The sequence below is a fragment of the Conger conger genome, chromosome 9 (genome assembly GCF_963514075.1).
Source record: "Conger conger chromosome 9, fConCon1.1, whole genome shotgun sequence".
Classification (NCBI taxonomy): Eukaryota; Metazoa; Chordata; class Actinopteri; order Anguilliformes; family Congridae; genus Conger; species Conger conger.
The window spans coordinates 43966355-44110533 of record NC_083768.1 but is presented as its reverse complement, the minus strand read 5'-3'; the positions used below and the strand labels follow the sequence as shown (position 1 = coordinate 44110533).

The following is a 144179-nucleotide window of genomic DNA, read 5'->3' as shown; positions in this document are numbered from 1 at the left end:
CATGTAGAACATGGATTGGACATCCCTAAGCCAATCAGAGACGTGAGGGATATGGGGGCAGTCTCTGTACACAGAAGATGAGGCGTACCATTTGTACTGGGCAATGACTCGAAGTAACACACAATAGTGGGGTAGATACACACTCACGTCACCAAGACCTTCGTTCAACTGAGCGATTGCAATGAAAGAACTATAATCTGGACTGATGGAAAAGTGAGAGGACCTAGCAAATGTGCTTACATTCAGTCTACTGGTCTTTAAAAAAAAATTATAAATACAATCAATAAAAATAGCAACCAGGAACTCCTTTTATAAAGGAAGCTCACTGCGGCAGAGAGGTTCTCTCAGGACCGAGCGAGGCACACTGGAACACCCCAGGTTCACGTGATAATGTGATAATCTCCATCCTCAACGACACCAAAACGCTAACTTTCCACAACAGCCTGCCGCGTTTCCACCAGTCCACTGAGCGCACACACACACACACACACACACACACACACACACACACACACACACACACACACACACACCACTAAATCCGCGATACGGCTTTACCCAGCGGAGCGTGTGCACGAAGGCAGAACTTAAAAAGAGGGGATTGTGAATGTTAGCTCGTGTTTCAGACACAGCTGCCGGCAGCTCGCCGTTAATGTTTGACAACCGCGTGAGAAGGACAAGCTGCCCGGCCGTAAACAGAGCGGCACAGAGCACACGGTCCGCTGAAGTCCCCTTTAAAAGGCCGCTCATAAGGCCCTGACTGAGCGCTTTGGAGCGCACACGGGCCTCAGGAACAGGCCCGCTCCCGCACAGGGCCCCGGCGGGGAAGTGTAACCCGACCGGCCGCCCACATCCCCAGCCTGCAGGGGGCTCTGTACGCGGCGCTCTCCTGCCGCTCCGCCCCGGGTGACCTCCTTTAACCGAAACCCATCTCCTCGCCCCGCGCCGGGACTCGAACCGGAGCGGAGGCGCTCCGCCACCCCCTCCGGCCTCGGCCCAGCGAAACGGATCCGTTTCCAGGCAACCGCAAAACAGCGCAGCAGCAGTTTCACGCTCTTTAAGCAAAACTAGGGGAGTAAATATTGGGTTTGGGATTCATTGGACCTCACTATGAGACGAACAGCAACAAAGCGATGCTAAGAGCGAACGGCTATGTAAACCGAATATCCGCAGGCCTCACAGAACCCCATCGGGGGCGGTAAGTAGTGATGGAAGGCCGAGAACAGGCTCCAGCTAGTCAGAAGGGGACCACTTCCACTCGTTACACTTTAACCACACAAACCTCGAGGGAGTTTCTGAGAGGCCAGAGAGAGCTCTGTGCTGAGACTGGCCTGATGAACACGGCCAGGTTGCCCAATGGCAGCGACTCCTCGCTCGCCCTGAGCCAATGAAATCACGGGATGCTAATTAGTGCCTCGGTACCACTTGTAGCTGAATAAAGACTCCCAGGGGCAGCTTTTCACAAGTCAACTCAAGAGGTCTCAGAACATATGCGAATGGAGGGGGGTAATGACAGACACACACGGACTCAGAGCCGTGAGGGAGAGATTTGGGAGACCTCCTCTCCTGCCCACTAATGAGCGCACACACAAGCGAGCGCACGTGTGAGCTCAGAGCAGAGACTGCCGCCCTCATGAGCCACGGCGGTGACGGCAGTGCTTCCAGGAGAGGAAATGACACGCCGCAGAGCGTTTAGCATTGGTTCCGCGGTGGCTCCGGCCCACTCCCAGACGGGTGTGTACGGACACGTTCTGCTCTCCCACAATCCTGCTGGAGCCAGCCTTTCCCATCACTGCAGCCAATCGGGTGGGGGGGCTCGGACAGCGGCCAATCAGGGCGGGGCTCACGGACAGCGGCCAATCAGGGCGGGGCTCACGGACAGCGGCCAATCAGGGCGGGGCTCACGGACAGCGGCCAATCAGGTCGGGGCTCACGGACAGCGGCCAATCAGGTCGGGGCTCACGGACAGCGGCCAATCGGGGCGCGGCTCTCAGAAGAGAATAGGGCCTTTCATCAATGACTGTCACAGGAAACATCTGGTCTACACACAGGCATGTGCAGCTCAGATCCACCTGCAAGGAGTGACTCAGCGCTGAAGAGCCGCAGTTCCTCACACGGAGCTGAATGAGTCAGACAGCTGCATGTCTGTTTGGGTTCCAGCTGCAGAATGAGTTTAGACCTCCTCCCCTTTAGCCTGCCAATCGCATACCTGCTGGGGGGGGCGGGGGGGCGGGGCGGTTTCACAGGGTATGCGGGCCGACATGCAGACGCACACATACAGCCACATAGATAGATACTGTATCACTTGTAGGGCAACCTGAAAATAAGATATCCAGACTCCAGACTGATGATGTTGATAGGTCACAGATAACATATAAATAACATAGATAACAAACAAACACTGCTGTAATTTCTAAATGGTGAAACCAAAATGTATAAAAATGGCCATTATTATTAAAATCTGACAATGTGCACTTGTCACAGAGTACAGAGGCAAATAAATTAGTCCCAAATTGGTCCCAAACATTATGGGGAGCACTATAGATCATTGCAGCTATGTAGCACTTTTCTAGACACTGAAAGCGCTTTACAGTGAGATGACATGGAAACTACCAATGTGTAGCACACACCTGGTCGCCATTTTGTGTCAGAACATACACAGACGTACATGGACAGAAGAGTGGAGCAGTGGAAATAAACAGGCTCATTGCTGACCGGTGGCTCACCCGCCCCCCACCCCCCTCTCAGCTGCACAGCGGAGGAAATGATGTCAGCGGGCAGGAATTCCACCGGCTCAGCTGCGAGTGAGTGTGTGTGAGCCGTGGCCCCGGGGCCCCACATGGTACACCGGAGACGGCGCATTCAGGGCCGCTCCGTGACCTCACAGTCACGTGACCGCCACAGTGACAGCCCATTGGCCGAGGGCCACTTTTCTTTTTCACCACCACACTGACCCCCAACACATAATATCCGACATCTACAGTGTTAGGGCCAGAGAGGGGGCAGTTCCTTTAAGACAAAGGCAGCAGCACACGGAACGACAATTACACATCTATTGTGCTGTCAGGAGCGATTCCAAAAAACACAATCCACCATTGCATTGTTGTATCATAATTCCATATACAGTAGCTTCAGTATTTTCCGGGGTTCAGCCATGACTGAACAGTACTCATGCGCAATGGTGAAAATGTTGTGGAAATATTACCCATCAGAATACACTTTGAGCTAGCCAAGACACATAAGGCTTTTTATTGGTTGCACGCAATCACTCATGCCTATAATTCCGTTGTTGGCAAAACGGCTATAAAAGAAAGTAATGGATAATCCCACATAGCGTAACTATGACAGCACCGGTCTTCACAGCAATAAAACGGAGACGCGGTCGCCTTAGACATCGGGAATTGACTTTTCTCATGAAGCGCAACGGGATCTTTAATACGCCCTCGCACATTTCCCGGGGATCTCATCAGCCGCCGCGGGGCGTGGAACACGCGCTGTTCTTCGCCGGTAAGGACAGTGATTCACGCGTCTTCATATCGATGTCCTCATTTCACTGCGCCTTCCGGCCTCGTGATGCATCCCGTAATGAATCGACATCGAGCTTATTACGCAGCCATTATATGTCGTTTTATACATGCAAGATGATCTGAATCCGGACCAGAAAGATATTTGCCTCCGGTTGGAATAGGTCTGTAATCATCGATTCCAAACATTCATTAGTGCATGTTTAAAAATGTAACAAATTAAATTGCCGTACATAATAAAATTTGATTTGTGGTTTAATGATCAAACAAGGTCACTGGAATATGAAAACCTCACAGCAACAATATATCCATTCAGTAAATTCAACGAAAATGCTTTCAACAGAGCACGCACACATCCAGATGTGGCTTTTCACCCGAAACCTCTGTGCACTTAATTCAGCTGTCAAAAGCATGGCTGTGCTACTAGATATGGAAGCTGTGATTTGTGGATCTAATAGTCCTAAAACATCAGGAATTCATGCGCAGAAACCAGAAAGGGTGCATAAAGTCTGGGTGAAACTTTTCTGCTGTTATATGCTCTTATTTGTGAGAAAGGCAGATGGACAACATTACGATCCACAAGGGTTTCCATGGGAATGGCTGGGAAACAGTACAGAAGCAGAATACTTCAGCAAAAGGCTGACGGGGGCACGTCCATGGCTGGAGAGAGAGGCTAGAGATGCCAGCCAATGGGAAAGCAAGACGACAGCCAATGGGGAGCGAGAGGCTGAGGAGCACAGCCAATGGGGAGCATCAAAACATTTCTGAAACACCTATAACAGGACGTGAGGAGAGAGGTATGAACAGAAGCACTGGGCCAGTGACCAAATGGTAAATGGTTGGCATTTATATAGCGCCTTTATCCAAAGCGCTGTACAATTGATGCATCTCATTCACCCATTCATACACACACTCACACACCAATGGCGATTGGCTGCCATGCAAGGCACCGACCAGCTCGTCAGGAGCATTTGGGGGTTAGGCGTCTTGCTCGGGGACACTTCGACACAGGCCGGGCGGGGGATCGAACCGGCAACCCTCCGACTGCCAGACGACTGCTCTTACTGCCTGAGCCATGTCGACTAGAGAGCAGAGAAAGAGAGGGGGACAGAAACCCCCGGCCCCTCTCTGGGGGACAGAAAGCCCCGGCCCCTCTCTCTGGGGGACAGAAAGCCCCGGCCCTCTCTCTGGGGGACAGAAAGCCCCGGCCCTCTCTCTGGGGGACAGAAAGCCCCGGCCCCTCTCTCTGGGGGACAGAAAGCCCCGGCCCTCTCTCTGGGGGACAGAAAGCCCCGGCCCTCTCTCTGGGGGACAGAAAGCCCCGGCCCTCTCTCTGGGGGACAGAAAGCCCCGGCCCCTCTCTCTGGGGGACAGAAAGCCCCGGCCCCTCTCTCTGGGGGACAGAAACCCCCGGCCCCTCTCTGGGGGACAGAAACCCCCGGCCCCTCTCTGGGGGACAGAAACCCCCGGCCCCTCTCTGGGGGACAGAAAGCCCCAGCCTCTCTCAGAGATGCAGTTACAGGCCACCGATCGCTGGCAGCTCACAGCCTCAGGTTTTTTCAGGACAGAAGAAAATGCTGACAAATGCAGAGCAAACAGACCTTAAAAAAAACACCTCTGATCAATGGCAGCTGTGGCTTCAGCTCGACAGCATGAACATCAGAGAACAAACTTTTTTCCCCCCCCCTCCAAATGAATCACAATAAAATTTTGCATAATTGCTCCACTTGAGCATAAATGAACAGTAAGCATACTGCAACTCAGAGTGAGGACACTCTTCAGTCTCTGTTAGATGAAAGTCTCGTCTATATAACTGAGCTCCGCAAAAGTAAAACAAAGGACCAATTGTAGTCTGAAAATCTACTGCCACTGATTTTTAACAATCGATAGCTTTAGGATTGTCTGATTAGGACAGTCCTGCTTTGTTTTCGAACACAAGCAAAATATGCAGTCAATGCAGCAAAAGGACCTTTGGCCGGAAGTTCTGACCAAAGCGAGTCAGAAGCCCCATGACTCATCAAAATCCTGTGAATGTGAAGAGGAAGTTGAAAGGAGAACTGAATCGAGTTCCTGTCTGTACTTTGAGGTTTCCCAACGTCCTTGCGATAACGGCCCATCCATCCACAGCTCAAAGAGCATGTCTGAGTTCTGATGAATCTTAATGAATAAATCAACACAGAGGTATTTCATCAGTTTAACAAAGTCTCTCCCCCGCCACCCACAGACCATAACGTGGTCCTTGTGTGAGGTTTTGGCACCATGTCAACAGCCCCCCCAACCCCACAGCAGAGAGACACAGAGACGCACACAGACACACTCCTGGCCATCACAGAGGAAGTAACGACAAGGCTACAGAATTTCCAACATCTTCTACGATATGACGCCAATCAAAACTAGTTGCTCCATCAAGCAAATCTACCTCAAAGAGGAAATAAATACGCCAATTTGATTTGGAAAGCAAGAATTGACTTTTATCCCTGCCACAGGCCAGTGACCAATGACGGGAGCCACAGGGCAGTCGGCTTGGCTCTCCTACCCAATAAATTGTAACAAAGAGGAACTAGACCGCCACCATTTTTATTTGGTCTACCGGATCAGATTCCACAACCAAATCAATCAATCAATTAGATGGTTTGCAGAACACGGACCATTTAGTTCCAGGCTGAATACACGATGCAAATTGATTTTATGGAATCGATCGCGTCCATCAAGATTACCCGCTGTGAAGTGCCTCTCGAAAGCGCCGTCACGGATCTAGAAAATTCCAGTAATTTAACTTCAGTCATGAAGAGTTGCGGTGAACTGCATTTGCCAGTTACAGGCCAAACCAGCGCTTTGTTCAGCTGTGGGACTGCCTCTCATTCCACGGACGTCGCACGCACTCTGAAGTGCTTAAAAGCGCGGCCCACAGGGAACTTCACTCACAGCTCAGACAGCGCCTTCTCCCCGTACGTGCTCCTCGGCCTCTCGATTGGGACGTCTGTCTTTTGTCCGACTCGTTTCTCGGGACTTATGTTTTCCACGTCGCAGGTGGTCCCTGAACGCGGGATCGAGCCCCTTCTGTTCCAGCGGATACTCGTGGGATCGCTGGGGAGAGGTGGGGTAGGTCTGAGTGTGGCTCATGACGGGCAGTCACAGCTTTCGTGGGAAGCTTGCCAGAGCCCTTTTGTTTCTAACCGATAAGCATCTTCGGCTTGTCGGAAGTGATTACAGGAATGATTATGGGCGCAACTGCTAAGAAACCAAACAAAACAATGCCCCTTCAAATAACATTTCAGGAATTTCAATAACGTGAAACTAGAGGAACTAGAGAGACCCAAAAAAAATTAAAATAAATAAATAAATAAAAAAAAAGATATTTATTTATTTAAGGCAAAAGAAAAAAGAAAAAGAGAAATCCTGTGACCGTTACTCAGAGCTTGAGAAAGGGGGCGGGGAAGGGGGGGGGGTGGCGTAAAAGAGAAAATAAACACGAATTTCACTGGAAATCCCCTGAGCAGTGGGACAGGGTGAGCAGGCTTCCATGAAGGCAAAACAAAATATCAATTTCATTGAAACTGAAAGCTCAATTAGGAGCACGCTGCTAAGAGCTGCAGGACTGCGCCAGAGCCAACATGGCCATATGGCCAGGGGAAAAGCACAGCTTCATGTCCCCCTTCACCAAACAGACTCTCTGTTCTCTTGGCGTCTGACCCCGTGTGCGGACAGCTCCCCAGTTTCACACAGACAACGCGTCTGTTAAAGCCAGGAAGGGTTTGCGTGCAGCTCTGGGGTTCCCACACTGCCGACGGCTGCCCGGGAAGCAGAATAAAAGAAAATGAGGATGACGACACGTCTGTAAACTCAAACCCTGGATATGCACTAGCCCCTCATATCACGGCAGCCATTTTGGTCCCAAAACAACACAGCCCATTCAAAATATAGCTTACAGGTAGGAAACTGCATCAAGGTAGAGCGATAGAGGCGGGCATTCCAAACATTCTCTACACAGACCAAGTTTTGACTCATTCCGAAACACTGCATTCTTTGGGCGAGGTTTGCGCCCAAGAACAAGGGGGAAGAACAAATGGCAAACGTCAGGATTCCTTGTTCACCAGCCAAATGCTAGGGAGAAACAAAGCTAACCGTCAGTAGACTGACTCTGTCCTGAACGCAATGCCAGCTTTCTGTCAGGAGGGCACGGAAATAACCCTCTGCTTATTCAGACCCAAATTAACCGCTGTCAGCTTCTCCGCAGAAGAACAAACGGACGGCCGACTGGCCGGACACCACAGCCTGTTTAACGCTTGGCACCTCGCTGAACAAATCCCTTTCCACATGAAGGGGCCCACCAAGAATCCATTTAAGGAGAAGAAGAACGTGCCAAACTTCTGATACATAAGGTCTATGCTGGCCTACACCAAAAAAAGCCAGGAAAAAGCATGCAGAACATGGAAACTATGGTGCAAGAACTGAGTGGCCATGATCCTAGGCAGAAATCGCACAGACTTTGCCATTTGCTACTGAAATATTCAATTACACCAACTGCTGAGGGCATTGGAAACAGTTAAATTAAAATGATTAATAAGCCTTTTTTTAAATCCCAAAGAGCCCTATAAATCAGAAGGAGGAAGACATTAGTGCAGGTGTTATGACTATTTTTCAATCAGTTCCAATAAAAAAAGGAATGTGTCAATTAACCTTTTTCCATTCAGGGAAAATGAACTTTTCTGAATAAATGGTATAACACTCCTAACACCTTCAATTTCAAAGGATACTATGCAATACTACTCAATAATGGATATAGAGAATCAAAGTGCAAAATCGTTTTTGACGGCTATAGCTGACATTTTATGAAAACCTAGCCACTTAGCAGCAAAGCAGCAATCCAGCAGGGCATTCTGAGGGAGATTTTGCCCTTTCAGGAGGACCTTACTCCTACCATCAGGTTTTTCCACCCCACAATCACAAAAGCCAGAGAGAGAAAGTCATCTTAAGCATTTCTACATAAAATTGCTAGTTAGGCTAATACCAGGTGCACCAAAGAGTGGGGGACAGCTTGGCTGAAACCAGGCCGAACCCCATGATGGGTTTCATTCTGTGGCCTTCAGAACGGAGACAAGCAGCCAGCGAGGATGGCAGAGTGAGTGAGCGAGAGAATGACATCGCCCCCTCCCCCCCTCACTGCACCGAGCAACCAGCACAGGGTCTGGAGTCCACCGACACAGTGTTTAAACTGCAGGGTGGAGGTCGACCAGGGGCCCTGCCCTGGCAGAACAGTCATTTCCACAGTCAAGGCCATCTCCCTGCAATTTCACCATTTTCATTTTCTTTCCTGTTTTCTTTTCTGTTATATCCCTCTAATTTTAGGCCTATATGTTAACCTTTGTTCACCCTGTCTTATCATCTATTTTACCTATTCATCTAATTATCATCCATCCATCCATCTATCATCTCTAATTTCTTAATTGCAGTCTTTTTTATTCAAACGATTATGTGAAGCACTTTGTGCTGTGTTCAATTCAATGCTTGATTGATTATTTCTTCCAGGAAAAGGTCATGTAGAGTAGGCAGGTTTCGCCACTTTACTTTCTCCTCTCCAGAGGCAAACGTTCAGTAGTTTGTACTGAAAGCGCAGAGCATTGCGTGACACTTCTTCAAACAGACGGTTTGGTAAGTTTCCGAGGAAAAGGAGAGCGTTTGCGATGACCTTTCCCTGGCACGCTGCGCTTCCTCGCTCGAGTTCGAGCGTAATGGAAAGCGGCTATTAGGAAACTGCCACTCTCAGAGCACACAAACCGCACAGGCACAGGACCGGGGGACTGGCACAGGACCGGGGCACAGGCACAGGCGCAGGACCGGGGCACAGGCGCAGGACCGGGGCACAGGCGCAGGACCGGGGCACAGGCACAGGACCGGGGCACAGGCACAGGCACAGGACCGGGGCACAGGCACAGGCACAGGACCGGGGCACAGGCACAGGCACAGGACCGGGGCACAGGCACAGGACCGGGACACAGGCACAGGCACAGGACCAGGGCACAGGCACAGGACCGGGGCACAGGCACAGGACCAGGGCACAGGCGCAGGACCGGGGCACAGGCACAGGCGCAGGACCGGGGCACAGGCACAGGACCGGGGCACAGGTGCAAGACAGGGGGAAAGGACAGGTCCGTGACACGGATACGCGTTACAAGAACGAAAAGCCACGTCCCACAATCGTTTCTCCGCATGGGGGGCGGGGGGTTCAACCTGACGAGCCTGCAGCTCCCTCTGACAGGCCTCTGGAGAACACGGGTGAGGACGCACACGAACTGAACCGGCCCGTGTCGGGTTAGGCTGAGAGAACGATGAACAACACAGTGATCGCACCAAGAATGCAGTCCGGGCAGAGCAGGTAACAATTCCAGAAAATAAACAAAGTTTTTAAAGAGCCAGCAATGTTCCTGGTATGCATACATTCATATCCAAGTCATGCCGGCAACCTTCGAGGAGAAACGCAGGGAAACTGAAGGTAATTTGCAGAGTAAACGGGGTTAAGTGTGATGACCAACCCACAAACAAAAAGACAAGAACAGTTCAGCTGCCGTGTAGATCATGGAATGTGTATAAAAGAAACAGATCCAGAAACAGATACAGCTTTCCTTGCCCATCCCCAGGTCAGAGTAATCCCATGTAATACGTGATCCACAAGCCGTCTTCAGGTTTTATAGTCAGGCCAGGGCAGCAGTCTCATCTACACTCAGCTCAATGTTTATTATCACACCTTTCAGCAAATCCACACGGCCTGTGCAAATCTGAATGCATTCCATCTACCAGAGCATCACCAAGAAGGACATTTCCACAGAAAAACAGCATCAACTACAACATTCCCAAGTGGAATGGTCTTGTACACTGATGCAGGCTAGACAAATATTCTGAAAACTACCCACACCACCCCCATTGTGTGTGTGTGTGTGGGTGTGAGAGAGAGAGTTTATGCGTGTGTAAACAAGAGTTAATGAGGTCCCTAGAGACTGTTGAAATACCCTCAAGACATTGTTCGAGAAGAGCCACCCGGGGCAACTGCACATGCCAAAATGAAAAATGAAATGCGAGAGGGGACAAGTTTGTCCCCAGAATGGAATGTGAAATGAGCCGATTACAATGCGCTGTGCTAAGGTACGGGTATTAGTCAGACATGCTCATAACGAACATAGTGGTATCCATGTTCCTCTGTTTGATTCCTGGTTCAGGTGAACAGTCCTCATCTGGATCAGGCTATGTAAGAGTAAGATCTGACTTCACCATATGTGCCCATAATATGGTTTGGATTTTGAAGCCATGCCATGTAAAAATGAAGTGCAAGTGGAAGTAATAACTCAACAGTAACACGGATCTTTCACGCACGCCCTTAAAGACCCGTTTTAATATAACGCACGGAACATTAATGGAGACATTGCTTAACAGCATGAGGCTGGAGAAACGGAGAGTCGGGTTTCTGTTGAAAACAGCCGTTTCCATTAAAGCCGTAAATTCTCAGTCTGGGAAAAGCTAGGCGCTGGGAGGGCGCGGACTCAAACAGACGGGCATTCCTGAGAGCAGACTCCGACCTCTCCCGCCATCTGAGCTCGCAGGGACGGGGAACCCTCGTCATTTTCCGAGGAATGCAGGGGGGGATAGAGGGAAGTGCGAGGCGGGGAAGTGCCGAACGAGACGTGCCGGCCCCGCTCTTCCAGCCGCTGCGGGTACGTGCTCGCGGCGAGGCCACGCGCCACCGATACCCCACCGCTACGGAGCGGAGGACGCGTCCACACTCCAGGGAGAGATTAGAGCCTCATCATGCAAAGCCCACCCTGGCATTCCCTGCATCACCCTGGCTGTCTGTCTGTCTGGCTGTCTGCTCATGCACTCCGCTAGTGACAGATAACCGGTGGCATTGGGCACTACATACAGTCCGGTCTGAACCAGTCCCGAAGCATCGCGGCTAGACCAGCCCGAATCAAGTGAAGGCTGCCCCTGTTCCCCCCGCGAACCTGGCATACAAGACCCACACCGGATGTGTGCTGACAGCAGTCGTATGTAGGCTATACCTAGAGCCACCACAAGTGCACACAGAGAAACCACCAGCTGGGGGCCCCTATTTTCAGGTCAGCTATAGCGCGTTGTGTAATTGAGGGGACACTGGGTTCGCATTCCAAGAACAGAAATGACATGCAAAAGTAGGCTGTGGACTATGCAACAGGAACAAATCTGAACATCTCAATGCCAAGAAATTATAACGGAACCAAATTTCACACGTCCATGTGTCTCACCAGTGCAGTTTTCTCCAGAGGCACAGCGCACATTAAATGTACTAATTTCTTCCATTTCAACTTCAGACTTTTGCGCAGGGCCATATAAATCAGGCATATTCTTCCCTTTATCTTGTAAATATAAAAATATAATAACAAAAGCGCTTTGTGTGCCACCGTGTTACCTTGTTCAAGTGTGCGTATTTGTGTATCAGAATGACTACAGCGAGTGAAACAAGGACTACAGCTACAGGAGAGATTGGGTCCCCAAGCTAAAATGCACAATTTAACAACGGGAGGGTGGGGGAAAAAAAACATTCCCGCTTCAGTTAGGGAAATAAAATTTAGGTATGCAAACACCTTTTACCTTTTACGAACGGCTTGGGTTCAGAGAGAGAGAAGCGGCAGAAGCAGACGCAAGTTAAAATTCAACGAGGCATTGAGTGCCCTCTTTATGGATCACTGCTGATGAGCACCTCCGTCATATTCAGCCCAGGACCGAGGCAGCAGTGCGTGCCAAAACAGCGCTAACAGGAGTCTGACGCGTCCGCAAAGCCAGAGAAACCGCAGGTCCTACAGCGTGAATGGCTGACTCCTGTACTAAAGATAACATTTTTATGACCGCTGTTTTGTTTGAACAGAAAAAATATTGTAATGGAAAAATGTACACTTTGCACAACGCTTTCTTATGGTCTCCCAAATTGCTAGCCTTTTATCCATAAATATGAAAACCTTGAGAGAAACAGCTCATTTTAGAGCTGAGGTAAGTTCAAGTTTGACACCTGTATGGGAAAATGCCACCAGACAAATCCACAAAGAAATCAGAGAGGGAAAAAATAAAAAGGTTGGATATTTTCAATAATAGAATTCAAGCTGGCCCCACACAACACCTTTGAATACAAAGTTTGTAAGGGACTTTTGAAAATATAGCATTATGCATTATGTATTATAGCCAAATAGTCCTCAAATATAAAATTAAGGTTAAGATCAAAGATGCAAAGGGGTGGACAAAATCCACCAAAATGGGCAGGAAACACAGCTAACACAGCTGCTCAGGGTAGGGGAAATTAAAACAGGCCATGTTTAAAAACCATCCCGGCAAGCGCTGATGCTTATCGGATGTCCATCACCCGTGCTGTGGCACACACCAGTACACCGAAGACAAACTGACAATTCACTGACGTAAACGAGCTGCCTCTGAAAGAGCATGCCTGCTTTATCAGATCACTGAGGGGGAAAAGTTACATGCCGTACATTGTTAAAAGCATTTAGTACAACAAAGGAAAACAGCACTCTCGGTGACGTGGAGTCTACAGCATGGCACTTTCGTATTAACCATGTGAGGTGTGTGCTGCTGGGGTTTTTTTTCCCCCAATCAAAAATCAGCATTGATTTATCTCCTCCGCTTCAGATGAGTGGCGGATTATAAAAGCACAGAGCAAAGGTAAATAGACCAGGCCACGTTGGGCAGGGTCTCCAGAACAGGCCCAGGAAGAAGCCTTAACCACAGTCAGCTCCGGTGGAAGATGGGGTGGAGGGGGGGGGGGGGGCACATCTCTGCCAGTGTTCTCACACCGTGGAAACACAAACAAACAGGGAGCGGGTCTGATAAAGGTCAGCGCGGATAAGCAGGCGCACGGCCACGCCCCGCAAGAAAGGGCACAATCAGGCTTTTTCCGACGCAGCCGCTCCAGAGGGAATCTGATCCAGTTTAAAAAAAATAAAAAAGAGAGAGAGAGAGAGAGAAGGAAACGAATCCGTGATTCTTCTGAGCCCGGGAAGCTAGTCTGTCGTTACGGCTAACTGCCTTGGTTAAATAGGTCACAGAATTCTAACAGAGAGAGAGAACTCACCTTTGGCTCCCATTTATTTTGAGAGTTGAAACTTTGGGAACATACAATTCTTGTTACCAAAAAAGAGAGGAGAGAGAGAGAGGAGGGAGAGGAGAGAGAGGAGAGAGAGACTTTTTTTGCGGTTAATCATGCTCACTGCCAGCTATTGAGAACAAGCAATTCCTATAAGCCCTTCGGAACAGTGCCAATCACAGTTGGGGCAAACTGTAGGCAAAAATGACCAACAACCAAGAGGTTTGGTAGAAGATGGATGGTAATTAAGCACACTACATACTCATTCATAAATGTTTCAATAACTGTAGGAAGGAGAATTTTAAATAGGCGTAGGTAGGTAGAGCAGCAGAATTTCTAGCAGACTGAATGCTGTTATCACTCAAATGAATATTGTTTTCAAATTGCATCAGCGTTTTATTAACATTAAACTCTTATGCCGACAGTTGATTCACAAATACCCATAGGGGCTTTTACCATCATATAGTCAACATCATATCCGACATATATCAAGTGTAATAATTTGGCTAAATCCTATTGTTAAAACAGTTTACAATTTAGACTTAAGGATCAGTAGATAATTTGGTTTGCCTTTTAAGACACAGAAAATGTGTTATATAATGGGTAATATATAATCTAACAAAAAAAGCCTAATTTCCCTGTAGAAAGCAAGCTACAAATCTTAGATATTTGTAAATTGTCCAGCCAAATAAAATTACATGAACCTTTAATTCGTGATTATTTAATCCCCAGAGTACTGCCTATATAGGTACTTGGTACCTACAAGATTCTGGGGAAACTAATTTCCACATTTTCAACGATGTTAAATAACTATAAAGCCATAATTATACAGTGCAGCCCGACAGCTTCCAAATCAAATGGCAAAGACAGACAAATGAAAAACATTTCAGCGGCTAACCTGTACAGGGTTTCTCCCCTCGAGCTCGTCCGAAAGCGACAGCACGTTTACTGTAATTCACTCCACTTCCCCCAGCCTCTGTGGAGAATCCGCAAACGCGTAGGTTAGTTGCGTGTTGAGTCTGGCTTGTCAACTGTAAATCAAGTTAGCTAGCTAATGCTTACAAAACGTTTCCACCTTCACCAAAATTCCGTAATGTGGGCGTCTAATTTCTAGAAAACATAACCGCCAGCATTAGCTAGATAGACCGGTACAATGACCGACTGTCAACAAGCTCGCTTGATTTTAAGGTTAATCACACAAATACTAACTTCTAGGTGTGAATAGGCTAGCTAAATACGCTAACAATAACGAATACGGTAACATTACATGACCCCAGTCGGCAAGTTTAAGTTTGTTACATTGCTAGCTAACCGTAGCTACCAAAACACTGAGCTCAACAAGTAGTTAGGCTACCTATGGACCCGTATGATTGTAGCTCTACGTTAAAACAAGTTAGCCTAGCATCAAGGAAATGTTGTATCGTTTGAGTTTTACTTAGTAGTAAGCTAGCTAGCTAACGTTACTACACTGAAAAATAGCTAACCATATAGCCAAGTTGGCTAGCGTCTTACAACATTAAATCACATTTTTATAAGCCTTAACACATTATAGCGATTACCTTGATAGATAGCCGATACAATTGTACAATACTAACTACTGTCGAGAAAGATTGGGCGTAACTAGTTTAGTGGTACTAGCTACCTAGCTAGCAGTTATCGCTTTAGCCTAACTTATTCATTTCGAAAAAGTGAACCTATAGGTAGTTACTAGTTAGGCTATTTGTTTAGCTTGTTTTAAGCTGGTCGTCTACCGTTTAGTTAGCTGGCTAATATAGCTAGTTTCTTAGAAGTGGGCCAAGTTTACTGTTTTCTGTTGGAAGCAACATTAACTAACGTTGGTCAATTAGGCTGCCAAATATATTAGCTATATTTCTACTGTAGGATACATAGGTAACGTTATATTTTCAGCAGCCAATTGTTTTTGTCTAGTAGTTGTCCACAGTGGGGTTGAATAGGAGTACCAAGCGCTAACCGGCTAAATTGGCTGCTCGGGTAGCTAACTGTTAGCGTTAGCCAAGTTACAGATAAATAATGATTAGGTATACCTCGCTACATCGGGGAGTTGGACTCCAAGCGCTGGCTAAATAAATAAAAAATAGACATCGAAACGCTTTTTGTCATATACAGCAGGCCTAACACATCATTAACGTTACTGTAACGTAAACATTGAGAGGAAGGAGCTAGCCAAGTTACCGAGCTCGCTAAAGCAAACAAAAAGAATCTAATCTTAAAATATATTTACAGCAATCCAACCAACCGTTCAGGACATACAGCGACACAGTAGATGTTCCCCGGATAAAAACGTCCAAATAAACGAGGGTTGTCCAAATCTAAAAATTTGATGAGACGATCCCTTAGGATAGTTTCTGCCGTTCCAACTTGAACGACTTCGGTTACACCCCGTCACTTAATCCGCTCCTACTGACTCGGGTTGGCTCGTGTGCCCCCCTCTTTTCTCTCGCTCAACACTGTCCTGTATTATGATAATAGACTAATCTCGCCTCACTCAAACCCAGTTTAAAATCTCTCGCGAGAGTATGAGACACTTTGGAATGGAATCGAACTGTTGTAATTCTCGCGAGAAAATGCTAACCCAGCTCCTGGTTTTCACTGGGTACGTAGTGTACACTTGACAGCACACTGAGAAATTCGGAATGCGGTGCAAATTTCTTCCAAAACTTAAGTTGATTGATAATTACATCCAGAGCGCTTAAGCAAATCGTTACCCGCGAGTATTTATATATACGTGTATTTTCCCCAATCCTGGGCATTTGTATTTTTATATTCTTTAGAGCACAGGTGTCAAACTCCAGTCCCGGAGGGCCGTAGTGTCTGCTGGTTTTTGGGGTGTTCTGGGTTCATTCAAGTCACTGATTGGTTGTTCTCAAGGCCTTAATTGGCCTTAATTGGAAGCTGATTGAAAGACACTGTGGCCCCCTGGGGATTCAGTTTGACACCCCTGCTTTAGAGTATTCTGAAAACTTTAAAAATCATCTTGTATTTGTCACGATCTGGAGAAAAGCCTGAAGTTCAGCTTTTTTGAGGTGGCATGATAATTAACAAGTTTGTTTATATTCTTTGGGAATTTTGATGCATCTGTCTATGGAGCAGGTTTGAGCTTCTGAATATTTTGTGGAAGACAGGCAAATGGTTGAACTTTTAATATGGTCTAAAATGTAATGAAAGCTCAGGTAGAGCTCAGCACCAATTTAACTATGGGCCCAAGTAGAGACATTATCTATTTCCTGCCCTCCAATCCATAACACCCCCTGTAATCCCATTTTAAATACCCTACAAAATGCTTATACATATTGCAGTGGTGGCCTCTACCTTAAGCCAAACTTACCATATGCACTGTAAGAGGTGTATAACTGTGCGTGAGTTTTGTATTGCTTCTCAGACTCTTTTTTTAATTTATTGTTGAAATTGCAAAAGAAACACACTGTATCTGTCTCATCAACGAGCCAGAGGACATGACATGGATGACATTTTTGTGAAAGAGGTCTGAAATGGAAGAGGGGATGTTGAATTTGGCAGTGAGCGTGGTAATAAGTGCTGTTTTTCTCAGAGTAACCAACCCCGCCCTCGTTTGACCTCACCTCTTGAACTTGAGACTAATTGGATATTTACCCCCCTTATCTTCCTCTGTCCTTGTTCCATTTTTGTCATGTTTTCGTCCCCTTCAGCCCGCAGATGTTGAGCACGTCGTGTAACCGTTTGAGGGACATTATGAAGAGCCTAATGTTTTCCCATTCTCCCTGGCACGGAGGAGCATGGCAGCCACACTTCTGCTGAACATGGTGCTTGGACTCGCTTGAGAAATGTTTTTTTCAGAGACCAGATAGTTACACAACAGCTTGGCCTGTGCCAGAACGAGCAGGGCCTGTTGCGTAAGAAGTGAAATGCATAACCAATCCAAGTTTAAATTTGTTGAAATTTAAGCACAAGTGACATTGTGGTTTGGATGAGCGGAGTCTTCAGCTTACTTCAGTGGCTGTACAGTAACAGAGAAATGCACCCGGGGCACACAAGCAATCCAAACTCAGACGGTGTGACTTTCATAGGAACGGATTTACACCGTAAAGATTTGGTTTGCTCTCAGGGCCATCCATGTTGCTGAGGTTATAGGAGGCAACATATGAAACGGAAATCTTTCTGTTGTGAAGGTCTATCCTGTTGCAATGGAAAGCATAAAGGCTATAGTCAGGTCCCCACTTAGAGTGCTCTACCTGTCTCTGCAGTACTGTAGAAAAGTGCCCGCCCAACCAGCAGCTCTGCTTTGCTACCAGTCTACCTGCACAAGCCAGAGTTTGCATAGCATACATGCTTCTCATTGCTGTCAGGGCTGCTTTTGGAAACACTGGGGCCAAAAAGTCTGTTGCCAAGATACATAGGTGTCATAAATCCCACGGCCTTGTCTGTAGAGAAGTCAAAACAGAAAATAGTCTTCTTAGTGCCTGAAAGTCACAGGGCTCTTTTGAAACTGACTGCAACTTTGACATTGAGAAATGTATTTAAGCGTGTGTGTGTGTGTGTGTGTGTGTGTCTTGCGCACCTTTATGAGTTTGGAGGTCTCTGAAAAAGTTTAAAATGTAAGTTGCAAATAATAAATTGCAGCAGAATTAAATGCAAATGGCCAAACCCCAGGTGGAAGTTGTCACTCATAGTTTATGACAGAGAACGTTGAAGCACTCAGAGGTCATCCTGGCTGCAGCCAGATGGAAGCATGATCTGAAACGCCAACGGGCAGTTTCATACAGCTGCCTGGAGGGGAGCAATAAATATCTTTTTGGGCTGTCTGGGGGAGAGCAGCTTCTAAATGCAAGACAACACAATCCATGACTCAGGCAGGAATTGACAGAGCGAATTCCATCCTGGGGTTCAGTCGCTATTGATTGGTGAGGACGCACATTCCCAACGCAGACGAGGCATACTCTTGAGATGCAATGCAGAGAAACCAGCCCCATGATGCAGTTTCAGTCTGCATCATGGGGACTGAACCCAGAGGTCAATACACTTTGGCCTTATAAGCCTTATATAAATCCCATTCATTATTTACTGAAATATACTGCTGCAAAGAGCAGGTATCGTAATTACAAATGGCCTCACCCCATTCTCTCATCAGACCGCTAGGAAAACGTACAAATTGCTTTGCCTGTAGAGATTTATCCGGTGGTTTCTTTGACGCCACAAGTTTGTGGTGTCTTCCCTGACACAGCAAACTTGCAGGTTCAGTTCTGGTCTGAGTCACAGCATACATTTTGAAACTGGGCCAGAGTGGCTCGTTGCTCCTTGCTTTAGCATGGCAGAGACAGACTGAGTTTCCAGAGCCCCGCCTCAGGCCCCCAGGCACATTCCATCCCGCACAAGCCCTGCAGACTCGCACATAAATTCTCTGAACGAACGTCTCTCGCTTACGGGTGAGTCATCTCACTTCGGGCGTCCTGCCCCGAGACGACCGTGACACAGTCATCAGCATCGTTTTTCCTATTTCAGCTAAACAAGCCCTGAGCGAGTAGGACTTACAGATATATCCATTTGCACCGACGGACGTTTGCTGAAGCATTTCAGGTGAAGCGCTTCAAATAGACACCCTTGGAAATTAAACGGGCAGACTGCTAGTCGTAAATCGTGGGCTTTAAATCAGCGCAGGAGCGTAGAGTTCCCCAGCTCTGGTATTGGTCAGTCACCGTGCACGCTGGGTAATTTCACACCGGGTGCTGTCCAGGGCATGGAAGCCTGTGTGTCTGACTGCACTCAGGCAATGACATAAAAAAGCCATACCTGTTGGTGTAGCCCGATGACAGCTGACCATGAAACGACAAAAATCAACCTTGATGGTAGGCCCACAAACATGACAGCAGATGCCTACTCGTTGCCATGGGGACGGGAATGCACACACTTCCTTCAGCAGGCTCCGGAGCGTCAGTGCAAGTCTGCTCACTGCAGCTCTTGGCAGTGTTTGCCTGTTAAGAACAATGAATTTCCAGATTGCCATGTACCGTCTCTGTCTGAATCGGACCTGGGTGAAACATTTCTACCCCCAACTGAGCTTTCCTGGTGTATTGGAGCCAATTGGAACCCACCTTCTGGTCCTCTTTGTAGGCTTAGTTGCACCAGGCAAGATCAATCGATCATGTAATATTTGGTCTGGTCTGAATGCGGCATGAGAAGTCTTTAAGACATATTTCTGTTCATCACTTAAAAAGTATAAAAATTCCATCCATCCATCCATTATCTGAACCCGCTTATCCTGATCAGGGTCGCAGGGGGGCTGGAGCCTATCCCAGCATACATTGGGCGAAAGGCAGGAATACACCCTGGACAGGTCGCCAGTCTATCGCAGGGCACACACACCATTCACTCACACACTCATACCTATGGGCAATTTAGACTCTCCAATCAGCCTAACGTGCATGTCTTTGGACTGTGGGAGGAAACCGGAGTACCCGGAGGAAACCCACGCAGACACGGGGAGAACACGCAAACTCCGCACAGAGAGGCCCCGGCCGACGGGGATTCGAACCCAGGACCTCCTTGCTGTGAGGCGGCAGTGCTACCCACTGCACCATCCGTGCCGCCCAGTATAAAAATTGAATGAAACATTTTTTCAATTATTTATTTTTAGTAGTTATAAAATAATGTGTTTAAAGGACAGAAATATTTTGCATAAACATCTATTTGCATCTTTCCTATTTGCAAAAACCAACTCGTATGCACCACATCAACACATTCAGTTGTGCAAGCTGCTGTGTGAGTCAGTTTCTCAAACATGTTTGTTTTTCCCCCACTCTCCCTCCCTACATAGTTCCTCTTTCCCCTTCACTGCGGGAATTGCACATGCACAAATTTCTAAATTTGGAATGGGAGCACAAACTATGAAGAGTCATTTTTGCCAGAGAGAGGAGAAATGTTGACCTATGGATCTTGGGAGGCTTGTAAATTCCTGGTGTAACACTTGTGAAAGGCCTCTGCCTCTGAAACAGAGGATTGGCCAGAGCATTTGCAAGATACTCGTTGTAGTCTATACAACATGTAATGTGGGAATGGCAAATCCAGCAATTAAAGGGTTCATTTAAACTCTCCGGGAGACATACTGCTGGACCCCCTAGCTCCACACAGTCAAGTAAGAAGCATCGAGCACACTAGCAAGTCTAGAAAATAATTCATATGAAAACATTGGAGGTGATATATCTCCCTTTCTCCCCCAAAACCTATGCAACTAACTAGCTGGGTACTTACCTACAGTACCTTGCAACATTCAGTCAAGTTACAGATAACTGCCTGGTTATACAATACATTTATAATCATAAACTCGTAAGCTAGCTAGCTAATGGACAAATATAAATAGCTTTACTGCCAGCTAGCTTGATAACTTAACATCAATTGACTTGTTTTTTCCCCGCACTATAAATCACAACCATTTGGCCTTTCTTATCAATAATAAGAGTGATATTCATCTTCAAATGAATTATTACTTTCCAGCCAATCATTTGTAATGTATTTTTAGCTTTTGTCTTTTGAACTGTAAGTCATTTCCGTTAGATGATGTCCAGGTTCATTTCAAATACAATACATTTGATTTCTAAGATATTTTGTGATTTCATTTTGTTTTAATGTTAGTAGAAACCTGTCAATTCCCTCAAAATACACTTAGGCGATTTTGAATATCTTAAACATCACTATAATTTTAAATGTAGGTATTTAACACTACCCATAAATGGAGGATGATATAAAGAGCATCAATATGTCTAAATGTATATATTTCTGAAATAATATTTGAGAAAGAAAATGTTTTTCATATACGTGAAAGCAAATATGCAATATTAAAGACATGGAACACATATTCAAATGGTGGCTATGGAACCGTGAATACCAAATTATACAAATCAAAAGAAACGCCACGCACATGCACAGCCTTGTGTATTATTTCCATAACTCTATTGCCACACTATGTTGATTACTTCAGTACTCAAATTAGATATGCAAGTGCATTGATTGACCTTGTTTTTTCTGCGTGTTTCAGGATGGATGTTAAACAATAAGGGTCTTTGTCCCCCTCCTCACGGGCATGCCCAGTCTTGTTGGGGAGTTAAACCGCTTGTCAATCAGGGCTGTGTTATCCTCTACTCGGTTTCTAAGCAACAGGCTGAGAGCTGATCACAACCGAGAAGGCTCAATATACCGCATTAGCTGAGCTGTCAGGGAGAACACAAAGGTGAACATTGTGCTTCTTTGTCTCTGCACACCTGTAACAGGTGAGGGAATAAATAACTAAATGTGCGGATTGGTGAAAAACAGGCAATAATTCTGTATTAGAGCTTGGCTTGATTGTTTTTTGCAGAGGCTCGGAGACTCACTGAAATGGAACGAGGTGTTTGGAGGAGTGGCATCATAAGGCCAGGCATGTGCCATCCTCCATTTTGTTTTTCTCCAACATCACCTGTTCTATTCACAATAAACCACCTAGCAGTGCTCGTATAGACTGTCGTCATTTTCCAGGTACATTTCTCATAGTGAAATATTCAGGGTTGAATTAGATTTTGATTGTATTATGACATTCTTTTTTCCCCTTTTGGTCAGGTATTTATTTTCATCCAATTCACCCTGGAAAGCAAACGGGTGTTCTGTAGCCGCTAGGGAACTGGGGTTGTATATTTAATTCCTTGGTGCTGCACTCATGCTATGCTTTGGTGAACTGCTTTGGTAAATTTCCAGTTGCATAAATAGATTGCATGTAAAAAGAATTTAAATAAGTGGATAAGGACCTCTGCTAAATGTGTAGGGTCACTGCTATGGAAAATATAATTGGAAAAAAAAAAGAAAACATTTAGATTGATAGACTGTTGGACTGATTGAATGATTGATAGCCTAATCAGAAAACTGCTTTGCTGTGGCTGTTCTCCTGTGCCAGGTCAGCCTGACAGAAGCTCATGTCCCAGGCTGGCCCACGGGGGTGCTGTGTATCTGGCCTAGAGAAATTAAATGCAGGCAGGATATTAAGGATTGCGTTTTATATAGGCTATAAAACTACAAAGATATTTTGTTTCACTGAGAAAAGGTATTTCCCAAATGAAAAATCAAGCACAGCAGGATACTTACCGCTTGCTGTATGTGAGTGTGCTCATTCATTAAAATAATTCAGCAGACTTTAGTCCCACAGTTACACCCCCCTTTGATGACAGTGACAGTGTCTAGGCCCCTCTCCAGAGAATAAGGGAAAAGCATTTAAGCTCAAACCACAACATACTGAAGCATTTTGTCAGTCTTGGAGAAAAACCTTTGACTATTATACTATTTGCTGCATTTAATTCAAAATGCCTGTCCTTTTTCTGCCCAGTTTGGAACTGGCAGAAGCTGGAAGTGAATAAGTCAAATGTAAATAAAAGGTTCCGGACAGAAACGAGCCCTTTCCCTGTTCTTCCTCCATCCTTTCATTGATGAGCACTCAGGGAGGATTCTGGGATGGGAAAAGACATGGGGCCCGTCCTCCTGGAGGTTAAACCAACATGGCAGTGGAAGATAATAGATGAGGAGTGGGAGGAATGGCCCAGAAAGGCGGAGAGCTGCCAGGTCTCTGGAGTCCTGCTCTGGCCACCGTGCCAGCACAGATATCAGCCGTGGGGGCCAGCAGCCAGAGTCTGGCACGGGCACCGAGCAAACATCACAGCCACAACCACGTCCAGCCGGGCCAGCTGCCCAGTCTCACCTCACACACACACAGGTACTTTCACAGACAAGTACATCCCATAATCCCCCAGACAATGGCTCCTAAATTCTTAGCTTTTATTGCTTCAAATCAGCTCCATATATTCTGGGGTTTATAATACTTTTGTTATTTAGCTAGGAGGCTCCCAAATAATTATTGAGCAAGGAAACACGAATGCACCCTTTGCGGAAGTATACTTCCGAAAGCTTGACACATAAATGATGGATCGGTGGATCCACCTCTCCTGATCTGCCATGTCTGCAACTGACGTAGCTGTACACAGCACACAGTGCACAGTGCACAGTACACAGTACACAGTGCACAGTATACAGTACACAGTACAATCATTCTTCAGACCCAAGGCCTTCGCTCCGTCGCTAAGAGAGACCTTTCACTGTTTGAGCACAACACAGCGCATAGTGCCAGGCGAATGTTCCACCTTCACCAAGATGTTGAGCAGTGATTTAGCCAACTGCTAGTATTGTGGCACCCCGAGAGCACCTCGGGGTACCACTGGGCCAACCTGGCCCTCATTAAGGGCCTGCCGCTGGAGGATACCTCTTGGTCAGGTGATTGAGGGATTTTCCAACGGATATGCTGGAGGGCTTTAGGACCATGGAGAGAAATGCAGTACCAGTCGTGAGGACAATAATTGAATAATTGAAGCTCATCAGGACCCAACGAGTCACACAGGGTGATTGTAAACCGCTCCTGGCCACACCCCCTCAAGCACAGATGGGCTGCGTTGAGTGATGAGGCCAAGGGCTTTAAGCACAGGAATTCTCAAGAGCTAGAGAGAGTGGGTTATGGTGAATTCTGTGGCTGTGCTGTCTTTTTGTGATCTTTCATTCAGTTTGCCACAGGCCTGGAGTAGTGCCGCGCCCAAAGCCAAGGAAAGCTTAGGAACTGGGAACCCACCAGCCGGAAGCTTTGGAACGGCTGTTTTTTGTTCTTTCTCATCACCCCTTGCCCTTCACTGTTTTTTGTTCTTTCTCATCGCCCCTTGCCCTTCACTGTTTTTTGTGAGAATAAATACACTTTTCACTTAAATACACTTTTCACTTAAAATCTTTTGCTGCCTGGTTTTTGACCTGGGATCTCACAGTATTTCTATTAAACAAACACGCTCATTACAAGTCATTAAATACACTTACCTGTTTTATAGACAGATTTGGCGCAACAAATGGCAGAAAAGAGCAGTGACAGCTGTGTTTGTTCTAACATGCTCATCAACATCAGACGGAAACAGTTCACAGAAGGGCCAAACACTGAAGGGGCTGTCATTTCTTTTTTTCATCTTCCATTCTATCCTAACTGGGATAGAAAATGAAGCCTTAATTTTCAAAAGGGAGGGACATGGAGGGGGTGGGGGGTCTTTTCACAGTAAGATATTTATACATTTATTTACTGTATGCTTATGTATTTTTCTTTAACACCCCCTCCCTCCCTTTATTGAACAGCCGAGAGATGAAATGGACTGAAGACCAGGAAGTGGTCTGGCAGCTGATCTCCCTGAAAGGCCAATGCCACGGCCGGCTCCAGCACCGACCGTAAGGGGACGGATTCCGACACGCGCATCAGGCCACAGCCCCCCGCTGCCAGCAGGTCCGTCCCCACAGAGAACCCCTCCTCCGCAGAACAACAAAACCCCTGGTCATCAGTTCCAGCACAATAACAGATGGGCTGCAAGGCTTTGGCTCCAACAACTGTCCAGAACAAAGCGGCCTTCAGACTGCGCGGGTCTCCATGGTGCAGGCCTGGTGCTCCTCTCCCTCTCCCCATCTCTACCCTCCTTGCCATGACCTCTGACCCTAAAACTGAGGACCAATGAGGAGTTGGGACCTGTCCAAACCAATCCCTGTGCAATTAAAGCCAGGGCAACAATGCAGCACAGATCCTTCTGGAGCTGAAAGCTGAAATAATAAGCTGCTTATTAACTGTTGCTTCCTCTGAGGATGAAATGTAACTTTTAATGCATCAGTAAATTTCCAGTCATAAAAATGGACAATGTATAAAAGACATGGGCACCTGCAAACTAAACAATAAGTAATGTAATAGCAATGTGCTGTATGTGAACAATGTGCAATAGCTGCTACAGGCCTCCTTGCCAGTTCCATGCAGTCCTATTGCAGCTTTCAGGATTAAGCTGGTCACAACATAGTATTATCTTTTCATGGATATGTCACTGTGGAGCCCTATTTATGTAATTCAAAGACCAACAAGAGACACGTCTATTTCTGCAGGGGAGGGTGGTAAAACGGTGGCACAAGTGCGGTGGACCTGAGCTCTTGTGCCACCCCTCGAGGCCCTCTGTGCCCGGGGCATCTCTGCCGCCAAGGCAGAAATGCAAATAGGGCCTTCAAGGGCAGCCAAAGATTCTGTCCGAATGGTCATAAAATTCATCACACGTCCCAGCGAAATGCTGTGGTCCTGCATTGGGGAGACGGCGCTGAAAGCGCGTGACCTCATATGTCAAAAAGAAAAACAACAACCATATTTTATTTTGCAAAGTAATAGGTACTACTCAGAGAACCTTCAGCTAGCTGGATATAGCTACAGTGAGGGCACTTGGAAAGCAGTGAAGTCTGGTGCTTGAACCAGAGTGTGGACACATGGGAAATGTAGGCATATCAGGGCACATACACCTGGCCCTTTAACCAGAGTGTGGACACATGGGAAATGTAGGCATATCAGGGCACATACACCTGGTCCTTTAACCAGAGTGTGGTCACATGGGAAATGTAGGCATATCAGGGAACATATACCCGGCCCTTTAACCAGAGTGTGGACACATGGGAAATGTAGGCATATCAGGGCACATATACCTGGCCCTTTAACTGGAGTGTGGACACAGAAGAAAGTAGGACTACAAAGACATTGAAATCTGGCCCTTTAACTAGTGTGTCACGCATAGGGGAAATGTGGGAGTACAAAGACATTGACATCTGGCCCTTTAAGTAGTGTGTGGGCACATGGGAAATGTAGGAGTATTAGGGTACAATTGTCTGTAAACAACCTCCTTAACAATGAGGAATTTTACTTTGTAGTACTACCACGGAAACCTCTTGGATCAGTTAAAAGTACAGAAAAGACAGGCCAAAAGCACATGGGTTATGCTTGGTTGCATTATCCTAAAAGATAATGGGAAAGGTTTGTTTTCTGCCTCTGAAGAGAACAAAGCAAATGGAAACACCAAACCACTGTGGTTGAAGTAAAAGATTACAATTTCCAAACATAATCAAGTAATGTTTAAACTGTAATAATAGACCAGACAGAGAAACAATTGATTACATATATTGCCAAAATTACAAAAAGGGCCATCATATTGATAGGTACTATATATGTAGAAAGTAAATGTCAGAACATATGTTAAAAAAGTAAAAATATAAGTAAGTTCACTGTGCCATGTATTACAAATGCACATACATTGAAGGACCTTGTGAGAAAGACTTTAACAGCGTGAGAGTGTGAGAAGAGAATGCGTCATTAAGCAGAAACTCCCAGACAGGAAACCTTGATGTGGTGACAACGTGCAATGCTACCCAAATTCTCTCCTTTTGTCCTTTATAGAGAACAGAAATATGCACAAATAAACCAGACACCCGTGAAACCAGGGCCCGACGGTTAATTTAAGAAATATGCGTGAGGATCAGTCCAGATTAAACAAGGGTGCGTAAAGTGTGGAAATGTTTGTGCTGGGACAGAGGCGAGACTCTGGAACAGAGGGATAAAACTGCCCTTGAGGCAGCAGGCCAGGCCTGGAGATAGGGGCTGGCTAAGGCAGGACATAGGGCGATATAGGGCACCAAGCCAATTTGTCAATTCTGACCAGTCTCTCTGTCCCTGCCGCTGAGAAGCACCCCCATAGTACGATGCTGCCACCACCATGCTTCACCTTAGGGATGGTATTAGCCAGGTGATGAGCAGCGCCTGGTGTTCGCCAGACATGGGGTGCTTGGAGTTCTGCCCAAAGAGTCTAATCCGATCAGATAATCCTTTTCCTCATGCTCTCAGAGTCCTTTACATTACGTTTGGCAAACTCCAATGCGCTGTCCAATGCCTTTCAGTCAAGATTGGCTTCCATCTATCCACTCTACTATAAAGGCTGGATTGATGGAGTGCCGCTGGGATGGTTGTCCTTCCAACAGGTTCTACCATCTCTGCAGAGGACTTCCAAAGCTCTGTTAGAGTGACCATTGGGTCCTTGGTTACCTCCCTGACCAAGGCTATTCTGGCCCAGTTACTCAGTTTGGCAGGACGGCCAACTCCATTTCACAATTATTGAGGCCACTGTGCTTCTGAGAATAGTCAAAGGTTTAGAAATAAACCTGATCTATGTCTCACCACAATTTTATCACGGGCGTCTATAGAGAGTTCCAGGGTCTTCCTTGCTTGTTTTTTTTTTTTTTTTTTGGTCCTGACAGGCAGTGTGAGTTATGGGACTTTATATACACAAATATGTGCCTTTCTAAACTATGTCCAATCAATTCAATTTTCCACAGGTGGAAAATTTAACAGAACTTTCTAAAACCTAAAACATTTTAGGATTTTGAAAAAGTTGAAACAAATTAAAGTTACTTCAAAGCTTTGCAAGAACTACTCGTAGACCAAAGAAGAGCAAGGAGTGCTGAACAATCCACAATCACCTGACCTCAACCCCATTGAACATTTATGGGGGCACTTGAAGACTGACAAAAGCAAAGCATTCAGTAACATCACAAGATGCTCTTTGGAACACTGTCAAATAATGCTGGGATAACATGAATCATCAGGTTTTGCACAAATTTGTGGAGTCCATGCCAGCTTGAGTGCACCTTGCCATTAAAGCAAAAGGTGGACATACCAAATACTAAGAAATTCAGGAACTTTAAAAGATGAATCTTTTCACTCAAATTGTTATGCTGATAATTAAAAATATAATTAGCAATGTTAATGTTAAAGTTAATCACTAACTTTTTTTTTCCCCTCCTGAGTCCTGGGATGGTATAGGTAATCTCAGCAGACACATCAGTGGAGGTAAATTGTAAAAATGTAATGTAATGTAATGTAATGTAAATTTGACTTGAGCCTCCTTTACTGTTGCTTGTCTCCCTCTAGTGGCTACCAGAATATCATATTAAGAAAGTATTTCCTTTCCATGCTGCTAATACATTGAGCCATTGTATTTTCAGACACATGACGAACACAACTAATAACCACCTACCAGGTCACAAATAAACCAACCGATATCACAAATTAGTGAACGTTAAAAGTATGGTAATATCACAATGGAAGGTTGGAAGCTTCAGTATTTCCTAATATAATCCTATACATTTTATTCACATAATCCAGGAATTTAACCACTTTTATGATGGCTCTTTAGAAAGCCCATAGTCCAACTGATCCCAAAGAAGCATCAATGTTTGAATGTGACTGTGAGGCCAAAACGCGTCACTTTAGAGAACAAGCTTGGAGAAGGTCTCCCATTTCAAATCTCAGGAGTCAGCCTTTTGCCTCAGCCTGCAGGGCAGGGAGTCTGCAAATGTAAATTGCACCTTTATCCAAAGCATTTCACAATTGATGACATATCACACACATACAGCAATGTCAACATGCCATGTATGGGGGTTAGGTGTGTTGCTCAGGGCCACTTCGACACCCACAGGGCGGGGGAGTGAACCTGCCAGATGACTGCTCCTACTTCCTGAACATACAGTGAGCTCATGCCACAACCCTGGTCCTGGAGAGCCACAAGCTCTGCTGGTTTCCGTTTTCGCCTTAAAATCAGCACCGGATTCAAAACCAAGTAACCAGGTGGAAGCAAGTTAACTGTGTAACAGCGTGCTGCTTGGTTTAGTGCAGATTACTAATAATAACCAGTAGAGCCTACATCACTCTAAAAAAAACACGTCCCTGAGATCAGGAACCGGGGGGAGGGGGGGGCTCATCTGTTGGTGGTTAAGACCTGACTTGCAGACCCATAACATGGGGTGTGGCAAGGCAATCCCCTTGGGACAAGCTCTTTCACAACCCCCACCCCCAAACAACCTTCCCCCCACCACACCAGCTACTACAGGGGTGGCTAGCCCAGGCCCAAAAGGGCAGCTGGTTGTTCTTGTTACTCAGCAGACAATTACAGAACCCCCCCCCCCCTCACCTGGTTTCTTGTGTCGAAATCTATTGCTGATTCTAAGGTGAAACTGAAAGGTCTACTCTTTACCATGCATGTCTACTATATGTGGTTACCCTTCCTGTCAGTGGTTTTAACTGTGCTGTATGTATTTGTGCATTTACTTTACTTACATCGTCTGTTATTATTGTGATTGTTTCCTTGAATTTTACACCTAGCCGAAAGATTAGAGTTGGAAACTATCCAGCTAGCTAAAACTGGCACATATACAGTAATGTTCATTAATCTGCATTGTCCCAGTTTCAACTGAATAAACAAAACTTGCCTCCATTCAAGTTGACATTAATCCTTAAGCCTTTTTTCTTCACATACTTTGTCAAGCAAGTTCTACCGAGTGCTGAACTTGCCAAACAGTGAGAAGAGAAAAAAAATGATTATTGCCTTCCTCAGCCAAAGTTCAGAACTAATGTTTATTGAATCCCAGCCACTCTTATAGATACAATAGCGGTAAAGGGATTTGGAAACAAGTAGTGAGATTTAGGGGTATCTGAAGATGTCGCTTGTTTACTAAAGGATTCTTGGGAACAGGCATGTTCACACCTCTCATTGTTTGCTCAGCTAAATACACATAAGCTCCCAGTCTAACCTGCGGAGTCAGGAGAGGGGTTTCTCTGCTTCAACTTGTAAAGAACAGCCTGAGGGCCACTACGGTACAGGACTGAGTGATCTACGGATTAGTGCACTGTAAGAGAGGACCCAGGCAGCACGCTGCAAGTTGGGCTGAATTCTTCCATCGACTCTTAGACGTGGTATTTCACAGGCAGTCTATAACTTGGGTGGGGGCCTGATTGGTATGAATATAATCACTTTCCCACCTTATCGGCATTGCTAGCAGCACACTGCATTTTCAAGGTGTGCAGCATAAAAGGCCACAACATATAAGGCCACAACATATCCAGACACGTGGTCATAGTTCCTTTTCCATGTCTCAGACACAGTATATTATGAATGTAAAGAGCACTCAGTTCGACTGTTCAACCGATTCTGTCAATGGTCTGCAACAGGGTTGACAACCTATTTATATACAACACGTCTATGTAAGATTATGCAGATTGTATATGAGGTCTGCGACTGGAGTCTGTAGTATGATGTAAATGACGGGTGACGGTGTGGCGGGGTTTGAAGCGCTGAGGCTCACCTTGGAGCGCAGCGACTCGGGAGACTCCAGCATGTGCAGCAGCTCTGAGCTCCTTGGATCAAAAAAACCCCCTCAATGTCTGTAAACGGTTTCAAACGGGACTTTTTGAGAAGCAGGCCGTGTAGTTTTATTGTACTACTAAAGTTAAGCGTGCAGACAGGCCTCACCGCCTTCATTCCACACTATATTGCGTGAAAGCAGAAGGTTACATAGACGAGGCGGTCAATTCTAACACCACAGCTACAGTTCATTTCTCCACTCTCAGCGCATTTGCTTCTTCCGACAGAGGACAAATGCTCATCTCCGATTGGCCAGATGTGAGATCGGCCATTTGAAATCCGTGATTAGGTCGGATCATCCCAACACGAGGGGGGTTCTGAGAGCCACAGAACCCTGTTCTACAGCAGATGGGGGGCAGAGATGTGGGTCAATCTCTGCTTACAGGCAGGAGCGAAGAGGACTTCACTGCATCGCCTGAAGTCAGCCGAAGGACTGAGTGATCCTTCAGGGTACAGACCACTTCATTGCAGTGGGCTGATCGGGTTGGCCGATGAGTTTTTACTCATCTTTCTGAAGACATTTCGGGTGTGGCACTGAAAGGGAGCCTGAGCAAAGACTGCGTAATACAAAGTGGACTAAAAGGCAGGACAGACAGTCGGTCAATGTTTAAAGTTTTATTAAAGCAAGCAAATTTCAATCCAAGTTACATATCACAATGTCCAGCTATCTGCTCTCATGGCCAAATAAGAGTGATATTCCGAACATTCACACAGTAAAAGGAATAAAAAGTAAGAAAGGAATGCTTTATCTCCCATTTTGTGGAATAATTTTTCAAACCCCAGATTTTACATTTTTTTATTTTTCCTTTTTTTTTTGCTAATTTTTTATTTTATTGTATCGAGGCCTAGCGGTTCATTCTAGACCTGGCTGATTCACGTTTCCTTTCCTTTTTTTCAAAATGGTTTTATTTCTTTTTCAATGTTTTGTGTGTTTTCACTTTTTTCAATGTTTAATTTTTTTTCCTCGGTGAAGCTAGTTTCAAGGTTCCCCACACCTGAAAGTAAAAAATAAAAACGGTTAGCATCACAACGTGGCTTAACGACTCAAACTGGGACTACTCAAATCTCCACCTGGACTGCATTGCGGTTAGGGCCAGTGCCTTAAGCGCAATGCAGCGTGGGACACAGGAGCACACCTACCTTGGCTTAGACACTTGGCACACCAGTTGAGTTCGTGACGGTTTTCTGAGCGGCCTCCTTGGCCTGGTGAGCCTGCAGCACAGCAACTGCCTCATCCACCTGGAAACACAAGTCACATGACCTTGACGCAACACTCACAACAGTCACATGACCTCGACGCAACACTCAAGTCACATGACCTTGACGCAACACTCAAGCTTATTCCAGAATATGCCACATTATGCTACGCAGTTCACAAATGCTTTTCCCGCATGAAGTTCGGCGTGTGTTTGTGTGTGTGTGTGTGTACGTGGTATAGAATGGCAATTCTATACCAGTGGCCTTGGGTTACAACTCGCATGTACTCAGATCAGCCTAAATAACTCAGTCGGCCATATTTGCAAGTAATGACATAAATGGCTAATCTCCATTGCCTTACAGGCATTTGGCAAGTGGAAAACCATAAACAGGGACACGTGCACTGAAAGACCCTAAGAGGGAAGTGCAGGGCTAGGAATGAGCAGATTGTATATGAGGTCTGGGACTGGAGTCTGTAGTATGATGTAAATGACGGGTGACGGGGGTGTCTCGGTGGCGCAGCCTGTAGAGCACTGACCGCATGGTCATTGCGAGCCGCGACGTCGGCGGTTCGAATCCGACCGCCTGACAATTTGTCGCATGTCTTTCCCTCTCTCTCGCCCCCGTTCTTCCTCTCTCTCTATACTATACTGTCCAATAAAGCTGAAAAAGGCCTAAAAATAAATAAATTAAATAAAATAAATTAAAAAAAGACGGGTGACGGTGCTGGCGGTGTCTGAAGCGCTGAGGCTCACCTTGGAGCGCAGCGACTCGGGAGACTCCAGCATGTGCAGCAGTTCTGAGTTGTCGATCTCCAGCAGCATGCCGGTGATCTTCCCGGCCAGGCTGGGGTGCATGTTCTGGATGAGCGGGAACAGGCGCTCGCCTGGGCCGGGACAAATGAGCGCAGGGTTAACGGTTGCTGGGATATCGTGCAATTGGGGTAACGGGTGCGGGCTAACGTGCCCCAGGTCTAACGCCAGGCGAGACGAGACTCACCCAGCATCTGTTTCTGCTCCTGTGGAGGGGCGGCAGCCAGCATGGAGGCGGTCAGCGGCTCCTGGCCCTGCACGTGGACGGCGGGCTGCGTGACACAGAGGAACGGCCGGTTAGAGGGACACACGCTTCAGAGACCCAGTGAAATTCAGAGAGGAGGGGGGGGGCGCTGTGTTCCTGTCGTACCTGCTGCATGGCCACCTGAGGCTGCGAGGCCATGTGCTGCTGGGGGTTACGCACGCCGGCGGCGTACTTGTACTGAGGCACGCCGCGCACGGGAGCCGCCGCCGCCGCAGCCGCCGCCGAGGGCCGGGGCCCCAGGGTCTGAGCTGCTGCTGGAGAGGACGGGGAGAGGAGCGTTAGCGTTAGCCGCGGCGTCGGGAAGACGCGCTCGGGAGGGGTGCGGGCGGGGTGCGGGCAAGCCGCGGGGGAACTCACCCACGCGCTGGGTGGACATCATGCGGGGCACCTGGGAGGTGGGGCGCATGGTGCTGAAGGTCTGGGGCCGGGGGGCCGACGGCCGCATGGTCCCGGGCATGTTCTGGAAATCTGCGGAGAGGAGAGGGGGAACGGGGATCAGGTCGCTAATGCTAATCAGGTCCTTAATAGTGACAGCCGCTAATGCTAAAGCCACCAGTCGCTAATACTAAAGCTAACAGCTGCTAATGCTAAAGCCAGCGGGAGTCAGGGGGATACTCACGCTGTGGTCTCACGCCCTGGGTCGCCCAGCGGGGGCTCGGCCGGAGCTGGGCCAGCTGGCTGGTTGGGTAGTAGGCAGCTCTGTTCTGGGCCTGTGGCGCATGAGAGGGCAAAACCATTTCAGAGTGAGCATATACCCAAAGAAACTAAACCACAGGAGCCACGGTATCTGCAAATAAACAAGACTGTTGACTGTTTAACCCTCAGAACTAGACCATAACAGAGACGTTGACTAAGAGTGCACCGACCTGTGGAATGGCAGCCATGAAGTATCCGGAGGGCGGGGCGGGCTGGTAGGGGTTGATGACGGGGTTGGGCACGGCGCGCACGCTGGCCATCCGCTGCATGTACTGGTTGGTGAGGTGGGCCTGCCGCTCCTCCTTGCGCTGGGCCAGGGCCACGTACAGTGGCTTGGTGGCCACGATGCGCCCGTTCATCTCCGTCACCGCCTTGGTGGCCTCCTCCGGCGACGAGAAGCAGACGAAGCCGAAGCCCTTGCTGCGGCCTCCCTCCATCATCACCTGCAGGGGGAGCCCAAGAGCTCAGGGTTAGTGCACAACGCTACATGGCTAAACCTGAGGCCTAGCGCACACCGCTACACGGCTAAACCTGAGGCCTAGCGCAACCCACTACAAGGCTAAACCTGAGGCCTAGCACACACCGCTCCACGGCTAAACCTGAGGCCTAGCGAAACCCGCTACACGGCTAAAGCTGAGGTCTAGCGCAACCTGCTACACTTTTTCAACCGAAACAAACATTCTGCAGATAAGGTAGTGCTGCGATAAGCTGCTGAATTATTTCAGAAAAACAGCTTTGCTTTGGACTGCATGCTAGCTTTAACATAAAGAACACAATCTTACAATAAGAATATTCCAAGCTCTTGATATTCAGAGCTTTCAGTAGACCTCAAATCCATGAAATGTCCATGAAGGCTGGAAAGGACAACGCCGTGGATAACGCTCACGGGTAGGGACCTTACCTTGGCGCTGGTGATGGTGCCGAACGGGGAGAACTCCTTCCGCAAGCGCTCGTCATCGATCCCATCGTCAAGGTTTTTCACATAAAGATTGACACCCTGGGTTACGAAGAGAGCTTAACGTTAAAAGAAGTGCATTCAAAATCACACCCGGGGTAAAGCAGGACAAGGACTCAAAGGCTTGGGTTTATACGTTTTGCCACCGTCTTACATCGGGCAATAATAGAACCTTCATGAACGTCGAGTGACACCGTAAGCTGGACTACAAACTGCCCTTAAGCTTCAGGCGGTCTACAGCTGTGAACAGGCAATGTTGTCAGTAGTGCATATTTATCCCCAGCATCTACAAGGTTCTGATGTGGGGCCCATGAACTACAGGTTCACTGTGGCAGCCATTTTGGCCAGTGCGGTCCACGGTAGAGGACGTACTGAATTTGACGAGGCTGCGTTGAGCGAGGGCGAGTGCGCGCGCGTACCTGGTAGCGGGTCATGCGGTCCTGCTTCATCTGCTCAAACTTGCGCTTCAGCTCCGTCTGCCTCTCCACCTTCTTCTGCGCGCGGCCCACGTAGATCATCTTCCCGTTCAGCTCCTTCCCGTTCATCTCGTCCACCGCCTGAAACAAGGGCGGCGGGGAGACGGTCAGGCCGAGCGCGGGACGGCGGGAGGGGCGCCGCTCGAAGGCACGCCGCCGGGCTCACGCCGCCGGGCTCACCTTCTGCGCGTCCTCGTGCCTCTCGAAGCTGACGAAGCCGAACCCTCGGGACTTGCCGGTGTCGTCGGTCATGACGCGGATGCTCATGGCCGTTCCTGGAGGGAGAGCCGGACGCCACGGCGATTAAAACCAGGGGGAACACCTTGCGGTCAAACAGGTCGAACATACGGACGGTCCGCAAGGCAGTCCCACGGGGGGGGGGGGGGGGGGGGGGGGGGGGGGGGGGCGCTTACCGTATTTACTGAACACCTCCTTGAGCTTCTCGTCGTCCATGTCCTCCCCAAAGTTCTTGATGTACACGTTGGTGAACTCCTTGGCTCGGGCTCCGAGCTCAGCCTCGCGTTCTTTGCGAGACTTGAAGCGCCCCACAAACCTACGATCGGGAGATGAACACAAACAAAATCAGAACCGCGGCCCAGTCAGCAGCCAGAAACTGGACAGCAGCATGACGGAAACGTGATCAAGAGTTTAAAATCCCGTAATGTGTGACTGGAGAAAAATGTATTGACTAATAAAATTACTCAATTGAGCCCCGGCAAACACCAAGACAAACACTTGTTAGTCCACATCAAAGTAACAATCCTTCAAACTATGTAGATTTAGTAAGAAAGCACGGACAGCCATGGGGTAAATGTTTAACGCACTTGGACGTGCGCGTATGTACAGGGCGTTGTCAGATCAACACACTTACACTTTTCTGTCATTGAGCAACATGCCGTTCATTTTCTCAATGGCCCTTTCAGCCGCCTCCTGGGTCTCAAAGTGCACAAAGCCGTAGCCTTTAGAGCCATTCTCATCACAAACCACCTTGGAAAGGAGACATTTTGTTTGGCATAAGCAACTTCATATCATGCGATTCTAGAAAGGCCTACTGCCTGACAACAGAAATGACCCCCCCCCCGCCCCCGCCCCCCCAATCATGCAGGACACTCCGACACAACAAACCACATCGCATGCAAATTCACAGCACCGGCTCCCCCCCCACCCCCCCGCTGACAGTGCATGTGCCCGTTACCTTGCAGGACAGGATGTTGCCGAATGCAGAGAAGGTGTCGTAGAGGGCCTTGTTGTCGATGGACTTGTCCAGGTTCTTAATGAAGATGTTGCCAACGCCGCTCTTCCTCAGGGACGGGTCGCGCTGGGACCACATGATGCGCACGGGACGGCCCTTGATCACGTCGAAATTCATGGTGTCCAGAGCCCGCTCGGCTGGACGAGGAGGGCGGGGTGAGATTCAACATTTTACCCTGACGTATGGTAAATGGCAGGCATTTATATAGCGCCTTTATCCAAAGCGCTGTACAATTGATGCTTCTCATTGACACACACTCACACACCAACAGCAACTGGCTGCCATGCAAGGCACCAACCAGCTCGTCAGGAGCATTTAGGGGTTAGGTGTCTTGCTCAGGGAACCGGCAACCCTCCGACTGCAGACTTACCAGCTGAGCCAATGTTGCCCCACATAAGCAATCTCAGCCACTGTTAACCTTGCAGAGTCTACAAAGTGGGCAAAAATGCTTCATAGGTAAAGGGCCAGCTATACAGGCGCAGAACTGAACACGCATTGGTGAAATCTTAGTTGCGTCAAAGCCTCATCAGATTTTAAGACGCTCTGCCTACAACCCTGAAACTTTGAGTAAATGCACAAAGACCAGAAAGGGGTTCACCTAGTAAGCCAATGTTGGAAATGAACTACAAATACCTGTCCAAAGATTATTTGTGTGACCACATACCAATTGCCCAAATTTATCCAAATAAATGCACCTTGAGCACTAGGTCAGTCCACAGTGGGGACCACATTGCTTGAATTTTGGGGTCAAACTTCAAAGCTGTGTACTAAAGCTTTGCTCTGTTTTTAGAATTCTGGCTGTGCCACCCTGTTCAGGGCCATCTGTTCTTTGATCAGCCAAATAAATTATCAATTTTTAAAGACTGAATAGGGAGCCATCTGTGTGGAGAACTTTTTAAAGGGCTAAGCGGAAACCATCTGTGTGAAGCATACAACTGCCTGGGGTACAAAACAGAAATTGCTTGTACGGTTTTGAGCATGTACTGAATACACTGAATTTACTGGTTTTTGACAGTCAACAGTGCCAGGTAGATACGTGATGTAAAGCTGGTAGTAGAGTAACATGCAATGACGCAACCATGCAAGAACGTGATGGAGTTGATGGAACCTGAATTAAGATTCATGGGTTCAGGTGGTGAGGAAAATCTGCCCTGCTCCTAGAATATTAATGCCAGGGCAAGTCTTCTAAGAGTGAAGGTCACAATCTGGCTGGCTGCCTCTGTACTTAGCAGTTTGGTTTGAGATTTCCATTTAGTCGAGGGGTGCAAGTGTACATCAGGTGTATTGTACTAAAAATGACCTTTGACACCGTATTTTCTTATTACCTGCTGTCTTCCTGGGGATTCTGGCTTAACTAACATTATGATACAGGGCAATTAACTCGGACATAATTCCCTAATATTCTTGGGCAAAAACCGACAACCTTACAGAGGTACCGTATTTTTCAGCGGTGCGCAATATGACGTCTGCTTACAAGCCAAATGCTGCAACTACTTGCATAGCTACCACTGGAAGGGTGTTGCCGCCGCCGCACCACCGCCCCCCGTCACGTCTGTTGCGTTATCTGCTTCATACACACATGAAACTCCACCCATGAAGGGATGACTAGAATTTGCAGATGTTTAGCATCCGCACGTTTCAGACGTAATAGTAATTCACATCGCTGCAAATATCGGCTATCATGAAAGGAACCTGCTAAACAGCCACTCGACATTAACAGACCCACTGTTCGCATTAGCTAACTTCAATGCTGCACGAGTTTCTCGCGGTAACTTGTCGGCGACCTAACGTTACCTTGCTAGCTAGCTACCATTTTATTGAAAAACGTGTAAGCGCACATAAAATGCGGAATCTCGTGAGCTTTACTTCGTGTTGCCGTTCATCATAATAGCCAACTACCGCTAATTTCAGTTACCCCTGAATTAATTAACGACACCGCCATCTAATACGGATCACCGAGTTAAAATTTGTTGGTTATCCATTATACGTTAGTTAGCAAACTAGCATAGCTCGTTAATTTGGGTAACCACAGCAGTGCGTATCTAGCTGACGTTATGTTGGTGCTAATGTTAGCTAGGTAGTGTTCACCATGAACAGCAGCAATGCCAAGCTCACTCACATGAGCCAGCTGTTAGCCTGTACACTATGCATTAAGAAATCTCTCTAACGTTCTAACGTTGCTTTAACCAACCAAAGTTTAAGTCTGACCTTAACAAGTTAACTTAATGTTATAGAGATGTTGGCTAACGATTACCTACGGTGGTGTTTTTGCGTTAGCTAGATGGGCATTTATTAGTTAACGTTAGGCTAGATAGCTCACACTCAACATGTGCACAATCGCAGAATGCAAATACACTAGCCAGCTAGCTAACGCTAATGGCAAATGTGCTAGCGAGCAAGCACCGACAGTGCTGGCACAAAGTCAGCCAACTAGCTAACTTAATTAGAAAACCAAGCTAGTTAGCTAACTTTACTTACCATCGGCTGGCTGTTGAAAGTTGACGTAGGCATATCCGAGTGAACGGCGAGTGATCATATCCCTGCACACACGGATGGAGAGGATGGCCCCGGCGGGGCTAAATTTCTCATAGAGCATTGCTTCAGTCACATCCTGGTGGAGGTCGCCGACATACAAGGAGGCCATCGGGTAACTGGGAGCACTGGGGTTCATCTTCGTGTACGCGTTTGGTAATACAACGGGGGGCAGAAACTTGGTTGAATTTAGACAGCTCGCTAGTTAACCAGCAGAATTCAAAAAATGCCAATTTGCGGTAGCTATAGCTATCCCCGTTAGCAAGGTAACCTCAAATCTGAACTAGCCAACGTTAGCCAAAACGTTTGTAAACTAGCTAGGTTGTCCTACCCGACTTTAAAATGCGTGGTTAGGTAACGTTAGCGAGCTTGTTTTACACGCAATCTTGAAGATATTTTAAAACATAAATAGCCTGTTATTAGCTACAATTACAACCGTATATACCAAACGACGCCAAATGTAATATTAGTTACAAGGTTACCTTTTTAAGTTGGCTAGCTAAGTTAAGGGATCCTGACGTTAATATTTTTTCTCGCGCGGTCAAGTTTGACACGGTGCAGGATTAGCCAGCTAGCTAATATTGCTAACACACGTTGTGTAGCCAAAATGTGCTACCGATAGTTACACTTGCAAGGTGATCGAACCACTGCGAATCCACACAGGCCTTTCCTCTTCAACTGCTGCCAACTCGATGGCTTATACACGTCGAATTAAAAATATGTTCCCCTTTGCTTCACCGTTAAGTCCACGTCTAGCTATACCTACTTCACCGATTTTTATACAAAAAAGAAAAAGGATTTTTTGGGTTTTTATGGTTTTTAAATTTTTTTTTGTTTTTTAATTTTTTATATAATGTGTGCCGAGGCTAGCTCTGGTGCACACACTCACTCACGCAGCACTAGCAGCCGGGGTTTAGGGGAAGGGCCGAGCCGAAATGCAGTTAACTATATACCCTCGCATACGTCACCTTAAAGCAACCATTCCTGTTCATCGGACTTGAAAAAAGGGGGCGGTTCGAAAGCCCAAACAATTAAGTTTGATTGGTCAGCTTAGGACAGACTTATATCTGGTCCAATCGTTTAAGAACATGTTAACATTTTCAGGTTAACAGTAAACAGTAGAACAAACGTGACACGAGAGAAGTTTTAACTTTGGTATCTTGGGCTAAGAAGAACTACAATGTAGTTGTAAATGAAACTGGAAACCGTTTATCACGACAAACCATAGTTTTGTCACCAATAATGTCACTACAGTATGTCATGTCATTCTTTAATGGAATTTTGTTTTAAAGGCACTTAAACATTCGAAACATTTCGAAATGACTATTCATATATTTTCATTAAAGTAGTTTATTGAAAAATGTATAATGATTATAAAAAGCAGGGCACTGCAGAAAATAATGAACTGAAGATCGAAAGTGTAGATTAATGCTTTAATTGTATTCTCACCCTGAGAGAGACATTAGTGAGCAGTTCTCATGTCTGAAGATTGGATTTGTTTTTGTATTCATTTATTTTATCCTAAGCATAAACTTACAACTTTGTGACAGGGGTATCTGGAATGATGCAGAATTCAGGTATGCTATATCGACCTTTCAGGAAGTGAGCATTCATGTAATGTCAACAGCATAACAGCTAAAGCAAACATAAATAAAGATCGAGCAGAACAATGTATGCTGACAGGGACCCAACGATGAAGTTGGCGGGTTTGCTTTCACTGTCGCCCTACACTGGAAAACACATGTCACTAATCAAGGAAATTGCTAGGATCTGCCTCTTGTGTGACACAAGAAGTCACAGGGGAGATTGATTTGGTTCAGTTATTGTCTGTTGGCGGCAATAAGATGGACCCTGTGTGTGTGTCTGTGCGAGTGAGTATTCTACAGAATTCTGAATACAGAATCAATTTTTGGGTCACAGACTTCAGGCAGCCATCGAATGCAAAGTATTTTCAACCAAGTACTGAATATGACAAGTTTATTTTAGATTATGTTCATTTGCAAATGTGTATAAAAATGGCAGTAATTCATACAGGGATCACCAGGATATGAATGTGAATACCCAAATTAAAGCTGGCAGTCTGCACTTTAACCTCACAATCATCATTTTATTTCATATCCACAGAACAAAAACAGTGTCATGGTCCCAATGCTTTTGCATTTAACTGTACCCCAATCTCTATGGGTGTAGTTTGCAGTCACTCTGTATGATAACTATTTCACAGCTTTTATTCTTTGCTCCAAGCATCTGGCCAGAGTCCGTCTTCTCTTTGCTTTCCTTTTTAACTTGGGAGAAGACTCCATACAGGCGAGAGCATGCACAGCATTGTATCTTTTTCAGGTCTTTTCAATTTTAAATACACAGAAATGTATTACAAAGAAGCTATAATTCTCAATTATATGAAGCAGTTGCAGAAAGTCAGTGGACAAATGAAGGCAACATACGTTCCCTTCCAACCCTTTTTTCCCCACAAGCTGCCGCAACACCTCACTCTTCAAGTATGGTAAAAATGTTCTCTGTCATGTAAATATTCAAAGGAACAGGGCTGTTAGAATGTTAAATCATCCAAAACACCTCTACATCTTCTTGGCAACTGCCTTTCAGTCTGATTTGCTATTATGGGCAGCAAGGTTCATTGTAAAAAAAAGTGTTAAAGCAAGCTACAGTGCTGTGAAAAAAGTATTTGCTCCCTTCCTGATTTCCTCTATTATTGCATATTTTTCACATTGAATGGTTTCAGATGTTTAGACACAATGTAATATGAGACAAAGAGAACCCAAGTGAACACAATACAAATTATTATTTCATTTATTTAATTAAAAAGGTATAAAACCCCCATGTCATTCCTGTAATTTCCCCCCTTTAACTAATAGCCCCCCTTTATCTGCTATCACCACCTTTCACCACCATCATCAGCTGTGGAGGAATTTTAACTCACTATTTTTGAGCATGGACTCTTGTTTAGATGTGCTGGCACAAAAGGTCTATTGGATTCAAGTCACAACTTTGACTAGACCGCTCCAAAACAACAATTTTTCAACCATTCAGATAATTTTTTGTTTTGGATCATTGTCTTGCTACATAAACAAACTATGCTTCAGCTTCATGTTATGGACAGATGACAAGACATTCTCCTTAAGAATTTGCAATTATGACATGAGCTTTGATGTTTCTCTTGGTTAGCAATTGGTTTCCACCTGGCTACTCTGTCATTAATCCCTTCTTTGTCTTATTGCAGAGTCATTAACATTGCTATTTAGATGTTCTTCTGATTGGGATAAAGTGTAACTTCCTGGATTAGTTGTCACTTGGAGGACTTTATGCAGGCTGGCCACTCCTGGGAAGATTCACCACTCTTCCAATTGTTGTCCATTTGGAGATAATGGCTCTCATTGTGGTTCAGTGGAGTCCCAGAGCTTTAGAAACAGATATGTAACCCTTTTCAGACTGATACATTTCAGTAACCTTTTATTCTTCTCTTCTGGAATTTTCTGGATAATGGCACACCAAACCTATGAATGTGTCTGAATGAAAGCAATTCTGCAAGTGGGGTAAAATATGGGATGTGAAAGACTAATATGAAATTATAAGAAATGTACAATTGCACTTTTTGTGGCTGTAGGTGGTGTAACCACTTATTAAGATTATGGGGGCACAGGGATGATTTGGGTATTTGATAGCAGGGCAGTCTGTAGCGTAGTGGTTAAGGTATGTGACTGGGACACGCAAGGTCGGTGGTTCAAATCCCGGTGTAGCCACATTAAGATCCGCACAGCCGTTGGGCCCTTGAGCAAGGCCCTTAACCCTGCATTGCTCCAGGGGAGGATTGTCTCCTGCTTAGTCTCTTCAACTGTTCGTCGCTCTGAATAAGAGCATCTGCCAAATGCCAATAATGTAATGTAATGATAGCTTTTCATTAAAGAAATGAAACTGTTTTCTGTTTACTCAGGTTTCCCTTTTCTTATATTACATTTTGTCTAAATATCTGAAACCATTCAGTCTACATGAATACACAATAATAGAGGAGGGGGCTAATGTATTTTCACAGCATGTCACTGCATGTTTTCAAGAATTTAAAAATATTAACACAGGGTTGTTTTTCAAGTATATTTACTTGCTAAATTTAATGTGGATTTTAATTATATTTTATCATTTATATAATAAGAAATCTAGTTAGCCTGGGTTCTTTTAACTGGCCTTGATTAAATGTTCTGATTCACAGGAATAGCAGTGTTGGAATATAATTAAATGTGGTTCTTGAGGACAAACTTACAAAAAAATTACATGAAAACAAATGCACACAATACACAAAAATAATGAAATTATTTTTTGAAAGAGAAACGATACTGCCTCTGCTGAGCCCTCTTTGCTACTAGATTGTTCCGTGATTGAGTTGACTGGGGGTGGAATTTTCCAATAGTCCTTAAAGCTGATACCGATCACTGTAGACTTCTGCCTGTCAGCATTCAGTGGCTCTGCCGCCCACCCGGCTGTTATGTTTTCCTCCCTGCACAGAGCCCAGCGCCTATTCAGGACAGTACGGCCTGGCCTAGTGCGGCCCAGCCTTTCTTGTACTGGAAGGAATGCTAATTAGTAGGTATGTAAGAATTGACCAATCTGGGGCCGGCGACTGTATGTGCAGATTGCTGTCAGTGGAGAAGGTGTGACGAGGTGAGAGGTCACGTAGGGAAGTCCATTCAAATGGTTATCATGTCCTGAGGCAAAACCCATCAGGGAGGTTTGAGTATCAAGGGTGAAAGTAAATCACAATAGCTGGTCACAACTGAGGATCTCATTGGCTTCTGAAGGTTGCGCATATGTGAACTTTAGCCTACAGTTCACATTCATTACGACACTTCACGTTTGCAATGGACTTTGGCTTGTTTTAGCAATGGTTGATTTTCTCTGAAGTAAGTGTATTTATTATAAACATAAAGAGTAGTTATCCCATGTATATTGGCTTCTGTCTGTGTGAACCACATGGGATTATATCATATATAATTAAGTATAATAGCAGGGATTGATGGCTTTAGACCAGAGAGTTGTGTCAAAATAGCACTATTGAGCTTCACACATTGTCAATTTCTGTAGTTTCAATGCACAGCGAAACCAATTACTTGTAAAGTACACCTTTTCATTTATTACGCGTACTTTTATACTTACAGCAGTAAAAATGATCATCTACATGTCGGAACCTTCATTCTTATGGCCCTTACAAAATTAAAGTAGTAATCATAAATGCTGGCTACAGGTGAGGAAACAGGATGCACAAGCAACAAGAAGATGTTTTTCTGTGACATGCTCCATGACCATGCTCTGTGCGTCATGTGGCAATGCTCTACAAAGTTCTGAGCAATACTCCGATGCCATTGTAGTCAGGTGACGCCAGTTCAATGGGTGAGATCCTGCTCAACAGCACCTCTGCTGGCAGGAAGGCTCATTACATAGCCCTGCCAAAGGTATTTTAGTGTCATTTAGTCAGCTTTACATTCCTATCCAATTTTTTAATGAAAATAACAGCAATAACATCACTTTTATTACAGTGATCTATACAGGCTATATTAATCTTGATTTTAAGTGCTGAAATGGTCACGGCCTGATGGTGGCGTAGTTATATTTGCGTGTGAATTATGCTCTCGAACAGCAGCAGAGGGCAGCATCAACCCTCGAAAATGGAGGGAGCTCAGTTTTTAGCAGTTTGGTGTCTCCCGGCAGTCAGAAGAAATTAATGATTTTTATCAGATCTACAAGCAAGAAACGGCATTAATTTACAAACAGGCGTATCGTTGATTTCAAGCTATGATTATAATCGATTAACCATGTGACTGGGGCAAATTATTCTATCTTGTTCTGAATGACGTCAAGGAATTTGCAAATGTGTACAGATGATTTTCTTTTTTTACCCCAGATTTTACAACACCACAGCTGGTTCAGAATGCAACTGGACTTCAATGCTAATTCAGTTAAGGGCATTGCTATCTGAGGCTATTTCCTCTTTTGTCAAACAGCACATTAGCATCCCTGCTAAACATCTGGCTGCTTTACCAGTGTATCTAGATTAATCGGGGACATAGCTTAGCTTATAGAGGAATGCTAGTGTAAAGAGCAACATATCATTCAAGTCCAAGATGGGTAATGCTGATCTACCCTTAAAGCAGCCAGGTACGTTGCCTAAGCAAGGTATAAAGTAAGATAACCAAATCACTGGATCCAGATACCCCACTGTTCAGACATTCTTGTTTCTAGCCCTACAGGTAATGTGAGGATCAGAGAATACTGTCAAATTCTCATGCCCCGGTGCGGTACGGTAAAGGTACAATGCTGAGGCGACGGATGCAGTCACCCACCTGCCACGTGAAGCCGAACAGTGAGCCTGCTATTTTAGGACAGGATGTATCTGGGTGTGATTGGGAGGCTATTTTCAGAACGTCATGGGAAAAAGAGAGTTGCAGATGGCCTACTGTAGCCAGTGGAGGATCTGCACCTGAAGCCTACAGAAGAACGTGAACCTCCCTTAACAGACGGATGTGACCTGCGCATTACATCTCCCTTAACAGACGGATGTGACCTGCGCGTTACATCTCCCTTAACAGACGGATGTGACCTGTGCGTTAAATCTCTCTTAGCAGATGGATGTGACCTGCGCGTTAAATCTCCCTTAACAGACGGATGTGACCAGCGCGTTACATCTCCCTTAACAGACGGATGTGACCAGCGCGTTACATCTCCCTTAACAGACGGATGTGACCTGCGCGTTACATCTCCCTTGACAGACAGATGTGATATTTGCGTTACATCTCCCTTAACACACGGATTTGACTCCAGTGTTGTATTTGATCACATGTAGTTGAAATCCATTGATTCCTAGGCCTTTCTATGGGTTTTCTATAGGGCGCCTTAGTCCATAATGGGTTAGAAAAATCTGGTAATTGGGTTCAAAAGTCTCTCCAAAACAAAAGTTCATTCTACATACAGAATTACCGCTAGATACAAATTTTCAAAGATTTAGGGCTTTTCCTTGCATATTTCTATATCTCATTATTATCTACCAACACAAAATAAATCCCAGAGATGCTGTGGTGCAGCCTCCCGGAGCTGACATGTCAAAGCAGTCAGGAAACAACATTTTAGTGAAAAGCATTCAGGCTGAAAAGAGTAATTACCACATCACCACACCCATCCACCCTAACACTTTCAGTGATCGCAGACACACCTAATGTGTCATTTGATCCAGTTCAGAAAACTTGATGGATGTGAATATTTCTGGTCTGCACTCTCAGAAAAGTGTTCTTCGGCTTGTCTTCTTAGAGCAGGGATGGGCAAGACAGGTCGAATCTGCTTCTGGATTTCAGACCAACTTCTGCTCTTATTTATTTAATTAGGGCAATCATTTTCATGATCTGTCATTTTTAGCAGCAGCTGATAACTGTTCTTGTCTTGTAGCATTTTCATTGTGGTCTAATTCACAAGTGATTCGCTCATGATCCTTATGGCTAGTTACCTGACTGAGCCAGGCTAACTGGTGGCAGCAAAATCCTGCCAACACACCGGCCCTCCAGGACTGGAGTTAATCCTGCATACACACCGGCCCTCCAGGACTGCAGTTAAATCCTGCATACACACTGGCCCTCCAGGACTGGAGTTAATCCTGCACACACCGGCCCTCCAGGACTGGAGTTTCCAGTTCAGGTCGTAAAGCAGGGGTGTCAAACTGAATCCCCAGGGGGCCGCAGTGTCTGCGGGTTTTTGTGGTTTCCTTTCAATCAGCTGCCAATTAAGGCCAATTAAGGCCTTGAGAACAAGGCGTGTGGATACTTTAACCATTCAATGACTTGAATGAACCCAGAACACCCCAAAAATCAGCAGACACTACGGCCCTCCAGGACTGGATTTTGACACCTGTGTCGTAAAGGAACCGTTTTTAGTTCTTTATGCAACCCTCTGTCACAGAGGTGAAGTGTGAAAGAAACACTTTGACTTAACAAGAAATAAAGTTCTTCTATGGAAGCACAGGGTTCCTTTTGGTGGTTAGTTCTGTTTTTGCTGGCTAGTTCTGTTTTCATACCAAATTCATGTCCCAAGAGGGTTGTGTCACCAGCGTAGCCGAATTGCTTTGTGTGCTATCCTGCGGAAGAGATTTCCAAACCCCAGACCACCTCACTAAAATGGGAACTATATGATGAGCTATATGCTGAGCAGTGACCATCACAGTGGTCATTGTAGAAAAATAGTGGCTTCTATTTTTTCCCATGCACTCTGCCGTCACTGCAAATGGACGCTTGATATGAATGACACTTCCTGGGTCTCAAGGGCTAGCATCCTGCTCAATACCTCATATGACACGGCAGTGTTTTCCTTCTGCGTCTCACTCAAGGCACCATTATCACCAGCGCTGACCACCTTTCCTCTTCATAACATTCCCCGCTCAAGAAAACAGGGGGTAGCTGGTGGAATTGTACAGACCAGACCAACTGCCAGATCAACATGTATTATCTGGTTGACCAGTTCAGATCAGCTCCCAGCTTGAAGTGGTTTGATCAGCTAAAAGTAGTTTTTGAAACAGCTGGTAGAACCTTGCTGTGAAAACCAGTTGGCAAAGCTTCCTGCTTTATCCCAGGGATTATGGGTAGTGGGCACCCATTCATGGAATACCCAGAATTCCCAGCTCCCAGAGAATGGGGAATTTGTGGGAGTTTTTGGCAGCCCGTGTTTCAACTTCTCCTCTAAAGGTCATCCTGTCATAGTTTTTCTAGAGGCCAGGTCTTTCACAGTTTGAACTAGAGAGAGGGCTGAGGACACCATTTTGCTTTGTGTGCACAGTCTAGGGTTAGTAACTGGCACAGTGAGTCACTGGCTCCAGCAGACAGTGAGTCAGTGAGTTGGGGAAACGCTCCAACACAAGGCGCGTCTGTTCTGTCGGTTTCGCCTCAAAAAAGTCTGGGTGGATTCTTCCTCCTCGCTGGATGCTTGCCAACAAACAGCCAAACTACTGTACACAAGATACCCTCTTGCACGCAAGGGCTGATTATCAGGCCTTGGAGAGCTCATTTCATCACGTTCACACCGGAAGTCAGATGATCCGTGGCCAATCTGGGCAGCTGGAAGACAAGCTCTGGCTTGGCACTCTGCAATGAGGAACCCAGAAGGCAGTGTCGGCCAGGCCTGGTTTGAGGTGATCTCTCACCAGGAATTGCCTGATTCACCACTCGGAACTGTTCAAGGTGTTCAAACTGTTCAACCGTTCACTGCAGAGCACAACATTTTCCTGTGCCAATCACAGGCTAATGGCCGACTGCTCAAGCAAAATATTCCCCATTTCAAGATCTTAAAATGATATGGTTCCAGCATACATTTTTGACATAAACGAGTTGGTGTCATAAATATGTTGTTTATAGGGCACTAATACTGTATGTGTGAAGTTTTACATCAAAAAGTATGAAAGAATGTGAATGGTTGTATCTGCTTGGAGCCCATTCACTTTGGTATCTTTGAAACTCAGCATCTCAAAACCCACTCTGAACATCCTTAGTCACACCTCTGGCCTTCACTGACCCAAAATACACGTGGTAAAGTAATGGCTTTCATTTCATGCATCCAAACGAGAGAGAATGAGAAATATCAGGACATGCATACACACATTGGGCAAGTTGTTCTGTGGACATAAGTGCACCAGTCATATAATTGCAGCCATTTTGAAGTCTCTATACAATGTACAAGATAATATGTTTTGAAATCTGAATTGTACTCTTAAAATTAATATAAAAAAAGTAAATGACACAATTCTTAATTACCAAAAAGTATTTTACAAGACTGAGAAGCAGAGGCATTACACATATTTAAGTAAATGTTTTTATTTCACGAACATGAAATTACATTGTCCCCTCCAAATAATTATGTTTGGGTGTTTTGTATGAAAATTCCAGACATGAAAACTTAGCTAGCCTATCACAGCAATCTCCATACCCTCCCCAATAGCCATCCTCAGCCACATGCATTTAGGTAAGTATCAAAAGAAACAAGGGGGTGGGATAATAATAATATAATAATTATAAGAATAATAATAATAATGAAACCGTAGTGACTAGATAAGCACATGAGTATCTTTAAACAGTTCTGCTCAATATACAGTATTAAATTTAATTTAAAGTTCCAAATAATATTAGGTGCTTTCTTTGTTCTTTGTTAGGATATCTATACCTCGTAACAGTTACAATGGGGGGGGGGGGGGGGGGTTGACCCAAGGCAGGAAATGAGCTTGCACAGATGACATCAAATGGAACGTTTTCTTCCTCTGGTGCCAACGGTTACCGTTTTGGTGCTCTACGGTCATTTGGTTTTTGTTTCGACGGCCCTTCTGTCAATTAGCTAGTTCCACAACAAACCCTGGCCCCTACCCTCCACCTCCCCCCACCCCCCCCGGAATCACAAACGATCACGTAGGCTTCATGATGTAAACCACAGATGCGTAAAACAACAAAAGTCAAAACACTTTCAACGTTTCACGTATGATGTACAAATATAAACTAAACTAAACTGGACCCACCCCGACCCCCAGTTTCTGCAAAGCCCATATCATTCTGACAAAATAAAGAAAAAAAGAAGAGTGACAACTCGCATACCCTGTGCACCCTGCCCTTTATGTGCCCACCCTGTGCCTGCCACACACACACACACACACACACACACACACACACACACACACACTTATGCGTACATATGCATGCACGCACACACGCACATATGCACGCACGCACATATGCACGCAGGCACACGCACACATGCACGCACGCAGACGCACATACCTACTCACCCACACACGCGCACGTACACATACGTAAGCACGCACACTCAGTCACACAAACAGAAGAGAAGCGACAGAGGCTGCTGGGAGCCCTAGAGAACAGCGGGAAGGTGAGGCGGTCTCAGTGTTGACGTGTGATTGGCGGGTAGCCTGGAGTCAGAATGCGGGGCTCAGTTCCCTGGGTTCTCCTCTGGGTCCTCTGCCTCGGCCTGGGTGTCGGAGGTCCACAGCTAAGATGGAGGGACAGGGACAGGCACGTCAGCCACACGCTACGCCCAGCAAAAGCCACGGTCATACACTTCGTTTTCATGTTTACATCACGGATTGCACCATGGCTTGGACAAAAACTCAATTCTGATTGGTCGACAGCACTGGTTTATAATTTTGTATAGCCATGGTCATGGTCATCCGGGTATTTCTGTATATAGGCATGGTCATTCGGGTACTTTGCCTTGTACAGGTCTAAATGACTAGGCATTAAAATGCTGCATTCCTTGCCAATTCAGAAGCTCATATGTAGACCCGGCATGGGAGCTGGAACTTGTGGTTATGTCGGGGCAACCGTTAGCAACATGGCAGCTGGCAAGAAGCTGGAACTAGGCGTGACGCAGAATAAGGAGCAGGTAATGAGCCCCTCTGTGGCGCTCTGTAATGCGTGTAATGGCAGAGGCGATGGCTGAAGGAGCCTGCAGGGGCCACGCCCGTCTGACTCACCGTCAGGTTGTCCCTCAGGAGCTGCATGATCAGCGTGCTGTCTTTGTACGAGTCTTCGTTCAGCTGGTCCAGCTCAGCGATGGCTTCCTCAAAAGCCTGGGAGGCAGAATGAGGGGGGGGGGGGGATGAGAGGAACACTGTGTAGGTGGAGATGCAGCTCACCAAGTCTCCCGTGCTCAGGGGACGGTGTCTGTGTGTGTGCGTGTGTGTGGCCGTACCGTTTTGGCCAGGTTGCAGGCCTCCTCGGGGGAGTTGAGGATCTCGTAGTAGAAGACGGAGAAGTTGAGGGCCAGGCCCAGGCGGATGGGGTGAGTGGGCTGCATCTCGTTCTTGCTGATATCCACGGCCTGCTGGTAGGATTCCTGCGAGTTTTTCATGGCTTCTGGGGAGAGACAGGGAGGGGGGGGGGGGGGGGGGGGTCACCATACTGTCCCTGTCAAAGTGTCTCCTGTGCCAACGAGGGTTGAAGCAAAAGCTAGCATTTCCATAGTAACAGCACCAAATGGACGCCACCGGTAGTAGGTCAGTAGGTATTGCTTGCATTACAGGGGTATTGCTGAGAAACAAGGACCCTAGATCAATACAAAACTAAACAGTGGCCATGCACAAGGACTGGAGGGCAGGAACTCAACAAACAGTCAGGCCAACACTACAATATAAAACACAAGGGGCCCACACTGCTCTGTGGAGGGGGGGGGGGGTTATATTCTGTGGAGGGGGGGCTGATATTCTGCCGTCTGAAGCCTCTTCCAACCACAGCCTCCTTTGGCATAACCCAACAGTACGGCTCACTTACTCAACTGCTCCACACACTGGAGGCTGGCCTGGTTAAAACTTTCCTTTGTCTTCTGGGCATGTTTCTGGTCTGTCTGCCTCTCTCAATGTCTCCAGTTTGCAAAGGCAGCTAGCTGGCTAATAACCCACCTCTAGTGCAGTGATCTGCATTCCTGGTCCCGGAGAGCCGCAGGGCACGCAACCAGGTCGGACCCAAGAAACCAGGTGAGGCGAGTTAACTGCGTAATCAACCGCATTCATTGATCAAGTACTGAGTTACAACAAAAACCAGCAGACCCTGCAGCTCTCCAAGACCAGGAATGAAGACCACTGCTCTAGAGTGTTCAGGTTTTTTTCTGCATGCACACACACACCAGAGGCTTGAAGAGCAGAAATGAAACCTTTTTTTAAACACTCATCATGCAGGTCATAGATGCACGTTGGTGAGACTGAGCAAGTTACAGTAAAATGGCCTTTGCTCCTGACACGGGAGTTTCTAGCAGGAGCTTTACGGGAGAAGATTCCACACCGGTAATAGCACTGCCGGGACACCCAAGTGTGAAACGGGAGCAAATACGAAGCCACAGCCCGGCGTTCCCAGCCTGGAGAAGGCCGTTAGCCCTGTACATCAAATGTTATCGCAACCGCGTTAAAACACACGTTTAAACCCCTGGCTGCTGATATTAATTGTTCATACGCAACAGCAAAAGGTCATCAACCTCAAGTTAAAAAACACTGCAGATAGGAGTTGAATAATTAAAGAGTTTAAAAATAATTCTGATCAAAATACGAAGACCGGTGTGAGAAGCAAACCAACGATGCGAAAACCCATCCTTCATTCACTTAAAGAAATTTAAAAAAAAGTTGAAATTGCCGTCAAACAACTTTTTTGGAAAGCGCGCATATAACCGGTTGTTCCCCATCCCACCCCGCCCCCAAGCCATGTTACTTACGGACAGGCCGAGGCTCGCCCCGTTCTCGTACAGCTCCACCCTACCTGCGCAGGGCGTGGCCCTCCATTAGCCCGAAATGTTCTGGAACTTTCCTGTGGTAGGGCTTACGTGTGAGCCAGAGCCCCGGAGTCGACATTCCGGAAGAGTTATTCTAGCAATTTTCTGGCGTCAGACCTCGTAGCATTCACGAAAAGGCTCCATTTTGTCAGCGCGAACAAAAGCTGTGGCTTTGATGGATTAAGCAAGCAGAACTCAACTTGTTTCGCCAAGTCATCCAGCTACAGTTTCTAAGTACTGCAAATAAATAAATAAATAAATCAATAAAGTAAAGTAAAGTAAAATAAGTAAACCGGATGAACACCAAAAAAAATAATAAAAAAAGATAGCCTACCTTACGAACTAGCTATGCAGCACTCGCGGTCACCACCAAACATCCATGTCATGGAGTAATATAATACGGGTAATATACGTTTCTAAAATGGTCATAGTTGCATGTGTACATTATCATGCAACAACTCGCTTCCCTTTTATCACCAAGTGAACATTCACTAACCTCTCCAGCTCGTAAGACTAGTTCAGTCAATCATACCACGGTCAGGAATGGATATGCCTACTCCTATCCCACCAAAGCTCTTAACAGTATTTGATTTGATACTGTTGCTGGGTTAAGGAAAAAATAATAATTGGTTAAAAATGCAAATACAAGCAGTTTTTCCCTCGTTATAATGATATTTTCATCAAATGTAATTGATCTATTTTAATTTAGAATCATATGATGAGTCACACATTTCAAATGGAATTCATTTTCTAAGTATTTAATTTTTTGGCTTTATTACCACCCAATAACCAGTAAATATTCAAGGGGAGATCTGTATGTAGTGTAGTGCCCTGGAAATAAAATATTTACCCTTTATACTATTAATAAAAAAATACCACTATAAAAAAAATGCACTTGCTGTAGATTAAGGGTCGATGTGTGAAGTCTCTTGAAACAAAACTTGTGTAGAAATTGCTGAGAAGTGATCCAATCTGGTAAATGCTTTCTAGTACATGACACCACCCTGTCGTTGTGTTTTCAAATAAATCAATTTAAATAGTGCATTTTCACTAGAAAGAAATCCGTGTGATCCAGCCCGACTGAAATGGTTACCCGGGCATCATTGACCCAGCTGCTTTTTCAGAGCGCAATTACTGCTGACATCAATGCCATTAGCCCCATAAAACGACGGATAGTCACTGGTTATGTGAATAACAGAAACCAGTCTGTTTTTTCCGTGTTCCATGTGTGAAAGTGACTACTGATGAAGCTCAGCCTAGATTTTCAGTTTCTTAGGCTATACACCCCAAGTGTGAGCTGTCAGCATCATGCCGACATTTTGAGCTCAGAATGAAGGGCACAGGCAACACTATTACCGGCTATGGCACAGATCTAATTCCTTTCACTCGAACTGCAGACAAATACTTCAAACGCCACAGAATGGTGAGGACTAGTCTGCACTCGTCAGAACTACCCAAGTATTTCGATGAATAGACACCTTTATAAGGCTTGTGTGCTTCTGAAGGGCATTGGTAGGTTACAGCACTGCACTGTAAACGTGGTACTCTGTCCAGAAAGCGTTGGCCGGCAATAGCGCGCACCGAGGAAAGGGGTATTCCGCACACACCGATTCCATTACTTATGCAGAACACGTTTGCTGCGCTAACGCATGTTCGTTGTGGCTTTTCAACAGGCCCCGACAGTCTTTTAGACCACTCGGGCTTCAACGCCCGCCCTCTGCATTCTTTCCCGTGAAAAAAACCTTTTGAGATGACGAGCAGCCAGGCGCAAGCCACTGAGACTGACACACTTTAATTAGCATGCAGTTCTCTCACTCCAGTGCATGCACGCGCTTGCTGGCTGCAACACACGCTTTAGCTAGCAACACGCAAGCAGCTTGTTTGAGATTACAGAGCACAGGGCACGGTAAAATGCACACGCCAGCCAGCTAGCATCACCCCGACGACGCAGCGCACACACTTTGGGGTACGCTTATTAGCGTTTAGAGCGTTCTCTGCTGCTTTGGCAGCAAAAGGGAGCATTATCGTTGGAAAAATGGGAGAGCTGTGCCCTGGGAGCGCACACGGACGCTCTGATAGAAGACGCGGTCCACATCGGAGCATCCAATGGTTCCAATCTAAAAACGGCCGAAGACGTTTCCGTTCACAAATTAACGGACCTGTGAGCATTCTACGACGTTTCAAACCCAGAACCTCTCAAACCCCCCCCCCCTCTCATCGCAGGCTAGTCTCGGATGGACATTCAGGACTCACCGTCTTTCTTCTCTGACGTAGCGACCTCAGCCAGATACCGGAAGTAGTCCCCTTTCATCTTCATGTAGAACACCTTGCTCTCCGCAGATTCACTTTTGGCGATGAGGTGACGGTCCAGAAGATCCTGAAACACGGAAAGCCACAAACACAAAGGTTACAAATGCGTCATTGTCATCGCCCGCCCGCCACCACCCCGCCCCCCGCTCTGTACGAGAGCGCAGTCCAACAAACCCACACCGCGACAAACCGCAAAGGATTGATTCAAATACATTTCATCGATTGATGTGCCAAAGAAGAGGAAAAGAAGGTGGGTTTTGGTATGAGTATTCATAGGTTCCAGACAGGCTCAGTGAAGCATTGATATGCATTTGAATCCAAAATGGTGACATATTTGATGTTTTACTGGGGCTGCCACTGCCCTGCACACACAGGGAGGGACCAGAAGCCATGAGCACATCTACTTGAAGGCTCACATGCATATTTTTTGCGTTTTGGAGCTTTTCATATGATCCTGGAGCTTTCGATTTGCGTTCCATACAGATAGCAAAACAATTGCAGTGCTGGTAGAAGTATGAATATTTTAATTGAGCGGTTTGTAAAATGATTTTTCCCCATGCGAAAAATAGCTCTTTGCGAACGTTTAGTGGGCGTTTTAGATCCTAAAACCAGGAAGAGAACGCTGATGCATGTGGGTCTTTAAAGGAGAGCCCACGGCAATGCAAGGCTAAGGTCACAAGCTTTAGTTTTTAATACCAAGGCCCTGCTGTGCTGAGAACCATTACTGGGAACAGACCATTCCCTGCCCAGCAAGTGGCTGGGGCAACACATTCCTCCCAAAGGGCAGGTGTCCATGCCACAGACTGCTCCACACGTTTCCCACAGCTGGGCACTGGCTGGCAGGGTGAGGATGGGAATGTTTTGCGAGTTTGCCGCATCCAACCAAAATACGTATCAATTCACAATTTATCTAACTAGCACTTTTTTGTGCAAGACTGCAATACAAAATGCTTCAGATGGTAAAGATCATGAAACCTACACACAACACTGGAAATAATAAAAAAAGACAATGCAATGAATAAATAATTAATAATACAAACAGTACAATAAATAAAAGGTAATGCATGCATGTAGAAAGAAATTAAGGCCAGGTCATATCAATTTTAAAAGTAAAAGTGATGTAAAAATTAAAATAAAACAGCAGCCATTTTGTGTTGGTGTGGGCTGTTTCAGCATGCAGGCTGAAGCTCAGAGCAGATGTGAGACGTCACGCTCACACACACCCAAGGTGGCGTTGGTATCTGGCCTCGTTTCAAGTCTACACTCTGCACAACGAGGCAGCTAGCAGGCGGCCAATCGCGGTGCTCCGATTCAGCGAGCAGCCTTGCCTCATTTCGTCCAGTGCACCGTGCCTTACAGCAGCTGCCGTCAAGCGACTGAACCACTTCCTGCAGTTCCAGGAAGTCATTACTGCATCAGCGAGTATGATCAAACAGCCACTTGCTCTTGCCTTTTTTTGTTTTTTTTTTGGTTGTCGCCGGGAAACACAACAGAAGTCTTGTGAGTGCTTTTGTTCCGGTGTATAATGAACTACACCAGCCAATAAGGAAAGACTATACGAGCACAGAAGCAGGACCACAATGCACAGGGCACAGGGCACAGTGCAGTGTGGGACAGGGAGAGCAGCCCCTCTCGCAGGGATCTGTATGCCGTGGACGTCAAGGGGCCTGAATGCCGCCATTATGGCACTACAACCTAGGTACACACCGACACAGCTCCTGGGGCCTTGGTAGAGAAATCGCTCGACAAACGTGGAGTCAGAGTAGTCTCTCTGCTACAGACAGTCCATACATGGGTATGGAGTCAGGGTAGTCGCTCTTCTACAGACAGTCTGTACATGGGTATGGATTCTCTGCCGTCAGTCCATCCATCCCTTTGTTCACTCCCCCATCCTCTCCCAAGGGGAGCCTAGCTGGGAATTGGCCTATGCATGACGTAGCTCCTCCATGGTTACCGTTGCTATGTTGGACAAGCTGTGCCAGAAGAGCAATATAAAGGGAGAGGCGTGAAGGAGAGCCGGGGGGTGGGAGGGGGGAGCCTTCGCCTTATTCATTCCCTTTCTGATTCTCAAATGAACTTCTGAAGCTCAGCGCCAGACACCTGGTGAGCAAGCGCTGCAGAAAACAGGCGGGATAGCAGAGTATTGATCCCTGCGAATATTTTAAATATATCTGCTGAGATAACAGCAATACACAGAAATGCAAAAGTGCCAGCCAGCTAAAATGCACTTTGGTGGAAATTTCTAAATTGCTTATTGGAGGACAGCGAGTTCCAGCAGGCTCTGACTGGTTGAATAACACTGAACAACAATAGATAGGACTTGAAGTGTGACTTCATCCCCATGACATCATTCTAAACTATGGTACTCATTACATGACAGGGACTTGTTTTAAAGGGACCACGTTTGTCGGTTTTATAGCTCTTGATGTGACCAGAACACATTGTTAATACATAAACTAATAATTAAAGACCTGCCCCAGGCCTACAGCTCAACCCAGGAGCAGCGCACCACGGTGAGGGAATGCAATTTGGGCTTTAGCGTCCAACTGGAATGTTCTACCGCTTCAACGCAATAAGCTGCCTCTCCCTTCAGCGCGAATCAGGGAAAAAAAAAAAACGGGACTGCCGAAAGCAGCAGGAGAAGAACTTGGGACGCAGAGCCCTGATAACGGCTCTCTCCCAGCGCCGATAAAACGTGGGAGTCCAAATGTTGGGTCAGCGGCGACGCTCCTTCACAACCGCGCCCTGAAAATGGAGGACGCTCTGTCCGCGTCTCCGCGAGCGACTCGCATGGTCGACCGGGGAAAGGGTGCTTTCCGCGACACGACACGCCCACCGTGCCGACGGCGTCTCATTGGCCGCGCTAGCGACGAACGAGACATTCGCTACCGAGACGCGACATTTTTGTGCCGTTTCCTCATGCATTCCTCACAGAGTTCACGGTAAGCATTTACAGGCGAGCGGGTTGCATGACATTCGCAACATCCAGTCGCACACCGAGAGCCGCGCGGCGACGGGGAAGCACCCATAGATGCACCAGAATGACTGGGCTCATGACCCGTGCTGCAAGAGAGAACCTTCAACCTTTAACAGGCACAGAAACATAAACCAACCCAATGTAGGAGCTGAGCCCAAACATAAAACAGCCCAAACGGGCTTCAATAGCATATTTCGAAATGTGACAAACTTTCCTTTAATTGATGTGGTGGGTCAGTGCCTTATAGCAATTTAAAAGGATGAACTCCTAGAATTTGAGGTTTCAATTTGTCAACTTCCATTTGACTGGGGGGGGGGGGGGATCTGAAAAATGACATGTAAATGTATTAAATTATTCTATTTATTATCATTTTTTAAAAATCTGTTACGTTTCAACTACTTGGTAAGGCGCGTGGAGTTGCTTCCTGTATGAAACGTGCCGCATGAATAACATTTCGTTGATAGCCGAGCGCGTTGGAGCCCCGTCTCCCTTACCAGCACATTATCGCAGATGTCCTGCAGCTCCTTCTCGATGGTCTGCCGGTACTCCTTCAGCATGCACACCTTCTTCTGATCGGTGTCGGACTTCTGCTGGTCGGCGCCGGACTTCTGCTCGATGCTGGAGACCACCCTCCAGGAGGACCTCCGGGCCCCCACCACGTTCTTGTAGGCCACGGACAGCAGGTTCCGCTCCTCGTTGGACAGGTTGGGGTCCATCTCCGTCACCGCCTTCATGGCGTCCGCCATGTCGTCGTAGCGCTCTGCCTGCTCGGCCAGCTTGGCCCTCTGCACCAGATCTTCCTTAGAGCTCGTCATGACTGCTCCGGGCTGAGGGGGGGCGCCAGAGAGTCAGAGAGGCGCACGCACGTACCGACACGCACACATGTACCAACGCAGGCAGAATCATACGCATACACGTACCAACACAAACACGTACGCACACAAAAAAACATACATACTATGCATACATAGTTATGTGTACACACACACGTACATTAAATGGCATTTGCCAGACGCTCTTATCCAGAGCGACGTACAGTTGATTAGACTAAGCAGGAGACAATCCTCCCCTGGAGCAATGCAGGGTTAAGGGCCTTGCTCAAGGGCCCAACGGCTGTGCAGATCTTAATGTGGCTACACTGGGATTTGAACCACCAACCTTGCGTGTCCCAGTCACATACCTTAACCACTACGCTATAGGCCGCCCTACATGTACGCACATTCATACCTGTGCACACACGTACGCACATACATTCCTGCACACACACACACACGTACGCACATACATTCCTGCACACACACACACACACACACACACACACACACACACACATACGCACATACATTCCTGCACACACACACACACACACGTACGCACATACATTCCTGCACACACACACACACACACGTACGCACATACATTCCTGCACACACACACATGTACACATATACATTCCTTCACACACACACACACACACACACACACACACACACACGCACATATATTCCTGCACACGCACGTACATTCCTGCACACACACACACACACACACACATACCTACACACACGTATGCACACACATACCTGCACACACACTTACGCACACACATACCTGCGCACACACATACCCGCACACACACGTATGCACATACATACCTGCACACACATACATACCTGCACACACACAGGCACATACATACCTACACACACGTACGCACATACATACCTGCACACACACGTACACACATACATACCTGCACACACGTATACACATACATACCTGCACACACACGTACACACATACATACCTGCACACACACGTACACACATACATACCTGCACACACACGTACACACATACACACGTACACACATACATACCTGCACACACACGTACACACATACATACCTGCACACACACGTACACACATACATACACACACATATGCGTACACACAGATGTGCGCACATACAGGCCCACCGTCGCGCCTGCTTGGGTTTACATGCACATAAAAACGCACTGGCTCGCTCAAACACACGCTCATGCAAACGTACCAACATAGACATACACAAAGTCAGAGTGTTGTATAGACAGGAATTAAGAAATGCACTTTTTCACTGTGAAACAGGAACTAGCTTGTGTAGTGCACCATTACTAAAACTTCCTTCTAATGCACCTTTTTACTGTAAAACACCACACCATTACCAAAACTCCCCTCTAATCCACTGTAAAACACCACACCATTACTAAAACCATGACTAAAACTCCCCTCTAATGCACTTTTTCAGTGTAAAGCAGGAACTAGCTCATGTATTGCACATCACCCTGACCTGCATCAGCTCTGAAGAGCAGCGTCACACTGCTGGCCTACTTACGGCAGCATTTACTGCACGCACCACAAATTCACCCTGTGAGGAGGTTTACATTATGCGACGTCTCCATCAATGCGCATCTCTGTTCAGTTCATAATGAAAGGCAGGTTAAAGGGTGAAAGCAGAGAGAATCCCGTCTGCCATTATCGCACTCAGCAACAGTTCAGCAACGGTGGTCTTTGACACTTAGTAAACCTCAGTGTTAAACGCAAGCTGAAATCTAAATTCCCTTCCTCCAAAAAGTAGTCAATTCTTCCTAACCATACGAACAACATCTTTAAAAATATATATTCCTGAAGATTCATCAAATGTAAAATCCTTTTTTAAAAAATTTTTAATCCGCTCCCCGGAAAGCGAGATTTGACGTCATCGTGTACCAGTGGGCGCATCGATCAAAATGTCTGTCGATTTTCCTGTCCCCCTCAAACCAATATCCTTTTCACACAGCCGCACGCATCCTCGTTTCATTTCCCCCTCCTCATCTGACATCAGTCAAACCCACCCCCAGCCCTTCAAAAAATCCCCGGAAAATATCTGTTTCACTTGCGCATACGTCATATCGTGGAAGCTACTGCTGCTCAGACTTCTGTTTCAGCCCGTCTTTAAGCCGGAGAAGATCATGCCGGCAGCGGCCTCTGTATAGGCACTGAGTCGAGCACGTGCTGCAGTTCTGTTCTGCATATGCAGGGCAGTGGGAACGCAGCCCTGCTAATGCTGACCTGGTCAGAGTTTTGCAATGCAAACGGCTTATGAGTTGCTCCAGTGATTTCCGCAACCACAGGTATAACAACGCCCTCCGTGTAAACCATAGCCTCAGAGACGGGGGCTCACGGAGTAAACCATGTGGCTATCAAAGTAAAAGCAAAAGCTGGTACAATGCCGCATGTGTAACATGGCAGACGCACACAGGAAGCACATATCACACCTGTTGTGCAATAGCTCCACCTTGGGTGACTCAACCCAAGGAGGCACTAGCAAGATCTAGCAAACATTCTTCTTTTCAAATGCTCCACTAGTAGTATTCTTCAGGAACATTTACAATGCCTGTTTAAAACGGTTGTTGGATAGACACAAGTTCTCCACACACTGCTAATTGCCCAAACTTCCGAACCTTTTTCAAAGACACTTTCGTATGAAATCCCCGCCAAAGCTACCACGGCGGCATTCACAGATTAAGTTTTACATATGTAAAAATGTTCAGCGACCAGGCAAATACACTGAGTGGCTGCCATAGCCCACGGTTCAAATTAACGACAAGCATCTCTACTCCATCGCTGAATACACACGTGTGAAACCTGACACCAGTAGACTGAGGCAAAGCAAACTAAGCCAGTTCTGTTCCAAAATGCCTGCAGGACAAGACTGAACTCAGTTTGGTGTGAACTGTGAACAACGATGCAAATTCCCCCTAAATTCTCACAAAATCATGGCCATGTCACTACAGGCTTATGTAAATCCACACTAACTTGTACCAGGGGACACATTAACTGGGTTCGTTTAGTCGCAACCTGCTTGGCCGTTAATAAGAAGATGGTGTGACTGTGGCGACTCCCACCCTAGGCCAGTGCTTAGTAAGTAAAAAGGAATGCAATGTCACACATTGGCATTCTTTCACACGTTATCTATAACCACAACTATAAACTAAAACACCAGTTTACATGCGCTTATTTTAGTTCATACGGATTTAAACTAGCATTAAACAAGGTTAACAAAGGCATTCTTAACATAGTTTAAATAGCAACCTAATTCTCCTCACATTTCCACCTAAATCTTCATGTGGAATTGACAAACTTGATAAATGCTCTGTACACCTTTCCTATACTGTATAATTTATTAGCAACTATTAAATGTTAAATTAACAATGCTAAACGACCAAACGGCGGCAACAGTAGCAATTACAGTTACGAAGAGACCAGCTCACTAAATCAAACTTTCCCATTTTCACTTTCATACAGCAGAAAGGACAGGCCTACGAGGAATTATTTGGTAGGAAGCATTTCACTAATTTTCCATTTCCAGTAAGAGAGCAGTTAAAAATTTGGCTTGTCATTTGCACAGTGACTATGACTGATGTCATTAAACTGGCACAAGAACCACGCAGAGGCTACTGTAACTGCGCGTGATGGTCTCCGCTCAGTGGTGAGAAGCGCGAAACCGCTGCCACACCTCACACACTTTAAACTAAGATAAAACGTTAATGTGCTTCCTAGCTACATTATTCCTCAATAAGTATATAGCTAGCAATCCAGTCGAACATATATACATTTGTAGTTAGCCAGCTAATTACAGCGCATCGTAGACATAGTAGCATTTCCCAGGTAGGGCTAACTAGCTGGTAGTTATGAGGGGAAACTTAGTTTCCTCGTCCACCACACCCATTTCAGTCATCGACGTTACCTGTTGCTGGCTATTATTACGTAACTTGGTTGCGAAAGCTTGTTTGAAGAGCTAACGTTTAAAAGTTTTGTCTAGCCAAAAGGTTAAGTTAATGCACACGGCCAACCAAATTTCATATAGTGTACCGTTAGCGGCCTTATTTAACTAGCTAGCACTACCCGTTTGTCGTCTTTTGAAATCATTTACACCAGTTAATAATTGGTGCCAACAGCCAAAAACAAATCCATATCTAACGTTATATTAGTAACTAGACGCGACTTCCTTTATATTCAAATATTTGGCTCTGGCTAGAGCTAACCCAGCCCGCAAGCTGCCATCATCCTCGTGACCTGCTTTCTTCAGAGCCTAGCTAACGAACGGACAACCAATATCCTGCAAACCGTTTTCAAACGGCAAAGAGCATTTGATTTGAAATAATCGGCTCAAAAGTCTTAGATTTATTTGGTCACATTTTACGTTTGACCTAACGTGAGCCAACTACGTGGCTAGCTAGCAATGTAACGTTTTGATGCAACGTCAGTAGCCTAACTCAGCTAGAGTAGGTTGGTCTAGCCTGACTAGCAAGCACCAGACTAGTTAACGCCGTTAGTTAGTTACGTCGTTGAACTTTCCCAGCTGTCAACAATAGCTATTGAAATGTCAGCTGCTTTAGTACATTTGCCTAACAATGGTACCTGATTACATACAGCAACTAGCTAGCTAGCCTAGGTAGGTTAACAAATCCTGCTCGAACCCGCTGCTCTGTTCTGATATATCGCTTATCCTGAAGTTAGCTAGACTAGATGTGGATAAGGATAGCTCGGTGTATGCTAGTGTTACCATTGTTAGAAACATAACTTACAAGCTGCTAAGCTGTTGTTCATACTCAGAGTCGATTGCTTACCAACATCTCCTATAACTTGCTTCCTAACATTATACACACATCTATTAAATGATGGGGCCAGTTGTAGCAATCATCTCAACCCAGACACGAGCTCATATCGTACCAGCTAACGTTACCTTATCACATTCATTTGAACGACGGATCAATACAGGGCAAAGCATAGATCCAACAAATACAAAAAGGTATTCATATACAGAGCAACGATATGTTTACACGTTCCGAAAAAAATAAGACCAATTCACCTGCGAGCCATGTGTGAGAATGGTTCTTCCATTAACAAGGGAGGAATTGAGCCCTAGCTGGCAAACACGGTAACACAAAGCTCGGAAGCCTACGAAATAACGCGTATTGCTTCTGTTTCAACATTTTATAAAACAGTAATACGCCGTGGTGTTTTTAGCTAATTATAGCACATTCCCAATGCAACTTGTGAAAGTGTATTGTTTTACATATTCATAGTACCTATAATTCTGAACAACTAGTCACTTACCTTAATGTGTGAAATAATAGTGTTCTTCCTCTGACAACACAGCTGATTCTCATTCAGTCTGTCGCTCCCATTAACGGGGTTTCCCTCCCATCACCAGCCCCAGGAGCAGGGACACGGTGGGGAGGCGTGACGTCAAAGGCTGCCAAGGCAACCAGTGATTGACTTACTCCACTACTGCTAGAAAAAAGACCTGAGGCGTAACGTTACGCATAGAGCGTACGATGTCTGTACTTTATTGTTCTTGTGGTATAAAATGAATGTGTCCACATTACTGCCTTCGTGACTTTAGCTTTTGGAAAAGGAATACAAGGTTGTGCTATGGATTTGAGAGGATAGCCTATCGGCTACACCAAAACCGGGCATTTTTGAAGCTCATTTCCTGGTCTTGCTGAGAAATGGTGCTCACCAGCGCCACTGCGGTTGGCTCCAGTATATACTTTTCAGCCACCCCTTTCAATTTAAGTCAGTGGTTTCAAGGCATTCAACGATTTATCGATTTGTTATCGTGTTATTAGGATATACAATATAGCAATACTTTATGGATGAATTTGCGTCAATGCTGAGTCAGATGTAACTGCAAGCGGTAATTAACGGGGTCCAAGCAGCATGTGGCAAGTAGCCTAAGAAGCTGTAATGACACGTATCCGAAGAAGGGTACGAACATTTTCAGTCTCTGTCCCAAAATTTGACGTGGTATTCCCTAGTTTAAAGGTCAGCATGCATACAAGATTATGATGATCGGTCATTGCTAAACTGGTCACGTGCACAGTGAAAGCTAATATTTTTTCAGGTATCATTGTACATCCAATTGCTGGGGCTGACAGAAAGACATGGCATGCAAAGTTTAAATTTGATTGGTAAAGGAACTGAGGAGTCAGAGCCAGAGCTACACAGAATTGGCATGCTGTCCCAGCCCATATGTTTCCAAAGTTTCATGATGATCAGACAAAGTATTCAAGAGTTACAGCTGTTTCAGTAAAAGTGGGCCATGCCCACTAAAAATGACTGACATCTCATAGATAAATGGTTTGAAGCATCAAGTGATAACTATTATCAGGGTTATTCTTTGTATGCCCTGTGTCAAATTTGGTGAAGATTCGATTAACTTTGTAGAAGAATAAGCCAAATATTTGTTTTTGAAAAAAATCAAAATGGTGGAAAATCAATGTTGCTGATGTTGTGTCTTGAGGCTAAGTTATTAATCAGAAGGAGTAGGATCTACTCATGTAACTTATAGTATTTTCCATCCACCATAGCCAAAGGGTGTATCTTTGGCTATGGTTTGGCAGTAGCAGGTTAAGACTTCTAGGTACTCGCCAAGTTTTGTGATGATTGGACAAAGCAATTATTAGTTACAGCTGTATTAGTAAAAACGGCCACGCCCATAACAATTGATTTACATGTCATGGACAAATGGTTTGTTGCATCAAAAAAGTGAAAACTGGTTACACCAGTCACTCTTTCTCAAATTTGGTAAAGATTGGATCTATTTTGTAGAAGAAGAAGCAGAAAAAATGTTTTTGAAAGAAATCGAAATTGTACAAAATCTAAAGATTGCCAACATTATTTATTTTGGCAAATTTGTTCATCTGAAGGAGAAGGATCTACTGATTTAAGTTATTAGATTTTCCATTAAGCATAGCCAAAGAAACACTCTTTGAAAACCTGCATATGTGCCATAGCTGCTATAACGCTCCCCTAATGGCTGGCTGATGAAGTCAAGACATGAACATTCTCACTGAGCTTCATGGTGATCAGACATTGCAAAGCTGGTTAAAAGGCTGCGGATATCTGATTGGCTAACAGTGTCAATGTTTTTTTTTTCATCTTTGAAAACCCTGTGGAGAATTGCACAAAGAGGGAAGGTACCACATTTCAATTCAATTGGTCAAGTAGATGAAGAGGCATGTAGTGTAGTGGTTAAGGTAAATGACTGGGACACCCAAGGTCGGTGGTTCTAATCCTGGTGTAGCCACAATAAGATCTGCACAGCCGTTGGGCCCTTGAGCAAGGCCCTTAACCCTGCATTGCTCCAGGGGAGGATTGTCTCCTGCTTAGTCTAATCAACTGTACATTGCTCTGGATAAGAGTGTCTGCCAAATGCCAATAATGTAATGTAATGCATGTAAACATATTTGCTTGTTATATCACCACCTATTGGCAGAGAGGTATGTGTTCCAAACTGGCATGTGTCCACAGAATCATGGACTGCGTAGGTGTACCAAGTTTGGTGAAGATCAGACATAGGGTTCAGAAGTTACTGCTATTTTAGAAATGAATGGCCACACCACAACAATGAATTGACATGTTACTGCAGTATCAACAAAGGTTATCAGGGCTTCTCCTGGCATGCTATGCATATTTCAAATTTGGTGAAAATTTAATTCAACTTGTAGAAGACCAACTAAATAAAAAAATAAAAAAGGAAATATGGCAGACTTGATAGACACATCTGTACTCCAGCACACTGGATTTGAAATGAATGAATATGAGTTTAAAGTGTAGATTATCACCTTCAATTTTATGGTATTTGCATCCATATTGGGTGGCCCATGTAGGAACTAGATCCATTTTTAGGGGACCATTTCTACATCCCCAATTTTAGGGGACCAGAAGTTATTGGACAATTGGCTTCTGATTAGTCAGAAAATCGCTTTCCTTAGTGCAGGCAAAAGAAAGCTTTCAATATCTAGTCTTGATTCTAGGCTTTTGAGGCTGAGAAATCAGAAGAAACTCAGCCATAGACATAGAGAAAACAATAGGATTACCAAAACAAGCTGTTTGGAACATCATTAAGAAGAAAGAGAGAGACATTTTTCCAGAACTCTGCGGGCTATTTTAGGTACTACTTGACAAACTGTAACATGGCCATCCTGTTTTTGCAGTTAACTAGTGGATCTTGCATCTTGCATCTCGTGTACCCTGTGTAGAACTGTTTGTGAAGTCTTCTGCAGAGAGTAGTGACTGACACATCCACTCCTGCCTCCAGAACAGGGTTTCTGATCGGGGTAGTTATTTTTTGCCTTTGAGAGTCAGATATTCAACTTTCATTTTATTGGGAGCTCCAAATCTATCTATCTATCTATCTATGCATTTAACACAACATTCCCTGCCAGCCATTTTTATGTCTGGGTACTTATCTTTCACTTCTTTTGGGTGCAGTTGAGGACAAGCTGGTGGATTATGCAATTTCACCACATGGGCAGGCCATGACAGGGAAAGCTGTATGTGCTGTGTAAACTCGCGTGTGGGAAAATAACTGGACAAGTACAGCACTATGCCAGGGTCCTGTCAGAACAGCACAGTCCATATCCCACACACATGTGCGTCTGTTATTTCATCTGTGCGCAGTACTACAGTGAGCAAGTACTGGCTTCAGGAAGGAAGGAGATGGATTGTTATGGATGGAAGAGTAGGAAAATATCTCAGCGGTTGTGAATCACCACCTGTGGTACCAGCGCTGGAGGAAGCTGCTAGCTGCTAGCTGCTGAGCACTTGTATTTATGAGGTCGTATGTGTGCAAAAATAAGAAACTCTACCCCCCCCCCTTCATTTTCATGTCCTCAAATGAGTTCTTTCTGCCATTCTATCTTTTCATCATATCATTCTATCAATATGATTTGCAACTACATTAGAACTCTCTAGTTTTTCATTGATCTGTTTATCGCTTTCTTTCACAAGATCAGATTACTTTTACTTTCGGTTTATTTATGTACTATTTAAATACACCCCCTTCAGAATGCAGAATGGTGATATAGTACTTAAGAATGGCGATGAGTGGTTTGTCCTTCATCTTTTACACAAAAAAACAGAAAATTAGGACAAAGGCATTACTTTTTTTTCTTAAATGGAAATTAAATCAGTCACAAGGTTTTACATTTTATTAATTATTCATCTTATTTTTTCACTTTCATGTCATTATTGCATTACTGCATTATTTAATTATTACACAAAAAAGCCGCATTAAAGGGTATTTAAACCACATTCTGCTCCAGAAGAATGAACGATATGTTCTGCTAGTCCTATCAGAAATCTGGAGCAGAGGAAGTACAGAGCTTGTCAGATAAAAGTGTGATTTCTGTTCATTTTCTGCCTGCCTCTCAAGGGAAAAGCGAATCAATTTTACATCTCCACTCATTTTCCCTTCAGACCACAATTTTAAGCCTGTAACCTATTTCCAGAGTGACCTGTTGATACCCACGGTGCTACGTAAGACCAATGTATTGCTAATTGGATTGATGTAACTGTAAATCTCAAGAGATTATAAATCCTGAGGACGTTGTGTCTCCCAGCAACATGAAAGCATATCACTGGGAAGGAAATATTTATTTTTTACTGTTGCAAGCTGGGGCGGCACGGATGGTGCAGTGGGTAGCACTGCCGCCTCACAGCAAGGAGGTCCTGGGTTTGAATCCCCGTCGGCCGGGGTCTCTCTGTGTGGAGTTTGCATGTTCTCCCCGTGTCTGCGTGGGTTTCCTCCGGGTACTCTGGTTTCCTCCCACAGTCCAAAGACATGCAGGTTAGGCTGATTGGAGAGTCTAAATTGCCTGTGGGTATGAGTGTGTGAGTGAATGGTGTGTGTGCCCTGCGATGGACTGGCGACCTGTCCAGGGTGTATTCCTGCCTTTCGCCCAATGTATGCTGGGATAGGCTCCAGCCCCCCGTGACCCTGTTCAGGATAAGCGGGTTAAGATAATGGATGGATGGATGGATGTTGCAAGCTGACCATTTTAGAAATGTTCTGGTTGACATTAATGTGGCCCCAATGTAGAATGGAGGGTTCTGAGGCAGTGATCCAGCTTCTTCCCTATCCTTTAGATCTGATGTGAATAGATTTCACTGTGGTACATTTTATATACACTCAGTGAGCACTTTATTAGGCGGCATGGATGGTGCAGTGGTTAGCACTTCCACCTCACGGCAAGGAGGTCCTGGGTTCGAATCCCCGTCAGCCAGGGTCTCTCTGTGCGGAGTTTGCATGTTCTCCCCGTGTTTGCGTGGGTTTCCTCCAGGTACTCCGATTTCCTCCCACAGTCCAAAGACATGCAGGTTAGGCTGATTGGAGAGTCTAAATTGCCCATAGGTATGAGTGTGTGAGTGAATGGTGTGTGTGCCCTGCGATGGACTGGCGACCTGTCCAGGGTGTATTCCTGCCTTTCGCCCAATGTATGCTGGGATAGGCTCCAGCCCCCCTGTGACCCTGTTCAGGATAAGTTGGTTAGGATAATGAATAAATGAATGAATGAATGAGCACTTTATTAGGTATTTATTTGATATATTTTTTAGAATTACTGGTCTTCTGCTGCTATAGCCTATCCACTTAAGAGGCTTGACGTGTTGTGTGTTCAGAGATGCTCTTCTGCATACCACTGTTGTAATGTGTGGTTATTTGCATTACTGCCACCTTCGACCAGTCTGGTCCTTCTCCGCTGACCTCTCTCATTAACAACACATTTTGCCTGCAGAACTGCTGCTCACTGGATGTTTTTTGCATGTTGTATATACCCTCAAACCTGAGCTGAGTGTCTCCACCTTTATGTCATATTCATTATTTAATTTGAAATCCAATGTGCTGGAGTACAGAGCCAAAAGAAATGGTGTCACTGTCCAAATACTGACTGCACTGTATATTTACAGTGTGTGGGTGTGTGTGTCACAGCTCTGAATGTCATCAAAATGCACCTGCCCTATGGTGCAACTTACACTGTAAATATCTAATTATTCAGATAGCTAGAGGTTGGTGTAGTGGGGCCAGATACGGTTTCATGTTCTGTCCACAAGACGGAAGCTAATTTATTTCCATGATAGTCAACTATAGGCTACTTCCTGTAAATGCACAGTTTAAATGTAAAAACAAAAAACCTTCCAAAAAATATTACTAGGTTCCATATAATTAGAAAATGTGTTACCAAATAATAATAATAATAATAAAACAGGTTCCTCAGGTATTCTAAAACATTAGTTTTAAAAGTTAGCTTTTAAAGGGGCTTCAAAATGTGCACTGTGCTTTGTTTCACCTGACCAGTCTGTCCGCCTGCGATTGTCATCAGGGCCGGGTGCTTCTGCTGTGGGTGTGTCCAGCTTGTCACTCTGCCCTGCCCTGCCTATAGGACCAGCCCTCAGAGACCAATAGGGATCGGGGCCCTCTCAGCCCGGATTCCTATCGCAACGACATTACGATTCTAGCCTGACACTCCTGGTCCTAGAGAGCTGCAGGGTGTGCCGGCTTTCATTGTTACTCAGCATTCCATTGATAAATTAAAGGTACAATAGGTAATTTCGGACTTCTAACGGTCAAGAGAGGAATAGCAGCAACAAACAAGTTCAAATCACAATGCTGTTTATCCCTCCCCCTTCTCTGTAAACACACTGAGGTTGAAACACCATTGGCTGTGGCAATTAGAAACAATTTTCAACCAATGAGCTTGAATTATTGTACAGTTATACAATATTTTATATGTTTTTTATGCAAACTTACATTTTTTTACTGCGGTGAAAGCAATTCTGAAATTAAGATTATTGGGGAAATGATTCTAATCTTTGGAATTCAGTTACAGCTTGTTTCACAGCTATTTCTGGTTACGAAATCTCTTTCACGTGTGCAATTGTCCTATGGTGCCCATAGCTTCTTTTCACTAAAAATAAAACAAAATATGTTGATGCAGACACAATCTATCTTGATTTCAGCTGTTTCCCCACACAACTACTCTCTACTCTCAATGACCTGCTAGCCATATTGAGGCATATCCATACACTGAACTGCATAGCAATGCACCATTTACTCCTGGTAATGCATGAGACCACTCTTATAGCACTAAATATGGTCATTACAGGTACTGTATAGCTCTGACGGACTCATTATCCATTCATTATCCATTATCCATTAGACCTATGATAGTAATGTAATGTATGATAGTATAGCTAAATGGATATAATAATGTAATAATAGTATAGTGCATTATGGACTGGTTGTTGCAATTTTCAAGGAAGTTGTTTTGAGCGTCCTTGTATTGCAAAATGAACAGCCCATTGTCTCAGAAACTTGAGCAAATGCTTCACAAGTCATTTTTGTATTAGATACTAGAATTGATAAGATATTCTTTCAACCTTGTTTTAAGAGGTTCTCACGAGAACACAATTGTGCATTTATTGGATTCAGATTTTGGGGGGAATTTGTTCATGTGAGTATGTTACCATGCCAATTAACATCTGTAATGTCAGAATTTTTTGTCGTCTGGTTTGTCATAGCAAAACATCAGTAGGGGAACAAATAGACTCCAAACATTGTCACCTCAGTCCTTATGCTATCAAACGTCTGCCTCTTGGGCCTCTATCCACAGACAGAATTTGTGTGGAATAACTTGTTTAGCCTGCTACAGATAAGAGATGAGTTCACCTCATCAGGGTCTGTCGCTACCAAGAGACTCGCAAACTTGCACATGGTGTGACCCAGTTATTCTGCCACAGTTCCAGGGATACAGGCATCAGTCTTATCTCTTATCAAGAGAATAAATGGGTCTTCTTTGTCTGCCTGATAAGAGACCACAAAATATGCTGCTCCTCTCTCAAAGCTGCAGCGACCCATTCTGAACATGCAGGGGTCCCTGTAACAATTTAACTTAAATGATCATATACACTCACTGAGCGCTTTCTTAGGAACACTATACTAATACTGGATAGGGCCTCCCTTTGCTCTCGAAACAGCCTAACTTCTTCATGGCATGGATTCCAGAAGTTGTTGAAAACATTCCTTTGAGATTCTGTTCCATGTTGACATGATTGCATCACACAGTTTCTGCAGATTTGTTAGCTGCACATTCATGCTGCGAATCTCCCGTTCTACCACATCCCAAAGGTGTTCTATTGGATTCAGATCCCGTGACTGAGAAGGTCACTGAAGAACAGTGTCATGTTCATGAAACCAGTTGCACTGCTGCCACAAGATTTGCTGATTAGATAATCGCATGAATAAGTAGGTGTAGAGTACCTAATAAAGTGCTCAGTGAGTGTATATTGCCCCAGTGATGCGATCTATCTGATCACCAACGTGTGCTGAGAAACCCATGTCCTGAAATGTAAAATAAAATTTAGATTTAAATAGCAAACAAACCTCGAAGTAAATACATGCTCCGTTTGAGAGCATATCAATGTTTAATTTGGCGCCTTCGCCAAAGTACACGTTTTAGCAGAATTTGCGGGGCAGAGCAGTAGTCTCTGCGGACGTGTCTCTCCCTGTGTCTGGCTGTGTGAGGACAGCAGGGTGTGCGCTGGGATGGCGATTCCCTCGCGGTGAGAGTACGCGTTTGCTTCCGCGCACATTTTCCCCGACGCAGTTCTGCCCAGCCCTAGACAAGCTGCACCCTCGCGTTCGCCAACTTCGCCGCGGTAACTGGGGCGTGTCGCTGCCTCGCCGGCAGGAAGAGGGGTGTGTTATCTCCAAGTCTACCCTCCAGGCAACACCTAAGCCCCTGACGGAGCCAAGCTCTTCACCAACCCCGCAAAATCCGCCCATCCCCTCCATCTGGCACTGCGACATGGGCGCGGTCGGGGTGAGTTCGCGTTCTCACTCGCAGCGGTGCGTAGTGTAGACGGTAAGGTGAAACGCTAAAAATCTGTCACAGTCGTCTTTCAGACGAACGTCCTTTTGTGTGTTTCTGTTCACATGTTACGCGAGTGACCACTAGAGACAGGCATGAGACTTATTTGCTGAAAGAAAGACACCAGGATTATGCAGTTACTGTAACAGTTCTAACGTCACAGTAACATTCAATAGAAAAACATCCATACGAATATCCATACGAGACGCTACATTCAGGAACTCTCTCTCTCTCTCTCTTTTTTTTTTTTTTTTTTTACAAACGCACAATATGAAAGTATTAACTCCAGGAGTGTTTGAAGTTCTTCGTAAAAAAAAAAAAAAAATGCTCAGAGATTTTAAAATACACGAATAAATGGATCTAAATATAGTTTGATATTGTTGGGTCATGCTTGTAATTGCCATAGGAGCATTTTCCGATAATTTGATGTCTGAGGACAAGCCACAGACCAATTGGGACATCACTAAACACACCCACACCCATGCTGAATGAATAAAACAACTGAATATGAGGATTTCCCCATACGCAAAAGGTTTGTAAAAATCATATATGTTGATTATTATGTTTTACGAAAACATGTATTTTACAGCAGTTTGGCTCATTTTATATATAGTGACATACTGTATAAGAAAGTATTGGCAAGTGTCTTATACAATCAGTGGGTACTTTATTAGGTAGACCTGTACACCAGCTTTTTAATGCAAATATTTAATCAGCCAATCTAAGGTTTCAGCTACTAAATTAATAAAAGCATGCAGACATGGATGCAGACATTGGATCTAAGTGACTTTGACTGTGGAATGATTGTTGGTGCCAGACAGGTGGTTTTTGTATCTCAAAAACCGCTGATCTCCTGGGATTTTCATGCTGAACAGTGTCTAGAGCAGTGGTTCTTAACCTTATTGGAGATACTGAACCCTGCAAGCTTCATCAGTGCATTTACCGAACCCTTTGTAATTGGAAAAATAAAATATGATTTCTTCAAAACATAGGTATATATTTTATTAGTGCACAATGGCTATGCTGTGTGTGTCTTGACCCCTGCTGAACCCCTGAGACTGTCTCAACGAACCCCTGGGGTTCGATCGAAGCCAGGTTAAGAACCACTGCTCTAGAGTTTTCAGAGAATGGTGATAAAAACGAAAAATATCCAGTGAGAAGCAGTCCTGTGGGCAGAAATGCACTGTTAATGAGAGAGGATAGGGGAGAAGAGTGAAAGTGATGCAAATAACCACACATTACAACAGTGGTATGCAGAACAGCTTCTCTGAACACACAACACGTTAAACCTCAAAGTGGATAGGCTGATAAGTCCAAAAAATAAGTCTAATAAATACCCAATAAAGTGCTCACTGAGTGTATGTTACAAAACTAGTGAATTCATACAAGAATAATAAAGTATATGCCTGTTCTATAACACATATGTATATTATATTTTCTCTATATGTGTTTCTTGTATGTTTTACACATGGGCAGAACAAGCATAAGCACCATGCAGCACCAGCTACCTACCTGTTAATTTCAGGATCCAGTTCAAGGTTCTTGTCATCACATATAGAGTCCTCCATGGTCAGGCACCTGCTTACCTTCGTGATCTCCTCCACCCATATGTTGCCAGCAGGTCTCTGAGGTCTTCTGACCAGGGCTTACTGGTTGCCCCTCGCACTAGGCGCAAAACTAAGGGTGACCGAGCCTTCGAATCGGTGGCACCTAAATTGTGGAATTCTCTTCCACCGGACTTAAGAGCTGTGGAAATTTTTTAAAAGCAGCTAAAGTCACATCTTTTCAGACAGGCGTTCATCTAACCATTTCTGTGACTATTTCCATTTATTTCATGTTCGTTTATTTGTGATTTGTTGGTTGTATTGACTGTTCTTTTATGTATTATTATTGTTATTACTTATTTATTTATTTATTTATTTTTGATCCTGTGAAGCACTTTGTGACTCTGTCTGTGAAAGGTGCTATATAAATTAAATTTACTTACTTACTTACTTACCAGCTCTCCGCTCCAGTGAGGAACAGCCTTGATCCAGAACTGGAACTTGATCCAGTCTAGAAGCCCGATCTAGACAGTCACATGAAAGCCACTATGGTTGTAAATGGTAATGGTAAATGGACTGCATATACACTCACCGAGCACTTTATTAGGAACATTTTGACTTTATTACACCTACTTATTCATCCATCCATCCATTATCTGAACACGCTTATCCTGAACAGGGGCTGGAGCCTTTCATACATTGGGCGAAAGGCAGGAATACACCCTGGACAGGTCGCCAGTCCATCGCAGGGCACACACACCATTCACTCACACACTCATACCCATGGGCAATTTAGACTCTCCAGTCAGCCTAACCTGCATGTCTTTGGACTGTGGGAGGAAACCTTGCCTATCTCTCTCCCTGGTTGAAGTGCCTAGCCTCAGTAGAATGGAAGGGAGCATTTCCCACCAACCCGTAGTTGCTTGCAGTGATTTGGGTCAACTGCAGCGAGCAATCAATCTTTGATGGTCCCCGTTAGGAGGCCGGCAGAGAGCGTCAGGAGCAGGGGAAAGATGGTGGAACTGTGTCATTTCACTGACTGGTGGTGGGCCTGATCCGGGTGCACATGTAAATGCTGGCAGGCCTGCCATAGAATCCAGCTATGACCAGCTTGAAATTACCAGCTACCAGCTGTTACAAAACATAGCTTGAGCTGGTCAAACCATGTTGAGTATGGAGCTGGTCTGAAATAGTCAACCAGCTACAATCTGTTTCAAAACCTAGCTTGTGCTGGTCAAACCATGTTGAGTATGAAGCTTTTTCAGGAGGGAAGCTTCACAGAACAGACTTCACCTTTATGCCTCAGCAAATGGTGTTAGCAGCGGTATTAAACACAGTCCATATGGCGGACGAGGCCTTGTTGCTGACAGCAGCCCAGCTCCAGGGTGGGGAATGAGGAATGATCTGCCCGCCATAGTGTTCTGCACGTGGAGATAAACCTGCAGCAATATGAACACCTGCATTTTTCACCATTCATTACAATGCACACACACACACATGAACACACACACACACATGCACACATACTCACTGACACGCTCACATGCACGCACACACACACACACATGGACGAGTAAGCATGCACACATGCACATGCACACACATAATTAACTCAGAATGCATTGCTATGGCCTGCCTGTTGGCTGAAAGGCAAGAGCTGGGAAAATGAGTGGGCACGTTGGGGCAAACAGCCAGTAGAGGGCGATGTTAGACCAGATACAAAATAATATTTTCTTATCAACGTTAGCATATCTGACAAAAAGGAGCATCAATTTAATTTAATTACATTCAATATTAGCATTACATTATCCACAAGACATCACCCTCACGCCTACATTTTGCATTCTTTCCTTTGAATAGACGTGGCATTTAAAAATGTGTTCTGTAACTATTTTTGTATTTGTTTATTTTTTATTTGCATTTTAACTTGACAGAGTCTTATCCAGTATGCTCTTACACGTATCACAATAGAATAAACTTACAAAACCAAACAATCACCAAATATTAAAATATTGAGAGTAATGCAGTCATGTCTGCTTGGACTGCACCGATAGTTCTAGAGTGCAATATTTTATTAACCACTAGGTGGTGATGTACCCACTAAAATAATACATACAGTAGGCGTGTTCAATGCAATTGTTGGTATACAGTGCTAAGTGTTAGCACGTTATTCCTCACATATATTTTGGTATAACCCTCAGAGTCCCATAACAAGGATGTAGATGACGGATGCTGCAGCTGCCCACCTATCAAACTGAAAAGCGGGGCACATTGACATTTATATAGACATTTATATAGAAGAAACCGTTGTTACCTTGCTACCCAGAGTAAATGAGGACCTAGAAAATCTAAAAAATAAAATCACTTATTTCTGGGAGCTTTTAAAGGGTGTGTGTATTTATTTCGCATCAATTAGCAAGGTCATAGCATTTAAAAACATTCTTGAACCCCAACCATGCTTTTAACTGATGCATAAAAGATCCCTTTAAAGTTAAATGAGGTGGTGACCACCTGCATCACATATATGTATGCTGTATTACCCCGAGACACAAATGACGGCTATTTTACGAGTCGGACCACCATTTAAAAAGCAACACCTGTAGAGTAAATGCAGATTGTGTGTGTGCGTGTGTGTGTGTGTGTGTGTTACTATTGCCATTGTCCGGCGCTAAGAAACAGCGGCTCTTGTGTCGGAGCGCACAGTAAGGTGCGCTGTGTGTGTCACGGGATAAAGTGATTCCCTCTTCGCCCAGCAACGGGCCCCGACACGTCGACACGCCTACAACTAGTTCTCACAGAGGACATGGCGCGTGATTAACTTACATATCATCGCTGCTGGGAACCGCCTCGGTTACTACACACTGGGGGTGTTGCGATTAACTGATTTCACTATGAAGCGTGCTCAGAAACGTCACGGTTTCCAAACCCAAAAAAGTGTAGAAAATGTGGTTAAGAGCGATGTTGCAATTAACCGATGCACTTAAAATGGTTTCCAAAGTCACAAGAATTTTAGAAGCTACAGTATTGAGCATTGCAGTTGACAGTATTCTGCATTGCATTTAACAGTGTTCATCATTGCATGTGACAATATTCAGCATTGCATTTGACATTGTTACCAGTGAGTGTGTGAGGCTGGCTAGTGGCGTGTCTGTGTATGAGTGCCAAAGTAGTAGGCACCCTAGATTTTTAAAATATACATTTGGTCTTAGATGTTTTGTTTTTTTTTGCATTAGCGTGTCAGTAGAAAATAGCAAATTTGAGATTTCCAAACATTTCCAAACATTTGTTAAATAAAGTAACATATTAAGTAGCAGACCGATCAAGCCATGCAGAGTACACGCAATGAGAATAGAAGGTGTTAACTGTATTTTACTGATTATACTTAACTGCACCTCCATTATTTTTAAAAATGATACCAGCATACCAGCATAATCACATGATAAAACCTTTAGAGTCCCTGATCACAAGAAGTGTCTACACAGGGATATGTACTGTATATTTTATTTTTGTATTTGACCTGTATTTAACCAGGTCTCCTGAGAACTCAATTCTTATTTTCATGGATGAACAGATGAATCAAATTGAAGAGGGAATGGTAGCCAATCAGATTCAGGGATCATTTAGTGGTCGGAATTAGGGAGCTTGTTTCCATGGGAATTTTATAAAATAAAATAAAATTCACCGGACGTTGATTAAACATCTTTTTCATGGGCCCGCGGTTTCTAAAGCACAGCGCCGTCATCACTATGCTGGGTATTGGATTTCTGCCTGGAAGGCGCCCCCTACTGGCCCACCAACAACATTTCCAGCTGCAGCTTAATTTTTTCATGTAGATCAGTGGTCCTTACTCCTGGTCCGGGGGAGCTGCAGGGTGCGCTGGTTTTTAATATCAGCAACCAATTCAGACACAAAAAACAAGGAGTGGTGAGTTAACTGTGTAATTAACTGCTTTAATTGATCAATTAAGCGCTGAGTAAAAGCCAAAACCAGCACACCCTGCAGCTCTCCAGGACCAGGAGTGAGGACCACTGCTGTAGGTACATAAAAAGTACTAGACCCCAGTAATAAGCAAACCCAACCCCGACTCCTCAGTTAATTGACACAAGGAAAGACCGGAGTGGTAAGGCTGCTGGTCATATAACATGGGCTTGCACGACAGGCTAATACTTCCCTTGCGTACATGTTAATGTGTTAATATTTGAACCTTGGGGAAGTACATATACACGTATGTAAGGCGGTGTTTAATATAAAACAAAGCATGTTTGATTTTCTGACATGAGCACCAGTTGGGTGGGGCATGTATTTGTTTTTTGGCAGAGGTACAGGGTTGTTATGAGTACTGGTTTGGCACAGCATAGGTAACCACATGTAACCATAGCATATGTAAGCTAACTAATGCTTTCACAATGTGTCTGTTCCTTCAGAGCAGAGGCACAGCGTGACAATGTCTCCTCCCTCTGACATCAGCAGGGTATGATCTCAGCACATTAGACAGCAGGTACTTTCATTTGTACAATATTGATGTTCCAAACTGTATCTTTCAGTTAGCCTATTGTATTGTATGTTTTTTATTTAAAATCATGGCTTCCTTGACTTTCATTGGCACAACACTGATCCCAGTGTTGACAAACACCAATAACAGACTCCAAAGGCAATCAAAAGCCTAGAATCTAGACTAGATACCAGTAAATGCCCTCAAATTAAAGGTGACAGTCTGCATCTTTACCTCATCTTTGTTGTTTCAAATTCAATGTGCTGGTGTACAGAGCCAAAAGAACAGAAATTGTACCACCATCCAAATACTTACAAATGACACTGTATATACCCATACCTTAAGAGACATTTAAGGTTTGAGTTTCATTTAAAAAATTACTTCAAAGCAGATGATTTATTTTCTCCACCCTCCCAGATGGTGTTTTTGCTCACTGAAGTGCAGGGATTGCGTGGCAACACTAAAAAATGAAAGAGTGGAGAGGAATTGCGCTTTATTAATCATGTATGTGGTCTAAGTTGTTTATTGAATGTTTTAGATCTCTGTGAAATGATGACAGGCTCATGCCTGATATTTCCAATGGAGTGGAATTGTATTGGAATGTATTCTAATGGCAAATAAAACTCTCTGAACCTAAATTGCAAAAGGTTGCATTCACAGTCTATTTTTCAGGACCAGATGTCTTACATGGCTGGTACACTTACATCCATAGAAGTCCCAAAACATTACCTTAAATAGTGCAAAAAAAGTCTAAAACAGTAACAAATAACAGCATTCAGTATTCACTAAAACAAATCAACACAACTGCCCCCTGTATGACAACTGTGCGCAAGCACTGCACTTATACCCGGAGAATAAGCAAGCAAATCAATTTTATAGAATGAAAAACATCGAGTCAAAAACAGCAACAGGGACTTTCCAAGTCATGTGAAAAGATACGGACATATCTAGTTCATCCCTGGGGATTTTTATAAGTGATATGCGGCACTCTGCACTATGTATGCTGCTCTGGCCCACATTAGGTCTTTTCACATCAATGAAATGTTATCATTGTGAGAAAAGGTCTCCGGCACTGGAAGCTATTGTGTTTCTCCTGTGTTTCGTCCCAGACCATAGAAAGAAAATTCTTGCAGCACTTTGTGAAGGGGTATTTTTTTCCCTCGGGAGAGCGGCAGACAATCGGCCGTGAAATAAGGGAGGGAAATATCACTGTTCGTCTGACGGGAGCATCTCTGGAAAAAAAAGAAAAGAAAAAAACGTTTCCCAGTGACCATTATAAACGCTGAAACAACCGATGTGTAGCAGTTACTCAGCGGCGTGAAATCGCGACTGCGTACATTGCTTTTGCGTATGTGCAGACCGTTCACTTGGATCAGTGTTTCTCAACTCCTGTTGTAACCAGGAACTCACACACTTGATTTAATGACTGAACCAATCAAACCATTAAAAGTGCCCTTGATTAGTTAAATCAGGTGTGTTAGTTCCTGGTTACAACAAAAATCTTCTGGCAAGTGGGTCCCGAGGACTTGAGGAGTTGAGAAACACTGCCGTAGATACCAGTGTACGTTTCCCCCTAGTAACTAGCTCTCATGAAAAGAGGGGTGAATTACTAAGCCAGGAAACAGCCCCGGAGATAACCGGCCTAAGGGTTCCTGAAAGGAAATCTTACAGGTGTCCGCCATTGCATAGAATCTGAGAATTCTATATGGCCTTGCTCTTTGTGTCTGCAAAAGGCGGGATTTTGCCAGAGACAGCATGGGATTCTCCCATTCAGTCTCTGTGTAGCCTCACCGAGGCTTTTAAACACAATGAGTAACTCGATACCCCTTTGTGCGCTTGAAATATTACATCCTGTTGCATTGAATTTTCTAGAACGTGTGGGTACACATTATTTGAAGTGCGTGTTCTTGCAGATTTTAAAATATGGAAACAACATTATTTATATATATATCTCTCTATATATATATATGTATATATATGTATATATATATCTTCCTCGTCAAATATATTTCACAATGATTGACAGCAAAATATATCGTCATCAATATACTTTTCAGTTATTATTTATTTGCACGTGGGTTTAAACTGAGCAGAAGACGCGGATGTAAAGAAATGTAGAGCGTTAAAGAAAAATAAAAACACTTAAACCACACAGTTAATTTAACATAATTCGAACGTGTTACAAAATTTAAACTCTAATGAAAATGAGCTTTCTCGCAGCTGTATGTTTAGAGCCTACTTCGTCGAGGTAGGAGAAGCTGATGAGGAGAGGAAGTTGGAGTTACTTCCTCCTCTGCGAAGAGAGAACACGAGATTTTGAGATAGGCCTGCAGCAGCATGATCAGACTCGTTGCTTCCCCGTATTCCCCCAACCGAACGCATGGCTGTCCGTGCCAGCAGCTCTTAACATGTTGTTGTCGGACAAGTTCGCCGAAAAGCCCCTTAGCAGATGCAAACAGGCGGTTAATACCGTTATGATGCTTGGTAAACGTTCAATATAATCCCGTTTGGGATGTGGCCTAAAAAAAAATGCAAATACGCCAATCTGAGAGTGAAATCTTTTCTTTTTTCCAGTTACACGTAGCGTGCAACGGACTCGTCGCGCTATTAAGAAAACGGTCTGTGAACACTTCACCGGCGGGGAATATATCGTTCTCGCCGAACTCGCTAGGCAGCCACGACTGGTTTTGAGCGCCTAGGGAGCGAATTAACAGTGTGCCACCTCGCTGGGTGCCGCGGTGCCTTTAAGAGCCGGCGGAATGCGGTGTGCGCATACCTCCGTCCCCTCGGCAGAGCTCGGGTCCACACCTGCCTCGCAGGTAAAGCAGACACGCTAGCATGGGCCTCAACCGGCCACATTCCAGCCTGTTCCTGCTCACACTGTCTGATTGTTGCCTGCCAAACGGGTACACTCGCAGCTCCCTGCCAGGCCCAGGCAGGCTCCTTTTCCCATGCAATCCCAAGCATCCAAACACCGGATTTTCCGTTTTTTTAACGGAATTTCTGAATGGAAAGTCGAAATAGAACATAGAACAGTGCGCCACTGTTTTTATTGTACGGAATTGTAATTACATATACAATATTCATGCGTAATCATGGTAAGATTACACCAATATTGTAAGAAGCTTTAAATTAATTTTACAGACGAAGGAGGTCCCAAGGCAGGTCAGAAACGCAGGTATAAATATCGGACGACGTTATTGCGCTTGGCATGTGAGGGCTCGTGAGACAATTAATCTACCAGAGGATTTCCAAGGGGATGCAGGTAGCCTACCCCTGACTGCTTTGCCTGTGGTTAAGAACAGCAGAAACAACGGAAGACACATACTAAGATCATGGGACAGCGACAAACCTGCTGCCTTCTGATCCTAACTCCCTCACACACAGACAAACACATGCACACACAGACACACACAGTACACACAGCACACACAGACGCGCAGCACACACACATACACACAAAACACGCTCACACACACAGACACACAACACACACACATACACACAAAACACGTTCACACAGACACACACACACACAACACGCACACATACACACGCACGCAACACACAATAAAACAGCGCTTTATGAGAGAGGCTCTTTCCCAATGCTGCGGTTTCCCTGCATTAGCGGTAATCCATCCAGCCCTTGCAGAATGAAAGCACAGCGAGGCCCGTTTCAAGAGGGACCCCACCTGTATTTATTTAACAACCACCTGAAACAGAGCACTGAATAGCCCCAGTGCTCACACAGACAAATTACAACAGGAAAATAATAATCATTACCAAAGCACAAACAGAGAAGGCAAACATTCCTTATGAGATAATGTTCCTGTCTATTATTTTTGTTTTGCGGGGTCTTTTGTCATGCCCAGCCAACATGAACCGTTCTCCCCCCACCCCCCCCCCCCGGCAATTTATTGGACAGATCCTGGCAAGTGTGCAGCGTGTAGACACAGGGCAGTGCTCCAGTATTACTGTGCTTTACTGCCCAAAATACACAGCTAGTACATGTACACAGAGCTGAGATTCTCACTTACGTCCTTCGTTTTACCGCATCACGGCGTGCGTTTGAAAAGAATGTCAATACCATGCCAAAAAAGTCATTGTACCCACATCAGAGTCATCGCACATACCCACCATATATAAATAGTGTCTCCTACCATAAGTAAGCCACGTGCTTGCATATGCATGTTTGATGGAAATTAACCTTTTGAAAGGAGCAGTAAGCCATCAAGCAAATTATTATAACCTCACCTCTGACAGTTATCGCCTGAGGACCCAAACGTGACATCACATTACATCCTTTTTTTTTCTCTAGTGGCTGAAATATTTCATATTTGCTGTTCTTGTCCTTTAACATAACAATGCCCTTTTCTCCAGTGTAGACGTCCTTTCTCCAGTGTAGACACCCTTTCTCCAGTGTAGACACCCTTTCTCCAGTGTAGACACCCTTTTCTCCAGTGTAGACACCCTTTTCTCCAGTGTAGACACCCTTTTCTCCAGTGTAGACACCCTTTCTCCAGTGTAGACACCCTTTCTCCAGTGTAGACGCCATTTTCTCCAGTGTAGACGCCCTTTCTCCAGTGTAGATGCACTTTTCCTCAGTGTAGACGCCCTTTTCACCAGTGCTTTGAACCATTACCCAAGAGTCACTGCACCCAACTGTATCTTAACTGACATCTGCCTGCCCGGATCTTAACTGTTAGTAGATTGTAGTATGTTAATTAGGCTGTATTGTCACTGCTGGGGAGTTCTATAATATCTCCACGCTCCGTGCTTTGAATAGCGTATTTAACATACTGCTTAGTTTACAACAGTTAAGATCCATATAAGATCCAATATAAGTTTTTCATTTTGCAATGATATAATTGCAAGTATATCATATTGCAAAATATGCTAAATAAAATATGCAAATTGCTAAATAACACCTACACAAAAAAGTGGGTGTTGTATTAAAGTTTGCATTTGTTGACACATTGTGGTTCAGCATTAATTGCTTTTTAAATGCGGAGCACCCTTTTAAATTACTACTCTTGCTGTGATTATAATGAGGCCTCCATTCTCCCTCTACAATGGGTTAATTAGGATGACAACAGAATTGTGTAAACAGATTACTCATTGGCACGGTCCTCCGTCTGGAATTGAATGGCTTGTAACTCAAATGTCTGGAGGTGTTAAAAGGCTGTTTTAGAACTCAGAGCTTTATCTTGGTGCCCTGATATGCACCAACAGTGTTTATATGATTCTAGGTATGAGTTATCTAATTACTAGGGGTCTGATTCTAGGGGCTTGCCACCAAAAGAATAAACTTTAAAATGTTTAGTGATATGCCAACAACATGTAAATATATTGTAAGTTCTATATTAACTTTGCGATGCATCGATTTAGAAAATCCTCTCATTTTCTGTAACCTCCTGGTCTTGTGCATGCGTCGGATGGCACCCTCTCAGAAATAAAGTGACGGAAATAAACAAACATATTTGTTCTTCAGGGCTCAAATTTCCCCAAATGTACCCTGATATTCTCTTACTGCACTTTCGGGACAAATGAGTATGTCGTTTTACACAAGGTAGACAGGCCAAGTCTGTAACTACCATACCAAGATATCTACAGTACAACTTCAAGAACCACAGTACCAAGACAACTACAAATTCAAAAGTCCTAGAATAAGGCACAAAATACAGTATCTGTAGGGTACTGCCCCAGGGACCAGAATTTGTGCCTTTTTAGGCACTTTTCGTACCTTTTCTTCTGAGAGTGTAGTTGACTCTCACATCGCCTGACTGTAAGCCCCAATCTAAGATGGCCGCCACTACACTGGAATGATTCCTGCAGTCGTTATCAGGAGCTCTCTTATCTTTTATCTGCCAATTCATTTTATGTGCCAAATATCTGAACAGTATTTGCATATCATTTTAAGAGGACAAGAGAACAAAGACATATCAAGAATTATTTGTTTGGACACACACCCAGACCCCCCCCCCCCCCCCCCCCCACGGACACACACACAGCCCCCCCCCCCCCCCCTCACAGACACACACACGCACACAAACACACCACATGCACACACACACACTTGTTTTCGGAGCATTGCAGTTCAGGCAGAAGTCCAAATCTACCGCTTCCTGACATGCCCGGAATCGTCCTACCTACGGATTCACACGGGAATGGTAGGGGTGGGCCTATCCCACAGGTGAGGTCATCAGGTGTTCCAGTTTTCACAGTCAAAATCACCAGAGTCTTGCATTCCATGCAGCGCAGCCTCACTATTATTCAAAATAAACAAATGAATGACGCCATTTTACACACCTGGATAGGTTCACTGCAGGTGCTTCTGGAAAACAATGAAAGTGGCGACGTTTTGCAAGAGTTGCCTCACCGATGATGGGGATTTCACATGCTTTTGCTTCAGTCATTAAATCTGATCTCCAACCTACTGAAGGATTTCACCACATGCCCAGGCCACTGGTGGACCACTTACATCAGATCAATAGGGGCTCTGAAGTAGGGAAGCCAATCCTTTCCAGCGGACTGAGAAGGTACTGGTGTGTGACATTGTATACCAACAAGTACATTTGGACAGCAAGGTGTACAGCCTGTGGAATTGTACCAAAGACTCAATTCACTCAGAAAGAGAAAATTTGTTTACAAACCTTTCAGAAATAGGTTGTAATTACAAATGATTGATCGATAAATCAAAATCAAAAGACATTTATTTTTTGCAAGCAAACTGAAGGAACACAGTACATCACAAAGTACAACAATACGCAAGGCGGGTCTTACCTGTTCTCCTACAGCCTATCACTGACTGTAGTTCAGGGAGCTTAGACCAATCAATGATAAGTTCGTCCCTCCTTGAACTCAATCACTCTACACTGAAAGAATTTCTACGAAGTTTACCTACAGCCATCCGCAAACGCAGTAAATATAGACCTTGTATGCAATAAAGGTATTCATCCAGATAGTTTTCACACGAGATAATAAATAACTTTAATCGTATCACAGGGTGCCCCGGAGTACCGCGCTGTACCTGCTAGGTAGCACGGGACTGGGAAAAGAACGGAGCAGGAAAAAAGTAGTCTTACCTGTAGCCCGAGTTCTTACATCTCTTATCCCGTTCTCCTACACCATTACCTGCACCGACTTGAAAGTCCAGTTTCACAAGCAAGAACAGGAGTGGAACCAACATGTCACAGGATACAGACAAGTAAGTGATCATACTGGTTTTAGATTTGCGATGATAACCTGAGCGGCACTGGAATTCTTCTGGGATTGTATTAATTCACATGATTAATTTGACTAGGGTGATTCACATTTTGTAGATCTGTACATTTTGGAAATCATTTTTATTGGAAGAGGAACTTATTTAAAAGAATATTGATTTTTCGTTCTGGACAGTTATTTTTTTAATTTTAAATAGAGGATTACGCAGGAATACGTTGCGATGGCCGTAGGAAAACCTACCGATTGTAAAAGCAGCCAAAATCGCCATTTTCTTGGGAACTGCAGGTAGTGGTTTCAAGACCCCCTCTCAGTTTGTACGACCAACTTTGTTTCCCTAAAGGAAAAAAATAATGAAATATTTTATGAAAGAACTTTTGAGTTAGACCGCACTAATAGATCGATCAAATGACACACGTAGCCTGCTGAACATAAAGACTGTGCATAGATTAAAAAAACAACAACTATGCTTTAATTCAATATACGTCGAGATCGAATTATTTATTGCATATTGACTTATTGACAGCTATTTATTTTATTTTATTTTATTTATTTATTTTTACCAATGAACGGGTCAGAAATTGGCATTTAGAATAATTTGTGACATGCTCTATCCATGGTTAAATTATGAAAGTATAATGAACTATAAGCTGTATTAAATAGATGTTTTCTATATCCTGAGAGTGAAGTGACAGATGATTAAGTAGAGTGATAATTGCGGTTGTTCAAATTCTTCAAATTTTTCAACAATAGCAACAGCATATTTTCATAATATGAGAGTATGCGATATTAAAATCACATTTTAATTACAATATTTGTGAAAGCCCTCAAATATTGAAGTAAGAATAAATTACTATAATTGTTAAAGCACCTATTTTAAAGCCCATATCACAAATTTATAAACCTCTCAAGTATCTGCAAAGTGTTTATCTGCCTGCCTTAACACATATTGTCTTTGTTCGCCAAACTCTTATCCTCATGAGTCTCGTGCACTAATTGGTCTCAAAAACTTAAGGCATGGTAGAGCTTTCCTCCCCAAACAGCCTTCAATTTGGAGATAAAAGTACAAAGGTCCGATGCTCGCCATTTATGTGATATGTTTCTGTAAAGCCAACAGATGTATGAATCAAGTTGTGCACAAACAACTTTAGGATCTTCTGTTCAAATACCATTAGCTTTTATAGGTAGTAACATGGGTTGTAATTAGTGCAGAGGGCTGCCACTGAGAATGAAAGGATAATTGTCTCAGAGAGCACACCCAGGTTTTTATGGTCCAGGACATGCCCTCAAGGCTTCAGAAGGTGGGCTTTATGTGGAGCGTGTTTCATTTAGATCAGGGTGCTTGCTGGAGTGGGGTTTACGATGGAGAAGCTGTAGGTCCCCAAAATACTTCTTTAGTGTGCACTTGGCATAATATGTTCCATTTCTGTTGAATTCAAATGGACAGGGATTGCTCTTGCCTCTTCCATTTCCACCACATGCTTGAAAGTCAGCAAGAGGTTTGATGCAGATGGTAATGTTGGTAATGAAGGCTTCTAACTGAAAATGTGGTTTCCCTCTACATTTTGGTATCCCTATGACAGACAGGAGATGTCTTATTTGCTTGATTGTGTCCTGGAGCAAGTTTGCCTTGAGGTGGTACATCGTTTTTTTTTGGCTGTCAGTGGGTTTATAGCAGAGCCTTCAGTGGCAATGTCTCTTCTATTGACGTGTTCATCAGTTGATGTCCTGTGTCCATTATCATCTGAGTGAAGAAATGGCTTCACCACCCAAAATTAAGATTTTTTAAAAATTAAAATGAGCAAATAACTAATAATCATGAGTTTTTGTCTCTGTGAAAATGTAAATACATTGTGATTTTTATGTGACAGAATGGTGGTGCCTCTCACAGTAGTTGTCCCTGCTGAAAGGCAGCTTTTGGCAATGAGTCGCTGGTCAGCGTGGCAGTGTGGCATTGTGGCTTTAGGAGGCAGGTCTTGTACCCGGAACATACACAACTGCTTTGAATCCTGGGACGGGTACAGACGTTGGAGTTCGACACGTGGCCAGAATAGTTTCAGGAAATATGCCGCAGTTCAAATAAGATGTTTGCATATTGTCAACACCATCTCGGATAAGTATGATATTGTGGAAAACACTGAATGCAATAATGCTATGGTGAGGATCATCATCGCGAGCATGTCTGCTTGCTTCTCTGCATATCATGTCAATCCCGTGCTGGGGAATCTGGAATTGATAATAAATAACAATATGTAAAATTCCCTGCTTAAGATGGAGATATATTTCCAGTGTTAGTTCTCCATGTTGTTTATGTTAGACGTTCTATTCACGGGAAGGTGACCAGGATTGAAAATAAACCCTACCAGACCAGGAAGAGGATGTGTAGACACATCTCTCATGGAATCCGATGTGCGTACATTCATTGCTATGACAGGTAATGACTGCACTTCATAGCAGAGGACGTCCTGTACAGTTTGATAGTGAGGCTTATTTTGCTGGCAGTTCCTGTTTTCACTGATACCTTCAACCTGCCGTGTTGTTGGAACAGTTTGCTACATCACAGTGAATACAATGGACTGTCTATGAAATAGAAAAAGTCGCTACTAAATATGTTGATGTACAGATTGTAACTCTTCGGCTATTATCTGGTATGTTCCTCATATTTTATTCTTTATGAATTCTGTCATCATTGAGCTTGCCTGTAAGGAGGCGACATTGATGTTAGTGTCTTTCCTGTAACAATTATACCTGCCTGTTTTAAGGCTGGGGATGTCATCTCTCTCCTCTAGACTCTTACCAGTGATCTCCAAAGAAAAACATAGTAGCTTCATTTGATAAATGTTCCACAAATAAGAAGGCAAGAGAAATAAACAGTTGATTTAAACATTAACAAGGGGACTAGAATGACAACCAACAGCCAATGAACAATCTTATAGTAGGGGCTGTCTGGCGACACAGGAAGTGATGTCATCGTCTGTTGTGTGTGTGTGCGTGTGTCGCAGCAAGCGCCTGGTGGTGGTGGTGCCAAACGAGACGGCCTTTAACCCCCGCCGGGCCTACACCAGCGAGGACGAGGCCTGGAAGTCCTACCTGGAGAACCCACTGACCGCAGCCACCAAAGCCATGATGAGCATCAATGGGGATGAAGACAGTGCGGCGGCTTTGGGTCTACTGTACGACTACTATAAGGTGGGGGGGTCTGCCCTCCAGGGCTTTACATCTACTGTGATTCAGGTTGGGCGGTGGGGTAGGGGATTAGAGAACAGGTGGGCAGCCTATAACCTAGTGGCTAAGGTGCTTGACCGGGGACCTGGAAGGTTGGTCCTTCTAGCCCCAGTGTAGCTACAGTAAGATCAGTGCAGCTGTTGGGCCCTTGATCAAGGCTCTTAACCCTTGAGACCAGCAGACCAGCAAACAGAAATAGTAAAATAAAATCAGGTATACTGTACATCACAAACACAGATGGCTCAAGATTATTTCGCCTGGTTTTCAATATGTAAAGTGTGGTTTGTGGCAAAGGTGTGAGTTTACTTGACAGATCTGCAATTTCTTTCATATTCAGTGACGTAGGACTGTATTGGTTTCCAGGTTCCAAAAGAAAAGAGGTTGTTGCCCCTCACGAAAGTGGTTGAAATTTCAGAGGATCATGAAAAGAGGTCAGTGTTGCTTTATGCACTTTTTCATGGGAGACATGTAATATCAGTGGGAAAGGTCAACAAACCCTTTTCACCGGGAGTACATATGTTACGTTTTCTGTCAATATGTGTCGTCATCCAACATCAAAATATAGTGACATGCTGTCTACAGCGCTCCTGATACTATTGAAAAAACATCCATGAAAACACAAACAGCATAAAAAGTATGTTTGTATCAAGTATCACACACTTGAATCGTGTAATGAAATCCCCCTCCATAGTCTGGAAACTGGTTTTGATTTCTCTGACGGTGGCCAGTTTCCTCACCGCCAGTACCAGGACACAATGGCAGTGTGTGACCGGGCTAGAAGGACTCTTCCTAATATCCTCCATTGCGGACGGAGAGACCACGACATTTCAAAGCCAGGGCGGGTGCTCTAACCACACCACTGCTGAAACTTTGAAAGCAGAAAGTCTGTAAACAGCTTCACTGTGTAGCCTCTCGTAGTGTGGGTAAAACAGTCGTCAGAGGGACACTGCACTCCTTCTGGTAATTTGTGATGCACAACTGGCCATTCCAAATTAGGCAGAAAAAAAGGAAAATCAATTGTTTTGAAAAAAGAGAAGTCACAAGTGCTGAGAACTGTGACACATTTACGTTAGTAAGTGTGCGTGGGAGGAACGTGCTGTCTGTAACCTGTGTGTCTATGTGTGTGTGTGTGTGTGTGTACATGTATGGGTGTGTGTGTGTGTGCGTGTATGTATGGGTGTGTGTGTGTGTGTGTGTGTATATGTCTGTGTGTGTGTGTGTGCGTGTGTGTGTGTGTACATGTCTGTGTGTGTGTGTGTGTGTGTGTGTGTGTGTGCGTGTATGTATGGGTGTGTGTGTGTGTGTGTGTGTGTACATGTCTGTGTGTGTGTGTGTGTGTGTGTGTGCAGGCCGGGGCTGGTGGTGAACAGTCAGAGTGACCCTGCAGTGGCAGTGGAGGCGGTGGATAACCACGTCCAGGTGCTGAAGTCGGTGCCGGTGAACCTGTCCCTGAACCCGGAGCACGAGGACAAGCGGGAGCCGTACGGGCCGGGGGAGGGCGGGGCCGTGGCGCTGGTCAAGGCCGAGGTCTGCGCCCCCGTCTTCATGGCCCCCGCCACGCACTACCGGGCAGAGCCCCTGGAGCAGCCCCGCATCGTCTACGAGCCCGGCCCCTACAACCCCTCTGCCGTCCAGCACAACGCCTACATGAAGGACGACCAGCGCAGCAGCCCAGACAGCTGCTACGAGGAGGAGCAGGATGTGAGTGTGCTATAGTACAGTTATTTACACTTTCACAACTGCAGGGATCTTATTGTGGCTACACCAGGGCTTGACCCACCAACCTTCCGGGGTCCAGTCATGTACCTTAGCCACCAGGCTGTCCCAGTGCTGTACTGGGGCAAAGGAAGGGGGGAAGTGGAAGAAAAGTAGGGCATCAGGATGGGAATGGTGTAGTAAGGACTGAAGAGATGTTTCTGCTGACAGAGTGTGCTTTGAAGAACGAACCTGCGTGAACTGTTGGGATTGGACAGTACCCATTGTATTATTTTATTTTTTGCGATCATGACTGCTTTTGACTTGAGAATGATTTATTACCCTGCATTAACAAATACACCTTTTATATTGTACTTCACAATGTAAAGATTTTGCCAGTACAACTGCCCTACATTCCAGCTTTGTTTTTCATGAACAGAAGTACCACACATCGTCATTGGGCGCCAACGAGTTTGTCTACGATCAACCGCCAGTGTGAGTTACCGCGTGTAACCTAACCGTCAATGAATACGTGCTTCTGCTATTTCAGCAATCTCACGAATTCACCGCCCTGACTGAGTCTGACCTCAGAACAGACACTCTAAATGTGTAGCATAGCACACTCTCTTGGCCTGCAGTTATGCTGAACTTTCTTCTTCCTCTTCTAACAGGGACACCTTCCAGTACACACTGGACGCCACAAAATCGCTGCGGCAGAAGCAGGGGGAAGGGCCTATGACCTACCTGAACAAGGGGCAGTTCTACGCCATCACCCTCAGTGAGACTGGCTCCAACAAGTGCCTGAGGCATCCCATCAGCAAAGTGAGGGTGAGTGGCCAATCAGAGTGAGTGCGTGAGTGTTACAGAGCGCTGCATTGTGGGAGTTGTAGTCGGAGAGAAGTGGGTTTGGGCAGGACAGTGATTAATTACGAATGGTGGATGAACTGCAGGTTGTGATTGAGTGGAACATCCTGGCCATGTTATGTTTCTGTTTGACTGGAAGCAAGAGGTGCCGACAGTCCCCCACCCCCCCCGTCTTAGTCCTTCTCTCGCCCTCCCAAACCCCTCCAGAGTGTGATAATGGTGGTCTTCAGTGAGGACAAGAACCGCGACGAGCAGCTGAAGTACTGGAAGTACTGGCACTCCCGGCAGCACACGGCCAAGCAGAGGGTCCTGGACATCGGTAAGATGTCCGCCTTCAGCTCCGTGTGACGTATCGCAGCTCCAGGTGTACACCGGAAAACCTGCCGAGCTTTTCCAGGGCCGTGTAGCTCAACACGACCCCGGCGGTGTGAGAGGAGATGGGAGGGGTCAGCGAAGGATTGGGAAGTGTTACTTTGAGTGTCCCTGAAGACAAGCTGAAGCGGAAGTTAGAGCAGCACCAGCTCCGCGATTTTACACTGATGAAGTGAAACAGATTTTTAGGAAAAAAAGACACAAGTATTACAATTTTTGAATTTTTTGGGAACGTATACTTTAAGATGTGTTCGTACGGTTATGAAGAATTAGCAAAATTCTGGAAAAAGTTCATTTTGATTTCAGCTTGTCTCGCCACACTTCACCAGGTAAACGGCCTCAGGCCCGTGTGTTGTGGCACAAAGAAGGAAATTCGGGGGTCGCGTCTCGTGGGATTCATCCTTCCATTTTGCGCGGGAAAACTGGATTTGCAGCGGTGTGGAAATGCTTTGGGGAATTTGAGGAGCTCTAGAAAGGAGAGGAGTTGCGGGATGACCCCGTGCTCGTTAATTTACACGTGAAAGGAGTCCTTCTCTGCGGATTAACGAGAGTGCGGAGATTACGCTGAAGCAGGCGGCCGGGGTCCTCCGGGAGGGGCCTGGGCCGGACGTGCTGCGGCACGCGGGTTATGGACGTGCAGCGGGAAGCCTGAATGCCAAAAATGCGCGGCTTGTACAGGCATACCGAGGAATGTTCCGGGTTCGCTTCAGAGCTCCGGACCCGCCTCCGTAGCTGGGATAACGCAGATGTCCCGTTGCAACATGGCGGGCTGCCTTTCTGAACCACCTCCATGCAGCAATTCTTTACATTACATTACATTACATTATTGGCATTTGGCAGACGCTCTTATCCAGAGCGACGTACAGTTGATTAGACTAAGCAGGAGACAATCCTCCCCTGGAGCAATGCAGGGTTAAGGGCCTTGCTCAAGGGCCCAACGGCTGTGAGGATCTTATTGTGGCTAGACCGGGATTAGAACCACTGACCTTGCATGTCCCAGTCATTTACCTTAACCACTACGCTACAGGCCGCCCTGTCTTTACGCAGACTTACTGCCTGGACAGTCCTGTGTTCTCCCCAGCCACGGTGACCATTTCCTCTTCAATGGGAAATTACAATACAGGGTCAACAGTTTAAAAAAGCCAGCATTATTTTATTCATTTTTAATTCATGTGATTTCTTGATTCATGAGATTCATGTGAGGGGGGAAAAAACATGACATATCCTTAGAAAAACCCTACATGTAAAGAGGAACCTTTCTCCCGCTGGTCTTTTGAAGCCCAGGCTTTTCTGCTTGGGCGTCAGGAACACAAACACTCACCCCCAGGCAGGAACCCTGTCAGTCACATCTCCTTTAATTAGAGGGCAATGAGGGACGACCAGGTGCTTGGGCGGTGGTCCCCACTGCCCAAAGCCCAAACCCCCAGCCCAGCCTGGTCGGGCGTCGGGTGGCTTCTGTTATGGTCAGGTCTGGCACTCCGAATGAAAAGGACTCAGGATGTAGCAATGGGGGGTCTGCTAAGGCAGAAGCCCTGGTTGCAGTAATGCACCACCTGGCCCAAAATCCATCTATGACCCCAGCTGAACGATCCTGATGTGGGTACATCCTGAAGTGATAGGCACGAAAGGGCAGTAATCTGTTAAAATCGGTTAAGAATCGGTTAAAAACGTATAAAGGCGTAGCTGTGTTTTGGTTCTCCATGTCGGTTCTCCTCCCTCCTGCGTGACAGCTGGCGGTTGAGGGCGCGGTGGGTGGGTGCCAAACGCGGACCCCCAAGGTAAGAGAAAAGAAAATAATGGCGTGGCCTTTCAGCCAGGTGACCCCAGGACAGCATCTGGCGTCCCTGCGCTGCGCTGGCAGCCTGCAACCCAACACCCCCGCCCTGATTTGAATAGCAGTTGATGCAGGATCCTTCCAGAAGCCCTGGGGCTATGTGACAGAAAACAGGATTTGAATAGGGCTGCTAAACGTTAAGCCAGGGCCCTCGTTTCTACTGTATCAGCCCTCTAGGAGGAGCCCCCGGCCTCTAGCAGAACCAGTCGCTGGTGTAAACACTCCACACAGTCTTGTAGTGTCAGAACCATCCCAGTGCCGCACAGTTAAGTGGAGTTAAAGTTGGAAGTGATATGATGTATACACCAGTGAAACGGCTCATTTTGAGTATTTTAAGGGCGAGGAGTCGGTTAGACTGACATGGTGAGGATGAGGATGCACCCCACTGCGTGAAAAGGATATTGTTTGGAGGGGAGTGGAAAATGTACAGACATTTGAGCGATAGATGCTTGCTGGTACACGATGACATAAAATCTCATAAAATATAATTTCCCTGGAAGTGGATCTAAACTTCTGTTTCCGCTTGTGTGCTTTTTGCGTTGGAGCGCTTTGGGGGCCACGGGAACCCTCGGACTGGTTCTGGGCCCCAGGAGAGTTAGTCAAGTCTCCCCAGTTGTGCCATCTCTTCATTGGTCACATTCAAACATGCCCGGCTCATATCACTCCTGCTGCTTACAGGAAGGCTGTTGAGAGAATGAGAGAGTGTTTGATTGAGCAAGAGAGTGAGAGAGATGGATTGAATGAGAGAGAGTGAGAGAGGGATTGAGTGAGAGAGTGAGGGAGTGAGAGCGAGCGAGGGAGAGAGTGAGGGAGTGAGGGAGTGAGAGAGTGAGATAGAGTGAGAGAGATGGATTGAATGAGAGAGAGAGTGAGAGAGGGATTGAGTGAGAGAGTGAGAGGGCAAGAGAGTGATGCTCATCTGCACTCTTTAACACACTCCTGACAGAAATGTTTGCCTTGGCTGACTGCTGTCACATTTGCACTGTAATTCCTCCTTGCCACATTGGTAGTAATGAAATCGCACGTTAATAGCACTTGAAATTATTTCAGTTATATTTCACTGGAGAAGAGGGTCATTCTACTCAAATTCCCTTTGGCCACAATGCCTATCGGACCACGAAAGTACACACAGGGACATCTGATCCAGCTCTGACAGATAGTCTGATATGAATGTAAGACCGTGTATTCAAATACTGCCAATTAATGGGGGCTCCTAGCATCACAGTATGCAGTCGTTACAACAGAGCCATTGCAGAGAAACTAATTAACATCAAAGTTTGCCATTATGAAATAGCCTGTTGGATTCAGCTCGTTTGTCAAAGGAATGCATGCTATTTAGCTTAAGGGGTCTATGCTACCTTTAGGACTGTGTTTGTTTTTTACTGTTCATCTGGGTTTAAAGTTAATTCTGCTGGACCTGCATGTTATATCTGTGCATGATGACGAAGTGTTTACTTGTTTCTGTTCTTGCAGTTGATGCAAGATAGCCTCTCATTGTCCCCGGTGTGATAGCCTTTAAAGGAGGTGCCTTTGTCTGCCAGATCAGATTAGCTTTATCAAGAGATATGAGGTTCTCCAACAAGCCTTATCTGATTGAATCTTTATCAGAATTCCCCAATTATTTGTATTGCTTTGGGGAATGTTTCAACAATCACTTTAAGCAAAAGGCCATTATTCATCAGTCACAAAAAATATATATCTTTTGAATGTTCAGAAAATATTATAAAAAGAAAAGAAAATGATGAGTGTATTTGTGTAGCACTTTTCCGGCATACAGCAGAAAGTTCTTTACAACAGTGAAAAACAAATAACATACAAATATAAAGAATGCCAAAAGACAACACATTACTTAAGAATTGATTGTATAAATAACTCATGAATAAATAAAAACAGCAACATGTCAGGAGGGTAATATGTACATACCTGAGGCCTGGTTGCAGGTGCTAGCAATAAATAAATATAAAGCAAGAAGCTTATCTATGTGTATTTATTGCTGATGTGTGATCAATTTTGTCAGACAGATGTCAAAGGCATTTGGAGTGAATCTCTTTTTTCACACAAGAAAGAAACATGTACAAGAGAAATTCTCTGTATCGAAGTACAGCTTAAGCTCATGTTCTGTATTTTTGAGAGATGTTGTGCTTTGAAGGTAGAACGTCAGGATATCGACAGGGTATAGCATGTGCAGCTCTTTGGTAAGAAAAGTATAGAAAAGTATGGTACAGATGAAAGAATGACAGTTACACCACCAGACTCACATCTCTGCTCTGCCCTCTGCAGCGGACTACAAAGAGAGCTTCAACACCATTGGGAACATTGAGGAAATCGCATACAACGCCATCTCCTTCACCTGGGACGTGAACGAAGAAGCAAAGGTAAACAGAGAGCCTCAAACTGCTGTTGATTTAAAAACCATTCAGGCTTTTAAAATGCACACAGACACACACACACACAAACATACACATGTACACACAGGAACTCACACACACACATTTATTCATTGTATATCACAGTAAGCAGAAAGACGGAAGAGAATTTTGCAGGAGAAATGATCGAAGTTGAAGTCTGTAGCTTCGTATTTTTTTGTGATATCTGAACTGTGACTCCCATGTTGGAAATGTTATGTGTCACATTGCCTGTTAAACAGTCTCCGGGATAGCCCTCAGTGTGAGGAGAGTTCAAGGAGGAGGTGGACATTCACAAGACCAACCTGACTCATCGTGACAGTGGTGGCTTGAGCTCAACTTCCTGTGAATCTAATGTTGAGGATGCTGACTGTCAGAGCTGATTCTGTCAAATTCTAATTAAAATACTGCACATATAACAGGTGCACATTTACTTAAAACCTTCCAGTAATCTAACACTTCTTTAAATGGATATCATGACCGTATGTGGGCTGTTGTTCTTGGTGAATAGAAGCGCTGCTTTCTTTGTGTCACCCACTCTGTATGCCAGAGGAAACCTTTTTGCTGCTTGCTCACAATGCAAAGTGTGACGTATGGACTTCTCTGAGACAGCACCCCCTCCCCCACCCCCTGTTTTGTTCTTTTCCTATATCTCCTCCTTGTTCAGAACCCATTGAATGAGGTGAGACATGTTGCTCCATCTCTTGAGCTCAGCATATCCATTCTGAGAGGCTGTAACCAATTAAATAAATGGCCTCCTGTGCGTGTATTCATTCTTTTTACATGTATGCCATTGAGTGGTCGACGTCCATGTTTACTTTAGCGTTGACCTTCTCTATTGACGGAGGTCAGAATAAGAATAAGAATCAGAAGCGTGGAGGTAGTCTATGGGATGAAAGGTGCATCTGGCATCCTCTGCGTGTGTCACACAGCTGGCCCTTTGAACCAGCCCTGGGGTTCAGGGGTTAGCGCCGCGCCACGCCACGCCACGCTAGCAGACTGTCTGTTTGGCTCCAGTGTTTAATGAGGGCCATACAGACACACCTGTGAATGGAAATTCGATTCCAGCTCGCTGGATAAATATTTGCTCTCAGGATAGGCTCCCCCCCACGGGTCACTGCTCCCAAAAGAAGCCAAACCCATTAAGTGTGTGTCACATGACACACAGACCCCTGCACGCTCCCTGCTTTTTTTTTAATGTGAGAGAAAAGCGATTTGCTGTTAAAGATTTTTAGCAACACTCGATACGTAAAATATGTCATTGCTTTGGGTTCAAATACTTTTCTACACTTTGCCAAACTTGTCTGGTGTATTGGAATCTATGAGGTGCTCTGAAAAAGTGCACCCACCTTCTGGTCAGTGGCACCAGGAAAGATTTGAATCCAAAGCAGTTACGTGTTTGACCCAGGTCCGCAACACTTATTTGTACGCCCATAAGTCTGTGTCATTTTAGCCGGTTCTATTGTCTGTTTTTCCTTTGCTGTCAGTTACTAGTGGCTACTGTTCCAGGGACACTATGTCCGTTCAGACCCGAGCGCCATTGTTCTAATGCAGGGATCTCAAACTAAAATCCAGGGCACTCTGCCTGCTGGTTTGAGACACCTGTTACAATGAATCACAGATACTGTGTTTGTCGGCACTGTTACCTTCTGAACGGGAATCTTCGGCTAAGAACTCAACCAGACTCCACAGGAGGTACCACTTTTGAGATGTTGCAACTGCCAAAATAACTGCCAAACGGCTCCCCCTGACTGTCATCGATTTATTAGCGACCCAATTTATTAGCGACCCAATTTCTGTGGAAGTTTTGTAGCATAATGTCCACCCAAGGCAAGTCAGGTGGGTCAGATGAGCTTTGACCAACCCAGTGGGTCAGGCCAAGTCACAGTGCTGTTTCCCGCCTGCCAGACACAGATGCTTGCCCACCTTGGAGCCACAATGGAGGGGGCTGTAATTAGTTCCCTAGACTGCTATTGATCTATCGAGCAGAAATGATGGCTGAGGTAAAGCCAGGAATTTGGTGAGGAGGGCATACTCTATACTCTTGAGTGCGTTCCTACACATGACGCACCTTATGCGCACCTATCACAAGGGTCTTTATTGACTTGATTCTTTCTGAATCACCAGTATGCTATGCTGTTAAACTGCTTGTAAACTTCAGACTCCATGTCTGCTGATGGTCCACCCCTTCAAATGGTCTGTTTGTGTATTGAGAGCCATTGCTTTTAGCGGTGCAAACATCTCCTTGTTTGACTGTGGATCACCCTTTTAAATAGTGTCAGCTACTTTCCCTCCTCTTCTTTTTACTCTCTTCCTCTGTAAGGTGCATTGCCATTTTGTTTACTGAAGACAAAGAACCTACCAGAAAAACTGACGCATTTCCAGATGAAGCACGTTGTACTGTCAGCCATTTTAGAGAAGCTTCTATGCTGAATGCAGCCAGGTCTTCTAGAGCTGGGTTTTCCTGCCCTGCTCAAGTAGGTCATGAAGCTGTTGTAGCTGGGTTTGAGCTGGTCAACTAGCTAGAGCTGGTAGCTTGACTGAGCTGGTAATTTGTCAACCAGCTACCAGCTATTTCAAAGCCTAGCTTGAGCTGTTTGTAGGGTTGGAGTGAAAACCTACAGGATGGTATATCTCCGGGAACAAGGTTGGGCAGCCCTGCTCTAGCTGTCGATTGAGCTGTGCTTTGTTAGGGTCTGAGTAAAAACCAATACAGGATGGTAGATTTCCAGGAACGGGGTTGGGCAGCCCTGCTCGAGAGGCTTGACGTCTTGAGAGCGGTTAATAATATTCCTAAAGTTAATAACCAACCACTTATTTCCAAAGCTTGGCCGTTAAAGGGCACATTTGCAGTGTGGGCAAGTTGGAAAGTTTATGAGGAACACTTAGCAAAGGCCGGCTAAAACAATGGGGCAATGGGAAAGCACATGAAAACATCTGTGAGCACAAAGACCATTACTTCAGACTGCAATGGTTCATCGCATACTGGAATGGCCCTACAGGGCTCTGATTATAACATACAGTATTGGATCAGAAGTTAAGTCTGTTATATTTTTGCTCAGTAGGTGCTTGATGCTCATTGCTACAGTAATCCAGTGTGCTTATTTACAAGGCATCAGCTACAGGGTCTTGGTTATCTGCAGGATTCCTACTATTGCAGCTCAGTCAATGTTCAGAGTTAGATCCAGGGCACACCTGCAATGTCCCACCTGGGCCTCCTGGTGCCCCCTGCTCAATATTTCTCCCCACTAGAAGAAGAACACGGGCAAGCAAGCGTGCACACAAGCGCACACACACACACACACACACACACACACACAGATACTGCATTGGCTAAAGAATGGGCCAAGGGCAATAACAGGCTTTAGCTCATGTTGAAACTTGTAGGTTCTGCGCTGTAAAGTAAAATAGTAGAAAGCTCTGCTGCCTCATTTTAAATGAGAAGAATAGCCAGTTCTGACGCACTCTGAAATTAACAATTTTGAAATATAAACTTAACGTGAGAAAAAAACAGAATTTACCCCATTAACCGTGGGATAACCTGCAACAAACCAATTACTAAGTCTGTTTTCTCGACTGAAACAAGCCCAGTCTATTATGTACGTGTCCCAAATTGTCTGATGAATAACACATTTTTTGTGATATTGCACAAAGACTGTATCATTCACACACACACACACACACACACACGGACATAAATACTCACACACGTTTGCGCATACACATGCGTGCACACACATACACACACACACACATAAGTAGGATGTGGAGTATCTAACGTGTTGGGGCAGATCTGTGTGTTGACCTGTGGGGGCCCAGCAGAACACCATGAGGGAGCCACACCCCTAGCTCCTCTGTGTCAGACAGAAAGGTTGTAATAGCTATTGAGCAACTTATATTATTGGCATACAACATTTTCATAGCTTTTTGTGGGAAAAACCAAAACACATTAGCGTGTATCGCCTTTCAGCCTGGCTTCCAAACTGTGATGAGGTGCTTGATGCTCGGTGAAAAGTTGTGAACTGCCATATTTGCTTTGGACTTTCCGAAAGACAAAATTGGTTTGAGGCTAAGATAATTGTATGGATACTACATTGCTAATATATCTATTATGCCGTGCCGTTAAGTGTTTAGTCACAGTTGGTTGGGTTGTGGTGGGGGAAGCCCCCAACTTCTGCATTCCCCAATGCCTCCTGTTTTGTCTGGGTTTATCCTTCTGCTATCCCGCAGGTCAAGGATTGGGTGTCAGGTTGCCTGTGCCCCCCTGTAACACGACCCCGCAGGTGTATGCGGCGTATCCCCCCTCTGCTGACCCCTGACCCCTGAACTCTGTTTCGGCCTTCTGTGGTAGACTGGGAGTAGCCAGTTCAGCAGGTGGACAGACTCTTCATTGCTGCGGGTCATCATTTCCTGCCCGGTATAGACCTTTGATGTCTCTGTTAAAAGCATGTTTATGAACGAGCTCTGTGGCTGCACTCACATCAATAAGATCAATGCCAGTTTCACTGTAGAGGTTCTCAAACCCGTTTTTTTGGTAGCCTCAAGGCCTGCTATCTTCTCTTTCCACCTTTAAATCGGCAGCCAATCTAGACCCAATAACCTGGTGATTGGTTGATCCAGTGGGCTGCTGGCTCCATGGCTCTGGAGGAAAATGTTGGGGGGGCCCTGGCCTAGAGATTACTGTCCCTTGTATTGACACTGCACTTTCAGACAAGAGTGGCTAGCACTGTCGGCAGGAAAAGAAGACCAGGCTGTGTGCCTAAGCATTTGAATTGAAAACCTTTTGAAGTCAATGAAACATTTCCCCCACTCTGAGCCATGCTTTCATGTCCACATGAGCCAAACAATACATGACCATGGTTACTATTCTCCTATCAACATCGTCACATTGCCGCCACTTCATAACATGATGCTGCATCTCAGAACTAAGCGATTAACCTGCTCTTCCTTGTTGCAAACCTCAACACGAGTGGGCTGAACCAGCCTCTGTGTATTTGGAGTGCAGTAGGAGTGCAGTATTAAAATGAGTCGCAGCTTTCTTTGTGTCACCCACTCTCTTTGCAAAGCAGAAGCCCATGGAGAGAGGTAGAGGAACAATGAGACACAATGAGTCTAGCTCTGTTCCCTGATTGACTGATCTACATACAGAGCTGTATCTAATTGGTGCATTTCTAAAATGGACTAACTGTGATGGGGGCTGTATCAGCACCCTTTTCCAGTACCTCTCTGACTGGCAGACCGCCCGACTGGGCTCACTGTGATTGGCAGGCCTTCTGACTAGGCTCACTGTGATTGGCAGACCTTCTGACTGGGCTCACTGTGATTGGCAGACCTTCTGACTGGGCTCACTGTGATTGGCAGACTTTCTGACTGGGCTCACTGTGATTGGCAGACTTTCTGACTGGGTTCACTCGTTGGCAGATCTTCATCACGGTGAATTGCCTGAGCACGGACTTCTCCTCTCAGAAGGGGGTGAAAGGCCTCCCGCTCATGATCCAGATCGACACCTACAGCTACAACAACCGCAGCAACAAGCCCCTCCACCGGGCCTACTGCCAGATCAAGGTCTTCTGTGACAAGGTAAGCCCTGAGTATGTTACCCCCTCCCCCCTCCCCTCTCCCCCTCCAGGCCAACATCTGTCTGCTCCTAGGGCCCTTTACAAACAGGGGTGGGGTGCAGATGTGATTATGGTCTCCATAATGCTCTGGAATGAATGGTACTGTTAGTACACGACTGTTAGTGCTGCTTGCTGCTTGCTGCATGAATGGCCAGTGGCTGCACTTGAGCTGATGGAAGCTCACTGGCCCTCTAGTGGTTTATTCACAAATGTGCTGTTTTCAGAAATTCAACACAACAAAACAAATCGAGTATTTGCTTTGGTACCCTGCTGAAAAAAAAAACAGCTCAAACTATGTTTTTTAAAACAGCTGGCAGCTGGTAATTTCAAGGTAATCATCACTGGATTTAACGACAGTGTATACTTCAAAAATAAGTAAATCACAACAAGAAATCTTAAAATCTTATTTCTAATGCTGTCAGGTGAAACTGACTCATTTGCCAATGGGGTAAGAAAATTTCACTTGCCAGGCAAACAGTAACTCAAAACAAGCTGATATTTTCTACTTGAGAGCAGCAAATAAGATTTTAAGTCTCATTTCTAGATTAAAACACTTTTTAAGACTTTTTTTTGCAGTGGATGAATGGAAAATAACTGCTGCTTTTTAGAAACCCTAATCACGTTAATGCATATTATCAATGTATGTGGACGATGATGTTAGTAAATGTATAATTACTGCATAATAAAGTATATTTCAGGTTTGTTCAGTAGTGTCCTGACACTGAGCATGTAGGTAATGTGGGTAGGTTGTGTAACAGTGAAATACTGAAGGCCGGTGCTCTCAGGTGGCAGTTGTCTTATCTGCTGTCGGTCTGTGTCCGTCTGTCCGTCCGTCCCAGGGGGCCGAGAGGAAGATCCGGGACGAGGAGAGGAAGCAGATCCGCAAGAAGGTGAAAGGTCAAACGAGCTCAGCGCAGTATGCTAATGGTGAGGCCGCTTCTCTAACTGCTAGACTTTCCGTGTTTGGACCACGCAAATCTGAATCCTGTTGTTCACACAGAACCAAAGTCTAAACAAACGTAAAACACACCCGGAAAGTGTGTTTGCGTGTGTCTGTTTGTGCATGTGTTTGTGTGTCTGCATGTCTGTCTGTGTTTGCGTCACTGCAACATTCCGACAGGGTGATCTGTCGACCAGTCATTATCGCCAGGGTAACATAATGGCCAATCACCATGACAGCACCAATGTAACATGCGGCAGCTATAGCTGCATTCAAATAAGGCTTCTGCAGGAAACAGTACCCCGCCTGTCAACACGGTTGCATGGCAACAGAAGGCGGCGGATTTCTTTAAGTGTTTTGGATCAAAGCAGGGGCGATGTTGAAGTGACCTGTTATGCCCCCCCCTCCCACGGTGCAGGGAAGGATGGAGGCGTGGGGGTGGTGCCACTGCTGAAGAAGTGTGACCTCACCTACTTCAAAAACATGACCGATCTGGACTCTCAGCCAGTCCTCTTCATCCCCGATGTCCATTTCGGGAACCTGCAGAGGGCGGGCCAGGTGAGGTCACGCAAGGGCACTGCTGTTGAACGAGCACGTTCCCACCTTATACAGCACATATGCATTTTTCCATACTGATTACTGCTCTCTGAGACGGTGACAGAATAGCAGTTCATTTTGTGATTGGGGCTTGATTTATTGTCTTTCCTAAACTGTTCAAGTCCTCCATAGTAGCATTGCATTAGGACAGATGTGTTTGCATTCCTCAACACAGCTATGAAGCAGTGCTGGACTGACTCTATACCGGGCTTCATGTACAAAGTTATGCAGAATGCATTTCGGGAGATCCCCTTTGACAATACTGCTAGCATTACATCCACTGTTTCCTGAATGTTCCTTATGTAGCAGATGATGATGATGATTATTGACACATGGGGTCTATTAGAGGAGTCCTCCTGCTCTCTGTACCCCTGTGCCAGAAACTATATGTTGTATCCTTGTAAGGAGATGGGTAGGAGTACTCAGTATGCTATATTGTTGGCTTGTACAATCTTGTATGGACAAAAAACCCTCCACATAGTCACACACACACACACACACACACAATGTGAAATGAGATTTATGTGACATGTACATTCCTGTGTTCTCAGGTCTTTGCCTTCAACACCGAGGAGCTGGAGCGGGATGGGTGGGTGCACATTTTGGTTTTTCATATTCATACAATGGCTACATTTCTACTAGCGTTCTCACGTTTCCACGTTACAGTGTTGGGCAGGATTCACAGTGCTAATTTTACATTTTTAGATCTGATGTCTGCTTTACATGTGATTTCCATGTGATTTCCATCGCAGAAGTTTGATGAGGTCCATCTAATGCAGAGATGAGGCTATATCTGATTGGCTGCTCGCATTCGATTGGTTAATGCCATGAGATGGGTGTGGCCAGGTGGGAGCCTAACTTAACACCTGTTGCTTATTGTGGCAGGAGTGTGCTGGTGAAGAGGATGTTTAGGCCTGCTGAGGAAGACTACTGTCCCCCTCCAAAGCAGGCCAAAGTGGAAGTTCATAAGAGAGGTGTGGATCAAAACCGCCATCTAGCATGTTCTGTTTGTGTCACGTCAGATTCACTGCAACTAAAACAAGATGGCTGCCCTGCTGAAAAAAAAAAACAGCTCAAGCTAATTTTTAAAACAGCTGGTAGCTGGTTGAACAGTTCAGACCAGCTCCCAGCTTGACATGGTTTGACACGCTCAAGCTATATGTTGAAACAGTTGGTAGCTACCAGCTCAGACAAGCTACCAGCACTAGCTGGTTGACCAGCTCATACCTAGCTAGACCAGCTAATAACCAACTTGGCCAGCTCAATTTTAAAACTGGTCAAGCTTGCACAGCTGAATTGTACAGCAGGGTGTAGAAATGGGTCTCTGAATAACTGTAAACAGGAAAAACTCTGTAGCGATTACATTTGGAAACTTAATGCAGCCAGTGTGATCATTGCGACCCCCACAGGTCCTGTATGCAGGGGACAAATGGAGATTGTGTCATCATTTCAGTTCAGTGGGATCATCTACACAACTGGAGCTGAACTGCGTAGCATTTCCTAGTAAGGAGGAAGGATCACTTTACTCACATAAAACTGTCATTTACAGTTCTCCTGTACGTGAGGAGGGAGTCGGACGAGGTGTTTGACGCTTTGATGCTGAAGTCCCCCACCGTAAAGGGACTCATGGATGCAGTAAGTCCTTCTCATTGTGAAGACGGGCTATAGGTGGAGGATCTGTATCTGAGCTGAGGATCTGTATTGTGTCTCCGGTTAAATGTTGTGTTTCACGTCCTGCAAAGTTCTGTAAAGGAATACAAGCTGACCCCGTTTCTGTGTTTTCACAGATATCGGAAAAATACGCCATACCTGTTGAGAGGATGGCGAAAATCTACAAGAAAAGCAAAAAAGGGTGAGAAGGGAGAGAGGAAATAAGTGTGTGGAGAGCATGGAGTGTCTATAATAACGGGGGTTTTGTCGGGCTAAATGTGCCTGCAAAGTGTATTTTCTGAGTTGCACTATGAGGGTAAATGGATGTATCTGTGTGTCCAGTGGCATTACCAGGGATTTTGGGCCCTATGAAAAGAGCCCACATTGGGCCCCAACACCCCCAAAAATGATATATTCTAATATATTTTGAGGGTCCCTGTGAGTCAGGGCGCTTGGCATTGTGTGTGTGTCTCTAAAACACACCTAAATGGCCTTCTTTTCCAGGATTTTGGTCAACATGGACGACAACATCATTGAGCACTACTCGAACGAGGACACGTTCATCCTGAGCATCGACAGTTTCACAGACGCCTACAAAATCACGCTGGCCGAAATCTGAGGGGCATCGCGGGAGAACTGCGGGCGAACCCAGCGCTCATCCTGCTCGCTCTGTCCTTCACGAGAGACCTTGGGAACCGACAACGGGTTAACAGCGAGGAGAAACCCAGCTCCCACAGCGGAGCAGACATCTTCCAGAGGAAACGGACCTGACGTGTAAATGCAGTCCTGTGCAGTGAACTCCGTTACTCGAGGAACTGATCTAACCATGTAAATACAGTTCTGTCTAATATGCTCCGTTACTGAGGAAATAGACCGATTCTGTTCAAATACAGTCCTCCTGGCCAGTATACTGTGTTTGTGGGGAAATGGACTTAAACTGTAAATATAATACTGTCCAACAGACTGTATTACCAAGGGGAATAGGCCTAGCCTATACATACAGTCCAGACCAGTACTTGGCATGTATTAGTCTCAGCTAGAGAAGGGGTTTGAATTTACAACATTGCTCTGTTTGATGGTAAACAGTACTGTTTTGGGTCCACGATGACAGGTAGTATCTTACGGAGAACATGTTATCACACCACACGAGTTTGTGAAGCCCTGCTGTGGGCCGCCACTATTGTGTTTATTCAGTGGCTGCGCAGCGCCAAAGGTTTTTGAGGACATGTCCTCCAGCTATGATGCAACAGAGCCCCCTAGACGTGAACAGCAGAATGACACGTCCTCCAGCTATGATGCAACAGAGCCCCCTAGAGGCGAACAGCAGAACTTTCGCAATGAATCGAGAGCAGTGTTCTTTGCTTCAAGTGGATTCTACCACAGAAACACAAGGGGGGTGGAGCAATTGAGGTGACCAATATGTGTTGCTGGGTGAGGTCACTGCAGTTGAGGCCCACCAGAGACTCCAGATACTGGTTGACGAGCATCCTGAGGACATCACTGACTGTCAAAGTTAGAAAATTGTTTATTGCTTGGTTTGTGACTAAAATGTCTCCCATATTAGTACTGTATGAAAGGCCTTTTTCATTACAGATCAGGTATGCCATAATGTGCTTCCCTATGCTGAGTATGATTTTCATATTAAAGGAATGCTAATGTAAAAAAAAAGAAATGAGATTTTTAGGTGATGTACAGATGTTTGTTTTATATATTTTTTTAACTCTAAATACTGTAAACTGTATGGACAGCTTATTAGCATGGTGTAAAATACATAATGAAATTGTGTGTGTGTGTGTGTGTGTGTGTGTGTGTGAGTGTCCTCACAGAGACCTGACCCGGTTAGCTGGCTCCAAAGGACACTCTGCACAGCTAGAACTCAACAGGCCTCGTTCCACTCCAGTAATGTTCTATTCAACATTTAAGTTAAACAATATTTATTACCGATAAGCTGTTAAAGCTAGTAAACCACAAAAACATCAGAAACTCCTGATCATCTACAAAGATCATCTACATTTAAAATGCATTATGGGTCGCAAGAAAGAGAAGTTTCTGTTAATGAGAGGCCGGTATTTTGATTAGCTGCTTGCTGCTGCACTAGAAAGTAGAAGCGGCTCGCCTACTCAGTTTTTATTTGGTGTAAATTCTGTATGTGAAAGTCCACCATGTTTACTGTAAAGACCAGCAGTCATCCCTCACAGTAATATGTTGAGTTTGTTTCTCCCGTTCTCTCTGTTGTTCATTGTTATATTATTCTTTATAATGTGGAACATGCTACAGAGTCCAGGAGCAGAATACTGTCAAGGGTATTATCAGTGTCGGAGTGTATTATACCGAAAACATCATCAGCCAGTCATGCAGAATAATTTCCCCTCTCTGGAAGGGGGAGAGGGGACGTGTGTCTGTCTTTGGGTTTTTATGCATGTATGTTTCTTACCTGACAGCTGAATAAATAATTGTAAAGAAATTGTATGCGGTAGGCCAGCTTTCAGGCTCTGTCAAAAACGCACTGTAACTGACCTGAGCCCTTACAACACACATGTTTTTCACTTGAATGTTTCAGCCTTCCCTTGTATTCCTACCTCAGATTGTGTAGGGAGGTATTCATTGCCGTCTATACAATTGAACAATTGCTAAAGAAATTCCAGTAAAGCCCTGTGCTCGTTAGGAGAGTAAATTGGCTGAATTGCATTAGCCCAATTCCTCAGCTTAGATTTCACATGCATGGGCAATTTGCAGTTTGGTTTCCATGATTTGTGAAATAATGTAAAATCAGAAACATTCAATACAAAGCATACAGACTTCAGACAATTGGACAACTGAATATTATGGCTTTCAAGAATGTTTTTAAATGTCCTGTTATCCAGGCCAACATACATATAGCTGATATTGTATGTATTATACACTTAAATAATGCAGAATTTTTAATATGGGCAATTAAGGATTATAAAAAGTGCCTTTTTCTCAAGGTTACAACAGTAGAGTGTTTCACCTGGATCTTGAATTTGCAATTGTCCAACTACAAACCTTCCTACTGTTTTGGGTTGTCAAGGGTAAGACGCCCCCGTCAGAAGGTAACAGTTCACCTTGAGAAGCTCTCTGTTGACTGCCCCCTCATTGCTCTGCTCTTCCCTGCATACCTGCACCAATGGACCATTATTTACTGCACACTTCCACATCTGCAGGCCTGTCGCACCTGTTTCTCCACCCCTAGCAACTGACTGGTATCCTAGCCGGGAGAACACCCTTTGACCTCATCAAAACTAATTTAAGGTCACCTGAAGTTGCGTGTGACCTTTTGATTGGATACACTGCAAAAACCGCAAAATATCAATCTTAACAAATATTTCAGTCATATCTAGACTGCAAATCTTTTTTCTATTACGTTTTTGCTTAAAAAGACAAAACTATTGCCAATGGGGTGAGACAGTTTGATGCATTTCAACATTTGCCAGTGGGGCAAGAAAATTTCACTTGGCAAGCACATAGTTACTTAAAACAAGCTAATATGTTTTACTTCAGAGAATAAAAAAGATTTTAAGTTTCATTACAAGATCAAAACACTAGGTTTTTGCAGTGTACGTCTCAGAAAACAGGTTTATAAATCATTAGTCATCGTGCTTTTATTTTTAAAATGAACTGAATAACTTTCCTTAAAGTTCTTATGTTACAGAGCTGTTGGACGAGCTGTCTGTAACTTAAGAACATTTTGTTCAGAACAGTCTTACTCAATGTCAAAATTATCATAAATATTTCCTGGTACCATCCATTGCATAAGCCAGAACATGACAAAGATAGAGCATTTATCAAGGATATTTTATTAGATAACCAAAACAGAATATTGTGTTTTGAAAACTACACTGTCACAAAATACAAGTTACCATACAAAAAAAAAAAATCTACAAAATAGAATGATGACAAACATTTTGTTTGACAGACAACAATTGTACAGTAGAAACTTGATACAATACTGGTTTACTGCATATTTGGCACTTGACCACATGGTGCTAAAGTTAAAAATGGAAATGTTATGATTGTAGCTGTATTCCGAAAGAAAAAAAAAAGTACAGACTATAAGAAATTCACTGCAGGAGATATAACCCTCCATTTTAACTTGTGCCAGGAAGACGAGGCTTCATGACATCACAATGGGTGAAGCCATCGTAAGCTGTCAGTGATTCACAACTTTGTTCTGCTGCGGAAAGCAAAAACAACTTCTGATTGGTTAAGATCAGTTTCTGAATGATCAGCTTACTGAAGTTCCCTCCAATGTGGACGTCATGAAATGTTCATACCCCATCACAAGTTTTAACCCACCTTTTCCTTTTTATTTTCTACGTGAGAACAGCTGCCTGAATTGTTCTGCTGAAACAGTTTTATCTGATAGACAGTGCAACAGTTAACTGCAGTTCTTGGTGCTTAGGCCATTGTGGATGATGGGTAACTCAGGAATGAGAGGTGGCGAGCCAGGGATGAGAGATTGGGTGAAAGTTTAGTATGACCCAAAATCTGAGTTGGTATCAAATTGCATGCGCATAATGGGTGAGAAATCATGCAGGTATTCAGGGAGCAGGGCTGGCTTTTTTAAATTTCAAATGTTCCAGATATAATAATTCTCGGAATATTAACGTAACGGTAACCTTCTTTTATCACAAACGCGCATTTAAAAGGTCTCCTTCCAGCCACTGCCCGAGGTTTTACGAGCAATTCGATGTGTCACTGAGGGCGTATGAAAGCGTAATGCCAGGTCCTCTCGTTCGTCCCACGGTCCTACGCAGGTATAGGAGCGTACTGTACACATGTGTGTCAAGTTCACAGGGAAATGAAGGAATATGATTAATTCCAACAAAAACAAAACAAAACGTACATTGCAATCTTTCAATCTGGCAAACGCCACAACACATTTTCAAATATAAGAATATATTTATCTACATTTCTATTTTCAGCGCACTCCGTTGGTGAGATACATACAGAACAGTCTGCAGGCTGTAATGTGTGTATATACATGCCTTGGTAGAGACAGAAGCACAGAAGTCCTTGAATTCTTCAAAACACTTGAGTTCTGTTATATTACTTTGGTCACACTTAAAGGGTCTGTGTGTACTGAAATGACATATTTTTAAACTTTTTAAAAGTCACTCACAAGCAGACAGGTAGTAAGAAGGTAAAGCTCTAACTTAAGTGTGATGTAAGTTAGAACGAAATGCTTTAGAAACTATTTTGCTATCTTCCACTCCCACGCGGCCTATTTTGTGGGTCAGGAGTGGTATTTGCCCTTCTGCTACTCTGTAAAGAGTCCTTGCGCCAGTTTTCGGCACTATACAAATAAAACTGAACTGAACTGAAAACTGAATTGAATTGAATTGAATGCCTATAGATTGTACACACAGTCCCTTAAAATAGTGTGACCATTTACTGAAATTATTTAATTATTTAATTATTTAACAATGACGTTTTGTGAAGGGATTCCCCCATGTCCCCAGTGCTCACTGAGACTCATTGAGACTCACTGAGATTCGCTGCGAGTCACTGAGACTCACTGAAACTCACTGAGACTCACTGAAACTCACTGAAACTCACTGAGACTCACTGAAACTCGCTGAGACTCATTGCGGTTCACTGAGACTCATTGAGACTCATTGAGGCAGACACCAGTCTCCTGGAGAAATCCCTGCCTTCACTTACACTGATACAAGCATTCAGCATCAAGCTACACATGTTGCTTCTCATAATGCCCTTAGAAAATGGTGGTAAAGCAGAAAAAAATTTTAGGAACATTAAAGGAACATCGAGAGAACATGTCGAGCTGGACGGCAAATCAAACATAATACAGCAGGTTGCGTAAATTAAATGAACAAAAACGAAAAAAAGAAAACTCTGATTAAATATGTTAGACTACCGTATCCTAATTTAGGTTTAGTAGTCCAGAATTAGGACAAATCCACCCCCAAGATTCCTGTACCGTAAAAAAAACTAAACATACTGTACATTCTCAGCTTACATTTTCTCAAGAGAATAAAGGCCTGAGAAACCAACTCCAGAGTCACTCTGTCCATGCCCACCGACTATAAAAGCTTTCCATTGGTCTTCTGTACATCTAAGAGGTCAGAGGTCATCCAACTCCACTTCCTGCAACATAATTTCAGCGCAAAGGGCCTCCAGTCTGTGAGGGAGTGCTAGGAAGTACCGGTCTTCACCCGTTTGTGCATGTCCAGTTTAGGGGTACAGTAGACATCCCTCTACAGTTGTGATTAAAATGGGGGTACAGCATTCCCTTTTGAGTGTCCATAACACTGCATATGATCTCTACATGTCAACCCTGCCAGTGTGAGACCATGGCTGAGTGTGGAGCATGCATGTGCACAAGTGTGTGTTTGTGTGTGAGTGTGCGTGCCTGCGTGTGTCTGTACGTTGTGTGTGCGTGTGTGCCTGTGCGTGTGTTTAGGTTGCCTGTGTGCGTGTGTACATGTGTGTGTGTGTTTATGTGCCTGTGTGTGTACGTGTGTTTATGTGTACAGAGGTGCCTGTGCGTATGAGGTGTGTTCATGTGCCTGTGTGTGTGTGTGTGTATGTGTGTGTGTGTGTGTGTTTATGTGCCTGTGTGTGTGTATGTGTGTGTGTGTGTGTGTGTATGCGCCACACTCAGCAGGCTGCTCGGCTACTCCAGTATTTGTGCACATAGGCCCTGAGACCCAGCACCCAATCACGATAGGGTCAGATTAAGAATCAATCAGCAAAAATAAAAGAAATAAAAGATTTAAATAAATAAAACTGTGAATGCAAATGCATCCTGAAGCTTTAGAACTGGCCAGCGCTGCTTGGGTCACACTGCAGCAAGCGGACGATAGACGGGTCGTTCTTCGCTCCCTCCACAAACTCCTCCAGAGACAACTTTCCTGGAGGTGACAAAAGAAAAGCACATTTCCACTTGTTAGGAAAAAAAAAGACAAGGGGGCTAATTTGAACAAGGCTGGCAGAGCAATTCAGGCAGTGAGCCTGCAGTTCTAAAACCCTCCAGTAGGTGGAGTGAGTTTCCTTCATTATGTTCGGGGCTTCTCCAACCAGGATTGAGACTTTCATTATGAGCAGTCAAAAAAGAGCAAAAATGTTTTTTATTGATACCGACTGCTGACAATGACCAGAATAGAAATAGCTAAAACCAGATAAGCTAATGTCTGGCAGAGCTACAAGCAGAGGACTATGGGTATCCGCCGAGGAGGCTCACCATCACGGTTGGCGTCCATCTGTCGGAAGATCTTGTCAGTTCGCTTTTCAGGCGTGGACTCGTCCTCTGGCATCTTCATCACTGAGGAAACCATCTTATAGATGGCCTGGAGATAAGGAGAAAGAGCAAGACGGGGCATTATAATTCCACTAAAAGCAGTCAGGAACTGGAAACAGCGAGCCAGAATGGACACACACAGAGCTAGGTCTTCCTTAGAAGGCAGGACAAATCACTCGCACTCCGGATGTTACATCCGACAGACTACAATGACTAAAACAGGCTTTCAAAAACAAATTTGGCAAGGCAAGTAAAATTGCAGTCCCTTTGACAAACATCTCTTTTATGAATCTCTTGACATCCCAGGCTGTTATCGGGGACACGCGGATGTTTTAAACAACGACAAAATCTCTCTGAACTCATTACAGCGCTCTCAGACAACAATGTGGCGGTTGTGCTTCTGTCACCCCGTAATTGTGAGAGTTCTTTCTCTCGTTCTGGGGACGTCGGGGGGTGGGGGGGGAGGTGGACAGTGTTTTCGGGCGGCATTGTCACAGGCCATTACTGTGTCTGGGGCCTGAACTCATCTCCCTCCCGACCTCGCTCAAACGTGTTGTAGCCGTCTGGCGCGAGGCCTCCTCCGCTGAACGGCGTCTCCGGTCTACAGGCTGTCAGACGCAATTTAAACCTTCAGCCTGCGCACCGAGCTCCTCCCCCTGCCCTGTCACTCACACTCACAGCACCATGGCGACATGGCCAAGCCACAAAGCACAGAATACTAATGAGGAGCCAGTCTAAAAGGTGTATCGTTTGGCCCAGAGTGACTGGGGGCCGGACTTGCCCCCCCCAAAAAATCAGTACATATGGAGACCCCTGGAAAGATCGCAGTGAGAAAGCACCTGATTGAGAGCCAACACACACTCTCAAGCAGGAGATTCATCCTGATAGTTTCCACAAAGGTAACCTCTCCCTCCATCCCTAAATCCTCTCGGGAGCATGCTAGCCCACCTCTTAAATGCACCATGCCTTCACGGCCCATTAAGGCTCATGCTATGGAGACTGGCCAGAAAAAAAAAGAGGACAGATACGCAGCCTGTGAGCTGGAGATAGAGCCTTTGTCCCCGTAAGGGTGGGGAGAAACAGACCAGACAGGCTGGTGAAACCTAAATAAAGATTATGAACTATTGGTTGTGAGTACAGAAACAGAGTGCCACAGGGCCAGGATACAGACGGAAGACTGGAGCTTTACTGTCGTACTGCGGGCCGTGTCTGTGCAGCTCAGTCTGGACTACAAAGGCCTCTTTCAGACCCTGGCTCCCTGAACAAAAGCCCCCGTCTGTCAGGCACACGGCCCAAATAAAGCTCCGCCGAACAGAACATCCAGGAACAGAAAAGTAACGCCCGTATTCGGAAGCCAATCTGATGAGGAACATGTTTCGGAGACTGCAAACTTTCCCGGAGGACTGTAGATAAGTATGGCTTCCTCCATAGTGAAATAGAAATTTTGTGCTTTAGCTGAGGCACTAGCAGTATAAATGACTTGTAATATGTATGAAGGGTTAAGCTATTAATTACATGTTGCCCTGAATGACCAAAGATGCCAAATCAAGGGTTTACTACAACAGAGTAGCATCACAGATGTTTATGTTTTAATAAAGTTTTCTCCTTGGAAACAGACCTGGGTCAAATGCATAATTGTTTCAGATTCAAATACTTCTCTATGCTTTGCTGAGCTGTTGTACTGGAACCTACGGAATACTTTCAAAAAGAGCAAAACCCATCTTCTGGTCCTCTTGGTCGAACATGGCAAGATCGACCGAGCACAGAGAAGCATTTGAATCCAAAACATTTATGTGTTTGACAGAGGTGTGCTTGGAGCCTTTGGGAGGATTGTAATTACCCTGGTGAAACACTCTGCCCCTTTAAAGATGTCTGCCCTGAAGCACTGAGCGCTTGATTGTTTTTCTGAGGGCATGGAGATCAGCTTTCAGGCTGGCATGGAGGTTTGGTGCCACTGAGCTCAAATGTCTCCAGAGCCACAGTGCCCAGATGGCACACAGTGCAGATCCCCGAGCAAAAACACTGTCATTCGACAGAGAGTGTCCTTAGCAGCCTCATTGCTTGTCATGTGTATTGGAACCTCTGAAATACTCTCACAATGTGCAAACACCTTCTGGTCTTCTTGGATGGCTCAATTGCACCGGGCAAGATCAAATCAAGCACAGAAAAGTATTAACAAACCAAAACAATTCCGTAATTTGGCCCAGGCCTGGCAGAGTCGCTCACGCATTACCTGCACGATCTCCAGCATCTCGGACTTGCTGATATAGCCGTTGCCGTCCAGGTCGTACATGCTGAAGGCCCACTTCAGCTTCTGGTCCAACCGGCCGCGCGACGTGACGCTCAGCGCGATGATGAACTCCCGGAAGTCGATGGTGCCGTCGCCGTTGGCGTCGAAGGTGCGGAAGACGTGCTCGGCGAACTTGGAGGCGTCGCCGTAGGGGAAGAAGTTCCCGTAGATCTTCTTGAACTCCTCCAGGGAGAGGGCCCCGCTGGGACAATCCCGCAGGAAGCCCTTGTACCACTCCTGGATCTCGTGCTCGGTGAAGTCCGTGCTGTCCACCAGGTCCTGCACCATCTCCGGGCGGAGCTTGCTGTTCTGCTTTCCCATGTCTGCGTTGTAGATTAAGCTGTAAACGGGGTAGGGAAAGAGGGAGGGAGGGAAGGAAGGAAAGAGAGAGATATAATAATGCACAACAGGTACATGTGTGTTTATGTAATACGTGACCTTTGAATTACAAGGTTCTATCTGCATTTTGAGTGGTTTTGAGATATTGAGCTTCAAAGATACCAAAATGAATGGGCTCCAAGCAGATATATATTTTTTGCATTTCTTCATACTTTTAAACAGTATTTCTGTGTAAAACTTATTTAGTGCTCTATAAACAAGACACAAACTCAGTTTTGTTACAAATGTCAGTTTTAATGTCAGAATCTTTTTCTAAATGGTATGGTAACAAGTACATGCTTGTTATATAACAGCCTGAACTCGAGCAGGAGAGCAGAGGTGAGTTGGTGGGCGACAGCTTCAGAAAGCCTCAGCTGCAGAAACCGTGCACGAGCAAGGCTTTACCGGTAAGCTGCTGTTCCGCTGACAGAAATGCGACCACCTGCTTCTTTTTTTTCCTTCTTGTTTTTTTCTGGGGTTTCCAAACACCACAGAGTCTGCAACGGCCCTCTTCGTCGCAGAAACCCCACCACTAACTGAATTTTTCCGCTGCCTTAACAGCTCGTTTATTTTCGCAGTCGGGCCTGAGCCAGATATTCGCGGTGGAAAGAAAGCGTAAAAAGGCGCAGATGCGATTCCATTCCTTCCTGAGTGTGGAGATAAGCCGCCTCTGAGCGGAGACCATTTCTCTGAGCCGCCGCGTCAGTTAGCACGCACGCCTCAGACCACAGACCCAACGGCTCAACATCAAAGCCAGAGTCAGGCTCAGCGGAGGCAGACGGACAGGCCTCAGACCTGGGGTAAGGCCCGGGGGAAAGGGGCCCGCAGTAATCCCCCCAGGTTCTCCGAAAGATGGCGAGGGTATCAGGTGAGCCTCCGTGCTTCGATATCGCCAGAGTCCGCCCCCTTTATCTACACCTGGCTTCACACAAAGAAAGATAGCCAGCGTCTGCCCCGCTGCAACAGCGATAAAGCTCTTACTTCTAAGTACAAGGGAGAGAGGAAGAACGTACGCTGTGACTCAAAAATAGTTCAAGGACATAAAGGACGTAATGGATGAGCAGCGTAGAGGCCTTGCAGGGGCAGCCTGGAGGACAAAGGAGAGGCGGTCAAACGAGAGCAGACGGCAGAGATGGTAATTATTGCCCGGGAGAAAAGGCTCTCAGCAATGGCCCGATCTTTCTCCTGAATCTGAAAAGCATTCACACAATGAGATGCAGTACCTCAGATGTGTCTGCAGACATGGTCTACGGCATGAGTCCAGTCAACACAAAATCCTTTATTAACCTTCCTGAACAAGGAATGTAAGTGGGACAAATACACCGTATGACACATTTTTGAAAGCGCACTTTCTTCTCATGGTGAACTGAGACAAGGCATTGCTTCTCATGGAAGAGATCGCAACCATTAAGACGGAGCACAATGCGGAACGGCAGAATGGCTGGCGAGCGCTAAAATCAGTGCCCCGCGAACCCATCCACAGCTGGGGATGGTGGTAGTGGTTTGAGGAAAGACACTCCACCCCCTCTTCCCAACAGAAGTCTCCATTTTGCCTCCATTTTGTGGGTTCCTGAGTCGGGAATGCTGGGATTTGGGGTGTGACGGAACGTTGGGGGCAGGGGCACCTCGGCGGTTGTCCCAGTAGCTGTGTGGCACCGTGCCCTAAAGTGCCAGCTTTTATCATCTGGCACTCCTGCCGTTAAACAGCCCGGGCACCGTGGTTCTGAAGGCAGAGCGGCTCCCCTGGGCAGTTACACAACACGGTGCAGTATGCGTTGTGGGTGCATAAAGGGATACTCAGGTCTTTCCTTTTCCGTGATAACTGCCCAATTATACAGGGGGGGAAAGAAAGTACCAGGAGAAACACTCACTGAGACCCTTAAGGTCAAGAGCAGGAAGTGTCTCTCTCTCTCATAACTTATAAACTTTTTAAATTATGATGTGCTGAATATTCTCTGACAGCCAAGAACATCTTTGTCATGTTAACTATGCTCAACTGCAAGAGGAAGCAATCTTAAACAGACAGCTCTGAGCTGACACAAGACCTCATCGAGCCTCCAGGTTTGGTTTGCATCACAACAACAGTATTCTCTCCCCCAAAAGTGTGCCTTTGGTCAGGATTAAAGAGTGACACCAGCTTAGCTATCTGTAAGTCTTTACTATCAATTTCCTGTGATGAAATCACATTTGCATGATGTTTCACCAGGTTGCCCCAGCAACAAATACAATCACCCATTCGTTGGCCAAAAACACCAATAACAAGTCTCATGACAGACAAACTACTATTCAGCTTTACAGCCCTTATCCCATACCTGGCCGTCTTATCTCACCAAACTTTGGAGAGGAACAATAGTTTTTGTGTCCGGCATCTTTGCAAACGTTTTCAGTGGTAACTGCGATAAGAGAGAGGAAAGAGACTTTTGTGTGCAAGAAGACGGGGAAAGCAAGGCCTGCATCGTTATGAAAGCAGCGATGCTATTGGTTTGTCTCTGAGACAATGGCGCCATTGTAGCTGACACCGTTACAAGCCAAAGCGGCAGTCCACATGCCTCGCTAAGCTCCAACTGTCTGCCCTCACCGCATTCGGCTGCTGCTCCCCCGTTAGCCCCAGGACAGGGCCTGGGGGGGCCCATCTCGTATTCTGGGGTCAATACCAATTTGTCTGGTCCCCCACTTAGCCCTCCTGCGACTCTCCTCTGTGGTGGAGGAACCCCCGGGGAGATAAGTGGGGGGGTAAACGAGCTTGAGGAAGCGTGCAGCGCCATGTTAGAGGATTGCGCTGGCTCACAAGGCTCATGGGTAATATGAAAGCATTTCCCTGGGTCAAGCGGATGGGAAAGATGGGGAAAATGGACAAAGAAGCCGTAAACATTCAGGGAAGCAGAGGGGCAGGAGAACGAGAAGAGAGCAGACACCTCCAATTCAGCTACAAGACAACATACAATCACCATCATCTGTATTAATGCTATTCATGTTATCACAATTATACACAGTGATACAACTGCTCAATACCATCATGATGTTGATTAGGATGATTGATGATAACAGGTGGTATGATACTGATGGACAATGATGATGATGATAATGATGATGATGCCTATTAGTATTATTATTATTATTGCTGCTGTCATTAGGATGGTTGTCCTTGTAAGTGCTGAAATAATGGACATGAATATGCTATTATGGACTCCCTTGCTGACTCACATATAAGAGCCAGGATCCCACAGGTCTTTCAGAGTTTCTGAACCCAATGGCGCTAAAATACACCCTGTCGGCAAGTTACCCAGGAGAATCTTCTAGAAGCACTGTCCCAACTCATTCAGGCAAAGGTCAGACGTGTTCCGAAGGTGTCAACCTCCCGAAATAGCGCACAGCGGTGTATTACTCAATGTCAGAGACAGCCAAGGACAGGCCCCCCCCCCCAACCCCTTCAACCCCCAATCCAATCCGCCCCACCCTGCAAGAGACATTCCCGAAGACTGGCCTTGACCGGGGAAAACAGTGAGAAGGAATTCTTGTGGTGGCGGAACCTCTGTTCCGAAATCCTGACAGATCGAGTGTCGAAGACCTCAGCTAGGCTAAAATGAGGGCAGGGGTGGAGTAGGGTATCTCTCATCCGCTGCTCTGCTAATGGGATAATGCCAGGGGGGTAATGCTGATTAGCACAAACCCAGAGGCCCTTTAGCCCTTTAAGGTGTGAGATCAAAAATATGTGATTAGAATGTTCTAAGCAGAACGTTCTAAAGCCGATGTAACAATCACTATTGCTAACTGGGAGCAATGAGGGTTCTAGAACACAACACGTTCTAAAACACTGACTAGAACACTGACTTGGAACCTTTGAAGAAATTATAATTCCGAAAAAATGTACTCTTCAAAAGGTTAAGGGGATCATTACCCATACTCCCATGCCAAGGAGACTACCCCCCCTCCACCTGCTGCTGACACCTTCCAGAGCATTCTGTTCCGATGGCTGGGGAGGGGTGGGGCTGTCATAGCCTGGCCATCTGATCCCCCTCTCCACCCATGGACTGAAACTTGCCACTGCAAACGGCGGAGTACATAATGCCAAAACGCTGCTTTCTGTGGGCAAGGCTATTTACAGTGACTGCAGTTCATCAGGATCCAGTTGAGGGCGGGGTGGTTTCGATTAACATTACCCAGAAGCAGCAGCTGTTAATCAGTGACAAAATAAGGCTTCTCAGCCTTGAGTGGGTAGTCAGCACTGGATGAAATCAGCACAGGAAGTCCCTTCTGCAGTCGGCCCCAAAATGCATACACACATTACCTAACCCCCTTTTGCCAAACAGTTATATGACAATAGTACTGGCAGGTAAATTGGAACGTTAAAAACAATTAAGCTGAAATGGTAAACAAAAAAACAGAATTTTGCTTTTTCACAAACTGCTACTGCTATTCCCGCCCTGAAGAAGGCGGGCTCCCACGCTGACAACACGGACTCCTCAGCAAACATCAGGCATCAGATGCCCTGACATGTGTCTGCTCCAAGGACAACCCAATCCGGCGACTCTGAGCCAATCAGCAGGCCCCGTGAGCGTTCCAGTCTAAAACGGGCGTGCGTGTGACCGCGCGCGACAGGGCGTATGAGCCCCTTAGAGCGGGGGTATTTTTAAAAGGCCGGCGGGCAGCGGGAGATAAACAGGGGTGAGGGGTCAGGTTATGCCTGTGGAGATCGCTCCCAACAATAACCCCCTAAGGCTCTTAAACGCAAAGGCCATGTCACCGCAAAGCGCTTGCGTAAGAGGGCGGCGGGTCAGTCGCGTGGATTTCGGCGTGACTGACGCCCCGCATGCAGCTGAGAGAGGCGCCAGGTGCGCCTCACTTCTTCACCAAGGTTCCCAGAACACAGAGCAGACACACGCGAGACTAGCTGAAGGATGTGTGTGTGTGTGTGGTTCTCCAACATGCTTGTAACAACCTACCTGTTGATTTTCTCATAAAACTGCAGGACAGTTTTAGACTGTGTCCCTAAGAGAATTGTTGCAGTTTTACAGGCAAAGGGTGGTTACAACAAATACTGACTTGATTTCGTTTCACTGATCTTTTTAGTATTTTTTTTTATATTTAAAACTGTTCAAATGATTTACTGTGCTTGAGACTTTTGCACAGTACTGCATATAGTATATGTTCTTTTGTTTTCTTGCAATGTCTTTACTGACAAGGAAAAGGTACAGTAGGTGTCAAACATGCCACACTTGAAACATGTCCAGTGGGCCAACTCTAGCATTCCAGGCAAATGAAGTGCCAGCACCCAAAAACACTGCTCTCTAGAACTTTGTTGATGCCCCTGATTCACATGACAAAGTTCCCATTTCAAGCAAAAATGTGATGTCATGAGACAGGGATGCAAAAAAAGCCTACAGTGAACACATAGTCCCTGCGGTTATGCCCTAGAAGAAGCGTTTACATTTTCCTCTGGTAATATGGGGCACTTCTGAGCAAAACACCAAATGTGGCTTAGGCTCACAACAAAGAGCTCAGCTCTTCTGCCAATCAATCTTCTCACACAGCAAACCACCCGTGCCGGTAACTACTGCATCTTCCCGTCATGGGCTAACAGTCAACCACTCCTTTGCTGGGAAATAACTAATCGGCGTAGCTGGATTAGGGTTTAATGGCGAACGGCAGATGCGGTGGCAGTTCGGTCAGTGGTCGGAGGAGCGTCCATTAAAAGATCACACACGTGCGCTCGACGGACGTGTCATCATCCGTATCCGGTGGAAATTATCGCGCCGTGGCGAAACCCGATCCTCGTACCGCCGCGCTCTGGCTGCGAGATTATGATCATGCGGTGCTCTCGCGCCGCGAGAAGGCCACGAGCACAGCATCAGAGAGGCGAGCGCCTCTTACACAACCACTTCCACAGCCCCTCGAAAACAAAGACGCTACCGCAGTCACTGCTAAGGACAAGACACGACGACAAATGCAGACTTCAGTAAAGTACTTGGGCCTCACTATGAATTTCACTATGTTCTCCAATGAAACCCCAAGAGCACAGTACTATTCGGGACAGACCTGACAGAGCATTAAACTAATCGATGTTACTATGAGAAATATGGTGCCTCAAGAGTGTAATGGTGGTGGCAGAGAGGTTCTCTGTGGACCTCTTAAAGAATCACTCAGCGAGACAACATCTCAACAAAACACAATGGTGCTGCTACACCTGATCACCAGTGACATACCTCACACTAATGGATTCGCCTTGAAGGCTTAACTCATCTTCAGCTAAATGGACAGCAACATGTCGGCTCGCTACATAATGCAAAATTCAAAGTTATTACTATTGTCGTCAACTATTTGAATCAATTGGCATTTCCTGGAACTGCTCTGGGTTCAGATTAATTACTCTGCAACAAAAACTACACCTCAAACATCCGGGTGTTGTCAGACAGGGGATGCGAGCCGTACATTTTTCAACCATGCTAGCCTGCATAAGGGAAACGGATGGAGCCGTGCATTTGACATGAAGGACATACGCTACAAATCCTCCCAAAAAAACAGCCATATCCCAGGCTGAACTTGGCATGAGCTCATGTTCTTGGTCTAACCTGGAGGAGTTTAAGGGATGACAATTATGCAACACACAAGAGTGCCTATTTATACACTATTGCTGCCGCTTAGCCCTTTAGCCCCTCACGCTAATCAGCACAGGAGTTAATTGGCCTGCAGGAGGGCCCTTTCTCCTATGAGCAGATCAGTCTCAGGCATCAAAACAACTTCACATTTCCTCTACAGACCCCTACCCTATGTGCTTTTTTTGTGGTAATTTCTTTCTAATTTGTCAAATGGAACACATATTACTCACCTGTACTCCAACGTGTGTGCATGCGGTTCTACGCTACTCTAAAAAGAGACGCAGCTCAGACACTACTCAAAGCTGAGGCTTTCAAGCTGAAGGTCTCACTTCATTTACAGTCTAATATTTTGGAAAAACACTGAATCAAATGCACTCGATAGAGCTCAAAATGGCTTCGCTGAACAAACATTTGAGAAGCCAGAAAAAAAACTCTGCAGCTTAATTTCCTGTAGTCTGTCAGCAAATAACAATAAAGAGTAGTCAGGAGAAGAAAAGTACAGAAGAAATGACCCACTCGTTTAGTTTCACTCGTCGAACGAGTGTAAACCAACCAGGAAGCAGCAGCCCCCCACAAAGGCTTAATTACAGGGCAGGAACCGTGGGGAAACTCTCTGGTCAATGTTTACAAGACCGTAAACAAAGGTCAGCACAAAGTCCTCCCCAAACCTTCAATACAGCAGCTGTCGATGGGGAGACCGCCGTGACCCCACCTTCAAGAAGCCCCTGGCAGAGGCAGGGTGTAGGGTGGGGATGCAAATACCCACACTGGGTGGTTTTGTTCGCATCAGATCAATCTACAGGGCTCAAGAATTTATCTGCAGCATGTGGTCACGTCAAGAACTTGGAGCTATACTTCCCACTGTGGTCTTTCACCGCACTTATCCCTGGTTATGGGTTTGCACTTTCTGGGTAAGAGCATCTGCCAAATCCCTGTAAAGTAATGTCAAGTCAGGAACAGGAGGCGGATTCTCTTATGTTCAGCGAAGATCACCAGGACTGCGTCACGTCACTCACGGCGTGAAAAACGGCCACCGAAATGGAAACCCGGTTCAAGACTCCAGCCGGTGGTTCAAATCCTTGAAAAATAATACGCTGTGAGTGAATGATCACGGTCAATACCTACAGAACGCCTTTGTGATTATGGCTAGCACAAAGTTGTCATGTTTTTCGCTTCATGGCCCAAGCAGATGTTCGCTCTGATTTCCAGGAGAATTGTCATCAAAGATAAACTCTAAAAAAAGATCTAGGCAAATGGACGTGTTAACACAAGCCCCTGCGCAGTGCGAACATGCTCCCTCTGTAGAACCGCGCACAGCTGCAGCTCCGCACAATAGAATCCGCCACAATAGAACGGGACGCTCTGACCTTTGACCCCTGCACAGAGGAACCCTTCTGAGGAGGACAATGGCCCCAACCACACAGCTGTCAATCACCAGCAGCCTCAAAAAAAAGTTCTGCCTCATATTTCCACAAAGCACGCAAACTGTCAAAGCCCCTTCACACAAACCCCGGCCTTCATCTCGACTGGTTAAGATCTTTTAATGTGCCTGTACTCCAGATAGCCAGGCAAATATACAATGGGCTTTTATTCCCCAAATGTACAACATTATAAAATAATCATGGCTATATCTTACCCAGTTTTCTGTTGCTGAGGATTGGTGTGTCAAATTTTGACTGGAAAAGTTGATTCAATCTGTTACCAAGGCTACAATTACATTAGGGTGCTGCAGCAGTAAGGGGTGTGGTCAGGGAGTGTGGCGCTAATAGTTTTTGTTCAGTTTACCTCTAAATCCAAACAGAAATTCCACCAATAAAACAAAAATAAAGATTTAAACTCTATCTGTCAGTATTTGGACAGCGTTACATTTTCCGTTCTTTTGCCTCTGTACTCTAGCACATCGAAACAACAGCAGTTGTACCACTGTCCAAATACTTACGGACTGCAGTGAATACTTTCTTCAAAAGATGACCATTCTCTTGACGCCTGGCCATCTGTGCAGCGGGTGTCACTACACAATTCCGCCCTGTGACACTACATATTCACTGCTTACAAATTTCACAGCCACGGCCACACAATGGCCAGCTGCTCCTTCCAACGCAGTCACCCGACCCATCACCCAGTGCATTGCTCTTACTGCAAATTTGGAGTAGAGAAACTACTTTCAGGACACACATGAATTCAAGGGGTTCAACAATTAAGCAGGTAAAAAAATAAGAGGAGTGCTAACAGCAACAAGCACAATGCATGTTAGCTAAATATGAAGGTCGGCATATTCCAAGCGGTTTCTTTAATAAACGACCACTGGAATATTTAAAATCTGCATTAACTATGGCATTTTCTGTCAGAGCACAGCCACACAGTGGAAGCTTGTGCAGTGGTAATCATTTCTAAGGTAATCATTGCACTGTACAGTCATTTTGAATTCAAACATGCAAATGGTAGAGTCATCTTCATTAAATATAAATATAAATCCTGCCATGCAAGATTTAGTGTGTCAGTGACTTGCAGTAGGTTTCCGGTGCCACTGTGTCACTGTATGTCATAAATGCAGAGGACTCAGGTAGGAAAGGTGCACCAGGACGACATCACCAGCACTACCGTATTCAAGCAGCAATTCATCAGACTGAAATTAGACACAAACAGGATGTTTGAGATATTCTGTTCAAAAAATGCAACGATCTGATTACGAACTGAAATTAATATTTCTTCTTATGGTCACACATTGTACGTCCTCAACACAACACAGAAACACACACACACACAAGCACACAGGTACACACACACACACACACACACACTGAAGGGAGTAATGCTCAGTAGCTGCTTCAAGTCAACACATGCAGTAACAGTAGCATGCCGATTAGCAATCCGGCCAGGGTCCGGCTGTCCGCACCTTCGCCTCACCGAAGCTCGTCTTGCACAGAAATGCCGTCACACCCCCTGCTCTGACCTACTGAAAGCGGTGGACACACTGTCATCTCAAATGCTAACAGGACGGGGGGATTTTAATGGTGCTGAAAACCTGCAGACACGCTAAGCCAAAGGTAAAATGTTGTTCCTCTAACCCACACGGCCTTGCATTCACCGTTTGATGTTCCTCACATTTCCCAGGTCTATGGCCTGCCTTGCGTGCTAACACAGCGTTAGCACCACACATTTCTTACATGTTCAGCTTCAGCACCAGCCCCTCTCACTGACAGGACCCTGCGCACACACATGTTTACGGCAAGCTACTAGTTTCCACTCACTGTACTGTACACACTCACACACTCACTGAAGATACCGCTAATTATCTGTTCCTCCTTGTGTTATCTTTAATGGTAATCTTACATGTACCTCTCGCTTGCTGGCATTGTAAAAGCTTGTCTGTTCCCCAATTTAATTGTGCAGAATATCAGAAGTAAAGTGCTTATCTGTGACATACGGCAATAATCAATGCAGACACAGCATCGGAGCCACATTCTGCAGCAGAAGAGTGGAACGTGTGTCTGGCGCAAAAACTGGAAAGCTGAGGAAACTAAAGCATCCCTAACTCTGACTGACAGAGATAGTCTACAGGAAAGAGCTGCCTCTGCTATCCCTCCACGTTGGTGCACACAGAGACAGAATGAAGTTCCCTTTCTCCAGGGACATCCTCATTATCACTCGGGCTGGGGTAAATTTGTTTTGAGCAGACAGCTTTACACTTCCCACCCAAAAAGCTGCCCCCGAAAACCTCACACAGCAGCTGCTGCTTCCCCTCCATAACCAAGCCCACTTCGGGTCCACACACACATATTCACGCACACACACACACACACACACACACACACACACACAAGCCCTCCTGAAACCAGCACTACTCCATGGGGTCCAATGTGTAGTTTCAAATTACTCCGCTTTAGCACCTCTAAGAGTGTACCAGTCACTTTGTGCTCAGCCTGACAGAAAAATATCCACACACACACACACACACACACACACACACAGCTCAAGAAGTGCCGCTGGGGCAAAGTGACATCTCTAATAAAATCAGCTGAAATCCCAACCCCTTTCTGGTACCAGCCTTCTGTGCTAAAGTCTCACACCTCAGCTACTCTCCTGTTCCCACTGATGCTGGGCTAAATTCACAATCAAATTTACTGTGTTCGAAACCGGAACGTTCACCTTTAAGCGCCACTGACTACCATTCACATAACATTCAAAACCAAAATAATTCCTTACACAGGGCTAGTCCACAGAAACTTACTGCACTTCCATCTAAGACAGCACGACAAATGCTTTAAAAAGGCGAAAGCTTACCTCACTTAGAAGTACTTAGTGCTGAAAAGCCTTCTAATTGTCCATAACCTGGTACTCCCCTCTCGGATAACAGGAAAAACAGTGTCCAAAAACAGGCAGAGAGTGACAGGTAGCAGGAGCAGGAGGAGTAGCAGCCACACCCAGGCACCAGCAGCAACAACTCTAAACTCCACAAGACCTCCTCAAGCACTTCAGCCTTCAGCTGAGCTCAGAGCTCCAAACTCTGCCTCCCCGCTGACGTCAAAGCCCCGGGTCACATGGGCAGAACGGAAAGCCAAAGTGAGTCTGCGTTGTCCCGGCAACAAGAACACTGCACCGCAATGATTTCAATTGGTTATCCTGTCACACACAACACATGGGAAAGGAAAACTGACTACTCATACTTCCACCCAACTCTGAAAAATAAAAATGTAGAATGCATAAGATTACTTAGAATTTAGTACATGTTACTTCTTTTAAATTTGGTAGAATTCCCAGGGAATTTTCTGTTTCTTAATGAAATAAAATGCAAACTTACATTTTGTATTTCTGCAATTCTTAATAAAACCGATTGTTCATATGTGTGGAGGATATTTCATGAAGAGAAATGGGGCTCCCCAAATATTGATTAATACAGTACAAGAAGTCGCGATGGTGGGCAGATGTCTTAGCTCACATTGGAAGCCATGCTTTTCTTAAAGAGATTAGGCGAATTAAAGCTTGTCTCATTAGCCCCGAATTAGACAGAATTTTTTTCTTAATGGCTTTCTTTGAAGAAGAGACGGGAACAAACAAAAAAAAAAAAAAACATTTGCCACTTGCTGAGTCAGACTTTCTCATGGGAGCTCCTCCTGGCCAGAAATTTCCAGAAACTGAAATGGCGGAACAATACAGAGGGGCCAGAAATGGGGAGGGAAACGTGAAAATGAACAGTTTGTCACACAAAGGTAATATTGATTTGAGGATGTTATTTGGGCAGAATAGTGACAATGCGCTTTGCGGGGAGGTCTCAAAGCAACAGCAGGCTGCTGCAACACCGAACACGAGCCAAAAACAAAATGTCCCCCGCCACCACACAAGAGTACTGCCGTTCGAAATGCAGAAGCGAAGATAGAACAAGTAAAAAAGACCCACTGCCTGAGTTTGACCTCAAACGGTAGGGTTTACTTTCAAATTCTGACTGACTTTTTCCGGCCGTAACTCTGACAAATTGAAATGAGAGGGCAAAGTCCAACACAGAAACAGACAGTTTGTAGTGAACAGTCATTTGAGACATTAAAAATGGGAAATCAAGTCCTTTGAAGAGTCATCACCGTTTTGCCACAGGGAAGGAAAAAGCACTTGTTTGCGTTGGTTTAGGATGGGATTTGGTGGTTAGGCTGTGTCCCTACCGACCCCCCCCCCACACCCCCCTTCCCTTAGCATGGGGAAATGTCTAGTGGACTGCAGAACTTTTGTTAGGCTTCATTTGAATACCATCTGGAAGGCTAGTGAATGGGGGGAGGGAGGGCGGTGGCAGCAGGTGATGTAGGAGAAAGGGCAAGGTCACTGCATGCCTGGCCCCAAACACACACACATACTCACACATACACACACACTCACAAACTCACATACACACACACACACACACACACACAAACTCACATACTTACACACACATACACACATACTCACAAATACACACACACACACACACACACACACACACACACATACGCACAAACACACATACTCACATACTCACATACTCACATACTCACACACACACACACACACATACTCACACATACTCACACATACTCACAAACTCACATACTCACACATACACACACACACTCACAAACTCACATACTCACACAGACACACACATACTCACATACTCACACACACACACATGCTCACACACACACACACACACTCAAATACTCACACACACACACGCTCACACACACACACACACACACACACACACACTCACTCACAGACAGACTCACACACACACACATACTCAAAGACACTCACAGACGCACACAAACACTCACACTCACACACACACTCAAATACTCACACACACACACGCTCACACACACACACATACACACACTCACAAACAGACTCACACACACATACTCAGACACACACAAACACTCACACTCTCTCTCAGACACACACACACACACACACACACACACTCACAGGACCACTGTGGCCAAGGGTAAAAACGCTCCCTCGCTGGGAGAAAACTAGGGTCTGCAGCTTAAAGCCTGACTGTTGAGCTTTCACAAAAAGTAAAATGAGAGTGAGATATGGGCATGTGAGAACGATGGGCATTTCATCTGTCAGGGGCAGAAAAGCGCTGCACTCATTTTTTCTTTCAAGAAAATCTACACTCTCCAGAAAAAAATTCAAAGGGCACATTCATTTTTCATTCATAAAGTTAGAAGAAATATACTCAAATAAATATAATGTATAACACTAACACTAATAATGTATAACAATACTGTAACAATATATGGACAAATAAACAAACGATTGCAATCTTTATTAGGTATTTATTAGGTGAGGCAATATACTCCACTTCCGTGAAACACATTTCAATCAATATTTTTGACAAGCCCACGTATTCACAATGTATTGCAGTATACTGCTTCCACAGAATTCCCTTTTCAGGGTACCTGAATGGTTGCACCCTCCAACTGCCTTATCAGCTCCAGCAGAAAATGTGAGGTCTCTGATCCCTTTCACACCCTTTGCATGAGAGGAGTGCGCCCACCCCCCCCTACTGTAGATCAAACCAAGAGGCTTTGCGGCCTTATTATAAGCCAGGCAGCTCCAAGCCTCCGCACGGGCCACTGGCATTATATAACAGCTGCTTTAAGGCGGCTAATCAGCTGCGTGGCGAAAACACAGAACGGCTAATGGATCCTTCTGATTATCTCTTACTTAACGGAGCATGCCTGTTCTGATGGGTGAGGGCTCTATTTCAGTCAGGGCTGATGGACAGATGCTCTCCGTAGCGCGCGAGCGTTTCAGCGTTGCTCACGTTTAGAAAAACAAAGCATCGCGGCTACCTCCACCCTCGGAACGAGGAGGCTCCTCGTTCTCCTTTGCAAAAAGACTTGAGGTTGTCCTAATCACCCTTCAGTCTTCTTCTGACCTGTTAACACGCAGATCTGGTGCAACTGCAGAATGGTATGTGTCAAAGGTCATATTTCTCAAAATAAGATCCTCTTGCGATAAAAAGGAAACCATGAAAAAGATATGCAAAGGGTACTAAACACCAATGCATCAGATGATCTTAAAGAGTTATGCTGCTATTTTAATGTCACACCATTAACCAAGGGATGCACACGTCCAAAATTTAGGGATTCTAATAAGTCATCTCTAAATGATCTGATTTTATGTAAGAAACCAGATAAATGTGTGGCCAGTGAGGTGTTTGATGTCAGGGTCAGCGACCATTGTCAGCGACCAGTACCATGTATTTATATGTGAAGAAAACTAAAAAAGACTTCTTCACGTATACTTCATGAAAGAAATATTTTTCAATCAAGCCTTTCTGAAGGAGCTATACTATACTGGGCTTTCTGATACCTTGAAGAACGCAGATACTGAACTGACCGTCAGCCATTTTATAAATACTTTAAATTCCATTGACAAGCATGCTCCACTGAAGAAGATAATGAAGGATGGATTCACTTGGGTCAATACCAAACTGTCAATGCTGCTCCAGCCACGCGGAGCCGGCGGAGAGTGCGTCACCGTGAGGAATCGGCGACGCTTAGCGCGGACAGGCTTACGGGATTAGCGCCCGAGATCTGCGCGTCTGAACAGGTGCGGCGGTCGGCGAGAGCCTGGGGAACAGGTGAACAACAACGCAGCGAGAGCGGGCCTAATCCAGAACATTCTTAAGCCCTGAAGATCAGCGGCCGCTCCGCACAGAGCGCACGGCGCGGCCCTTCGGCATACGAGCCAGCGATGGAGTCACGGAGCGGGGCAGGGCAGCCCTCCAAAACGTGGAGGTTACACGAGGTGCGCATTCATGACCGCCTCATGACCGACTATTTCTGTTTAAAACAATTCAGAGAGCAAGTAAGAATGCCTGCATAAACATAACCAAGTCTCTCTTGGAATTATAAATTAGATTGAGACGTCAAATTATGTCCGTATGTTATGCATTTTGTATTTTCGTTTAAGGAGGAGGAAAAATCCAAGTTTTACTCCCTTTCACTGCATTTTTCTTTCTTGTTTGATTGTGTACATCACAGCAGAGTAACAATGGAATTAAATTTTTTTCCATTGAGTGAAATCTGATGCCCTAACAATGAGAAAGAGAACATGAATGGAGACAATGGGGCTTGTGCGACATCAAATGCACCCGCACATTTCCCAGTGTAAGATCATGCGCTGGGCCATTATAAAAGATGAAAATGAGGCGGTTCCCATTGTCTCTGGACGAGCATGGGAATGGAGAAGGGTTAGGTAGGGCCAAGGGTTTGAGTATTCATGTCCTTGTGTGGCTGCTGTAAAACAACAGTAATGTGAAATGAATGAGCACTGCAGCAATGGGTGAGCTTCCATCTAATGGCCATGTTGCACAGTAAACAACCGTATTAATGCCCAGACACTGGTAGTAGGCTATGGTATCTGAGCCCTTGTGGGTGTCCTCTAGGGTGTCTGAGTGCTTGTGGGTATTCTATGGTATCTGAGCCCTTGTGGGTATTCTATGGTATCCGAGCCCTTATGGGTATTCTATGGCATCTGTGCCCTTGTGGGTATTCTATGGTATCTGAGCCCTTGTGGGTATTCTACGGTATCCGAGCCCTTGTGGGAATTCTATGGTATCTGAGCCCTTGTGGGTATTCTATGGTATCCGAGCCCTTGTGGGTATTCTATGGTATCCGAGCCCTTGTGGGAATTATATGGTATCTGTGCCCTTCTGGGTATTCTATGGTATCTGAGCCCTTGTGGGAATTTTATGGTATTCGAGCCCTTGTGGGTATTCAATGGTATCTGAGCCCCTGTGGATATTCTAATTGCCTAAAAGGGACAAGTGCTCGTCACTGGGGTGATAACATATAGGTGCATAAAATTATATATAACTAAGCAATATATAACTAATTAGTAACTTTTTTGCTTGGAAAATATACTAATTTGCACCCAAAGGGAACATTACTGCACTTTCATGGTACATATGGGAAATGTGAACTAAAATGTACCTTCACTGTCAATTTATTTCCGAGAATGCATGGTATCTGAACCCTTGTGGGTATTCTATGGTACCGGAGCCCTTGTGGGAATTCTATGGTATCTGAGGCCATGTAGATACTCACAGAATGAGAAATCAATTCCTGACACCCAGCAGTTCATATTTCATTTCCCCTCAAATTAAACTGAAGCCTTGCAATCATAATCCTTTATTTTGATGGCATGTGGCATGAATTATTAAACAGTTGGCTTAAATTTCCAGTTACCTTCTTTTTTTAAGTGGCTAAAACCATCAACGGTGTGATACTGTACATACTGTATCTGAGATGCAAATGAGTGCCATGGCAACCCCTTACCCAGTGACCACGCTCCCTCCTCACCCCTTCTGAAAGGGAAAGCCTCAGGACAGCCACAGAGCCACACTGCAGAGAACATATTCACCTCTTCAGTGCGACCGCCAGATGACTAATACACCAGACAACCCGCCGCGGGTTTTAATGGAAAACGTCCCAGGAAGTTGAGGGATGTGGCAGTTCGACTGAAGATGGCGAGAGTGATCAGGCCATAACCGAAGCGCTTGGCACATAACCTCCTCTTAAAATGACCGGGTGTTTCACGCACACGCTTACAGACAGACGACCATTCACAGGAAATTCATAGAAATTAACAGAAACCAGACCATGCTCAAATGTCTCAGGACTGTAAAATGTTTTTAAAGATTTAGTAAATATGTCAAATTGAAGAGGGCAATGATAAGAATATGTCACAGTTGAATAGGCTTACTACTAAAATTAAGCATTTAAATTAATAAAGGCTAAAGAATAGTCAAAATGGCTGCTGTCCAACAACTGAAGTGTGACAACTAGATCCGTTTTCTTTCATCAAATGCAATCTCCAAGGCGGCATCATACTACTGAAATGAACCCATTAGGCACAAACGGCGCCGAAAAGATGCCAAAAAACTGACGTGTGCAACCTGACATCATTCAAGGGATGAGAGCAGTGGTTGAGGGGACTCTGTTAGCATGGGGTATAATCGGATGTTGACGGACAGTCGGGATTTCGGTGCTAAGGCGTCTCATGGAGCAGAGAACTCTGCACCTGTTGCCGTGCCGATAGGCCTCCTTGACTTTAAGTCTAGCTCACCTGCCTGTGACATCATCACTGCATAACCCCTTTAGTCCAGACATGTGCTGGGAAAGGCCACTACAGGCCACCAGCACACTTCAATTCAGAGACTAGCTTATTAAGAAGTAAGAAATAGATACATTTCCTCCAGTAAAAGAGTACAGGCGGATACAACAGAACTGGAAGGGACTGACATACCCCTCGTAGGGTCTCCATATGCTACTGGAGTCTCAAGTATTTCCCCCAGCTCCTTAACACACCAGAACTGAAAGAATCTATCCGAAGTGAAACAACTGGGGGTAAAAACATGGCTTGAATTTCTATAGATGGAACCTTCCCAGTCATCGCAAGAAACACCAAACCAAACACCTCACGGTTATATAAGTGCACATAATAATGCAAATGTCTGCAAAATAAATGCAATGCATCCAAGTATAGTTTCGGGGCGCAACTGCCACTGCATGGTAAAGTATTCCTAGTGCGTTTCAAACCTTCACTGAGTGCCCACTGTTTTTTAGAGGTATATTTTTGCATGCATAACTTATCTTAAATTAATGAAGAAAAATACTGGACAAAGAAATACACGTCGAAGCTGATTATAACATTTCCAGGAGTAAGATACATTCAACTGCTCAATTATGTAGGTATGAATTAATACATATAGGAAGGTGTAATTATCACTTATTACATTTTATTATTGCTTTGAATTATGATAATTATTTCAATTTTCAATTTTGTTGTATGGTTATATGTCATTTATTACATTCCTCATGCCAAAAAGAGAAACTGTGGCAAAATGGCAGCCCCGGCGCAGATGGACAGCCGTCCCCGGCATGTGAGTCAGCACCTGCAGACCGTGCTCTGTCACAGGCAGCGGCCGGCCCGGGCTAAAGAGCCCTGATTGGCTCATTGGCTCAGGTTTAGCAGAATGCGGTTATGTGCTTGAGGCTTGTTGTTGGAGAGAGCGGTAAACTGCGACGCGATGATGTAAGAACGAGCAGAAGTCATGCAAACGGTAATCTGTTAATGCGCCACCTGACTCTCACACATGACACTCGTGTTTGTCAAACATCCCTCTCTCCCTCTCTCCCTCTCTCCTCCTCCCATCACAGACTGCGAGTCACCTGGGGGAAGCCAGCAGACAGCTGTTCGCTCTGGCAGCTGGCACAGCAGCGAGAGGTCATTGAGTTCCTGACCTTAGGGCTGGTGGGTTCAGTGGCATGTCAGCGCAGTTCCTAACTTTTACATGAACCGTTGGCTGGGAAAAGGAATCGGTTGATTTTTCCCACATGTTTACATGAACGGGAGGAGGATGAGACAAGGTGTGCTGTAGATAATTACCCTGGAAATACAAATATTAATTATTGAATATCACTGGCAGAGGCTTGTATGTACCATTGGTATACAAATGTACATCCAATGCACACACTCTCTCTCGCACGCACAACACACACATGCACACGATTGATCAAACACACACTCACGCTCAGGCACACACAGCCACACACACACACACACACACACACACACACACGCACTCACATGATCTCACACACACACACACACACACACACACACACACACACACACACGCTGTCTGACAGTGGCTCAACACTGCCCTCATGGGAGAGTCAGTAAGAACTGGCTGAGAGTGTGCAACGCCTCCCCCATCACTCCCACCAAACACCAGAGAGCATAATACACCAAGGATCTCACAGGTGATTCAATTAAAGGAGACTCCACAGGGAGAAGGGCCTACTCCACACCCCAGCAAAATAAAAAACAAATATATTCCCTTTTGAGAATATTTTTCATCATTTAAGATGGTTATTATTTTAGAATATTCCATAAATTAAGCCTACTGATGTTCTTCCTCCAGAAAACATAAGCCTTGCCTGGTTTATACATCCTGGAGGCAATGTATTCCTCATAATTTTCAATATTTATATGGCATTAAAAAAGCTTCATGTCTCATACAGATCCACTGATTTGCACCGCAATGTTACTTATGCCCTTGGATAGCACCATCCCATTTCTTGGAAGAAGCAAACGGCACTTTATTTGAGTTGAGCTGAGATGTTTTGCTCGGCGCTGGAGGTAAGTGGCAGCCGGACCCCCTGTGTCTTCATCCTGCTGCCGCCCTGCCTCCACACACACCCGAGAGCCCCCTCCGTGCAAACAGCCCCCCCCCCCCCCCAAACACGCGACTGGACACCAGCCGGCAGCACAAACATGAGAGGTGGGGAAGCCCATTAAAATGCATCAGTCTCTGGAAGCCCCGCTGAGCAGGAGGTCCTGCCCACTCCCCCCCCCCCATCGATTGTGGGGTCCCTGTGACACTGGAGGCACGGGTGGAAACCTCACAGACGTCCTCCGTGCCCCCGGGAGAAACCCGGCACCTACAGTGCAGTCCATAAGTATTTGGACAGTGACACGAAATAACAGCCCGTTTTAAACATAGTCCCCCAAATTTTATGGGACCAAAAGTAATTGGTCAACTGGCTGCTCAAATGTTTCTTGGATAGGTGTGTTAAGGTTCATCATTAATACATGCATAAAAGAGCTAGAGTTGTATCGCAGTCCTAATACTTACAGACTGCGGTGTATCTCAAAGCTGAGTCCTCTCAAAAGGGCAGAGGGCAGCAGTAGCTTCGCAGAAAGGGCTCCTCCGCTCATATCTAATGCTCACTATGCCGCCCGTCTTACAAAGTGCACAAACAGTCGTTGGCCTAGTTGTTACCCGTACAGATACACCGTGTTGAGACCTTGTTTGTTTTTCTGTACCTTTGAACTTATTGCATCTTATCACCATGAATTTGTAAGAAACCTCACTCAAGAGATAAGAGAATATGCCAACTGAATAAATGAAGAGACAGACAGAGATTTTAGCCTTGAGCCAAAGCCGCTGACGTAATATCCACCCTCCCCGACCGTCTCTGAATGACATCCAGGTGCAGGTCCAAAGTTAGGCATTTTTACATTATTGACACTTGGCAGACACTCTTATCCAGAGCGACGTACAATTGATAAGACTAAGCAGGAGACAATCCCCCCCTGGAGCAATGCTGAGTTAAGGGCCTTGCTCAAGGGCCCAACAGCTGTGCGGATCTTATTGTGGCGACACCGGGATTAGAACCACCGACCTCACGTATCCCAGTCATTTACCTTAACCAGGCTACAGGTCGCCTGATTTTTATCGGTGTGGTTGCACATAATACTATGCAACCAGAAGTGTAAAGACATCTACTGCTGTTGTTTGCTTTCTAACTCAATGGCTTGTTAAGTGCACTGAAATAGAGTCACTGAAAAACAAGGTAATGGAGTTGAATGTTTTATGGAACAGCATAGCTTGCACTTGTATGACTCAAAAGGTGTCCTCAACCATTTTGCTCCAAGCCACAAGTTCCCTGAAAATAGATCAAATACACAGTAACATATGCCACTTTTACCCCACTATTTATGGAAAATATAAATGAGTAGTTCTGTTTTCCAGGAGCAGTCATTCATAAGTACAGACAGAACAGTCTTGCGAGGTACAGATTTTCCAAATTCCCAAAGCTGGTCTTAACCCGACAACCTTGACCAAGCCTGACTGTGAACCCTATGATCTGTGAAACACAAAACCTCCACTGTCAGCAACCCATCTCATTTTCAGAGTGTCAGAGCATCCCAACACTGGTTCACTGTAAATCATTCTGCATTGGGGTACAAATGCTTCGACCTGCTGACAGGACAAGTTTGACCCATGCACCTCAGAAGGGATGGGGGGGGATATGCTACCTGGTTGGCAATGAAAACAGTTTTAATGGCGACAGGGGAGGAATCTCATGCACCAAAATGGCGGGTTTGCTACTTTGCATTTCCGCATATTTTAGGCCTTTCAGCAGATGCTTTTATCCAGACTCACTGACACAGCTTCCTTCACATACAATTCATTTATACACACCCAGCAAATGTAGATATGACATAACAAGCTACGTGAGGAAGGTTACATAAAATTATTATGCACATTACACTGTCTCGAGTGTGCTGTGAAAGGCCGGCCGCAAGGAGACGAAGACAAGGTTCTCAGCCCTCCGTCACTGCTGATGCAATAATGTGTGCTCCCAGCACTCGTGTGAGAGTATGTGCTTACTGGTGCGCTGAGGTGGCAAGAAAGAGACGCTTCAGAGGCACTGGAAACAACTTTCCAACAACCTTTATGCCTAGACTCTCTCCAAGTATTTGTGTGTTGAAGCTTGCTATGGGAACCCTTAACAGTTTGAAGAGTTCTTTGGAATGCATTTTTTTTTCTAAATTTGAAGCCAGGGTATCTTCAGTTACCAGTAGTGACTGTTACATGAGCATTATAATGTTCGGCAGAAAGTTCAGCTAATCGCATAGCTGTTATCTTACACTTTAAAGGTAAGAGATATTCATGTTAGCTAACTTTCAAGGGCATTTCAGAGGCACTCCTATGGGTTCACTTTCTCATTCAATTAACCTCTGTGGTCTTTCTCGACTCAAAGCCTGGGGCAAGAGACAGAATGGTTTTCAGGAAAGCTAAATATGACAACGCCAATCGCAAACCTCTGCTGTGTAAACATACTGGTGCATCTGTAGCACGTTGTTTTTTTGGGTTTTTTTATCTACAATGATTCAGTTTAGAAATTAACCCACAAACCCTCTGGTAGCAGGGCGGCCATTTTAACCTCAAGGCCACTGCCCAGAGTTCCACCACCTGTAGCAGCTCAATACTGGACTGCTGGGGCTACAGCTGGCGGCCATCAAATCAGCATCAGTTCTCACTCAATCCCCACAGCTCCTCCATCTCTAGACCCTGCGGGTGAGGCGTTCTGTCCTGCTGAGTGACTAGTTTGCCCCAGAGCAGAAGCCAGGCTAAGTTCAGCCAAACACTCACCCGAGTGTCACAGTGTGGGACGGGCTCCCGAAAGGCGAAGGGTGCTGCTGGCTCCAGCCCTGGACACCGCCGCTCGAAGTCAGGAAGGCGCGCGGGGCTTTCTTCAGCAGGCCGCTTGTCCAATCAGGAGGGGCAGGAGCAGGTGCTGTCCACTCACAGACTTCCCTCAGCCTCAGAGGCGGGACTTAAGGAGCCGTCAGATCTTTACCTGAGCGTACTGGGTGACCTGGGCATGAAGGAAACAACCACAGATTCAGAAAGGTCCTTTTCTGAGACTTAATGGGGCAGTTTCACGGACACAGATTAAGCCTTATCCTGGTCTAAATGGAGTTTTGCATGGGGAATGGCCATTCAAAATTGCATTTAGTCTAGGACTAGGCTTAATCTGCGTCTATGAAAGTGGCCCAATATTTTATATTTTACACAACATTCAGTGAGATCGTCAGCTCATTTCTTTCTGATAAAAAGCCAGGTGAACAACTGAATTATCAGCCTACACGTTCAGTAGTCTAGGGTATTCTGTGTCGTGGAAATATCCTCTTATTCCTATTTCAGCAGGGGGTGAAGAACCCGGTTCAACACAACAAGAGCATTTTAAGACTTTATTCGTACTTGCAAGCCAATAAAGAATGAGGGTATGTGCTCACCGACACTTTCCCCCCAAATGCAAGAGGGGCAGTCCCTTTTTATGCCTGTTGCTTCACTTACACAACAGAATTTGAAGTTGTCTAAGCATTCACCAGTCTTACAATGTCCAAGGTGCAATGCAATTTCTAAAGATTTCTAAAGATGTTCTAAAGGATTTCAAAGGGTATCATATTAATTGCTCATTGGCTGGGTTGGTGTGAACACATTAAACACACAGAAGCCAGGGCTTGATGACATACGTTATCTTTTCTCTGAAACAGGTTATTCCCCCACTTGAATATCTCTCTTCTTCAGTCAACAACAGCCCAAAACCCAGCCAACCCTTATCAACTTGTCGCAAGCTGCAGTCAGCACAGCAGTTTGACACACTGTCTTAATGTATTAAAACACAGATTATACATACTTATACTACATGTTTGTAAAACATACAAAAACCATTTTTTGAAAATTTCCCTCTACATTTGTCAAGACTATTCAATTACGTCAGTTTTCCACAAAAAGAGATTAATTCACTTTTCCGGTAAAACTGCAGCAGGCTATATTTCTGAGTACTAACTACGATTAATGATATAAATATAAATGCCAACCATTTGATGAATCATGGTCCAACGGGCATAAAAGAAGAAACGCATTGAGCATATGGCTATTAAATATTTAAAGTTGTCTTTGTTTATTTGCAGTGCAGTGCGTCGCCCTCTTCCAGGTGGAGAGGGAGCGTGTTGTTTTGGGCGCGCAGCACTTTGTTTTGGGCGTGCTGTTTCTGCCTCCGATAGGCCCGCGTGCGCGGCAGCATCTGAAGACCACACTCCCCACCGAGCGTGTGGTTTTCCCCTCCCTCCTCTCCACCGGCAGACAGGAAACGCAACGCCATTTAAATGTCACGTATTTCCAACACAGCGCCCCCGACACGAGCAAACAATTCAGGTCCCTAGACTTTACATTTTGTTATTTTTATTTATTTCACCAGGTCATCTCACTGAGGTAGAACCTCTTTTTGAAGAGAAGCATGGTCCCAATTAATAGCAGTGTCAGCAGCAGTGTTAGATGCCACCAGACAAAACATACAGAATTACATACAAATATACATATTCACATTAAAAATAAGTGTATACAGAGCAGGGATTGGGCCCAGGCCTGAAACATTCCATCCAGGACTAGACCAAACCCCTACCCATGAAGTCACCCTGCAAGAAGATCATCACATGACGACTCGACTTATGTCAATTTACAAAACTAAATAAGCTACATGATTACTACCAAATGAACCTGCAAGAAGAAATCGCATTTAGCATCGCCATTACCTAGATCACATTTCTACTGTCGGCTAAAATAATTTCAGATTGGGCATACACTACAATGACAATTATTCCCTATAAGACACCAGAAATGGCCACCCTTAAATGAAAGGTTGCATTGGGTAAGACGTGTTGTGTACCACATACTACCAGCACAGAGTAGCTGGTAGTAAATCAACTCCCACAGAGTAAGAATGGTCCCCACTCCACTCATCTGTACTCTGTAAGAGCTGAATTCATGCTGTCTAGGGTGTTTGCACTAGTTTCACCCCAGCATCGTATTAAGTACACTTGGACACAAGGCCACATCCTACAATCTAATTACTGATCAGTTTCGTAGGGTGCCCAACAAATAGTGTACAATATGTGGGTTTCAAACGAATAGAATTGAGAGCTGTCTTTTTTTGAATGAATTTACAAGAGACCAGACAAAGTTTTCTCGCTGACGATATGATTATCTTTTCTTTTCTACTCTCTTTTCAGTGTTTAGCCACCCCAGATGTCAATATGATGAGAGAGAAAATCATTACTAAACAAATTTGATTTGGTCTGTTGCAAAACTTGATGAACACTGTGATTTTCACATCAGTACTTCTGCTCCTCGTACAAGAGCATTGTACCTCTTGGTTTAACTTGTTTATGCCATTGATTATAATGGCACTTATATATGGCATTGCTTATGCATGCCACAGATTATAATGGCATTTATATATAGTTATATATACATATATATATATATATATACATATACATATATATATATACATATACATATATATATGTGTATATATATATATATATATATATATATATATAGAATTGTTGTACTCTGGGTATTCTAGCTGTCAACCATGGTATGTTAGTTGGTAAGTTGATGTATTCTTCAAGGGTTCAAATTGTTTGATTTGCACTTTGTTGAACTGGGTAAGAGCATCTGCTAAATGCCTGTAATGTAATGTAATGTTTATGGTGACACAAACAGCACGTGATATTTTTGAATAACTGTGGACACATGACTGACTTCCTGAGACAGGAACTGTTAATATCACTCCAAGCTCTATCCCATAGTTAAAATCTGAACAATGGAAAATTGAGGCAATGTGATGCCAGAAAGTGTTATCAGGGTATTCCACAGTAATGTCTACCTGAACTTAAAAAAGGTTTTCCCATTACCATTGAAAATCAATGCTATTTGGTGGCCTTGAAAATATTCCGAACCATTTCAGATGGTTTTCTTAATGTCAAAACTGATATTCAAAACCATTTCAAATGTGTCATGATAAAATTTGATTGGGAAGTAAATCGTCAAACAAAGTGCATTTCAGACATGTTACATCCATAACACAATGGTGTCACATCCATAACGCTGGTATCACCTCATAAAAATCAAAACAGATATAAATATCTTCTAAATTGCTATTTTTATATTCAGCCAAGCCTCCTACATTACATGGATATCAGATTTTCTGCATTAGACTTTCAAATTCAAAGAGCTTTTTGAAAGTGTATAATCTCCCCCAAAAAAACTGTCTTTTTGTGTCACACCCATAATGCAAAAAATGTCTGATATTATATTATTTATTTTGCCCCTTTCCCTCAGTAAAGTAGGTGCTACGATAATATGAATTAACATTTTTTATCATGTAAGAAGAGTATTATTTCTGAGGGATTTTGTCATTTTGTGTCCAAATTTCACATCCGTAATGCTGGAATTGCCCATAATTCAAAACTGCAAGACAGTAGAGCAGGGGTCTCCAATCTTATCCAGAAAGGGCCGGTGTGTGTGCAGGTTGTTGTTTTAGCACAGGACTAAGACAGCTGATTCTACTCATCTAGGTCTTGATTAAAGACCACGATTAGTTCATTAGTATAATCAGGTGTGTTACTGCTGGGTTAAAACAAAAACCTGCACCCACGCCGGCCCTTTTAGGATAAGATTGGAGACCCCTGCAGTAGAGCCTGGTGTCTTCTCGACTTTTAAAGAAAGAAAGAGAAACAACTTGCAATTACACTTTTTTTCGGAATCAAAATTAAAAACGAATGTTGATTGAATTCGTTCCTCAGAGCGGGGTTAATTACAGACAGACAGATTTGGGGCAAAACTACTCTTCATTCACTACATACACTCAAGACATAAGTAGCCTACACATCCGGTTTCCTGTAACCTTTATGAGTTAACAAACAACCACATTCGGCATATATGGAGCACTTGCAAGTGCCCTGCTCCTAATCACACAGTCAGCACTAGATAATCATAAAGTTAGTGAGCTTTGTTTTCGTTTTTGTGACAGTGTAAAGATACTACTTTGATGCACCCATTTGCTGCTGCAAACTGTATTCGCGTTCGCAGCCGCGTGCCACAAAACTGTGTTTCACTGGGTGAAGTGTTTCATTGTGCAAAAAGAAGATTCATAGAAAATGTCCAAGCCTAAACTTTGCACCGAGACAGTCATATCTTGGTGTTGGTCTCCTACTATTGCTACAATGGATACATCAAAGATCATGGCATAGCCACGTCAGAAATTTGGTGCAGGAGCCAACCCTAAAATATTCGGGTGAAAGGCCATTGGTCCTTGCGCTATTGTCTACAAATAACAAAAAAAACTTTTAAACTATAAGAACCTGATGGCAACTGTCTACAATACATGATATCGACGGCATTTGCATTTCATACCAGTTATACAAACTATAAAATTCGAAAACACTGACAGCGAGTTCTTTATTGCACAACTGTTATAGCCAAGGAAAATACACATGATGGCACGACAGAACTTATTTAACAAAAACTACCTAATCAGCGCAATGCTTGACTTCTGCATAACGTATGGATACAGAATGTTAATACTTGCCATACGTTTGCTATATCATGAAATTCTACAAATGCCAGACTCAATCGCATCGTTGTAACGTAGGCTCTTTTGAAACCGGACGCACACCACATGAATAGCAATGAATTAATTAGCGTTTCTTTCTCTTTCGAAAAGAAAACTTACTGAATGGTTGGTGTCGAACTGCCATTAACGGAGTGTAGATGAAATGATCGAAATTGTGCTGATGTTCCGCATGTCTGAATTCGTTGATAGAGAAAATAGTGTACCTCGTCCTATCCTTGTATCTTGTTGCTTTGCATAGTTGTACAAAAAATACAGAGACGCGTTTGGTGACGTCACGATGTGGTTCGAGGAAGGGCGTAACGCAACAGTTCATAACCTAACTCATACTGGGGAGTTCAGATTCTCATCTGAAGAAAAGAAAAGAAATGCGTACCCGATTTTACAGTATGCGACAGTATTATGCGTCAATCAGTTGGTTAAATCAATGTATATACGTGCACGTAGCTAACAGAGATATGCGTGAAGAAACTTACAAAAGGTTGGCAGCTGCAGTAAAATTTCTCAACATCCTTTGCAAACCTTTAGCGAAAACGACTGCACTGCATTAAATGATGCATGTTGATTTCCGTATAAATAATAACTGGGCTTTTATAAAAATCCTTCAGAATTTTCATTGGTTGTTTTACAATCGAAAGTAATATCACTGTGTGAAGTTACAACAGTATACGTGTGTCCACAAGGTGGTGGTATGGCATAATTTTAGCACAGAGAGAGTCGTGAGTGGTGAAGATGCTGAAAAAAAGTCATGCCTAACGTGGTTGGTAAATTTAACGGGTATATAACGGGTTTAACGGGATATATAATTTCCATGACTAACGCACCTTATTTTGTGATTTAAGATCTTTGGAGTTTTTAATAAAATATTTATTAAAACATGTTCCCTGTTGAGGAATGCATCGTTGAAATGAGTTTGGTGGTGGAATCTCATGCAGCACAGACATCAGAGATATCATACAACCACTTTTGGCCACTTTTTTTTTTTTTTTTTTTGTGTGCATTTTTTTGTGTGTGCATTTGTTTCTGGGTCACATACAATCTCACCTGCCCATTCACAACCAGTGGTGCACATCACTCTGTTGACTACTTGATTTCCTGCGATAGTCCACACCGCATACACTAGCAGTCAAATGCATCCAGGCACTGGTGCATTGTACATGCCGAGAGATCTGGACTGGCTGCACCACAGTGCAAAACAGGATTCTTGAGCTTGGTTGATCAGAGTGCCAGAACAACCAGTGGAGCTGTCAGTGTGTGAGGACAGGACGTTACCCTTGCTAACAGAAACTCTGGGGATGACACAATCATGGCTAGACTCCACATTTGGTTTGGCACAGGCAGGGTCTTATGCAGTGTCACTTACCATGCAAAAGAACACAGAGAAAGTGCATTCCAGACCTGGGTAATTATTTTGGTCCCCTTGGTTGGCTCATCCAGGCTTGTCTTGTGTGTGAGGGGCAACCTTGCAAGGCAGAGAAAGGTGTTTTGATGACCAAGGGCTTTCATGGTGCATGCATGTCACCCAATATCTAGCTCCTCCAGGAATCAAACAAACACTTACATGGACTTAGAGATGTTGTCACGGTGAAGCCCAAATGAGTAGATGGAGATGAGAGATGAGTGGAGAGCCGAGAATCCCTGAGCGTGAGAATCGAGTGAAGCAGGAAGGAGGAAGGAGGAGTGAATGGCAGGAACTGCAGGGGAGAGAACTCTCGCAGAAAGACCCTACCTAGTCTTTGTCCGGCCCTGCTACTGTAAATGGGCCTCCTTAAATAGCGCTACTAACCGCTAATTGAAATAAGCTGCAGTGCAATTAGCTGCTCCATCAGCTCTGTAATAAAGGCCACAGCTCCCAGGACAACAAATTTGCAACGCAGCCAGTTGGTAATACAGTTGCACTGAAACAGCAATATCACACAAAACTGGGTCTAGTGATGGGAGTTTTTCCAGGGGGCCAGGGTGGTAGGGTCTCACTGCACAGCTGCAGACTGGACAAGAAAGAGGTGGACGGGACGCATGAAGCAAAGGAGAACCACAACAAACTGTAATTGAGGGGCCCCACTGGTTACATTTAGGGCTGTGGGGTGGGGGGGTTTTGTTGTCATGACAACGGTCTGAAGTGACGGTGTCCATGGCGATTTGCTGGAGATGGCCTCTTCTGATTATTCTTGAAACCTTTGCTCAAACCCCAGCGGTGTGGTGCGTTTCACTGGAGTTCCGGCATCACAATATTCGGGAAAGGGTGAATATCAGGCCCTGCCGAAATAAACGCATTTCGGTGACTGGGCCTTAGTCAGAGTGAGGCAGGGCATGCCAGTGGACTGCATGACAAACGCATTCCCACCCCCTACCTCACTGGACACATTACCATTCTGTGAGCAGAGCCAGCGCTGTAGCCAGGAATTCAGCCGGGAGGGGGGGGGGCGTGAGGGGGAGATGTGAATAATGCTCAGTTTTCCAGTAATAATCTTCCAGCGTTTTTCTGGGGTCAATCAGCTTTCTCTGGAATATACATATAGTTTGGCTCGAAATTATTAGAACATCCGTCATTGTCCAGCACAGTATTAAATAAATGTAAGGCTAGATTTAACTACAAAACTAAAAAATAATAATAATCTATT

The 144179-nt window shown here is 45.0% G+C and overlaps 5 protein-coding genes and 1 non-coding gene across 14 annotated transcripts in view; 1 reads left to right on the top strand and 5 right to left on the bottom strand.

Moving 5' to 3' along the window:
* The window catches only part of LOC133138004 (E3 ubiquitin-protein ligase RNF19A-like), a 34510-nt gene extending 18406 nt beyond the window's left edge, over positions 1-16104 (bottom strand). Inside the window, exons 1-2 of one of the 3 annotated variants that reach the window (XM_061256454.1) lie at positions 15899-16104; positions 14540-14617 (exon numbers count right to left, since the gene is read on the bottom strand). The gene's annotated coding sequence lies outside the window, so the exon portion shown is untranslated. The remainder of the gene's footprint in view (positions 1-14539; positions 14618-15898) is intronic. The other 2 variants (XM_061256455.1, XM_061256456.1) reach the window with 2 other exon arrangements.
* A 15212-nt stretch (positions 16105-31316) lies between these two features.
* Positions 31317-39813, bottom strand: LOC133138005 (polyadenylate-binding protein 1A). Of its 3 annotated transcripts, none has more exons than XM_061256457.1 (15): positions 38848-39813; positions 36313-36506; positions 35989-36104; positions 35531-35670; positions 35298-35392; positions 35061-35198; positions 34588-34683; positions 33857-34129; positions 33610-33700; positions 33348-33458; positions 33096-33244; positions 32913-32997; positions 32669-32799; positions 31857-31955; positions 31317-31711 (listed from the first exon to the last, which is right to left on the bottom strand). In XM_061256457.1, exons 1-14 carry the CDS (start codon positions 39038-39040, stop codon positions 31863-31865), a joined length of 1905 nt encoding a protein of 634 aa, XP_061112441.1. In that variant the 5' UTR covers positions 39041-39813; the 3' UTR covers positions 31317-31711; positions 31857-31862. The 3 variants fall into 3 exon arrangements, with proteins under 3 accessions (XP_061112441.1, XP_061112442.1, XP_061112444.1); XM_061256458.1 differs by having other exon boundaries at positions 33096-33241; XM_061256460.1 differs by having other exon boundaries at positions 36313-36544; positions 38848-38986.
* LOC133138045 (small nucleolar RNA SNORA5) lies at positions 34896-35032 on the bottom strand. The gene has a single exon (XR_009709664.1). It is a non-coding gene; the product is annotated as a small nucleolar RNA SNORA5 (small nucleolar RNA).
* An 8919-nt stretch (positions 39814-48732) lies between the features above and the next one.
* On the bottom strand, positions 48733-63787 carry LOC133138008 (14-3-3 protein beta/alpha-B-like). 2 transcript variants are annotated; one of them, XM_061256465.1, is made up of 6 exons: positions 63629-63787; positions 57982-58314; positions 54454-54577; positions 50635-50798; positions 50417-50512; positions 48733-49932 (listed from the first exon to the last, which is right to left on the bottom strand). In XM_061256465.1, exons 2-6 carry the CDS (start codon positions 58300-58302, stop codon positions 49873-49875), a joined length of 765 nt encoding a protein of 254 aa, XP_061112449.1. In that variant the 5' UTR covers positions 58303-58314; positions 63629-63787; the 3' UTR covers positions 48733-49872. The 2 variants fall into 2 exon arrangements, with proteins under 2 accessions (XP_061112449.1, XP_061112450.1); XM_061256466.1 differs by lacking the exon at positions 63629-63787 and adding an exon at positions 63381-63492.
* Positions 63788-84751: 20964 nt separating this feature from the next.
* Positions 84752-107146, top strand: grhl2b (grainyhead-like transcription factor 2b). Of its 3 annotated transcripts, XM_061256463.1 has the most exons (17): positions 84752-84800; positions 85267-85468; positions 88485-88671; positions 89071-89138; positions 90057-90408; positions 90842-90897; positions 91074-91230; positions 91474-91585; positions 95753-95847; positions 101299-101457; positions 102335-102422; positions 102854-102993; positions 103584-103621; positions 103918-104006; positions 104582-104667; positions 104820-104884; positions 105187-107146. In XM_061256463.1, exons 2-17 carry the CDS (start codon positions 85449-85451, stop codon positions 105299-105301), a joined length of 1827 nt encoding a protein of 608 aa, XP_061112447.1. In that variant the 5' UTR covers positions 84752-84800; positions 85267-85448; the 3' UTR covers positions 105302-107146. The 3 variants fall into 3 exon arrangements, with proteins under 3 accessions (XP_061112447.1, XP_061112446.1, XP_061112445.1); XM_061256462.1 differs by lacking the exon at positions 84752-84800 and having other exon boundaries at positions 85157-85468; XM_061256461.1 differs by lacking the exons at positions 84752-84800; positions 85267-85468 and adding an exon at positions 85506-85770.
* Positions 107147-108476: 1330 nt separating this feature from the next.
* Positions 108477-141795, bottom strand: ncaldb (neurocalcin delta b). Of its 2 annotated transcripts, XM_061256467.1 has the most exons (5): positions 141661-141795; positions 136725-136950; positions 114195-114591; positions 111905-112010; positions 108477-111575 (listed from the first exon to the last, which is right to left on the bottom strand). In XM_061256467.1, exons 3-5 carry the CDS (start codon positions 114570-114572, stop codon positions 111478-111480), a joined length of 582 nt encoding a protein of 193 aa, XP_061112451.1. In that variant the 5' UTR covers positions 114573-114591; positions 136725-136950; positions 141661-141795; the 3' UTR covers positions 108477-111477. The 2 variants fall into 2 exon arrangements, with proteins under 2 accessions (XP_061112451.1, XP_061112452.1); XM_061256468.1 differs by lacking the exons at positions 136725-136950; positions 141661-141795 and adding an exon at positions 125510-125698.
* Between the last annotated feature and the right edge of the window lie 2384 nt (positions 141796-144179).

Bases quoted from the DNA above. Each gene is read 5' to 3' on its own strand.
- LOC133138008 (XM_061256465.1), bottom strand. From the start codon at position 58,302: ATGACGAGCTCTAAGGAAGATCTGGTGCAGAGGGCCAAGCTGGCCGAG. The intron at 54,578-57,981 runs GTAAGGGAGACG...TCCGTGTTTCAG, and splicing joins ACATCTGCGATAATGTGCTG to GATCTTCTGGACCGTCACCT. The intron at 50,513-50,634 runs GTACGGCCACAC...TCTGCCTCCCAG, and splicing joins CCTGCAACCTGGCCAAAACG to GCTTTTGAGGAAGCCATCGC.
- grhl2b (XM_061256461.1), top strand. From the start codon at position 85,706: ATGGCCGTAGGAAAACCTACCGATTGTAAAAGCAGCCAAAATCGCCAT. The intron at 102,423-102,853 runs GTGAGGCCGCTT...CCCACGGTGCAG, and splicing joins CTCAGCGCAGTATGCTAATG to GGAAGGATGGAGGCGTGGGG. The intron at 102,994-103,583 runs GTGAGGTCACGC...CTGTGTTCTCAG, and splicing joins ACCTGCAGAGGGCGGGCCAG to GTCTTTGCCTTCAACACCGA.
- LOC133138005 (XM_061256457.1), bottom strand. From the start codon at position 39,040: ATGAACCCCAGTGCTCCCAGTTACCCGATGGCCTCCTTGTATGTCGGC. The intron at 33,701-33,856 runs GTCGGTGCACTC...CATGCGCCACAG, and splicing joins TCATGGCTGCCATTCCACAG to GCCCAGAACAGAGCTGCCTA. The intron at 32,998-33,095 runs GTACGACAGGAA...TGTGTCACGCAG, and splicing joins CTCAGGTGGCCATGCAGCAG to CCCGCCGTCCACGTGCAGGG.
- ncaldb (XM_061256467.1), bottom strand. From the start codon at position 114,572: ATGGGAAAGCAGAACAGCAAGCTCCGCCCGGAGATGGTGCAGGACCTG. The intron at 112,011-114,194 runs GTAATGCGTGAG...CCTTATCTCCAG, and splicing joins AGATGCTGGAGATCGTGCAG to GCCATCTATAAGATGGTTTC. The intron at 111,576-111,904 runs GTGAGCCTCCTC...TGTCACCTCCAG, and splicing joins GATGGACGCCAACCGTGATG to GAAAGTTGTCTCTGGAGGAG.